This window comes from Lacerta agilis, chromosome 1, assembly GCF_009819535.1.
Source record: "Lacerta agilis isolate rLacAgi1 chromosome 1, rLacAgi1.pri, whole genome shotgun sequence".
NCBI lineage: Eukaryota > Metazoa > Chordata > Lepidosauria > Squamata > Lacertidae > Lacerta > Lacerta agilis.
This window is the reverse complement of record NC_046312.1, coordinates 58,747,779-58,891,957: the sequence shown is the minus strand read 5'-3', so window position 1 is coordinate 58,891,957 and position 144,179 is coordinate 58,747,779. Positions and strand designations below refer to the sequence as shown.

The 144,179-nt window shown below is 41.8% G+C and overlaps 1 long non-coding RNA gene across 1 annotated transcript; it reads left to right on the top strand.

Annotated features, from left to right (window-relative positions):
- Positions 1-54,522: 54,522 nt before the first annotated feature.
- Positions 54,523-143,927, top strand: LOC117060755. The gene is made up of 3 exons (XR_004428028.1): positions 54,523-54,701; positions 142,070-142,150; positions 143,853-143,927. It is a non-coding gene; the product is annotated as an uncharacterized LOC117060755 (long non-coding RNA).
- The last annotated feature ends 252 nt before the right edge of the window (positions 143,928-144,179 follow it).

The following is a 144,179-nucleotide window of genomic DNA, read 5'->3' as shown; positions in this document are numbered from 1 at the left end:
ATTGTGAAGTGCTTTGCTTGTAAGGAATGCTTTAGACAAGCTTAACAGTGAATGCAGATTATCTCCTCGAGCAGATTCAATGTCCTATTGCCTTCTTCACCCGCTTCATGTGAATAAGCCCAACATTCCTCCCACCTTTCTAACAGAGTTCATAATTTATGCTTTTGACCTAACTCATGTTGCAGTTTCTATTCCTTCTGGTGTGTCACTACTACTAGTAGAGAGAGCCAGGATTGTGTAGTGGACAGCATGTTGGGTAAAAAACTCTGCTAAGTCATTATGCTCACCTGGCATTCTCTCTTAGCCCAGCCTATATCACAGGGATATTGTGGAGATAAAAAGGAAAATCCCTGAGTACTTTGGAAGAAATGTGGGCAATATTTTTCCAAAAATATAAATAGATAGATAGATTAGATATAGATAGATAGATAGATAGATAGATAGATAGATAGATAGGACTGTAATGTTTGTCTGTCAAAGTCCCTTCTATTCAAAAATCCAAACATGGGTTTTCTGCATAGTAATAATGACTACGATCAAAGATCTTGAAGACTTGTTAAGCTGTACTTTTTCCATTACAGTGCAGGCCAAGAAAAGTAGTTAGCAAAATAAGTACGTGGATGTATATAGGCATATATCACTTCATTGGCTCATCCAGCTGAATATTCGTACTGCCCAGATTCTAATCTTAAAGTGTATTGTGCTGATTATCATTGTTATGCTTTTGTGAGCAAAAATGATCACCTTTGGCATAATCCTCACTTGTTTTATTAGTCTGAAGATGGTGAAGAAGCCCAAATCTTCTACAAATTGGATAGATAAAAGTGGAAGTATTAAATGGCTCAGATCATTCATGAATATATATTTCCTTTGCTGGCACATGCAAACAGTTGAAATAGTTCCAGCATAGATTACTTGCTTTGCTAATTTCTAATTTTGTGCCTGTTGTTCCCAGTGCTGAACTGTGATATGCTTGCTGCTGCTTCATATCATTAATAGTGTCTTTTTCTATGTACCAATTCTGTTTCAGAGTCAAATGTTCTGGCATGACCAGGGCAATTGAGTGTTCACAACTGTGGCTCCCACGCTTGGCAACTTGGTCTTAGTGTAAACACTGGTAATGAGAATTTTCCCCTGCCATTTAATTCATTTTCTCAAGCTGCCCAGATGAAAGTAGCTCAATTTCTTAACATGCCAATTGTGTTCTCCTAACATGACAGGAACGAATAAAGAAAGTTAGTGTCACAACTTTAATATTTTCCAAAAAAAGGTATCTCCTCATCTCCTTGGGTCAGAGGAAGCTGCCTTATACCAGGTAAGACTATTTTGTCCATCTAGCCCCATACCGCTTATTTTTTCAGGCATATGTCTTTCCCATCCCTGCCTATCTCATTGTTAAACAGGATATATCCTGGGACCTTCTTCATGCAAATCATGTGTTCTACAACTGATCTATTTTTTTTCATGTTGAGATGCTAGTGAAGCCAGCGAAACCTGCACTAGATTTGTTTGGTTAATTTGGGTTTTCATTATTGACTGATATATGATTTTGTGTATTTAGCTACCATTAAAAGACGCTGGTTTCAGAAGAACATCTAAGGAAGACAAATCTTTCTGCACCTGGTTGTTATCAGACTTGTTGTTTTGTCATGCTAATGATTTGATCCAAATATGTACCTGTACATGTTGCTGCTAAGAATGAACTATAATTATATGTTCTCTTGAAAGTTAACTATAATTGCCTGCAAATAAGAGTTTGTGAAGCATTTATTTCATTATTCCCACGTCAATATCTGTCCAGTCCTAGTGAGGCTGAGTCCATGCCTAGGTTGGGAGAAAGTTAAGAAATGTCATCTGGGTGATGGGGAGAAAAAGAAAACAAACAGTCAGACAGAGACCAAACCAAACTCCAGACCCAAGAGAACAAGAACAGTCCAATATTAGATGTTCAGAACCTTGGACAAGTCAAAAGGAGCTGAAACGTTATTCTAACTGTGACCTTATATATGCTAAGGCTAGACTACCCCTCACAAGCTGTGCCCTCTTGTAGAAGAGGGGTGAGCCAGCCTCTGGTCTATAGCCTAGCACTCCTGGACATCTCTATTTCTTACGAGACACACTGCCAGAGCCGTCTCATCCATTGGGGCTGGTGGCGCGGCGCGCCAGGGCGCAATGGCCTGGAGGGCGCCTCCGTCCTCCAGCCCCGCTGGCAGCGCCTGCCGGCAGCGCCCTCTGACTCCCGGCAAGGGAGCTGGCCGGCCACGCCACGCCCTCTGGCTGCCGAGCAGAGCACAGGAGCACAGCTCTGCGCGCCCTTCCAGCGCTTCCGGGACGGGAGGCGAGGGCGGCCGGCTCGCGCTCCCGCGCGCATCCGGATGGCGCGGCGCAGCCGGGCGGCGCGGCTGGGCAGCTTGTGCCCCATCGGGTGGGCGGCCGGCTGCGCGCGGAGCACGAGCTGCCCGGCTGCGCGCGGGAGCGCGAGCCGGCCGCCCACCCGATGGGGCACAAGCTGCCCAGCCGCGCCGCCCGGCTGCGCCGCGCCATCCGGATGCGCGCGGGAGCGCGAGCCGGCCGCCCTCGCCTCCCGTCCCAGAAGCGCTGGAAGGGCGCGCAGAGCCCCGCGCCGCTCCAGCGCCACGCCCCTCATCCCCCGCTCGCCCACCCCCCTCCCAAGGGGCGGCAAGCGCGGGAGGGAGGCGGCGGAGAGGCGGCATGGCGGGGGCGCCGGAGGGATAGCCGCGCCAGGGCGGCAGATCCCCTTAAGACGGCTCTGCACACTGCCTACATTGGTGAACAGGTCTTTGAGTGCATGAGGTTCTAAATGAGAAAGCAGTGGACCCTTTGTGAACCCTAGCTTGGCTGCTGCCATCTCTAGAGGGTCTCTGGCTTGGGGTGTGTGTGAAATTGATGGTTGTTGTTGTTGTTCTCAGACGGTGTCAGAGCCTAGCTATGATGTCTGTTATGCTATTAGCTCATAACATGGTCATTGCAGTATTTGCAAAAAAGAAAAGAAAAGAAAAAAAGCATTCAGAAGCATAACAGAAAACAAATACCATTGCTTAGAGTTCCCACTCAAAGTGTGCCAAAACTGAAATCTTAAGTGAATGTAGGAATTGTATCCCAGGAATTTCAAAAGAAAACAAAAAAGCTTCAAACAGGACTCACAATTTTTTCAAAGATAGCTGTGATGGTAGCAGTTTTCACATAGTTGCACTGACTAATTCCAAAAGTTACATGGAGGTCTTTTAAAACATCCTCTTCCCTCAGCCCACTGTAGCTCACTGTAGCCCTCAGCCCATCAAGCAGTTGCATTACTACATATCTAAATTGTTTGGGCAGCTAACTCAAGCAAAACATTTCCAAGGGTCATTTCTAAGGACAGTCTCAGAAGTGTCTGAAAGATCAACAAACAGCATGCCAATATTACTGTTCTGTTCTCTGTGCTTCTTTTGTAATTCACTGTGCCAAATATTTTTTTTAAAAAAACCAAACACACACCTGTGATTCCTCCGTAAAAACATATGTAAAACTTTCTTAGCAACATTGTCAAACAGTGGCCAAGCATAATTCTGTCATGAGATATATTTCTAGATATAGCTACTATGCAGATCCTTCAGCAATTATCCCAGCTAATACAATCCTTTCTTTTGTACATATTAATAAGAGTGATACCTTTATTCTCTGGAGCTATCTTTTTAAAGCCCACATATATTGGAAAAGTCCAGACAAAAAACACCATCCTTTCCTGTGACTAATGTTACAGCTGTAGAAGTCTTAAACTACCATAAGGCAGAATACTCCAACAGAACACACCATTTTCTATTATTCATTACTAACTTCTCTCAGATCAAGATTAATGAATGCCCAAAGTATCACGGTGCATGTACAAATAGAAGGGAAGATGCCTGCCCTAAGTGATTTCAGGATTAAAATTAGCATTTTCCAGAACTGTTCAGTCACACACACACACATCATGTTTTCCCCCAGGCCCAAACTTGGAAAAATGTTGGAAACCACCTTCAAAAGATGCTTTCGCATGTGGTGGCTGCAGTGTGTATCTGATAGATTTAAAACTACAGCTGCCGTGGGCTGACATGATCATATGCACTTGTCTCTTAAGGCTTCTTCCTACCATACATGATATAAGCAGTGTGGTCAATCCAGTATGGCTTCAACCAGAGCCAATAATATTCATAAATGCATCAACACAGGGATGTTCTGCTCTCATGAAAAGTCCCCAGACAAGTGCCATATCTTCCTGGGCAATACTAGAACTGGTGTGGATGCTTACTTTCCATACAATTCGGTTATTACTATGGAGAGCTGCTTAAAACGGGTTGTGGCCCAATGGGAAGCAACTTTGGGCGGCAACCACTATGTTGCCAAAGGCAGTTGGTGCTGCTAAACATTGCCTGGTCACATCCAGTTGTCTGGATTCTTCTTATATTATAGACAGGGAAGGATACTAATAATGTATCTAGTGTAAAAAAGTGATAGCTGCTGAAGAATGGCACTGCTGTGAATGCTGCAGCAAATGGTCTAACACTGCAACCCTATGCACATCTGTTCAGAAGAAAGTCCCATTGGGTTCCCAGGCAAGTGGGCATAGGATTGCAGGATAAGCGATCCGGCTGAAAACTGGAATTGCTCATGCTAAAATTATTTTTATTTAGATCAGAGCCCCCCCCCCCGCCTGCTGGCTCTCTTTCACACATTCTGTGTGCTTCCTGCTAGCACATCCAAGGGGATGTTAATGTATCTTTAATATGCCAGATGTAGGGTTGCCAGATAGATGTAGCATATTGAAGCCACAGGAGAAGAACTGCAAGCTTTGTTAATAAGAGAAAACACCCTCCCTGCGATCTGCTGCGTGTCTAGGCTTCGTGGAAGTAGGTTATGAAATCTTCCCCCTGACACATTGACAAAGCAATATTGCAGCATGTGCCTTTCCTTTCCTTTCCAGGCATTCCACTGCTTCCAAGGCTCCTGAGTTCAGCTTGAATGTCATTTCCTACCACGGCAGCAATATTACTCTCCGTGGTGACTTCAGAATCATTTTTGCCACATAGTGAACAAATGGCAGCGGAAGGATCATCCTCATATTATCGCTGTCGCTTTCAAGTTGCCGTTTCAAATAGAGGAACTAAACTGACAATCCAATTCTAGTGAGTAGCAAGAAGCAGCAACATCTGGCTTTTTGATCTGCCAGTCGCCAATGTGCTGCACCATGTATGAGTTCTTGCTCTTGTTGTTTGCCATAAAAACTCTGAAGCATGTAGAACGTGGAGATCCAACGTACTGTTTCAGCTGATGTTTAAAATTTGAAGCTTTTGGTTTACAGCTCGAGTATCTTCCTCTCTCTTTTAGGATTTATTGCAGCAGTGTTTATCATAAACACTTTTTCTTTAGCAACCTACAGTGCATGTATATTGAACGGAGAAGTATCAAACAATTTCTAATAGCATTTATGTCATGAAATATATGTGGCATAGGGCATTATTGTGTGCTGTGCAGGCTGCACTGATCAATTTGCTGGCAAATGCACAGATAGATATGGTCGGATACGGCTCCCGTGACTCCCACTGTGTCCTTAACACCCCCATTACTTATTTTTTTGTATAGGATTTGAGAGACAGAAAAACTTGGAAAGAGGAAATGGAAGTGGCTAAGGTAGTAAATGAACTCATGCTGGGCACAGTTTGACCAGTGTGATGTGCTTTCTGTCATTTTATATAGTACTCCCAGCCTAATCCACAGAAGGGTTAAGCTTCTAGCTGATTTCTTACCCCTTTGACTTGAAGTGAACTTGAATCTAAGCACTCAAGTAGTTTGTGAATGGACTGATGGTCTAATCTCTCTCTTTCTCTTTCTCTGACTTGCTCTGATGTGTGTGTGGGGGGGGTTGTGTGTGTGTGTGTGTGTGTGTGTGTGTGTTCACATTACTTATTGTTAATTTATTTTCTTCATCAAATCACTCCCACCAGTGCAAATTCATTGCAAGAAATGTAAAACTGCAACTGAAAGGAAGGCGGAAAGCTCAAAATGTATTGTACATGAGGAAAGCTTAAGGGGATGAGGAAGACTGAGGAAGCTAGGAGACTCACCTGATTCACACAGGATTCAGTAGTGGTGCATGTGGTGAGGAAGAGCCCCCCACCTGGCACTAGTGTCACTCCTATTTACCTGCACAACACTGCAGTGACAAGGTCAGTGAAACTCACTGCCACCCCTCCCCAGTCCTGTCCAGGTAAGCAGAAGCAACATTCACGCTCGGGTGGTGGCTTCACTCCACCTCACAGACCCCTGCTGCTAGGATTTTGTGCTGGGTATAAAAAACCAGGAATCCAGTGTAAATAAATAAATGTCATACTCAGTGCTATTTTTCTAGAAAACAAGGTGCCAGAACTCACCATGAATGCCTAGCTCGTTCTCTTAGAAGGGCAATGGCACCCACCTGAGAGGTGTCAGAACTGAGTTCCGCCGAGTTCCGGCTGAAAAAAATGTCCTGGTCATACCTTCCTTCTCCCATTAAGGGAAAACTCTTGGAAAGTTGATCAAATGGGGGGGGGGGGGAACTTGTGCGGGCTGAAACTTTGATCTTCCCCTGTAGAACTGTGCAGTTAGTGAAAGAAGAGCTGCAGTTTTCTAGGGAAGTCAACAGCAAAGTAGTCAAGTGTAGCCAGAGTGCCTTGTGTTTGTATTTGCATGTCATTAAAGCAGAACACTATATATTAGTCTAGATCAGGCGTTCTCAAGTTATGTTCTGTAATCTTTCTTCAGGTGGTCTGTGGATTTGTGACTGAAGACAAGAGATGACATATCCTTCACTTTAAATATTCATATCAATTTTTAATTTGTATTTTTATTGCTTCTTTTATTGTATAAGAAATAAACAAAGCAATAAAAATACAATTAAAAACCATTCAGCATTTAGTGCAGTGCATTGCAATTGCTACAGCAGAGAGAAAAATCATTATGTGGTCTGCCATGACCCTCAGCAATTTTCAAGTGGTCCATGGGGTGGGGGGAATGTTGGTAACTAGATAGAAAGATAGATAGATAGATAGATAGATAGATAGATAGATAGATAGATACATACATACATACATACATACATACATACAGTTACAGGTAGGTAGCTGTGTTGGTCTGCCATAGTCAAAACAAAATAAAAAAATAAAAAAATCCTTCCAGTAGCACCTTAGAGACCAACTAAGTTTGTTCTTGGTATGAGCTTTCGTGTGCATGCACACTTCAGATACACCAAAATAGAAGTCACCAGACCCTTATATATAGTGAGAGAGTGAGGAGGGGTATTACTCAGAAGGGTGGTGCGACTGGGTGATTGGCTGATGGGTGTGGAAAACCTGTTGATGACTGTTAACGGCTGCAATTAGTCCTAAAGGAAAAAGCAAGGGGTGAGATGGCTAAAGATAGTTTTGTCATGTATAATAAGATAAGAATCCAATGTCTTTGTTCAGACCAGGTCTCTCCGTGGTTTTGAGTTTGGTAATGAGTTGCAATTCAGCAACTTCTCTTTCCAGTCTATTTCTGAAATTCCTTTGTATTAAGACAGCTACTCTGAGATCTTGTATAGAATGTCCTGGGAGACTGAAGTGTTCTCCTACTGGTTTCTCTGTCTTGTGATGGCTGATACCAGATTTATGTCCATTTATCCTTTGGTGTAGGGTTTGGCCTGTTTGTCCAATATAGAGAGCTGAAGGGCACTGTTGGCATTTGATAGATAGATAAATGATAGATAGATAGATAGATGATAGATAGATAGATAGATAGATAGATAGATAGATAGATAGATAGATAGATGATAGATAGATAGATAGATAGATGATAGATAGATAGATAGATAGATAGATAGATAGATAGATAGATAATAAATAGATATAGATACCTGATATTTATTTAGCAATCATAAGCCCACCTTGAGAAACCAATTCTTCACTTGCCATATGGGGCTTGGAACAGGGAGCATCTGCATCCCTTCTCCTTCATCCTCCCAGGAGCCTAGGCCTAGACTTGTAGTTATGACCGGGTTCCTCATTAAGCCTTACTGATTTTATAGTGTGGCTTTCTCTCTTATTTAGCATGCCCCACGAGGCAGCACCCAAAGAGCATTTCATCATGGTTCACCTCTTTTGATATGTGCACGCATGCAGATTAGTCCTTTCCCCCTGGGTACATCCCTGGAATATTATGTGCCCCACCATTCTGGGAAGCAAGCAAATTGAATCTGTAGGAAATGCTCATCAGTGATAGACAGAGGAGAAGATTTGCTTTTTCAGTGGTCTTCCATCAAAAATATATTCAGATTTCGTCATGCATGACTTTGCTGTGCATTAACTGTACTTAGGTAACAAACGTAACAAAGTTCAGTGCCGTTTTATTTAATGCTGCTGACAGAGTAACTAACAATGGCACACATACAATGAGCAACATACATGAGTATCTATTTCGAATTCGTTTCAAGTCATACTTTGTTGCTTGGTAAAAAAAATAATTTGGGGAAGTGTTAAAAATTAAACAGCAATATAGGCAGATGGCTAAAGGCAGAGGAATTGCTACTATAATCAAAGTTACTTGTGTGTTATGATACGAGTAAGGGGCTATATCAGATAATATTGTCCTTAGTGGTAATACAGAGAGACATTGCAATCATGGAGAAAACATCATTGCATTCTTGGGAGAAACAGTTAACCAAAATTCTAGTCAAGAAGTCAAAGATGTAAAAATCTACTTAGAACATTCTTTTGTCTAAAGGCAAATTAACTTTCTCTCCTGCACATAACAGTCAATCATTTCATGACCTTTCTTTACAGATTCATAATGCTCTGAGACTGCAGTAGTCAGAATCAGCAATTAACTTTAAATGATAAATAATTGCATTAGTGAGGAAAAGATGATGAGTTATGAGATATATTTAGTAAACCATACAGAACTGCACATTGCATGTATTTATGATTTAACCCACTCTTCTACTGCTAAACCATGTCATCCAGCTTTTCTAAAATTTGGGGCACTAATTTCATTCTGTGGTCCCCATAATACCCTCTTGTGGTTTTTGTTTTCCACCCTCATCCCACAGCACATGTAGCAACAGGTCTACTTATGAGTTTTGTGTGCTTTATAGAATATCAAATGTATCTGTCCAGGAGAGAGATCCTAAAACTGGAGGAAGATGACCTACCACCTCAAATCTGTGTTTTCGGTTTTTAATAGCTTTAGCGGAGCAATCCAAAATCCCCTTACACCGAGTCTGCTCAGCTTTGCAGGCTTAGCCCACCGCCCAAAAAACATGCATTGAAAATCCTAAAATGGAGTAGGGCCAAGCAAGCCTAGGATCCACTCAGGAACAGCACCCAGCCCAATCTAAAATCAATTATTGTGACATTCTAAAACTGGCACAAGGCTCAAGACCAATCTTCTTACCCACCCAGCCCACATACACTTTCTATCACAGCTGCCATGAGTGAGCCACCCAGAGAATTTACATTATATGGCAGCAATATAAATTCAGTTAATACATAAATGAAATAATAAACATGGGATTTAGCATGAAGGAGTTACATGCCTTCCTACCACTTCTTCTTCATTGGTGAATACTCATAGCCGAGTAAGATTGTCTTCCATGAACACGGTCTTAGCAGTGAGTCCGTAAGTGACAGTGGAGGCCAATTCTGGATCCACACATCCTTCTACAGTGGAGACATAGGTTTCCATGTGGGAGTTGATCACAGTGAGGGTTTGACAAACGTGCACGTTTCTCCCTTTCGTCCTGAGTTCAAGCATCTTCAAGGGCCAATCCCTACACAATTCTACCCAATTAACTTGTAATGACACTCTGCTTAGTGCAGCACCATAAATTAATCTCCACTTTGGAGAATATAATGCCTGCCACATTTCTCTTTACTTCCACGATCTGTCTCATGCAGAAAATATGGGGTTCCTGATTAGTACTGCAAACAGAGTGGCATAACTACAAGTTTGTATATCCCCTCCCCACCAAAAAAGGGAAAAACAGCCATTGTTGAGTTGTTGTTGTTGTTGTTGTTGTTGCTTGTTGTAGTCTTGGGGGCACCTAGGTTTTAATCCAGGCCTTCTCTGCTATGACACCCCAGATGTAGACTTCCCTCCCTACAGGAATTTGGTTATGCCCTACCTGGATTACTTTTAGCTGTCAGCTCAAGACAAACCTGCTTTTTCAGGCCAATGGTATTTGAGGCAGAGCAGAGGCGCATGCTCAGCAACAGCTAATAAGTCACAGCAGCCTTTACATTCAGGTGACAGGAAAGGTGAGACTAGCTGGGAAAGGGAGTTCAGAACTGTGTGGAAGCAATGGAGTTGTCCCAATGGGCTGACATGACCACCCACCAAGTTTTCAAGGCGAGGCGGGGCAAGCTTCCCCCACAAGACTCCTGTGTCTTGGGAGACTGTTGAAGAGGGGATGGGTCTATTTCCAGGGACAGGAGTGCTTTCAGGTCCCAAGTAACCAGGTTTTGCTCTCCCTTTCTGATTCTGGTTCCTTCACTCCAGCAGTTGGTTGAGGCACTCCTAAGATTCTACTGCTGTGCTCCTCCATCAGGAGCAAAGAGGGGAAGTAGGAATTCTGCTTCCTCACCCAGAGCAGTCATGTTCTGGGAGAAGAAAGTACTGATCTCCTTCAGCCTCTGTTCCTCTGACTCAACTCCCATGTCATTCTCCTGTTCCCCCCTCCATCTGTCTCAGCCTGCCACTCCATGCATGAGCCTGGTGATGCCTCGGGATTCACCTTTGGCTGAAGGGTGAAATATAAGTATAATGAATCATCACTATCACTTACTTAAATGTTCAGTACATCTCTTGGACATTGTCTTTACACTTACAAACAGCAGACTTTTGGGCTTCTTCATCATACCTAGCTTTTTCTGTTCCCCCCACACACCCCTTGTCTGAAGAAGGGTTCTGGAGAAGTGAAAAGCTTGCTCACTACTTTGTGACATTTTAGTTTGTATTATTACTCAGCTGTGATTTCTGAATGTTTTCTAATGGACCACAGCTAACTATGGTTTGGTTTGGTTTGGTTGTGGGGTTTTTGGTAATCCATGGATTATATTGCTTCTTGTGACCTAGAGATGTTGCAAAGCTACCATGCCTGATTGTATATTGGCCGAGGGAATATGTACAGCACAGCCATCAGGAAACATCCTGTAAGTCTTCTTTTGGCATTAGGATGACCTTCGCAGTTATGTAGATTTTTTCACAGTTATGTAGACTCTAAAAGTGCATGATAGAAATTATCGCAAAACCTCTTGTTTCACTGTGTGTGTGTGCATGGGGGGGTGTCTTTCTGTGTCCTTCTCCTTCCACCCCAACTGAAAGTGTGTTGCTGTCCTAACTGCAGTTTAGACTGTCTAATTTTAATATACAACACTTGAAGAAAAAGTTGTTTTTATATTGCTTAACTTGTGATTTATCTTGTCTTTTGTATTGATTTGTGTGGCTGCTCTTGTGCCAATGGCTTATGTAATTAAGAATTCTAATCTGATCCCTATTTTTTTGCCCTTCTCATTCTCTAGGTGCTCCATTAGGAGACCAACTCTATATGCGTAGTGATTCATCTACATATTGAAATGCTCAAACAGGAATGCTGTGATGTTGTTAAAAGATGGTACCTGGAAGCGTCTTGTCAATCATGATGTCCAGCTGGCAATCACAAAGCATAAGTTTAGTGAGCACAAACCTTGTGAGGAATGCCTGTCCATGGGAGATTTTGGGGAGTGGTGGCTTTCCAGGGTGCAATGTATACTGGACAGCACATGACCCACTTCTGTCAAAATGCAGCTGTGACTGCTCCAATTCTGGACCACCCTTGTTCAGTCCATTGCTTCTTTGTAGACTAATTTTCCTCCTGATCAAGGCAGGTAGGTTTTGCTTCTGAGATGTCTTGTGGCAGCACCACCTGCCTCCTAGAAAGAGCAAGAGAGCGCTTCTCTTTTTCAGCACATAGTTAAGACAACTTACATAAAATTGTGATTTATTTATTTATTGTCTCTGGAGAAAAAGGCATGGAGAGAGCAAGTGGCAATAATTAGACGGTAGCAGTAATTAACTATTGGTGTTTGCTGATGAATGAAGGGGAGGGTCTGAACTGCTGAACTTGTTCGTTAAGTGCAATCAGGGTTGCAGGATGAAAACTATCTGGGTCTTGTCCCAATAGAATAGTGCATGCCCTAACTCTAATTTCCAAGGGCTACCAATGAAGTTTGCCATTTATGAGGCTTATTTGAAATAGTATGTGGCTGCTATCCTTCTAAATATGAAAATCCAAGTGATGAAAATAAAAGCTAACACATTCAGAAGTGTTCAATGACAGTCTGTTTCACGCATGGTGTAATTAACCTATTGATCTCATTGCCACAGGGTAAGGCTAAAGTCAAACTTAATTACGTTTTTACTATTTTAAGTTTTTTGTTTTTCCAAAGGATTATGCTGAATATGTAAGGTCAGTTGTAGTCACCCAAAATTATTCATAACATTATCACATCTACAGTGCCCCCCTTAACTATAAGCTCCTAGGTATTTGCAATGAGGCTCTGTCTTGGATGGATTTGATCCAATATAGCTACTCTATTTTGTCTTTTCCCCCTCTTCCAAGCAGAGTACTAATTTTGCACATCTGCTGATGTGGTAGAGAACTATTAATTTTACATCCTGAGAACCAAATTACATAAATGATTGACCTTAAATAAAGAACCTGGAATTAGTCAAGTGCAGTAACTGTGAAATGCAAAGCTTTTGTTTTTAAATTAAATTACAGATCTGTTAGTTTGATATCTACCCATACATTAGTTTATACTTATATTTTTTCCCCAAAAAAATTGATGGCTAATATTACCTACCAGTACAACCTTTAGTCTTATATTTTCAAATGACACAAATCACTGGTGGGTGGTGGGTCAGATCCTCTTCTCTACCATTCCCAATGCGCCTGTTTTGCAAGTGGGTGGACCTAACCATGTAGCATGCATGAAGCCCTGACAATCAGCCAGCCATTGGGACTTCAAAGTTCATGCACAGCTCTCTGTGGGAACCAATAATCAGCTGGTTGTTTAGGGCTTGCAAAGAGCCACACAGGGTGCACAGAACTTTGCTGATGCAGCTACTGGCAGTGCATGCAACCCTATTTTTGGCCCAGCTGTGTCTTTGCCTGCCCACTCTTGATGTCATATACTTTCTGAATCATTTTTCAAGGCAGCCCTACCCAGAGAAGTGCAGGTATATCAAAGATAATGTTGATGTATCTCATGGTCCATGATGGCTGTTGTTCATGTCAAAGTACCTAAAGATAAAATAAGGTATTGTTCAAGCAGCAGCTTCTTTTTTCTTATTTTTTGATTGTGCAGCCCACAAATAGATGTGAGGGAAGTATACTGGGAGAAAAGCAAGAGTTTCCCTTCCTAGGGAACCCCCAAGGTCCAATGATTCTTCATTCCTGAGATAAACATTATTTTAACACCCACCACTGTATGGATTCGACTGTGTCCTGTCATTCTTTCAAATAGCTTCCAAATTGTTCTGTGTGTCTCACAGTCTTTGTTAACAACACTAAGTGGAAACCTTGCTTCGGCTTGGCCATCAGCCCTATGCTTCTGAAGTTGCAATATCTGTTCCCTAGTTTCAGAAGTGCTTTTAAAGTTCTGACTGACCATCGCTTGCACCATCATGCAATCTTGCTGAGCATGGCTTTCTTGTAATATTCTCTCTCAGTCAGTGATTGAAACATTGCAGCAGATGATAGGAAACATATTGCTCAGCAGTTAAATTCCCTTTATAGGTAGCTGTGATAAGAACACAATAGCAAAATAGTGTTGTCTTCTGTGCTGAATGTGGCTTTCTATAAGTTTCTTTGCTTTTAAGAGAGGGAAATACTTGTAGGCTGAAATTCCATGATTTGGCTGTTGAGTCTTTTAAGTTTGATTGGAGTCATGGATTATATGATATGATTATGATTATGATGGTGTTGTTGTTGTTGATGATGATGATATGATCACAGTCCATCCATTCCTGGGCATTCTTACACAGGACATAGTGGAATCCTTCCCCATTGTGCTAAACTTGAATTGTGCCCAACACACCATGATGTGCTCTTCTCCAATAACTATGTTGCGTACATACAATATAACCCCCAAAGAATCCTGGGAACTGTAGTTTAACACCTCACAGAGCTACAGTCCCAGCATGCTTAGCAAACTTTAGTTCCCAGAATTTATTGTGGATAAGTTGTGTGCTTTTAACGTATGGTGTGTTACACAACTACAGGTTTCACATGTGCCAGCTACAGGCTGGTGGGGAAGGAGGAAGGGGAGCAAAGGTCTACATTATGTCCAATGATAACCCTTACCCAGCTCTTTGGGATGCATAAATGGGAGATTATGGGTTGTATTGTATACATAACCAGCCTCCCATATTTGCTTTTAGTTTCAAAGACAATCCTGAAGTATACCAGAAGCAATGCAATCTGTGAGCATATTGCACATTTCTTCGGGGCTGAACCCCAGAAGAAATATTTTCAGCAAATTACAGGTTTTATGCTGTCCTTGGGTCTGTTGCAATCTCAACTGCCAAAGCTGCATAATGCACATTGATTTCTGCTTGATATTCCAAGAGGGGGAAAGCTGTTTAATCATTTGCCTTCTGACTTGTTAATAAAGAATCTGTCTCATTTAATAAGTTTATCTGAGATAAAACTACAGTCTCTGCCACAATATGACATCCCCTTTTCTGTGTTTCTCTAAGGTAATAAATGATGCTGGGAATGAAACAATGCCATTGCAATTTCATATCCATACAGCCTCTCAAAAGCCTCTGTAGTTTGCAGAGCTGTTTAACGGCTAGCAGAGAGCTACTTAATTCACTTGCCGTATGAATTTAAACTGAAACAAGAAAGGTACACAATGGCCCCATATGTCAGAATGGCAGGCAGCACTACTCCCCAAAAGAAAACCTTTTGCTACCGTGTGGAATGACACGCCCGCACCGCACATAAAAGGCAAACATCTTTTCCATCACCAGTAATTTTCCACCCCATCCCACCTCATTAGTATTCTGTACCTCCAAAACCACGGAGCAGAACAGCCATTTGTAAGCAAAGGGCCTTTTGCATTGTGCTGGGAACAACAGCAAAATTAAATAGATAGTATGATGTTTATATAACGGAAAGCCTCTAATTTCATTAGATAATTCCGAAAACATAAATAAATAGAAAAACTGCCTGAGAAAGTCTGTGATACAAGGTAATCTGGTGGGTCAAGTTAGTTAGGGGGGTGGAAGTGGGGTTGAAGGCAAAGATTACTTTCTTTGGGTCAAACTAGATGCGTACATAAATAGGTAAAAGGTAAAAAAAAAAAAAAAGGTAAAGGACCCCTGGATGGTTAAGTCCAATCAAAGGTAACTATGGGGTGCCACACTCAGGCCGAGGGAGCTGGTGTTTGTCCACAGACAGCTTTCCAAGTCATGTGGCCAGCATGACTAAACTGCTTCTGGCAGAACGGAACACTGTGACGGAAACCAGAGTGCATGGAAACGCCGTTTACCTTCCCGCCACAGCAGTACCTATTATCTACTTGCGCTAGTGTACTTTTAAACTGCTAGGTTGGCAGGAGCTGGGACAGAGCAGCAGGAGCTCACCCCATCGTGCAGATTCGAACCACTGACCTTCTGATAGGCAAGCCCAAGAGGCTCAGTGTTTTAGACCACAATGCCACCCGCCTCCCCTTACATAAATACACAGCAGGCAGCTACATAGCTTGTTTTTCCTCAGCTTACTAGGGGGGCAGTGAGCCCTATTCTCACTGTGAAGGCCGTATAAGAAGGGGAGATTACATCTTCACTCTCCTCTTGAAACAATAATGGAGATCAAACTCCCATTCTGGGGAGGCAACTTTGGAATCCAGCAGGGTTTACATCTGAGGAGGGGTGTATGTGGTGTTAGGGGAGGGGTAGACGTGGGTGGCGCTGTGGGTTAAACCACAGAGCCTAGGGCTTGCTGATCAGAAGGTCGGTGGTTAGTGGGGATGGGGTTGGGGATAGTTTGCCTGTTTCTGCTTTCCATGCTTTGAACATGGTTTGTGTGTACATGTTGAGTGGGTATGCTGTGGTGCAGATATTTTCAATTGTGTCCCTTTCTAGGTGTATCCATTGTTTTGTCTCGTCTTCTAGTATATAAGGGATTATATGACATATTTGGTTGGCACTGTAGTATGCTTCTATGTTGGGGATTCCCCATCCTCCTTCTGAAGTGGGGAGGTGTTGGTATTTGGTCCTTATCAGACCCGTCTCTACCCTGTGGCGCAAGTGGCGCATTGCGCCAGGGCGCCAAACTCCGGAGGGCGCCTGGTTGGGAGTTGGAGTAGACCGGGACTCCAGGAAACAGCCGAGTAGACCGGGACTACAAGAAACAGCCGAGCTGAACAGAGCTCGGAAAGATCCCTGCAGTGCCTGAAGCTGCCACTGGGGGCGCAGGGAGTCCTCAGCCCCACCAGAGGCGGCAGAGAGCCTGACTGACTGGTTTTAGAAAGGGCTTTCTGAACCAGTCTCAAAGAAGAAAGCAGCCGCCCGAAGGCGACGTTGGCAGCAGAGGCGGCAAACGCGGGGACTTGTGAGTGCTGCTGTTCCTTGGCGGGTGGCTCAGGAGGTGCCCTGCCGGGGCAGAAACCATAATTTCTACTAAGCAGCAGGAGAGGATTAGTTTTACGTTGGTAAATTCTCGGGGCCGTGTGTCTCTAAACAACTTACAACAGGCAGCAGCAAATCCTTCCCCAACTTCATTGTGCGCTTTTACGCATTTATGTGGCTGAATGACATAAATCAATTATAAAAAGCTGGAGTTGAATCCCGAAAAGTTTTTCAGTAACAGGGATCAGTCCTGGAACAGCGGAAGAGCAGAGGAAAGGCCAGCATATTCTGGGATGCATTCCCTCCACCACTTTCCTGCTGAAAATGGGCAATAATTCCGCTTTCATATAGTTCAAAGTGCACCACTGACATTATTTCAGCAATATTTATAATAATCCTATAAGGCAGATAAATAGATATTGCAAGCAGCTGAAAAGTGGCTGACCATTTCTGATGCCCACCAGTCATGCAGGAACAGAGCTTTCACCAGATGGAGGCAGTTTGGCACAATGAAGCAGCCGTTACATCATTTTCTACTGATAACCTAATTCATCTTTGGAAATTGCTAAATTATTTCCTGCAACATTTCCCTTGTGGCAAGGAGTTCCATAGCTCACTTTTCCTTAAGCCAAATACAGGCGGAGATGGTTATTTGGTTGTATATTTTCCCCTTTCAACACCTTCTCTGGCCCTGTGCCCTGTGAGGAGGAATACTTTGGTCTCCTTTCCCAAACTTCTCCATTTCTCAGCCATCTGTACTCGGCACACAAGGAGTTGCTAGCGTTGGCATTAAGTCCAACCAAAAGGCACTAAGGCATAGCTAAGGGGCAGGGTAGGCAACTGAGGAGGCACTGGGCAGACTGTGGCACTGAGGCCCACATGAAAGGGGTCTGAGCCAGCTGTTTGAAAAACACTGGGCTAGAGTTTATCATTTTTCATAAAAAGTGAAAATGGAAACAATGCACATATTATCTCAGCAAGAGGAACATGAAATGGATTTTAAAAAAAATCAAAACAGACCAATATTTTACAAATGTGGAATTACTTTTGAGAAATTTAATTTTTCAAGTTTTAAAAAATGCATACCTTACTCTATCAGCTTAGAACACCCTACAGCAGTGGAAAAGCATAATGCTCCAGTCCTGAAAGCCACATTGAACTGATTGAGATTGACTTTTGAGTCAATGTGGATATTTTGTGCTGTAAATATCTAAAATACAAATTAACATCTACTGTGGCAGTTATTCTTACTGTGTGGTTACAGTCAGCTTCAATCACATTCCTTTGCTTCATTAGTACAGTCCTTTGCATGTTAACTAGGGGTACTTCTATGCTAGTGTTTATTATGGGATGGGTGCTCGTCATGTATGCATTTTTTTTTTGCAGCATCCCACATGGCATTGTAGACATAAAATCATTTCCCATTTAATCCGGCCCATTTGCAGTATTAAGATGGGGTTCTGAATGCACCCTCTGAAGTCCTGTGGGGCTTATTCCTAGTTGTTAAGTAAGCATATTATTGTCCTGGAAGGCTTTAAAAAAAGTTTCCCTCTCCCTTTGAGCCACTGGGAGCCAGCTAGGAGAGAGAGAGCTAGCGAGAGAGAGAGAGAGAGAGAGAGAGAGAGAGAGAGAGAGAGAGAGAGAGAAATAGAGAGAGCCGCTCCTAGCTGGGGGGCAGGGAGAGAGATGGGTGCTCCTAGCTGGCTCCCAGCTGGGGGTGGGGAGAGAGAGAGAGATGGGTGCTCCTAGCTGGCTCCCAGTGGCTCAAAGTCGCAGGGAAACCTGGTATATACCAGCCCCACACATCAGCCTTCAGGTGTTGTTGAGCTACAACTCCTATCACCCCTGACCACTGATCCTCATAGCTAGGGACGATGGGAGTTGTAGTGCAACAACATCTGGGGATTCGAGTTTGAGATATAATATGCCTCACCCAAAGAGCCCCCCCCCCTTAAAAAAGGTCGACAACTCTGGGAAAGGGGGGGGGGAGAAGGGCGCTGGACGGATCTTTGCACCACGGCGCCGGATATGCTTAAGACGGCCCTGGTCCTTATTCTTGGTTTTTTGTGAGAGAAGATGAAAGAGTGTAGTTTTCTTTTTTTTTCTTTTTTTTCTCTGCCATTTGCGGAGTTGGGTTGGGGAATCCAGATTGGGAGGGTTTGGAACAGGTAGGTTAGTTTTGGAAGGGTGATCATTTTGATCATGGCTGTTTTGTCTGAAAGAGTGGAATTCATGTTGTTCCATCTCTTTAAGTCTTTGTTTATTTGTTGCCATAGGGGTTTGTAGTTGTGGAGGTATAATTTGTTGAGGTTTTTGGTTATTTGGACCCCTAGCTATCTGAACTTGGTGTGACAGAGTTTTATCTTGGTGATGTTAGTGAGTTGTCTTTGGATGTGTGCGGGGGGGTGTTGAAGCACATGGCTTCTGATTTTGCAAATTTTACTTGTAGGCCTGACACTTTTGCAAATGTGTTGAGTTCTCTGGTTAGGGAGGTTGCTGTGTTTAAGGGGTTGGGTGCTGTGACCATCAGGTCATCTGCAAAGAGCCCTAACTTATAGGTTCTACTTTTATTTCCACTCCTTTGATGTCTGTGGCTGCTCGGAGATCACAGAGTTATGTTTTATTTGCTCACAAGGGAATTAGTGGCTCATTCAGTAGAGCATGAGACTCTTAACTTCAGGGTTGTGCGTTCAAGCCCCACATTGGGCAAAAGATTCCTGTATTGCATGCTGTTGGACTAGATGACCCTCTTGGCCCCTTCCAACTCTATGATTCTATGCTTTGGAATAGGTACAAATTAGGGTGCTGCTCAGATGACAGCTGCCTACAACATCTAATCTTGCCATTTCCTTGACTGCTGAGCATTCTCTGGTGTACAACAATAATCTGAAATCCTAGCAACTCACAGCATGCCTCCTAATAACTCCCGGAAGATACCGTATGCTCTGCTCCTTTGCACATGGCATGAATGCATAACTGGTGTGATTGAAACTTTTTACTTTCTTTTTTGATGTCTCATGGGGAGTAAATTTTGACTGCAAATTTCCTGCCAGAGACAAAGTGTTTGCTCAGAAATGTCCATGCACATTTCATATTTATGGCTTAGGTAAGATGCTATCTGACGCCCAGGAAACGTATTTGTGTTTCTCAGCAGGATATTTATAACACAGTATGCCTGATGCTGAAGAAAATTGTCAGATATATGTGTAGAAGTTTATGAAGGAGACCAATTAAAGGAGCATGAGTCTCCAAAGTATGTCTGAGCAGCAGATCACAAAGATGGGAATTAGCAGGAGAATAGAAGACAAAACCAAAGGTCAGAATAACATAGCTAGAAAAGAAATATGGGAGAGTTTTAAAAGACCAGATAAGCAAAATTCTCCATTTGATGAGAGCTTCAAGTTACAACTTGCTGTCACCACAGCAGATGAAGAGCAACTGCACCAAGATCAATGGCATTTCATCTTAAGTCAGACAGGTCAGAGTCACAGTCATACTGCTTTGCGATTTGTGGAGTCTGAAAATCAGGAAAACAAACTGAAGCCTCCAAAGCTATAGTCATTGGTAAATTTTCAGAAATGTAAACTGAACAACTTCTGGGGAGGATCATGGTGGACTGACCATCTTCTAATGGAGATAATTACACGATGACTGATGTTAGCCAAGGCAATCTTGGCTATCAAAATTCACTCTAGAGATAAGAGTGAATGGGGGATTAACCACTAACACTCTGAAAAAGCCACTACCTAAGTTGAAGGACTGAGAAGCTGCCAGCTCCTGGGAACACAGACGAGGGTGGGTGACTTTAGAACAAGGAACCAACATTTTGCCTAACAACCATGTAAGAGCCCTAATTGGCAAATAGGGTCTGCAAGCCTCCCTTTCTCTAATTACCTCTAACTATCCCTGAAACAGATATAAGTTATGACTTCGAGAGGTTTCTCTATCTACAGGTGGAAATTTACATCTGGTGTGTGAGCTACTTTCTAATTTTGAGAAGAGTCCATTGTAAAAGGCTGAAGGCAATTTATTTTCTCTTTATGTTTTTGTTTTTAACTTGATTAGTTTCTTTTATCTTACTGTGTTACCAAAAAAAAACCTGTAATAAAATCTTATTTTTAAAAAAGAAGAAGAGTTTGGATTTGATATCCCGCTTTATCACTACCCAAAGGAGTCTCAAAGCGGCTAACATTCTCCTTTCCCTTCCTCCCCCACAACAAACACTCTGTGAGGTGAGTGGGGCTGAGAGACTTCAGAGAAGTGTGACTAGCCCAAGGTCACCCAGTAGCTGCATGTGGAGAAGCGGAGACGCGAACCCGGTTCCCCAGATTACGAGTCTACTGCTCTTAACCACTACACCAAACTGAACATGTAATTAATAGCTGCTTTTCCATCTGTTATTATTCTGCACCTTCTTTGGGTGTTACTTAGTGTACTGAAATCCTTAGTCTGTTTTGGAGTGATTTCTGGATGTGTATAGTGTAAGTGCTATGGGGGAGCAGGTTTATAATTTCGATTAACTTCTCTGTGTGTAGAGGCTATGTACCATGGCTTGTTTCTCCAAAGTGGTTTGTTTACCAGCTGTTCATGCCTTTGTAGTTTTAAGACCTTCTGGGATGGGGTGGTCAAACAAGCCATGGTAAAAGAAGGATTATGGCTTGAGATGTAACACCAAGCCAAAGTATGTAAGCCAGAAACAAACAATGGCTTCAGATCCCAGTTTGCTGGCAGCAAACAAACCATAGTTGAGCTGTTAGTCAGGATTCACAGATCTCTAAACCATGGCTTAATAAACCATAGTTTAGCATTATGCAGAAACCAAGCCAAAATCAGAGCTGTATAAAGAAAAAGAAAAAAAAAATCACAATTTTTATTTTTATCTCAATGAGTCACTGGGCAAAATGGTGTATTCCAGGGACACCTCTCTTTTCATATTCTAAAATGTATTATTATTATTATTATTATTATTATTATTATTATTATTATTTCTTATTTGCATTCTTGCACTGAAGTGGCTCTAAGTGATTTAAGCACTAAAAATAAAATAACAAAGACATTAAAATAAGATAAAACCAGTAACAATCCCCCCCCCATAAAATACTCATCCAGCTATATATTTAAAAGGTACAAGGCCCCACTTAAAGGATGAGCACCATAAAGGCCACTGGTTAAATAAAAAAACACCTGCCTGGGTAAATAAGTAAGTTTTTGCCTGGCACCCCAAAACAGACAGCATTGGTTTACAGTGGAACCTTGATTTTCATCTCGGAAGCTGAATATTTCAGCTTTCGAACACCGAAAACCCGGAAGTAACTGCTTCGGTTTTCAAAGGATTTTCAGAAGCCGAACATGCCATGTGGCTTCCATTTTGAGTTTCCCTATTGTATTGAGGCTTCCATATTGAGTTTTTGGTTTCCAAACATTTTGAAAGTTGAACGGTCTTCAGGAACGTATTATGTTCGAAAACCAAGGTTCCACTGTACTAGTTACGGCCACCATTGAAAAGTCTTCACACTCCCAGATTTCAACCCTTTAAGGGAAGCACCAAAACAAGGGACAGACATCCCAAAAATGTAGGGTGTGTGTGTGTTTTGGAGGTTGTTGTCTGCTGTGGCTGTGTGTGGTGTTTGATTTAAAGCAAAGCAACACAAAAATATCATTCACAGTTGACGAATAATATAGGTTGCAATCTTAATGCCATTTACTCAGGACAAATCCCCACTGAATTAAATAGGTTTTACTTCTGAGTAGACCTGGTTAGGATTATGCTGTAAATCTGTGCTGCACTCTTGGGACTCAACTTCTGAGTAAAAATGCTTAGGATTGCAATGTAAAATTGTTGTCTCCGGAATTATTAGAAGATGTTTGTAAAACCTGACATGAGCCGATACCCATTAAACATCTGTCTGCTCCTGGACCATGTTGTTGGTTATCCAAAGCTGTTCACGGGCAGAGCAGCTTTCCATTGCTATTCTTTCCATGCTGTCCTCTTGACACTAGCCACGCAGGAATGCTGTAGATTTGCAAAAATCCAAATAATGAAAAGCTTTTCCTTAAACTGATTCTGACCCTGCTGTGTCAAGACTTGATTTCAGTTAAGTGATTCTTCAGGCTTCCTGAGCACAACTCAGGCGTAACAGGCATGCAAACAAAAACAAAAAGCAGCATTTCTCCTGCCATTTGGGTACTTCATCTCTCAGGTTCAGTTCCATGGAAAACAGCTTGACACGGTTGTTATCAGCAGACCTTCTGCAATAAAACAATTTGTATTTTGAAGGTTACAGCTCACAGATTCCTGCTGTCAGTTCTGTAGATGGATGATGAAAGTGTTCCAGAAAAGCTATCAATGTATTAAATCTTGAACCAAAAATAAGTTAGTGTGGTGGAATAGAGGCACCCTTCAGGTGAGTTTTTTCTGCGTAGGAACCTCCTTCAGTGTTAATAAGGATCTGTTGCAAGTGGTACAAATTAGTTGTCATCCTCATTTTATAATGACTTGCCACCTTCCTTGTCCTTTGCTGTTGCCTTCAGGCAACTGCTACTCAAAGGTTTGAGGCCTAGATACCAGAAGAATAAACCCCAAGGAATGGCTGGGTTTGGCAGGGAAAACCTAAAGGCTCTCTGTGTGGGCCTAGAGCTAGGAAGGACTAACTGGAATGTGTCTTTATTTGAGAAGGGAAATAATGTTATGGATTTGTGGGTGTCAGACCACTACAATCTCTAGATCAAGCTAATGTTAGAATTTAGTTAAAGCTTGGGTGTTAAAACTAGGTACCAAACCAGGATGGATGAAGTTATGTGCTAGACACTTCAAATCCCCTGGAACCAGCAAGTTTTAAGAGCTAATTAAGCTAGGCTAGCCTCCAGTGTTGTGGTAATAGGCCACTAAGAGAACAAAGGATCAAAGGAATCGGTGTGAGACTGCAAATGGTTGGGACCACTCTCCCTCAATAGATAAAGCCAGAGTTTAGAATAGGAGAGTTAGGGGTTATGTGACAGAGCAACCAAGTGGCAGAGCAGGAAGACTGATGGTTGTTTGAATCCAAGGCTGCAGCTGTGGTAAAAGCAAGACCCTCTTGTGATTATTATATTGCGAACCCCTCCATAGGAGTCCATATGTGTAAATAAACCATACAGCATGAAGACCCCACAGTCTCCACTGTGCCTCATTCCCAAAAGGAGATCTTGGTTTAGCTGCTGGAACCCCTGGAATCTCACACCACTCGGATATCGGGGTGACATGCAACAATAAATATGCAACCCATGGCTTCCACTATCAGGGAACAGGAAAATAATGGACACAATGCATGCATTACAGCTATATACATGAAGAGGCATCATGCAAATAAAGGGTGTGTGGTTCTCAAAAAGGGGCAGAAGCCTAGAAGAGAGGAATGGAGGCAAAGACTCAAAAGGCCTCAGTCCACTTTTATCCTTGTCAGAGCAAGCGTATGCCCCTCGCTGCTGCCCCCGTCAGCTTACTGGAAGGAAATGCATTTTTCACATACAGGTACAGCTGAATCATAAACTGGGAATTAAAAGAAGGCTGCAAGCCCTGCTTCAAAATTTACTCTATACACTCTTACCTGCAAGTGAACACAATTAAACTCAGTAGGGCTTACTAGACATGCCTGGATTGCACTATTAGGCAGCCAGGAATGTCCGTGTCAATTTAGCTCAGTGCATGCACTGCATTACAGAAAGCTGGATGATGAAGAGGCTCAGGGCGGCTGTAATTTCAGCTACACAAAAGCTTATGCCATAACAAATGTGTTTCTCTTTAGCTATAAAGTAGTTAGCATCTGCTTTCTAAGGTGCATGAACACACTCTGACATAGGACAAATAGCATGAGAGAACCTCCAGTGTGGTCTTTGTCTTAAATGTGACTCACTTTCAATTCACAAATTAATTCTGCTTATACCAATTCTTCTTGCTCGCTGCTATAACCTGGTCAGATCAAGTGATATCTATTGCAATTTACCAGAAACAAGACAAGACAAAATGAAAAAGCCAATCAAGGCCAGTTTTTCAAGTTCTTTCAGAATACCAATTATTTTTAAGGGTACTAAAAAAACAGAGCTTACTAGGGGTTTTTTTGTTTTGTTTTTTAAATCCAAATTCTTGCTGTGCTTACCCAAATAAAGTACTATGGGCATGACTTCATCACATGCAATAATTGCATGAATTTCATTTACTGGGGTTTAAGGCAAAATGATATTATTCTATGAATAATATCCGTTGTATTTGACCAGCTTTACAGCTGAACAATATTAGCTGAATAATTTATTCATTGAGTGGTGCTGTATACTTTCTTAACAGCAAGCCATTGCTTATCATCATAAAAATGTACATTCTTAATAACTCAATGCCCCCAAAATATATATCATGATTAAACATAAAATATGTATTAGTGTCAGACAATAGATTTCAGACATTGGGTGGATTTTCTAGAAGCCCAGGGTGACTATGGGGGAATATCTAGCATTAAATGAATAATGAGTGATTCCTGTAAATAATCTCATATTTAAAAACCTGAACAACAATCATGCTGTATATAATGTTTTACAATGCAGAGCCTATTGCTTCTGTTGAGGTCTTTACCCATTTACACCAGTAGCATAATAACACAATGGGCCACAGAGAAGCAAGTGCATTCTATCACACAAAGGATGAATAAAACATAAGAAAATGGTGCCAGACAGACAACAAGAAATAGGCCATGAGGAAATTTTCAAAAAGTTTGGGAGAAAATGTTTCCCCTCATCCATCGTCCTTTCTGGTGGGTGGATTTGCTGATGAATTAACTCTTGCCAATACAACCATGGCTTAGCTTATAAGAAGAGTCTGCTGGATCAGGCCAGCATCCTATTCTCACACTGGTCAACCAGATGCCTGTGAGAAACTCACAAGCAGGACCCAGCACAAGGGCACTCTCTCCTCCTAATAGATCTGGATCAAATCCCTGCCCATCCATGAAGCTCTCTGAGAAACCTTGGGTCAATTACCATTGCTGAGTCTAATCTACCTCACAGGGTTCTTGTGAAGATAAAAGGTGGGGGAAGAGTGCTGTACGCTGCCCTTGAGCTCATGTGGAGATGAGATATAAATGTAATAAATAAATAAAGAAGACGGGGGGGGGGGGTAAAGAAGGCTGTGAAGAACACCTGTGTTGTTGAGGGAGCATGTTCCTCGCCATTTTGGTTGTTTTCCCAATAGCTTGGGCTCCAAATTTCTCAATTTTGCTTTGGAAAGTGGGCTAACAGGTGACCAATCATGAAGGGCAGAAAGGCTTCAAGTCTCTGGTAGCCCTCTCTTGTATTTAATGGACAAGGGAGTGATTCCTACCATGGCAGAGGCAGGGGGGCAACATTTGGCCTGAGCTTCGGACAGTGGGTCACTGCGGCCTACTGGGTAGAACTGTGGAAGGGGCAAGGCAGCAGGGAGGTCAGTGCTGTGAAGACGAAACTGGTTGGAACCAGAACAATGTTCCTACTCCTGCATTTTTACACCGTATATGCATATGAACCAAGCCTTTAGAGTATACCAGTTTAGCCCCACTGAACAATTCACTATGCTCCAGAAATTCCTTCTGCATCCAAGAACTCACATGGATCGCTAGCTCTAGATTGGAACAAATGAGACAACATTGTCTTAAATGGAAGTTTTGGGGTTAGCTGAGTTCTGGATCAGGTTGATAAGGTGATTAAGTTCAACTGGTGTTACTTTAATCCAGTTTTTCACTTAAATAAATTTACAACAGAAAGAAGAGCATTCTTCTAAAGGCACCTGATAAAATAATAAAGGTATTGTTTGCTTGTCAACTGCATGCTTCATTATGCGAAATCATTATTCTGCTCTCACTTGGTTAAACCTGACAGCTGTGAATGTTATACTCTATAAGAGTAAATCAATTTAAAAATACAACATTTGGACCAAATTCACTTCTCAGCTGTAAATTCTGCTATTGACTGCCTTAAACTTTTGGTGAATTTACTTCAAATTCTGAACATGTGCACACTTGGAAAACACTGAGTGCACCATTTTTTTCTGGCATAATGAAAGCAACATAGAAATATTAGCTAAAAGCCCTCTTGAGTAATATGTTGGCTTGTTGCACTGGCAATGGTAGACAATCATTCTTCACCTCAAGGCCAACAGTTCAAAATACATCGTAGCATGATCGGAAATGAACACTGATACCATCTGTTGACTGTAATATTTTGAATATGAGTATATATCACAGTCCAATTCCCAGTGTGCAGGTGGCTGTTTAACGTAATACAGAAAGCAATTATAGCTTCAATGGGTTAATTGTCACCTCCATTACTCCCTAATTAAGGAAAGCTACCTAAGAATCTACAGGATAAAAAAAAGTCATGTGTTCATGCAGGTGAGCTTCTAACGATTCCATATATTGGCAAGAGCGACAGTGTTCTATACTTGAAATAATGGATTGTAACAATGCTGTACTTTGACCATGAGAAGACTCCTGGGAAGATTTGGCAAAACTACATAATCAGGATTTAGGAAAGTGTTGATATGGTTTGTTTTTCACTTGCGGACATCCATCGAAGCTGCATGTTTTTAGATTTGGGACAGATGAAAGAAAGTGTGTTCTTAAAGCACCTGCTGAATCTCTATTGGCAGAGATTTCCCAAATACTGGGCTGATGATGCAAAAGGCTTGGTTTCTTGTTGTTGTCCAATGAGCCTCGCCAACACAAGGAACAATGGTGATCTCAGTGATCAAGCTGGGATATAGAGAGCTGCAGGATGGGGTGGTTTATACTTATATCCCATGCTGGAACCTAGTTTCATGATGCCACCCGAAAGTAGATGTTGTCCATCAATGATACTGCTTTCAAATGCATGTTGTACATTCCAATGTATTGAGAAGCCAACCCACATTCTAGCACAATTGTGCAGTAACTGTATGACTAGAGCTGAACTGGGGCAGTTATCCAGTCCACAATCCCATTCAGAATCATAGACTATTTCCTCACTATGCCTCAGTCTTATTTATTATCTCTTCCTTATCTTGCATTCTCACAGATTCACAGTGATAACAAACTGTGTTTATTACAACCAAACTTGGCCCTGTTATCCATGGGGGCAAAATGGATTCTGTGATTTCCTCCCCCTTTTTGATTTTTACATTCCTGCAGGAATTTTTAGAAATAATTGCTGAACAATAAAGATCAGTGTTAAATCTAAGGCGCACCGAATGCAAAACAGTAATTGCATAGGTGATGTATCCACAGAGACAGCAATGATATATTGTATTGTCTGCTTGACATAAAACACACTATAAAGGGCTTGCGAGATGGCCTGGAATATGCAAGTTCATGAGCGGGAGGAAATGAAGCATAACTATAGACATGAAAGAGGATATCAAAAATATCTCTAGCAAAAACAGCAACAACAAACAGTAATTGCATATATTAGTTATACCTAAACGTCAGGAGCATGATAATAGTACTTGTGGAGCATTTACTCCAGAGTGCTATTCTAAATGAATGTCTGAACTTAGTATATTGCTTTTAAGGGCGAAGGGGGAAAGATATATTGATGCAGTGCGCCTGCCTCTAAGGACAAATATGCAAAGTCAATGTGGCAGTTCTACTAATATGGCCAATCTTCCTATAAGACTAACAAAAATCATTTTTCTAGTTAGCAAGATCAGTTTCCATGTCCACCAGGACATGGCGATCTGGTTAGAATCATTCATGGCTAGAACATTCTCCTCTTCTGTTAATTGGGTCACCTAGCAAAATCATGGCCTAGGTTCCTTAAGGGTAGGTTCACACCAGGGCTAGGATTCTGTGGCCCTCCAGATCCCAAACTACAGCTCCTACCTTCCCAGACCATGGGCAATGCTGGTGGCGGGGGCTGCTGGGAGATCAATGACATCCATTTTCTAACATTATTGCTGGAGACTTGCTGTTGTTTCGATGGCAACTGGAGCCCCCTGTGCCTGGACATGCAGCAGCACACAATTAATGTAATGTGTCATACAGTATGTCCTTAGAGTAGGAGAAGGTGTAGATATGCCAGAAATCCACCTGCATTTTTTCAAAAGGAGATAGCTTTCTTTATTTATTTCTCTTATATCTTATATCTGCAACTACACCCTGAAGGGCACACGGTTCGCAGCTACCTGTATAAGCAGGATGGGTCCAGGCATAACTGGATAAATAGCTTTCTCTCTATGAATTTCAACACATGTGCAGTTCAGAGACTCCACAGTGCCTGCAGTTAGCAGTATTGATTTCTAGAGCATTTGTAATTTCCAAGTTTTTCTTTTCTTTTTTTCTGGCAGTACCTAATTGCTTCCGAAGCCAGAGGAGAATCTCATTGGAGTTGGGTTTTTGACTTAGCTGTCAAACTTAACTGCTAAAGGTATGTAAATGGGATGCTGGCGTGACACACACATACAACCCCCCCCAAAAAAAACAACAACACACTGTCCATCAAACATGAAAACTAGTGAACATGTCAATCACCTTGGGGGGGGGACATTCCTTTCCCTTGTATCTGTGTCAGCTTTGGTACTGAACCCACATCAAGGAGGTTTGCAGTGGCATATAAGATGGACATTCTAGTGTTCAAAGTGACTAAAGGTACAGTTCTGTCCATGATTATCTTCTGTACCTATGAATAGAATGACACTTGCATATGTAAGTCTGGTTCTTGGGGGGTGGGGTAGTGTTAGAGTTTTGGGGTACCAGATCCCTATATTTCTTTATCAAGCTAGTGTTAGAATTTAATTAAGGCCGTGGGTTGTTAAATTGGGCCAGATCTGTGTGCATTAAGTTGTGTGCTAGACACTTCTAATCTCATAGAATCAGCAAGTTTTTGATAGCTAATTAAGCTAGGCTAGCCTCCTGTGTTGAGGTGATAGCCTCGGTGATGGGCCATTTAGAGAACAAAGCATCCAACCATGGAGGCAGGGCATAGCCGTCTAGAGATTGTGCTCTGGCAAAGCTGAAGCTTCCAGATCCTAATTTCCTCATTCTTGGGATGTTTCTAATTACTGAGGGATCCTGCTGTGCACTGTGAAAGGAAGGCCACTTTGGTGTGTGAGTTTTAATGTGACAAGATGAGTCATCACTTTGCATGTTTACTCACTCCAGCTACTGACAGCACAGCTTGGCTCACATTTCTCCCTGCTGCTAAAGTTGCAGAGGTCCACTCTCTGCACTGAATCGGAGAATTAGATCCTTTCTGCAGTCCTTGCAGTGGCTTCTGCTGTGTTATCCGTGGTGGGTTGGAGAAGTTGTGACTTGGAAGGGCATGAGATGTGGTTTTCCAGCCCTTCAGTAATCATTTCAGAAGATTGAGTGTACAATTTAGCAAAGTTATTATCCATTTAGTGTGTGGAGCTCAAACAACTTCCAATCACATGAAGAACATCCAGAAAGTGTTAATGGGTTTTTTTTGCTGGGTGGGGGCAGATAAAATTCCACTAGAATGTTCATGAAAATACTTGCCAGGTTGAGGTAACCAAAATGTTTTAAAAACCCTGCACATAATGGTTTGTATCAGTGTTGACATATAAAAATTATTTATTAGTTATTTGCATATGCTAGTATCCTTCTCCTGTGGAAAGCTGATCTTATCTTAACATGACATTTCAAACAAAAGAAAAACAAGCATCTATAGGGGAATGCAATACAAAAATTTACACATGGGCTAATACCATAAGATGCAGATCTTTTGATATGCATCAAAAACTGCAAATTCCTCAAAATGATACAGTCTCTACACTTTTCAGGCAGGAGATATTGCAAATAGAGGCAGAAGTTCATTGTGGTACATGAAATCTGTATTAATCACTCCCCCCAGAGCAAAAAGCATACTTCTCTCCAGGTTCTGTGGCACTCCAGATGTTGTTGATCGACAAGGCCTATAATTCCCAGTCATTTGCAATACTGGCTGAAGCTGATGAGAGCTGGAGTCCAGCAACATCTGGACGGCCACAGATTCCCCAATGCACTCTAAGATGTAAATCACCCGTTTCATTTATACTGTAAGCAAGATACATGCCCCTGTTACCATTTAGAGGTGGCACGTGGGAAACTGCAACCAAATGTTGCAATACGCCATGCTGTTCTTCAAGATTTCAGTAATTCCTAACCCCACCTGAAGCAGTTGGCATTTTTGGCTACTAAACACACACACATCCCACACTTGTGTTTTTTTTGGGGGGGTCCCCCTAATATTTAATATTTTGTAAACATTGCAGTCCCCCTCCAAGTCAGCTGAGTGGTACTGTTTTGGCACTCACAATATGAACACTGGAAATGAGGTATGATAGGAAGTTGGGGTAGATTGTACCTGTGATTAATATAAGTGTCTGCTTAGGGCTGTGCCACAGGTGCTGCGCAACAGACAGCCATTTTATTTTATGTTTTTTGCAAAAATATTCAACAGAAAATACTTAATAAAACACTTCTCCTGGTTTCCCTTAATAGTATATCTATACCCAGATTCAAGTCCTCCCTATCACACACACACAACACACACACACACGTATATGTATTTACATTCAGAGTTTTTTTCCAGCCAGAATTTGTGAGAACTCAGTTCTGGCACCTCTTAGGTGGGCAACATTGCCATATAAGAGAACAAGGTGAGTTCATGGTGAGTTCTGGCACCTCTTTTTCTAGAAAATTAACAAGGCTTATATCACTATAATACAATACAGGGAAGACAATGTGGTCCCCTTCTAGATGTTGGGTGGATTCTACCTCCCACCAGCCTCAGTGAAACATGGCCAGGGGGTCACTTATGTGGAATGGTACTTCCATTTTTTTTGTGTCCTTTGGAGTCCTGTATCTGCTGCAGGTGTGCCTACACAAATTGCACCTTAACCTCTATGGCCTCACTTAATCACAGATACAGAGAGTGGCTTTTGAAAGTAGAAGCTGTTTTTAAAAAGAAGCCTGTGCAGATTGAATCCTTCCTCTGGTTTTCCCCCTATGAAATATTGATGGTTCACATCTCACAATGACTTTACGGTGATGAGGTTTTGTAACACTAAATAGTGTTGTTCCAAATGGTTGTTGATATTATGGGAAGCAGAATTTGGCCTGTCGAATTTGCTTTCCTGGGCAGATGTAGCAAGACACCAATGTGGATCTATAGAGGCTAACTATTTTCAGCGTGTCCAATGAATCAATGCAGGGTGAATTCATTCATATAGTACATGTCTTCTTGCCCTGAGCTTCCTTTTCTTACAATAGCTGAGCCTGCTGTGACGTTTTGGTAATTTGGATTTTTAAAATTTATTTCACATTTGCTAATCTTGTCCAACAGGCCCGGCCCACTGATAAGGCAGGGTGAGGCAGACGCCTCAAGCAGTGGAAGCCCAAGAGGCAGAGCCTGCCTCACCACCAGGGGCAATAGCAAGGTAAATTGGTACGCGGGGGGGCAAAATGTTTTTGTCACCCCCCCCCAGGCATGGGAAGGTCAGGTGGTACCCGGTGCAGAAAATTTCTTGTCAAGATCCCCCCCGCAAAAATGGTTTTACATTATATCATATTTTCTTACAAAGGAATAATAACAAGTAATAATAATAATAATAAAACTTTTATTTATATCCCATCCTCCCTGGCCAAAGTCGGGGCTCAGGGTGGCTAACTGCAGATACATAACATTGGTGTAAAACCAAACAATAATTAATTACCTCCTAAAAACATCTCAAAATCAAATTAAAGTCTAATTAGATGGCTTTCCACAGGGTTAGGGTTGGGAACAGTAAGTGTTCTCTGAACTGAAATTTCAGCCTTCATGACATAGGAAAACAGCCAAGTGAACAGCTATTTTGTTGGAAGAGGATCAAGATATTAACCGATATGCATGAAATTTCCTATATAGCTGTATAAACCCTAGTATAGTAAGATAAGACCTTCTGTATAATCCCTAGTATAGTAAGATAAGACCTTCATTAAAAAAAAAAATTCAAATTCCTCCCCCCAATTGTTCCTTGATAATTTGTCACCCCCTCCATTTTTGAACACGGGGCGCCCCCCGCCCCCCTCTTGCTATGCCCCTCCTCACCACTGCAAGCAGTGGAGAAGAAGCAGCAGCAGCAGCGGTTTCTAGTGTGATCCTGCCAAAACCTCGCAAGATCTCACTGAGTGCATGAGATCTACATTCTTCATACTGCTTCCATTAAGTAGAGTTTTTGAAATGTTGCTTTAAAAAAAAATACTTTACAAAACAAAAACCTGGTTGTGTACACCTCATACATTTAAAGCCTGTCCCCAAGGGTCCTGGGAACTGTATTTGCTAAGGGTGCTTGGAATCGTAGCTCTGTGAGGGGTAAGTACAGTTCTCAGAATCTTTTGGAGTGAGGATGTGCTTTACCTGCATGATGTACACGGCACCTGTCCACCAAGGGTAACTGCGTGTTTTTCTGTTGCTATATATGCATTTACCACCTCCAGCATTATCCCTCTGACATCCAAAGAAGCTGAGACAAGCCTTGAAGTGGAAAGATAGCTTCTGCATAAAGAGAGAGAGAACCTTTTACAAAGTTTGTTTACAGAGTCATGCAGTCTACTGTTGGAAAGGACAAACATAATTTCTTAAAAGGGAAAGAGGAAATAAGACGGAAACAAAGATATATCGCTAGTAAGCTCTAAGAAAAACAGAGGTAATAATGCAACCAACAGATGCCACAGGAATCTCACTTTAACATCTTTGCAACAAGGGGATGAAATGGCCACACTTTGGGGGATTGCGATGCATTATTTACCAGTATCCTGGATTAGCACTATGAAATAAAGAGCTACTGTGAACCATAATAGGAGTCCTTTTGGGGCAATATCATCCAGCTAGTTCTATTACTATAGCCTTCAGGCAGCACTTCTTCACTTCTTAAGTTTTTGCTGACTCCATCTAACTCTACATTCTCCCACACCCACTACTAAATTTTATCACTTCAATCCCTCAGTACCATTCTGACAAGTGTAGCAGCCAGCCTTGCCCACAGTGGCTGAACTGACCTGTGCTATGAGCAGCCACAGCTGCCTAAAGTCAGCAGCATAAACTGACTGAACTGACTACTGAGGAGGATCAGGTAGGACTTTTCCCACCTAGGTACAACCTTTTCCAAGACACAGGAAGAAGGTATGGTGTAAAGGTGGAGCCAGGAGGGCTCCATCTTGGGAGCTAGTCAGCCAGAGCCGAGCAGCAGCACCAGTAAGCAACCACAGCAGTTCCCACTCTTGTCCATATGAGACCTGAAGCTGGGAAGTCAGGGAGAAGGAATGGAGGTCCTTGCCTCCCTGTTGTGAAAGGGATGTGGATTGACCTGAAGTCTCCTCCATTTGAGATAGGACCTTCCTCATTGAAGTGGCAGAGGGCTTCACTCAATGCTTAAAGCCAGCAATTCTTCACAGCTAAGGCTTTCTGATGGAACCCCAATAAGTCCTGCTTCCTTACACCACCCAGGTGGCATGGTTCTTCCAGATGCAGTCCTACTCCATGGATCACACCTTCAGGCCCTGGCACACTGCTGTGTTGACCAGTCAAAGACAGATGGTGAACCTCCTAGTTCCAACCAATTCATATGCTTGATGCTGTCTGTCCTTGAAGAAGAACGTGAAGCCTGAATACAAGCAGTCTATAGTAGTTCTCTAGAGGAGGTCAAATCCTAAGACCCTCAAGCTTTTAGTCCTATATGGGTGATAAGCAAAGATTGTCAAAGGCTTCCTTGTATAATTTGGTGGTGCCTCTTCCATCAACAGTATTCAACTTTTAAAAGAGCTTCTTTTTTATAGCACAAGAGAAATACATAACTTATGGCCTGGTTTGCACAAAGTTCAACTAACAGCATACTGGTGCACAATCAAGCCCACTTTGTTTTCTCCCATTCCAGAGCCACGAAACAAATCATGGAGAGACTGGTTTGTATTATAGGCAAATAAACAGTCAGTTTGTTTCTCTCTTTCTCAAAAAAGAAAAAAAGCCAGGAGTGCAAGCCAAGGTTTGTTTTTGGCTTACCAGCCATGGTTTGTTTGAGACAAACCACAAGTGCTGGGCTACATTGTAACATTAAGCCAGGGGGAAAGACAGAGTAGGCAAGGCTGAAATGTTTGTGCCATATTTCCAGCTGTGACTTAATATTACACGTGAAAGCAGCCACCTTATACTCTTTTGCCCATAACTAGACCATTTTCTGTTTTTGTGGGTCACTAGAAACTGCAGCAAAGATAGCTTTTAATACGCTATTCAAACGGGAACAAACCGGTTAGCACAGCAACTGGCCAATGTGGGGAAGCCTAAAGTTACCCACACAAACATTTTTCTAGATTTCCAGCAGTGACCCAGCAACTTCCTTTCATACTTCCTTTAAAAACTCTTTTATTGTGCGCCCTAAGAGTTTGCCGGTTGAACTACATGAGCACTGTATTCACAGAGCTCCGCAGATGGATCAGCTATTAGGAAAGTTCAGTGGTTGCATTTTATCATGAGACCTAGCAATGGCTTCTTTGTGGTAGTTAGCTTAAGAAGATGCTCACCAGGGGATCCTTATGTTCTTGCTCACAGACTTTAGAGGAAAGCTATCTGCTATCTGTGCCCAAAAAAATCCAGCAGCTTTGCTAAGTGTGAGCAGAATATTTAAGCAGCTCAGGTTATTTTCCATAGTTATATTCCTCATTGCTGTGTACTATTGCCAGGATGCATACATTATTGAGTTTATTTTCAATTATTGGATCGCTAGCTTTGCTTCCTTGATCCTGCCAATTTGCTAAAAAATACTATATTTTATCTTGCTTTTCTAAACCATCCTGTAGGTAAGGCTGAATGAATAAACAAGACTGCAATCCTATACCCTCTTACTTGGAGGTGAGCATCAATGAACTTGCATATATATCTACTCTGACTTATTTCTGCACAGACTTGTTTTATATATATTTTTTATTAGAGTTTCTGTTTTACAATTTCAAATACTCATTTTACATCCTTAAAATATCAATGACTTCCCTTCTTCTCTTTCCATGGTTCATTTACATATCTTAAATCCCTCCACATTTTACAAACACTATACCAATCAGTATTCCATTATTGCATCCATCAGAACCTACTTACACTGTTGAATTTATCTTAATGCTGCCAGCGTTTTCAGCTATACACAATTATTTTCCATATATTCAATAAATGTTTTCCAATCTTCTTCTTGTTCTGTTATTCTGTATGTTACATATGTTCTTCTTGTTTCTGTTATTCTGTATGTTAAGTCTGCAAGTTGTGCATATTCTGTCACTTAAGTTGCCATTCTTCTTTGGTTGCGACCTCACTTGTTTTCCATTGCTGGGCTAACAAAACATGTGCTGCAGTTGCTGCATACATAAATAACCTTTCCTGACACCTGGAGATTTTAGTCTGAATTATCCCCAACAGAAAGGACTCTGGGTTTTTTGGGGGGAGGAGTACTTTTAAACATTTTTTTCAATTCATTATTAATCATTTCCCAGTACTCTTTTACCCTTTTACATGTCCACCACATATGAAAGAACGTTTCCTCCACCTCTTTACACCTCCAGCACTTATCTGATTCTGTCTTGTACATCTTAGCAAGCCTACTCTGATTTAAATACCATCTGTGAATCATTTCCAGGTAGTTCTCCTTCCAATTTCAAGTCACTTTCCCAGAGTTTTTCCCAGAGGTTAAAGTCTATATTGTGTCCTATATCTATTGCCCAGTGTGTCTTTTGTTTCCCATTCTGATAACAAATTATACATTTTAGACAAAAGTTTATCTTATTTCTGGACAGACTTGTTATACAGTTGTATACAATGTATACAAATCCTGGATCTCTCAGAAACTAGCGGCAAGTTCCTTGCACACAACTGTTAAACCAATGCATTAACACTGGCACAGTGGTCAGAGTATGGAGCTAGGACCTGGGAGACCAGGGTTCAAACCCCTGCTCAGTCATGAAACTCAGTTGGACGAGTTCGTTTCTCAAGCTAACAGGGTTGTTGTGGGGAATAAAAGGGGGCAGAAGAGAGCCATGTACACCACATTGGAGAAAAAGTGTGCTATGACTTCAATAAATAAATCAAAGCAACAAAACCTAAAATAGCAGTCAGTTCAACAGGACTCACTCTTTGTAACTGTTGCAGGTGGGTAGCCGTGTTGGTCTGGTGACTTCTGTTTCAGTGTATCTGAAGAAGTGTGCATGCACACGAAAGCTCATACCAAGAACAAACTTAGTTGGTCTCTAAGGTGCTACTGGAAAGAATTTTTTTTCTTTGTAACTGTGTTTAGGATTTGCAGTCTACACTTTGGTATATAGAAGAAGTATCTGGCATGTTGCACAAACGGCACCTGCATTTCAGGAATGTCCCCATGCTGTGATGGACTTCACCTTGGATGGAATATTTTTACTCCATTGGCTGCTGAAAACAGATGGTGGTTGCGGAAAATGACAAAGCTGTTTCCTTCAGCACACAGCAGAAGAAGAAACTCAGGGCAATGCTTTCCGGAGTAGTTGGAAAGGGAGGTCAAAGCTTAGGATATTCTAAGCAAAACTGAGAGGGGGAAAACAAATTCTGCAGAAAGTAGGAGCAAAAACTTAAGATGTGTGTAAAAGACATCATCTGTTGTTGTTGTACTGCCATAGTTCCACCAGACCTTTAACACCTCTCCTTTTCTTTTAGATAAAATCATAAAAAGAGTGTGCGGGCAGCAATGCTTTACTGCCAACTAAGATAACAAAAGCCAATCAGAAAGAAGTGATAGGGAAACATTTAATCTTGCCTGCTGAAAAAATAACACCCTGCTCTTAACAAAAAAACAAATTGGAATAAAAATAATTCATGTCAACGTTACCTGCTCTTGAGGCACTCAGACAAGTAAAGATTCACAAGCCTGTTTTCAAACTTTTCTCCATAATAGAAATTTCCTTGTTTTTTTTTTTAATAAAACAAAAAAAAATCTGCCACCCTAATGATTTTTATCTTAAGCTCTGAATGCTTTTCAAAACTCCTCAAACTACATGACTTGTGAAATGTGACATTTTAAAACTCAGACCCTCTATGCTCTTTCCAACGTGTGGGTAGTTAAGAAATCAGACAATGTGCTATGTCTCTCAGCCTGTTGTGAAGCTGTCAAAAACAAAACAAAACAGGCTACTTCACATATAAGAGGGCTGGGATGCAATCCTGATCTCTGTTTGCAGGAAAGGTTTTGGGGGGTTGCATGCGGAGAAGCAAGGGCAGTAGATGTTATGCTGGTTTGCCCTTCTTCCTACTGTGACACAGGGTAAAAATCTTAGGGACATGGGTACCAGTATCTAAGAAAAAGGAATGTGTGAAAGCAGGAACATTCATAGCAACAGGTGCTAGGTAACAGTTGCTAGGGAGGAGAATTCAGTTAGGGAAAAGATGGTTGGAAGAGGAGATGGGGGGGACGACGCAAGTACCTGATGAAAAGGATAAGAGTTTTGTCTCTCTGAAGTGGGTGTCCAAGCAGCTTTACAGCTGATAGTACTGGCTCTGAAACCCCCCTGATCATTGAAGATTTTAAGGTTTGAGTGCAAGAGAATTCTATAGTTGTGAGAGAACGCTTAACACAACCCCCCATGGCTTTTTATTGTCTAAGCATGTTGAAGATGGATTAATGTAATTAAGAGGGTATTCTCCATAAATCAAAGAGGACACAGCAGGATATGGGTAAGGAGGTGGTCTTCTAAGCACTGATGATGCTGTAAATGGGACAAAACAAAAAATAAATGTATAGGCTATATATATTTACCTCCGCCAGGATCCAAGCATTAGAAAATGGTGACTTTCTCCCTGAATTGAGTCATTTTCCAGTTTTTTAATGAGTATTTTCAAATTGGTTTCATAAGAAATACTATTAAAACCATATTATCAATAGTGCATCCTTATCATTTCTCCTCAAATTGAACACGGCTTCACATAAATATTCATGGGGGGAAAGGCTTTCATTTGCACATTCTAAATCCTTGCTGGATGGTCTAGCGCTCAGCTTCCAGCACTGTTCAATGTCAAGGGCAATGCATCTTTCTCTGAGCAAAACCTTCACGTTCAGCTGAAAATATGTAGGTGTCACCTTTTCATTTTTCAAATAAATAAAATGAAGTTTTGGGTGTGTGTGTTGTGTGTGTGTACACACACACACTCTCTCTCTCTCACACACACACACACTAGCAGAAGCCGCTACCTCTTTCTCAAATTTTTGAAATGCAGTTCACAGACATTCTAGTTTATAAATCAGCCTTGCAAATTTATCCACCATAGTTTGCAGCCCATGATATTTTTTACTAGTCTACTTGCCTATATACAGTTACAGGTGGGTAGCCGTGTTGGTCTGCCATAGTCAAAACAAAATCGAAAATTATTTCTAGTAGCACCTTAGAGACCAACTGAGTTTGTTCCTGGTATGAGCTTTCGTGTGCATGCACACTTCTTCAGATACCAGACCAACTGAGTTTGTTCCTGGTATGAGCTTTCCTGTGCATGCACACTTCTTCAGATACCACACGAAAGCTCATACCAGGAACAAACTCAGTTGGTCTCTAAGGTGCTGGTATCTGAAGAAGTGTGCATGCACACGAAAGCTCATACCAGGAACAAACTCAGTTGGTCTCTAAGGTGCTACTAGAAAGAATTTTCGATTTTGTTTTGCCTATATACATTAATTTAAGGCACACCAATAGCCTGAAAACAATATTTTATTATTTAACTCAGTCTAAACATTAGTGCTTCCATTTACATACTTTAAGGTCTGAGAAATTTCTTCCATAAAACCATTCTATCCAATGCCTCCCAAAGGCTATCTGATAAACTAGGGAATTCCCTCTGCAGAAAAGCACATATGACACCTTTCAAGCACATTTCCTCCTTCAGAGAATTCCGGGAAGTGTAGTTTACCCTTCACATAATTACAATTCTCAGCAACCCCTTTCAAGCCACAATGCCCAGAATTCTTTGAGGCGGAAGAATGTGCTTTAAATGGGCTTTAGGGGTACAGTGTGTACATATCCTATTTATGCTTTAATATACAGTGGTACCTCGGGTTACGGACGCTTCAGGTTACAGACGCTTCAGGTTACAGATTCTGGTAACCCAGAAATAGTACCTCGGGTTAAGAACTTTGCTTCAGGATGAGAACAGAAATTGTGCGGTGGCGATGCAGTAGCAGAGGCCATTAGCTAAAGTGGTACCTCAGGTTAAGAACAGTTTCAGGTTAAAAACGGACCTCCAGAACGAATTAAGTTCTTAACCCAAGGTACCACTGTATATCTCTGGATCACTGCTTCCCTAATTGTCAATCAAAATGGTGGCTATTTTCATTAACTGAAAACACTGAAAGGTGTGGCTGGGTTTGTTTATAGCAAAACAAATGGGCAGGAGAGTGCCTACACAGTTTGTCTCCTATCTTTGAATCTACAAGGACTAGAGATTAGTTGTTTCTTAAAAGGAAGATTGAGGATTTGAACCAGCAGCAGGGACTCTACCCAGCAAGGACCCTGGATCAATGGCTCCAACCATTATAATCTGGCTTTCAGCAAGAGCTCTTTAAACAATGGAGAATGGCGTAAGAGAAAAGATCACCGACAGGAGTGTACCAAGATCTAAGAGTAGAGAAAGAACCATTCTCTGTTTGTATGTCTGTTATAAACATTTTTGTATAGTTCTCTGCTTCTGCCCCAGATGCAATACCCATTACTTCTGGTCTGATTAAGCGGAACGGCTTAATTGGGGAGGAGGGTGGCAGAATGGACTGTTAAAACACTGAGGCACTCCTTGTATATAGGATGTGTTGTTGCCTCGTGGTTGATCAAACAGTGGATTCTGAATCCAAGGCAGGCCCTTGAAACAACAGGCTGCAAACATGCATACAAAGCAAGACCCATATATTCTGTCCACATTTATTAACGTTTATGAAATTAAGCACTACCCTCCATATCCTTGAACAGATTTGCTAGATCTCAAGTTATCTGCACATCCACACAATGTGGAACTATAAATAAGAAAGGCAAAACAGTTTCAGAAGCTAAAATATATTAGGCAAAGTGACACATCTGTTATGCTGATTGACACTTCATTATCTAAATGCCTAACATCCTTTTTGCTTTTCAATAATGAGTTGTCAGTGTGCTAAGCCAATTACATTTTAAATGTTGCCATAGTTATTGAAAGGACAAGGAAAACTTTCTTTGCCTTTTCTCGCAGCTGAATTGGTGTTCACATCTCAGCAAAATATATTGCACTCCGAGGGATATGCACTGGCAAACAAGAGCAATGCCTAGGCACCGTTCACGTCTCTCGGACAAAGCAAAGATAAATAATGTTTTCAGAATCAAGTTAGCACATGCTACCATGCTGAGTACAAAGTAATTCTTCAAACGGAATTACTTTGCCTAACCTTGTACTATAGAAGCAGACCATTTGTTTATCTTAGGTGCCTGGCCTTGTATGCAGGCTGTGTCTGGTTCAAGCCCAGTTCGTTGGGGCTAATAATTGATTTGAAAGCTCACAGGAAAGGTGGAGGGAATTACAATTTGGATTATATTCAACAGCAAGAGAACAAGAAATCAAAAAGTCTCTAATGGTTGTGCTAAGAAGTAAGATTTAGACCATTTAAATGCCAAAAAAATCTAGCAAAGGCAAACTCGTACTTGACATTGCATTTCTATACTAACCTAATGCTTCACTTGGTGATTAAGTAAGGGTTTTTTTTTGTTCCACTGAACCTCTTTGTGTTTTTGAAGGGTCAGTTACTAATGACACAAGTGCACACTAGAAGAATGCAGGCTATTAAGTGAGGGATATTATCTTGGGCAGGAGCTGTCCATCAAGAAGACATTTCCCTCCTTTCTTGTGATATTTGCATCTCTTCCCAGTGCCAGATTTAGGGTGGTATGAACACTTCCCCTGCACAGGGTGCTGAGTCAAAGGGGTACAAAATTGAGAAGAACCATAATTGAGAAGATCCATTTGGGAGGTGCCAAATTTTGGCCTCGCACAAGGAGCTATATTATGAAAGATGACCAAAGTCTGCCCCTGCTTGTCACACCATAAACTAAAGGCTGGCCCACTTCCTTTAGCCTTCCATCTAGCTCAATAGGGGCCTTCATCACATATTAGTGATGTGAAGGGGACACCATGTAATGGAGGAGGGTCTATGTTTTTTTCTCTCTAGTGTTGGGCATGCTGTTGGCCTATGGTTACCGACAGTGAGCTCATCTGCAGGAAGGAGCCTTTGCATAAGAAGCTGAAGGTTCCATGCAATCAGAACACTCAATCAATCCTAGTAATCCCATGATGCCTCATTCACAAGAATAGCATGTGAAGTGATGGGAAAGTTGCTCCTTTATTGACAGGACCAGCCTATTTAAATCAAAGTTTGTCTTCTTAGCTCAGTTGGTTAGAGCGTGGTGCTGATAACACCAAGGTTGCAGGTTTGAACCCCATATGGGACAACTTGCATATATCTGCATGGCAGGAGATTGGACTAGGTGATCATCAGGGTCCCTTTCAACTGTACAATTCTTTTTTTAAAACAACAACAACAACAACAACAACAGCAAGAATGTCATTGAAAGAAATGGGAACTGTTTTTTCAGTGCAATTTACAAGCGCAGGAGGGGGTAGATTTAGATTGGAATCACAGCCAGGGGGAAAGGGCTAAAGCCCATCTAAACCCACATTAGGGTATCAATCCAAATCTCACCCTATGCTGGCAGTGTGTGGGTTGTGGGGAAAACTGCACTCAAATATAGAACCACATCATTAAGGTCTTGTACAATTTGTCTCTTGTTCAGTGTTACACCAGCTTCTACTATTCCATGAAAAGATCTGGAGAGGGGAGTTACGGTAACTAACCAGAAAAAATGGTCCCAGAAATGATACAGGTCTAACAGCCCTGCTGATCAAAATTAGCCTCAGTTAATCTACCAGTTAAAGCTAGCAAGTTTAAGGAGACTACTCATTGACCAGAAACAAGAGCCTTTGGTTGCCTTTGTAGGAGAAAAGTAGATGGGCTAACAATTCATACCAAATAACTAAGGTTTGGTATAACTAAGGTTTGAATCATTGGTTCAAGCAGTTAGTCACAGAATCAGATAAGAATATTAATCTGGAAAAGGGTGGGCAAGAACAGAAACAGAAAGTCAAACAATTTGACAAAGTGTAAGTTAAGAAATGAGGAACCATTGCTTAGCTTGTCCAAAGCAGGCAGTGAACCCACTTAAAGACTGTCACGGAAGGGGAGATAAAATTGAGAGACTCAGTAGGATAGAGACACTCCAGATTTGACTGCAGATAGAAAAGGGGATATAAACTATGTCCTGAGTCATGAAGAAAGAAGAAGGAACTATAGGGTAAATAAGTAAGTGCAGGAGCAAGATCTGGACCTTTGAGTCAGATGAGTTTTGAGGCAAGCAGAGGGCACCTCAGTATGCAAGTTAAGAGACCATTGGGCAAAGGAACTTAGTGTGTAGTTTCACAGGCCCAATTGCAAGCAGCGCACTGCCCAGCAGCGGGGGCCAACCAAGCCCCCACATCGGTATTGGGATGAAAAAGGTCACAACTTTATTGATTACAGATGTAAACTGGTTTTGGCAAAGGCATTGGGCATGTATCCATGATTAACCAGCACACCTTCAGGTTAATAATGGATGGGTTGACCCTGAGACAAGGAGGCCAACCCCCTGACGTACATCAAGTGTGGCACTCTCTCTAATGCCGCCTCTCCAAGGCGTGCTCCAGCCAGTCGGCCCCCGTCTGGGCTTGTGGTCAGCCCTACCCCTTCACAGAGGCCAAATGTTAAAGATCCAGACCCAACACTTTAACCACCACCCAAGTTGGCCTTCCTTTGATGGCATGGCTCACCACCCAACTGATCACATCAGCAACCAATCCCTAAGGCCCCTTGCCACATCCTGGAGCCAGAATTTTTAGCCAGATCCCCATGGGGAAACGTGTGTGTGTGTGTGTGTGTGTGTGTGTGTTGTAGCTATAGCTTTAAAAAACCTTCAAAAACATTCAAACTTTTCCGATCTATCACTGCTCAGTTCAGAGGGTGGGAAGACTTCAATGGACTATAGGTAGTTATGGGGGGAAAATATCAATTTTGGTATTTCTCTAGGAAAGCATAAGCATAATATTACTTTTTATTTTCTAATCATTTTCCTAAACCAACCATCAAAAACTCAGTCTGGCTTTAAGTATTCAGAAGCTGTTGCTGCACAGCCATTTGGGGTTGCAAGATAACATTCAGAGCGTGTTATTGTGATGAAGGGTTGTAACCTGCCCAGCTTTCAATTGACCCGACTGGTTCCCAGTGTTAAGACAACTGGCAGATGCACATATGCAAATGAACCACCACAGGCAAATATGCCCTGACCTTTTCCTTCCCTCTAGAATATGTGAAAACATTGCAATAATTTTATTTTTACAGAGAATCATAGAATCAAAGAATTGTAGAGTTGGAAGGGTCCCCAAGAGTAATCTAGTCCAATGCCATGTAATTCAGCAATCCATTCTCAGCTAAAGCATCCATGACAGATACCCACCCAGTCCACCTTCTGCTTAGAAACCTGCAATGAAGGAGAGTCCACCACCTTCTGAGGGAGTAGCAGTAGCTCTCAGTTATCTAAGTCTGATTTCTATGAAAATAAGAGCTGGTATGCTTCATTGAGAAGGTCAGCAGCTATTACATAAAGATGTTTCTTTGGTGTGCTTTTCTTGAAGGGGGTTGTTTGTTCAGTTCACAAAGGCTTTGGTAGGCATGGTTTGCTCATAGCATGTGGTCTTAAATCAACACACAGTCTAGATATGGGCCAAGTTATAATTGTGTCCATGCTCCGGAGAAATTTCTCATAATGGCAGTTGAAAGGACAGAAAGATGAATTGGCGCTGCAGGTTTTGGTATTCAAATGCATCCTTTCTGTGCGGAAGTAACTAAATCACCACAGCCCCCTAAGGAGCGTTCAGTCCACTGACAGACTCTGCTAATAAAGGAGCACGCAAGGCTCAAATGTGCAAAGTTTCTCTATTGCAGAAAAGCCGCCACATCTCCTGATACAGGAAAGCAGTCACATCAAACATGACACAGCTTACTTTCACAAATGCCACCTGAAATTGCAGGATCTGAAAAACACAGACCGCTTTTCATCTAAGCTTCTCACAATATCACAGAGCTCTGCACTTAAGGTTTATTCTGTGCCTGTTAAACAGAGTCTCTCTCCCTCTACCCCCTCCCTCACCTCCTTTTACAAAATAAACTCACGTTACTTATTCATCATTGCATAGAAGCCCCTAGATGAAGTCTCTGAAGATATTGCTCCTGTGGTGAGTTTACTTTATTGTCCCAATGCTCAGATTGTACTAGAGATATGTGCATTCATTTTGGGACAAATGGAAAAACAAACCAGATGTGCTCCATTTGGTTTAATCTCTGTCCTGCACTGATTGCTGAGGGGGGATGAATGGACACAAATTTCATCGGGTGTGGGGAGCTTCTCTAGCAGCGAAAGTAGCTATATTTGGCTTCGTTTTACTTCTCTCTTTGCTTTACTGTGCTTTGTTGCTATATCTGACAGCACAATGGAGGCTCATTCTATAGCTTCTCCTGGAAGCCACCATTTTGTTTTTCCTTTTTTTTTTTACAAAGATTTTATTGGTTTTCCACATAATAAAAAACAATACAATAGAACAAATACAACATCGACAAATACAACAATCAAAACAAGATAAAAACAAGTACAAACCTGGACTGGAATACCAACATTCCTTTTACTACTTAAACAAAATCTTGTTTCAAATCTACTTGGGGGACTTCCCCCCGTTTTCTCTCCTTTGCTTCCAATTCTAATTTACTTTAATAACTTCTCAACTCTAAAATTTGAATCTATCACCATCAAAGTATCTAAACATAACTTCTTAATATTTATTTTACTTCATAATACAACCTATTACTTCTTAAATCAAATCTTACATCTTATTTTACTTAAACTGCTGCTAATAAACAATTCACATATCTCTTCACTAGTTCAAAATCATAAATTCTTAACACACTGACTTCAGGGTACCATGGTAAGCCATCCTAATTATATTTTAAATATTTTCACCCTATCCCTCTTCTAACCATTTTCCTTCGCCATCTCGTGATCACCCACCAAACATCTCTCCACCTCCCTCCAACATCATTGTCCAGAGTGTCCTCTCTTTCTTTATAACCAAAGGTCAAGACGCAGTCCATAAACATCCTTGCAGAGAACTCCAGGGAACACAAAGCATCACCTTCCAGCATCTCCATTTCAAAATTCCAATCATCTTCAAATTGCAGTTTCAAAAGTCGTTTTCCCTTCATTTCTAGGCTCTCACCCCAGAAATCGGATATAAATTGTATTCCAACCCTGGGTCTCTCACACCAACAGGATTTTCCATCTTCTTGGAGTTGCATAGTCACTGTATTTTGTTTCTCAAATATTTCCTCAAGTTCCCTAGCAAGGTTTTCTTCCAGTTTAGCAAAGTTCTCAAGAGTCTTTCCTGTTGCATACAACTTTTCCTCAACATTCTGCTTCAACAAATTTAATTTCTGGTTTAACAGTTCTAACTTCAAAAGAATTATCCTTTGTTCATGGGTCATACCCGGATCTAAAGTCAGTTTAAAAACGAAACCAAGCATGGTAGAAGTAGGCAGAGGGTATCAAGTTTCAGTACTTTTCCATCTTTAGCCACAAGTTTCAGCCGCCATTTCCCCCCGAGTCAGGGTGAAAAGATTTTAATCCAATAACTTCAAAGAAGAAATATTTCCAACATCTTAGTTCCCCTAGCAGGGATTCAGCCAATCTCACTTGTCATAAAGCTCCATAGAGACATTGTATCCGCTAATGCAGCAGCAGCTAGAAACAATGTTATTTTCTCCATTCAGCAAAGGGAGGAACGGGCTTCCTTTTGACGTTCCTCCCGGAGTGCCAATTGTCAATTTTAAATCCTATTAACTCCGTACTCACGGCATACGGGTTTCTTCTTCTCTTCCTTCTAATCAGGTAGAACGACACGCTCAGTGCAGGCGGCAGCCGCCAGTTCGCCTGCCCGGTTGGGGCATAGCCTCCACAGCCCGGCGCCGTTGTCCCTTCACTCCCGCGCCCCTTTTACAAGGGGAACGGGAGAAGGGTTCAGCGCCATAGTGGGCCCGCTGGAGAGCCCGTGCCGCGGGACGCTCGACCCGTGGTTTAGCGGAGCCCGCTGTGCGGTAGCGGAGCTCCTACCCCCGGGACAGGCCAGGGTCGTCTCGCTGCCGAAACGACCCTCGACCGCCCACAATGGCGTGCTCGCCGGAAGTCCCACCATTTTGTTTTTCCAACAATGCCTGAGATCAGGCGTGACCAAACTTGGCCCTCTAGCTGTTTTGGGACTACAACTCCCATCATCTCTAGCTAACGGGACCAGTGGTCAGGGATGATGGGAATTGTAGTCCCAAAACAGCTGGAGGGCCAAGTTTGGCCATGCCTGCCTCAGATGATGCATTGTTTCATAGTCTGCCAGGAAAAGATAATGCCCACTAGCAGAGGAGCTATCATTTCAGTAGCAGCCACCATATTGTTTTCCCCACAATACCATGAAATGAAGAGACCTGCAGGACCTTGTCGGAAAAAGTAAATATGGGCTGCCTGGATTGGTTAGAAAAGCCAACTCCTCCCACTTCTACTACCGTGGCCAGCTGCAAAAAAACAGTGAAAGGGGCAGGGTGGGGAGTATGCTAGTGAATGCCTGCCAAAGTTAATTGAATGTTGCCTAATGGAATTAGAATTTCAGTAACCTAAATTTAACAGTAACCCTCTCCCCTCAATTCTCACACATTTCTAAACTTTAACATTTTGACAGTGGAAAAACAGAGTTCTCCCAAGCTACAGCAACTATTTTCAATGCTTTATCATACACAGTTCAGATCACAAGCGCCATTATACACCATTCATTAATCATCTGCGATTTATTTATTTACTTGAAATATTCATATACAGCCTTTCTGCCTGACAACAGGGCTCCAAGACAGCTGACAGTAAGTGAAAATGAATTCCTAGGAACACATAATACGATTATTTTATAAGGCTGTGGTGTTTTATGAGGGCTCTGAGGGGATGGTAATGGAAAATGTCCACTCCCCAGGCCTTAGATATTGCTGCTGCTCTGTCTGTTTGCCCCATATTCTTATACAAGTCATTGATTAATTATATGATTAAATCTAAATAATGTATATGCTGCCAACTTTGCTATAGAGGGGTCTTTCTAAGATAGCAAGCTTACAATTTACAAGCACTCATTGTTACAAGGCCCTCTGTAATATTACCTTTCATTGCTTCTACAGACAGGGAAAACCTTTTTATTTAAACAGGCATTTGGACCAATGGCTGTTTTCTTTTGTTCTGCTGCTCTGTAGTTCTAATTTGATAATGTTTTTTTTCAACTGGCTGTCTTTTCTTTTTTATCTGCTTTTATCACTATGTGTGTGATATTAATTACTTGTTTGTGGATTGCTTGGTTTTATAATTGAGTTCATTGTTGTTTGCCACCTTCATAATTTTTTTATGGAAAGATGGGGTTTTAATGTTTGTACTGTTTATTTTAGAAATATATTACTGGGATACCTTTTATTGTGTAGTTCATATTTTTTATGGTCATGATCACTCCGGGCCCTCATGAAAGGAAGGGTAGTATAGAAATAAAATGAAATAATAAAACAATTATATTCGTACAACCAAAATAACTATAAAAAATAGGCAAGTGTGCCTCTAATTGTCAGTTCCATCAGTAGGGACTAATTAACAAAATGTTAAGTTGATTGATCTACTGACTAAAAGTTGCAGGCTTTCTCACTTTTCACTATTCAAAGCTATTTAAAGCAAATTACTTCATTCAAAGAATCATAGGAACTATAGTTTTCCTCTCAAAGAGCTAGCCTTTCTAGCACCCTTAACAAACTAGAATTACCAGGATTTGGGGAAGGGAGCCATGTGCATTAAATGTGCTTTAAATGTATACTGTGGATCTACCCTAATAGACACTTATGTGCTGAATAGAAGGCTTATCTTCCATTATGTGAACATGAGATACTACACCATCAACACTGGAGAGATCCACTGAGGTGGGTGGGGCAGATTACTTTGCCATTATATGTCAGGTGCCATTTTGAATCCAGATGGCAGATCAAAACATGACTTCAATGTCACTTCACCCATTTTCAGGCATAGGTTTGGTCTCCTCCTGAGAGATCCCCAAACTTGGCAAGAAGGTTCCTGTTGTGGATCAGGAAACTGCATTGTCATTTGGACACTGGGATCCATTTTAAATCAAGATGGTGCTCCAAAACGTCACTTGAGCATGACTTCACCCATTTTTTACATAGCCATCTCTCACAATACCATTGCCAAACTCTGCATGAGCATCCCCGAGGTGGGGTTGGCAGTCTCTGTCAATGTTTAGCTGCCAGTCACCATTTTGAATCAAGATGGTAGACTAAAATGTGGTTTTGGCATGATTTTACCTGATTTTTTGCATGACAGGTCCCAACTCACAAATTGCACTTAATCCATTTAAGAATGACATTTGTTATGTGTTTCTAAAAATTACCGGGCAGTGCCAGACACTCCATGTTGGTTGTTCACAAGAGTATAGAAGCTGGGCATAAGCCGAGAAAGCAAAAAAGTTAAGAACACCACTCTCCTTTCCCTCATTGTCTCTGGTCTATTTAGCAACTAGTTAGCTATAAGTTGCTAAAATTACACAGAGTGTATCTTATTCACCAAATTAACACAATTAATTTGCATAATATGCAAATTTTCTTGGCCTGAGCTGGGAGTTTTACATATGGCAACCTGCTTAGAAAGCATTCATAACTGTGTGTGGATTATGCATGCATGTTCTTAGCTAATGAAAATATCAGATGGCATGCCCCAGGAAACAACAGCAAACCTATACATCAAAACCTGTTCGTTTTCATATGGTTCGTGGTGTTAAGTGTAAATTCTTGGAATAAATGTACCAATGAAATTTTTGTTTAAAATAAAGGAGAAATCAGTCTTAATATCCTACTGCATCCTACTGCAAGTAATGAATCCTTATGTATATGCATATACCATACCCAAATACCAGGACACAGTGTGTGCCTCACAGATTAGGTTTCTGAATTGAGGTCTCAAGACAACAAAACTGACTCAGCAAGATCCTTACATAGCTTGTGTCATATCTGCATAGGAGTCAATTGGAGCAGCAAGGTTAAGCTTCGTTATAATTATTGCACAAGTGCAGCCATTATTCAAATGAAAGAATGAAAAACAAAGTCACAGCAAGGGGGAAACTAGCCAATAAGTGCTGCATCAGACATCTTCTCTTTTTTACCTGCATAGAGATAATGTGTGCAATGCGTTGTGTGTAGCTGTGCATGTTACAAACCCTGCAACTGCTCTGTTTAGTCAACTGCATGGTGCATAAAAATGTGCGAGATCACAGAGCTCAAAAATGCACATGTATAAATTTTATGAAATAAACAAGAAATATGTAAGAAGGGGGTGGTGCGACAACCGAGAAGGCAATCTCCCCGTTCCCTGGTTCTAAGGAAAGGAAAGAAGGGTGCTGTTTGTAGCTTCCTGGGAATTGTACCCCCACCCCCACCCAGTCCACTGCAATACCACAAAGCCAGGTAAGGGAACTTGTGTAACAGCACTAAGAATAAAGCTGTACAAGATATGGAGAGCTAATTTCAAAACCTGCTGGAAGTGAGGTTGTCCTTGGTTTAACTCAATAGAAATTGGCGAGGAGTGGAGCAGCACAGCTTTACCTCTTGATAACCTGTGTTGTTTTGCAATGGTCTGTCCTTTGAGTATGATTCCATTAACTTTGAAGTGACTTTGATAGCAAGACTCTTTAATGCAAAGGGAATCCAAACTTGCTCAGTTTATGAGAACTGATGAGCAATGAGCCAGAGGTGATATGAAAGTAGGCAAACATTTAGCTGCTCTTAATTACTATTTATAGTTCTTCTGGCAGTAGCTATCTTCTCACTTTATAAATGACTTGCATAATTGCATTAAGCAGGGTTGCACATAACACTTGTTGGTCAATTACTTCTTAAATTATGTATGTTTACTAGATTAGAAAACATTATTTTTTCCTTTCACATGTAAGCCTCCAGTTCTAAATATACTGTACACTTAATATATCCACAATAGTGTTGGCCATTTGTACTTAGAGACAGTATGTGGTTGGGTGTTTTGCTAGCAGGGTAAGCTGTCGTATATAAACACCTGCCTTTATTTCTCCAGGTATGAAAGAGGTTTTAACTCAAATACGGACAAATCGATGGGTGCCTCATTCCAGTCTCCAAATTGTCTGTGAGACAAATGTGTTCGCTCCACCAGGGCAAGAAATCTGCATATTAATTAAAAGAGTAACAATACCAAATGATGCTGCAAAGTTAATGTTGTCCTGGGGCTTAATTGTCAGAAAGTTTAGAAGTTAACTCTAATAAAGTCAAATCATTTGTGATGTTATTAGAATTAACTTTTGAACTTCCTTACAAGAATGTTGAATCATTTCAGTTATGTGTACACTAATATTCGCAAATCACACACACACACACACACACACGTTGTAGCTCAGTGAATGAGCTGGTTAAACAGGAAGCAATGGAGTCCAAGGACTGTTGGTGCAGCCAGTGGAGGTGAGTCCATTAGGGCTAATGGGTCACTGCTGTAGCAACCTTACCCTGTCCCCAGCCAGCCCCCACTTGCTTGACTTACAACGTATCCAGGCAGTGGCATAAGCTGTTATCTTCCTGGTCCTCCTTAGTCTCAATGTTGCCCTTGTATAAATCAGCAGGGAGGACAATGCAAACAAAACTAGAATTGGCTCTGTCTGTCATTGGCTTTGGCTCCACCTACTTTTGATCTCCACCTGCCTTATGTTCTACTGGTCTCCCTCTGCCCCTAGGGAAGAAATGGCAGGAGCTGCCCTTTGGGGTCTCCTGGGCTCTGTGATTCAGAGCACACCTCCCCATACAACAGCCTTTGATTCCCACTTCAGCCACCCAGTTAGCTTGATTTGATCCCCTGTTCCTGATGTAAACCTTTACTCCACCCTTCTTTCCTGGCTGGGGTGTCTGTGCCATTTTGTGGTTCACCTCAGGAGCCAAAATATCTTGGGTCAGCCCTGCCTGTTGGGCAGAAGCTACCATTTTTTTCTGCACATCTGACCACATCCAGATGGGTGAACTAGTGTGTTAACTGAATAGATGCTACCTGCATACCTGGTTATACATGATTGCTATCAGAGGCGCCATCTTCACAAGTTGATCGAAGGGGTCCACCCTGACGTTGCACATCATGCAGAATTGTGAGGAGACAGGGGGCGCGGCTGAACACCCTCTGAACACCTAGTCCCTTAAAAAAAAACCAAAAAAAAAAACCATGGGGGTGGCGAAACTGCCTCGGCCCCTAGGATTGTATGCTATAATTCCCCAAATTGTGATAGATCTTTGAAGGACAAACTCAGCAATCACTTGTAGACTAATGTCACTATGGCAGAGTGCACAAACACAAAAGAGAGAGTTACCAAATTGTACAAAACCCACAAAAAAGTCTACGGGACCCATAACAGTGTAAGAGGTAATCAATGCAATTTGTAGAAATGACAATTTGTTACAGCAATAGTACATAAAAACACATGAGAAGTAGACAAATATGATACAATTTGTGATACAGACTCACTTTGCAGCCCCTCAAATCGCTAAATAGGTTGAAAATACAAATGTCCTTGTGAAGAAGTATCTAAGAATGGATTGCAGATACACTGTTGTATTGTAGATTGCAGATACAGTGGAACCTTGGGTTGTGGACGTAATCCGTGACGGAGGCACATCCGCAACCCACAGCATTTGCATCCTGAAGCGCCATGTCTGCACAGGCACCGGTGCGATTTGGCACTTCTGCGCATGCGCAAATGGCGAAACCCGGAAGTAACCCGTTCCAGTACTTCCGGGTTTCCTGCAGTCTGCAACCTGAAAAAACGTAACCTGAAGCCGCTGTAACATAAGGTATGACTGTACATTGTTGGCCTCCCAATTTCTGGACTCCCATCATCTCTAATCATTGGCCACTCTGACTGGGACAGGTGGGAATTGGAATCTAATGGCACCTGGAGGGCACCACATTGGCTATCCCTGAACTAGATCGAGGTGGGCAGAATGTTCTATCTCTTCCCCACCAATCCTACCATTTTATCTATTGTAGCTTGTTCTAAACTTGGGGCCTGCCCTTTTTCATCGCAAACTAATCTCAGCCTGTAAGCACTTCCAAGAAGGGAAGGATACTGAGACAAATTGCCTGCCTTCCTGCTTGGACATCATTCCTGAGATTTTTATTTTTATTTTTTTGGACTGGGGGAATATATAGTTGTCTCCCTCACAAACCTGCAGTTATTTTCAGTTAGGGATGAAGCACATTGCTCCGAGGGAGGTCCATTAGCTTGAACAATTTATTCTTTTAGACATCTGGCAAAGCCTCAACTGTTGCGGAAGGCTTTTAATTGATTGTTCTCTTGATGTTTGCCTCCATGATTGATGTTTTATTTGATGTTGTTTGATGTTGTTGTACTTTTATATTGTATTTTTACTTATTGCATGATGTGTTCTTATGTAAGATGTCTTTATTGCACTCTGGGAAAGAGAAATGGGATATAAGCACTGTAAATGAACAACCTAGGAAACAGCTTCCTACCAGTATGATACAGGCAGTGCCTTTCTCTCTATCTCTCTCCCTCCACACACATTCATTTATATCATACACTTGTGTGTATGACTTGTGTATTTCCATTGTGTGTTGTTGTGGAGGTGGGGGGGATGACTAACAAAATCAATCCTCCTGGCAAACTGGGAATATCCCCTCATGGACTCAAGTTTAAGATATTCCACCATTCTTCAGAATAGTTTCTTTTTCTTTGAGAAAAATAAGTGGCTCACGTAAATGTGAACTAAGCTTCAATAATAACGAAAATGGTAACAAAATAACATGATGAGAGAAACTAAATCCAACATGAGGCAAGTCTGAGGCAAGAAAACAAGGAGAGGCAAGGGAGGAGCTGATTCCGGAGGAAAACACATAAGCTCCACCCAGCAGATAACAAGCACTCTACTATTCAAATTAGGCCCCAGTATTTTTCTTACATGTGTGATATAAATTGGTATTACTGTTGGGGGTGTGGTGTGTCTGTGAAAAGGCATTCAAGAAGGCTGGAACACCCTAAACCAAGAGTGAAGGGCAAATTTTGCCACCAATGCAGCAGTGTCTCCTAGGACACCTTATTCAGTCTTGTGGGGAAAGATACTGGGTAAACTGTTCTTTCTCCTTTATTTATTTGAGTCGCTACTGCTCTTGTCATTGGTGACCCTAACTGAGAAACAAGCCCACCCCTTCATTTGTATAGTACCATCCTGTGTTCTGTTTCTTGGTCACACCCATATGTGACGAACAGTCACAGATTAAGATGGAATGTTGAGAGGTGGGAGAGAAATGAGACATCCTAAACTCCAGGGAATGCAGCAAAGCTTCAGAAATGCATTGTGGAACTGTAGCTATGGATACAGGGACATATCTGTGGTGAAAATTAATTTTACATATCATACAATGATTCTAAAGAGAGTTATGATTTTATATCACACTTATAATAAATGGATAGAAAAGGCTTGGCATAAAACTAGAAACAGATTAGGCCGTCTTCATCCTCCCAGCAAAGGGAAGCCTGCCATATCAATTGTCTACTTTAGTTCCCTAATCCTGTCTTAAACACTTTCTTTGTTGCCCTTCAATCACATCTCAGACACACATGGACTTTTTGCCACCTAATTCGTTCGCCAATCTATCAACATTTGGGCTAATATATGATTCCTCTGAACATCATCCAGCACCACCTGTTCTCTCTCACAGTGTTGGTCACACTGGATGCATCAGCACAGATTCTGACAACTGGTCAAAGCTATATTCACAGTAAGCTATATTTGAAATCTTCTACGTTGTATTTCTTTCTCTTCTTTTGTATTCTGTCTCCTTTATTCTGCTGGGAGAACAGAGTCCATTAATTCAGAGATCATAGACAAGAGAATGCTGCTTCTTTTCATATTCATTCTAATGTTAATACACAGGAGGCTGTATAATTCCATAGGAAAAAAATTCTACAGTATCTTATAATTTATCCTTTGTCTGTTTCACTTGTCTTAATGTTCTTTGACAACAAGAGCCCAAATATTTTTAATTAGCAGTATCAGCCTTTCTATTTTTTATTATTTTTGCTTAACTTTATTTAAATTCTAAAAGCTCTATTATAATTCTCCAGCCAATTTCATTCCACAGTAATTGCAAAAGTTTGATGTGCAGCCAAGAGGTGTGGACACTGGTGACATTACTGAGAGCTGTGGATTAGAGTTTTACATTGTGCCGCACAAATATGGTGGCCTTAAACACAGAAAACTACAGATATTCAATGTGGAATCTGGACCAGTGGCAGAATTTGACTTCCCAATGAATCCAGCTACCATTATGAACAAAACACATCACTACACCTCATGTCTATCTTGTCTGAGGATCTGGGTCGGTTGGCAACCAGATGAAATCAGTGATGTTGATTTCAACAGCCCTAGTATCACAGGTCAGCATTGTCTGGGATCCACACCCTAACACACGAGTAAGTAGCAGCACTGACTATAGCCCCTGATATATGTGATATATTTGTGCTGTAACTCAGACATCAAATCTTTTAATAACATGTTAGGTGAGCAAATTGTAGCTATCTCTTTGAATAATGTTACTCCTCATACTTTGTGTTGCTGATTTTTTTTTTATTTCCATCATGCAGTATTTCGAGGGTGGGGGGAATTTTCAGCCTGAGGGCTACATTCCATTCTGGGAAAACTTTCGGGTGGAAGGGTGGGATTAAACTACTGTACTTTACTGTACTTAGTATAGGAAGCATTAGAAGTGCAACAGCAGGGATCGTTTAAGGGGTTGGTTTTGTTGTTGGTCTGGATGACAGCAGTCTCTACTTAGCTGGAGGTTTCAGTCAGTGGGGGATATCTGCCATTTAGGAAAATGGTTGAGATTTAACAGCAGAGTTGGGGGGTGGGTCCTAAAGGAGTTTTTCTACTGTGCAGGCCTGTATATGTCTACTCAACATATTGTTCTTGTTCAGGTTACCTCAGTAAAGTAGGATAAGATCATTTTTTACTCTGAACTCCATCTGCTTTATCCCAGTCATTCTGCTAAAGCAAAGGATACCATTTTCCCTTGGGAATGAATTAGCATGACTGTGTGTTCGACTTGACAGTCCTCTATTTGAAGGGATCCTCTATTTGAAGGGCTGATTGGTCCCAGCCTTGATGAAAAATAAGCAATCTTAAGAGGGGAAAGCAGGAGCCTTCAAGTTGCCCATCAGCAACTTGGTCCTCAATGTCAGCCTGAATGGAGATATTTAGGTCAGCTGGTCACAATCTTCCCCACTGTCATAAGCGGTGCTGTATTTCTACGAAGATAGCAGTTATTTCTAAATTTTCACCTATACAAACAAATTAGCACATGCAATTTTATGCAAATCTGTATTTTGTGACGCAGATCTTCTTCTTCTTTTGCAATGTGCTTAAAGGTAAAGGTAAAGGGACCCCTGACCATTAGGTCCAGTCATGTCCGACTCTGGGGTTGCGGCACTTATCTTGCTTTACTGGCCGAAGGAGCCGGTGTACAGCTTCCAGGTCATGTGGCCAGCATGACAAAGCCGCTTCTGGCAAACCAGAGCAGCCCACATAAATGCAGTTTACCTTCCCGCCGGAGTGGTACCTATTTATCTACTTGCACTTTGACGTGCTTTCAAACTGCTAGGTGGGCAGGAGCTGGGACCGAGCAACGGGAGTTCACCCCATCGTGGGGGTTCGAACTGCCGACCTTCTGATCAGCAAGCCCTAGGCTATGTGGTTTAACCCAAAGTGCCACCCGTATCCCACATGTAAGTGCTTACGCTGGAACAAATCAGCCTTGTGGGTTTACCAGCTCCAGTGACCAGTAGGTCTTGAGGCTAAGCTGATCTGCAAACTGTCTTACTCCTTAATGGTTGCCACAACTGATGTTCCAGGTTAGGTCTCTATTTGCCCTCTTCCAGTGTAAAAATCATACAGAGCACTTTCTATGAATCAAGATGAAGAGCCTGGAAAGAAAGACAGGTCTTTAAAGCATTTCCGCTTGCAGAGCAGAGACAGGAATACCTGACCCAGACAAGCCATTTCCAAAAGGAAGAAGAGAACAGAGGCTGGAGGTCTTGCAGTGAGGAGTGTTTTGAGGTGAGGCGGGGAGGTTACAAATGACAGCCAGCAGGAATTAGAGTGCCGTCATTCCATCTCCTAAAAATCCTTAGTGGACAGTGATGCCTGTCTCTGTGGAGATGAGACATGCATTTCAGAGAGTGAGAGCATAAAAAAGAAAGGCAAGAGATCTCTTGTCTTGTCTGAGGTGCAAAGGGCATCTTTCTCCTGAAAATGGTTGGCAAGAGGTGAGTGCGGAGGCCAATGTCATTCTCTTTCAGGCGAGCGCCTTTGTGTAAGGACATGTTGGCCATTTCTGCTCTCTTCTTTAGGTGGGCAGCATCAGTGTGAGAGTGCCTAGGCCAAATGTTCTTCTGGCAAGCAGCATAAGAAAGAAGGTAATCCTTTTCTAACCCCGCCCCCACCCCCACTTTACAACCCCGATTTTACTCATGGAACCTCCACAAATAGCAAAGTCTCCCCCGCTTCACAAGTTTACTCCCTACAACAGAGCTTTCCAAACTTTTCATGTTGGTAACATGCTTTTTAGACATGCATCATTTTGCGACACAGTGATTCAGTTTTACTAGCAAACCAGAGGTAAATCTCACCCATTTCCAGCCCCGGGAGGAGCGCAGGGAGCATTCATATGACACACATACAAACTGCAGCTGACACACTAACAAGTCACGACACACAGTTTGGAAAGCTCTGCTTGAAGAGTGACAGGAGTAGCAGTGAAGGGTGGAACTAGTGTGTATATCCTTGCTGCTCCCTCCCTCAAGTACCAGTGAGCTCTTTTAATAATGCCTGAAAAGGGATAGGATTAATTGACAATGTCACAATTTGGAAAACAAATCTGAAAGCTAAGATTTAATTCCCTCCTGGAAACTTAATTATATCTGTCAGAATGGCAAAGTCAGGTAGAGAAGACTGGTAATTTCACTAAATGTGGCTAAAACATATACCTATAGCTACATGTACTTGAATCCAGCTTGTATTCAACAGTTCACATTTCTTGCACATTCTAGAAGCAAGAAAATGTTGATGTAGCAAAATCATGTAGCCATAGATCATCTCTTATTATTCTCTCAGTTCTGGTACATGACGTTTCATAATCGTGGCAGTAGCATGCCAGCAAATATACGGACTCTAACGATTCATTAGTAGGGTATGAATCATTGTCAAACTAGTGCCTGGTTATTGACCCAAATATGAATGAAAGGCCTCATTGGTGAAACAGATTGTAAGATGCAAATATAGCACCAGGCTTGTAAATAGTTTTGTGAGTTGTTGTTTTTTTTCTGGGGATGGGGTAGGCTGTATGCTTGAGCCCCTTCTAATTTCCGGATCCAACAAGCATTCAATGGTCAGAACAGCCAGGCCAGCTTCTTGGTGAATTAATGGCCCCTAAGTAACAAAGGAAGTAGCTTTGTGCCAGAGGGAAATGAATGGAACCAGCGGCGTACGAGCCGCTTTGCTGCCTGGAGCAGCAAACGCAGGGGCACCCTCCTGGGGGCGGGGTGCCACTCTGTAGTGCATGTGCGTCATGATGTCATGATGCATGCACACTACGGAGCGCAGTCCGTCTGGGCTGCTGGGCGTGAGCAGCCACGTGGATGGGCTGCCTCAGCCCGTCCGAGTGGCAGCTGCTTGCACCTGGCATCCAGGACAGACTGTGCAAGTGTGCACATGTGCACATGTGCAGTCCATCCTGGATGCCGGCCGCGAGTGGCACCCCGTCCGTGCGGTGGCTGCTCATGCGGCAACTCGTAAGGCTGCAGAGTGTGAGCAGAGGCCACACGGAAGTTGTGTCGGGCGGCGGCTTGGGAGTCACGGGGGGTGGTGCCAAGTGTCACCCCCCCTCCAGGCTGGAATCAGGGGCGTGCCACTCTCAACGCCCCCACCTTGCTACACCACTGGGTGGAACCCTCCTTCACCTGGCTGTAGGTGAGAAGGACAAGGGCAAAGGTGTGAGAGAGAGCTGGGCTACAAGCATCCTGTAAGCAGAAGCCGGAGAGGGAGAGACATGCTTGATTTCTGCTTGACTATGGCAGAAGCAAGACCTTCTTGAGGTGTTAGTGCTGCAATTCCCTCTCTCATAGGCTCATGTTGTATATATGTGTGAATAAACTATATATAATAAAGACACCATACTTTCTACTGTCCAAGGATACTGAACCCTAGGTAAACACTTTGAAAAGATAAACATTATTTAAATTCACTTGCCCTATTTAAGTTTACTTGCCCACGAGGTTGCTAAATATCCTACCTGCTTTCACAGGGGGCAAATGTTTCCACACTGAAAGGGGGACAGGAGGGTCAGCACACCTTTATTAAAAGTCTTGAAATAAGTCCGTAACAGCAACTCAGCTATTCATGCACAGCTATGTTAGACACATGTGACCCAAAAGAAGATGAGAACCAACTTTGGTAAAACATAGTAACCTAAGAGGCAGTTCTTACACAATGCAGTATACCAAGGAAATGCCTATTTTTGCATGCTGAGTGTGAGATTTATCTCTCTTTTAACACCCCTATCTCCTGCAAATCCTAAAACATTCTTGACAGTGACTTGGTTACTCTTGACTGCACTGTGTTTCTCGAACAGAATACCTCTTCAAATTATTTTGCATTATGATGTAATATTGTTTGGGGGTGGGGACAGCTTTCTTCATTGGCAAGAATAAATTTAAATTGATTATAGATTTAAAAAATATCATTTGTTTTAAAAGTTACTAATAAAAGCTATTAAGAGGTTTCAAAGAAAAGGAGAAAACCTAAACAGTGGAGGGAAGCAAACAATCACTTCAGTATCATTCCATACAGGTGTGTGTCATATTAAATGAACTATAACAATTAACATACAAATTATATCTACTCTTCATATCATCTGTAAAAGGATGACATAAATCATGAAAAGTTTAGTTACACTTACTGCACACAAATTAATATAGTTGGACATTTCTCCTGTAAGCCATATTTTAGTTAAGCAATTTTAATAATGAGATGCTACTCTTCTCCCCATTAGTAGGTACAGTAGGGACGTGTATAATGATCTCTGGCAATGAGCCGGCTGACCAGCAGTAGGAAGACTCCCATCAGTTCAAGATAGTTTTATTTACAGAAACAAACAACCAGAGTGGAGCTTCGCACTCTCTCTCAGCAACGATAGATGCTCTAGTCTGAATCAGAAGCCCACCCCCAACAGGAACTATGGAAGAACCTCGTCTTTCTACCCCTCCTCTTCCGCTGTTCTTTGAGCCTTTCCCATCACTGGTAGCGAGGACTGAGAGCCTGGGTTGGCCCTTCCCTACTGTCAGTGGACAGAGTTTCCGAGCTGCTTGTAGCCCAGCTTCGCCTTGGCCGCCTTCCAACTCTCCCTCTTCATCAAGCTAGCAGTGTCTGGCCTGGAAAGGAGGGGCTGTAGGCTGTCAGCTCTGAAACATAACACTTCTCCCTCATCTGCAGAGGCAGCCTCTTGCTCACTTACCGAGGTTGCCTCCGCTGCCGGGTCCCGGGGGCCTATGTTCCTGACAATATGTTTTAGCTAATGGCAATAAATTCCAGACTAGCCCATGATGTTCCCTATGCACAGTCCCCTCAACCCATCACAACAGTATAATGAATGGGTTCAGAAGTACTTCAAACTATCACTATGTTGTCACTATTCAGTCGCACAGCAGACACTTAGGTTTGTGCAATTAATGTGGATTTAAAAATGTGCAACAAATCCACTTTAAAAAAAATATTACACTTTTGTGGCTAGATAATTGATGGCGAAATGTACTAAAAGGTGTAAGATGGATGGAAATACATACAACTGCACAAACAAATAAAGATGGATGCTCATTGCAGTATGACCTCCCCACAAACCAAACAGAATGAGTGCTTAGTAAAAAGTGGGCATTGTATAACCTCTGCATAAGCTTTATGCAAGCAAATTAGAATTAATATTCAATCAACAGGTCGTGTGGAAGAGCTCTGAGTGCCCACTAAGTAAAATCATCATCATCATCAATTAAATGTGCATACCGCTGTATATCCACAGGTCTTAGGATGGTTCACACCCCCCAAAAAATGACCTTTTGCCAAAAACTAAAGTTATTTGGGGACACCTTGTCCATATAACCTGCTTCACCAATATTTCTCCTGTTCTCTGTGTGCCAAAGAAGCCCAGGGGTACACTGTGGGTCTCCTAGAGTCACCCTCATTATTTTTTTTTACCAGAGTAGAAATAATGTTTCAAGTCATTAATGAATTCTAGAGGCGATGAAAGAGCCAATGATCTCTTCTGCTATTTCACACAGAGGAATAAAAAATAGATTAACTGTCTATATAGCACTGCCTGCTGATAATAGCTAGACAGGTGGAAAGCTGGGAGAACCACAGGAGATAGGCTTATTTGTCTCCATTAAGAAATATAAAATACTCTTTTTAGATACTGTGCACACAGGTGCTGATGAGGAAATATGCTGCTGTCAACTGCTGCAGTTCCATCATCCATACTCCCCCCATCTTGTAATAGTAGTTTCAGCCAAGTGTTATGCCTTCCATGAAGGTTTCACAGTCATCCATGATAAGGGCTGGGCTACGATCAGTGATGGCAATGAAATATATAATGTCCTGCTCTATGAGTTTGTGAGGGGACAAAACATGTGACTGATGTAATGTAATGTAATGTGTTTGACGCACATATATTAGGTTTTGTGGATAAGTGGAAGAAAGTGCAATGCCAGGAGTGGAAGAAAGCCAAAAACAACAACTCACCTATGTCAATGAAGGACATAGTCAAAACAAAATAAAATAAAAAATTCCTTCCAGTAGCACCTTAGAGACCAACTAAGTTTGTTCTTGGTATGAGCTTTCGTGTGCATACACACTTCTTCAGATGATTTACAAATCTCTAACATCAGCACAAATTATCTGAAAATATGGTTATGCCAGGAGAATGAAATAAATGCCATCCCTCATGTAAATGGTCCTTTGCCATACAGAAGAAAGAGGGAGCCTTCTGCAATCTATGATCCCCCTGAAGTGATAAAGGACAACCCTGGACTCTACCTCCTCACCCTGTTATGACTATTCACTTAAGAAAAGAGAAGGCCTTGCAGCCACTTATAGTGAGTACATTTACACTTAGCCCGTTTTTTTTTTTCCAGCCCATGCCTGAGGTCCTGGGTTGCCTCTGTCATGTTAAAATCTTATATTTCAAGCAATCCAAAACAGATTCATGAAAGGATGAAACCTGAGAAAACCTATTCCAATAAAAACTCCTCGCTGGATATAAGTTATTGAAATGCAAACAGTTAATCAAATAAATTCTTTCCCATGAATTATTTGTTCAGCTGTGTTCATTACAGAGACAAATCCACAGCAGAATGAAAGTTATCTGCTGTATTTCTTATTTTATTTCATTCTTTCATCTCCTGGTTTATTCGGAGGCCACAGGCATTATTCCTGTTTATCAGCATCTCATCTCTCTGGCTTCTTTTCATTTTCCCTAAAAAAAGAAAGAAAGAAATACCTCCATTAGCTATAGAATTATCTTCTTGTTAAAGGCATATGCTTACAAAGCTGGGAAGAACAGCTGGCTTCCCAGCCCAGTTTTGCCTCCCAAGCTTTCATGTGGCTCTCAAAATAACACAGTAGCTGAAATGATGTCTAATATTGTACTTAGAATAATAGAATTGTAGAGTTGGAAGGGACATCGAGTACCATCCAGTCTAAACCCCTGTAATGCAGGAATCTCAACTAAAGCATCAATGACAGATGGCCATCCAACCTCTGCTTAAAAATCTCCAAGGAAGGAGACTCCACCACCTCCTGAGGGAGTCCGTTGAACACTGTTGAACAGCTCTTAGCACCAGAAAATTATTCCTGATGTTTAGTCAGAATTTCCTTTCTTGCAACTTGAAGCCATTGGTTCAGGTCCTAGCCTCTGGAACAGAAGAAAACAAGCTTGTTCCATCTTCCAAGTGACAGTCCTTTACATATTTGAAGATGGCTATCATAGCTCTTCTCAGTCTCCTCTTTCCCAGGCTAAACATACCCGTCTTCTTCAATTGTTCCTAATAAGTCTTGGTTTCCACACCCTTGATCATCTTGGTTGCCCTTCTCTGTTCCATCTTGTCAGTACTCTGACAGTACTCTGTTCTGACCAAGGCAGAACAGAGTGGTAGTATTACTCCCTTTGATCAAGACACTATACTTCTGTTGATACATCCTAGAATGACATTTGCTATTTTTTTATTTTTATTTTTTTGCTGCTGCATCACATTGTTCACTCATGTTAAGCTTGTGATAAACTAAGATCCCTAGATCCTTCACACATGCACCACTGGCAAATCAGCTAGTTATCCCTGCCTAAGTGTAGAATCTTACATTTGGGCCATTCCATGAAAAATGAGCCAAATAAGAATGCTAGATGAGCGCTGGACTTTGGTGAGGAAGATTCCAAACGTGCAGTCTAACCATTTTTTTAAAAGCTAAAGACAAAAGAAGTTTATTTTATTGACCTTCTTTTCAAAAGTCCACCCACGTAGTCTTCACAGAAGTTTTCTGATGATTGTCCCACCTGTGACAGCGTTTTTTCCTTAATTTTGTATCGTTAAATTTCTTAAACTTAATTCCTGATTGCATAGTTGTAACCAATAAACATTGATTTAAACAGATATGCTGAGTTTATCATTGATTCACCTCCCAACTCACAGAGTTTTTCCCTAAATCAAACTTATCTCAAGCTCCATGTCCTTTTTTTGTCCCACCCGTGACAACACTTTTAACATTTAATAAAATTGTCAAAAATATCCATAAAAATAATAAAAAATTAGTAAAATGTTCAGTATCTTATTAAGAACATAGTTTAAATTTTGGTTGTTAATTTGTATGTATATTTACATTGTTACACCTGTGTGAATACCAAAAAACATGGTCAAAGTGTCCCACCCGTGACAATGGAATGGCCCATTTGTCCCTATTGAAATTCATTTTGTTAGTTTTGGTCCAGTTCTCCAATCTGTTATGGTCATCTTCAATCCTGATTCCATCTTCTGTGGCATTAGCTACCCCTCCCAGTTTGGTGTTATCTGCAAATTTGATGAGCATCCTTTCAATTTGTTCATCCAAGTTGTTTATAAAAATGATGAACCACTGGTCCAGGACAAAACCCTGTAGCACCCCACTTGTCACTTTTTTCCAGGATGACGAGGAGCCATTACTGAGCCCTCTTTGCCTTCAGTTAGTCAACCAGCTACAAATCCACCTAACAGTTACCTTGTCCAGGCTTCCTGTTTCCAGTCCATGTGATGGCGGAGGCTCTCTCTACATTGGAGAGAGGTGCAGGCAGCAGAGAGGAGAGTGAATGGGGCTAAAATTGGTCTCTGAAACCTCCTGGTGGTACGGGGGGGACTAAGGGGCCCACTGATGCCTTGATGCTTCCCTCCCGAGCAGATTGCAGTGGGGGGAAGGGAAGTGCAGGGTCCTAAGTCTGCTGCCATGACGCAAACCCCTCGGGTCTGCCACCGAGAGTGGGGAATGACCCTTGTAATTTTTGAACTCAATTGGCATTAAGCAAGGGCCCTTGCCGGAGAAGATGCTTGACATCGGAACTGCGGACTAAACAGCCATACAGGATTGATGTTTGAGATTGGAAAGGATTCCAAATGTTTTGGGAAGTGGAAAATGGAGAGGGGGGGCTTCTTTGTTATGTTTTGTATTTTGAAGTCTCTTGGGTTATTTGTCAACCCTCTCCTGAAATAATGATTATTGAAATAATGATTAATGACTACAAGTGAGAATCTGAATCTGTGTATGGAATGCTTAAATAATAAAAAGGGGGGTGAGCCATTCTGTTTTGATTGGAGGATGTTTGAGAACTTGGGTCTATCCCCCTGAAAAGACTGTGGAAATTTGTATCTGGAAAATTTGAGATAAACTCTTGGTATTCTTGATAAGGACATTGGCTAAAGTAAAATCTTGGTGCGGTGGCGCAAAAAGAATAGACTGTGAACAACATGGAGAGATTCGGCAACTCCAAGTGAGAGGCAGTCCCTCATGCTGGAAGAAAGCAGGAAGGTAAGAGGGTCCCAAACAGTCTGTGGGATGGTACTGAGAGAAATAACTTATCCCCCTGCACTGATGAGATTTAAAGGAGGTGAAAATGGAGAGATTTGGAACTTGTTGAGAACAAAGGCAAGAACTGTCGCTTTTGGACAACAATGGACTTCTTGGAGTATTATGGGATGGAAGTGCCCACCTGAGCAGGAGGAGGGGCAGAGTTAACCTTGAGATACCAGCTTTGCTCTGAACAACAACCATAATACCACTGCAGGCACCCAGAAAGGAATGCCACTCAAGGTCATCTTTGGAAATGGAGACGTTTGATATAAATGGCAGAGGATAAGGCCAATGAAGATTATATATGAAGGTTATATATCAGAACTGTCATACACAGAATGAAAGCAAAAGAAGTATTGTATTCTCACTTGAAGTTTTACAAAAGTATGTTAATGCTTTAAATAATGTTTCAACATGACTGGAAATGGCTAAGAATACAGCTGACAATTAGGGAATAATTTTGGGTAATGGATTGTAACTAGAGACAATGAAAGTACTTAACAAAGTAATATTAGAAGCTAAGGTCACATCAACAATGGCAAGTGGGAAGTCATTTAATTAAAATTGTATTAATTTGGTATTGATTTGTAATAATCTGTGGGCTGAAATTTGGAAAATTAATTTAAAATTTGGCAAAAAAAATACCTCATCCAGCCCACATTTTACCAGCTTCTCTGCAAGAATATCATGGGTGACTTTGTCAAAAGCCTTACTGAAATCAAGATGCAGTACATCCACAGTATTTCCGATCCACCAAAAGAAAGAAAGAAATGAGATTCTTCTGGCATGACTTGTTTTTGTGAAACCCATGCTAGGTCTTAGTAATCACAGCATTCTTTTTTAAATGCTCAAAGACCAAGACCAACCATTTAATTCTCTGTTCTAAGAACTTTCATGGTATCAGTGTCAAGCTCTCCAGTCAGTAGTTACCCGGGTCTTCTTTTTCACCCCTTTTGAAGATGGGGACAACATTTGCCCGCCTCCAGTCTGCAGGGACTTCGCCTGTTCTCCAAGAATTATCAAAGATTATAGACAGAGGTTCTGAGATTACATTTGCAAGCTTCTTTGGCACCCATAAGTGCAGCTCATCAGGCCCTGGAGATTTGAATTCAAATAGGTGTTCCCTTACCACCTCTTTCCCTACCTTGGGCTGCAGCTGCCTCCTTACAACATTTTTTGTGTTATCATCAGGTTGGGCACTGCTTTCCTTTTGAGTGAAGACAGAAGCAAAGTTAAGCAGCTGCACCTTCTCTCTGTCACCCAATAGCATTAACCATCTTCTCCATGTAGAGGACCTACCACTTGCTTGTTCTTCTTCTTGCTTCAAACCTAGCCGAAGAAACCTTTTATTATTATTTTTAACTTCTCTTGCAAGCCTGAGCTCAATCTGAGCTTTAGTCCACCTGACATTCAACCTGCAATTGTTGGCTACTCATGTATACACCTCCTTTGTGATTCCCCCTTTCTTCCATTTCTTATACATGCACTACATAAATCACAGCTTGTCTGCAAGCTCCTTATGCAGCTACACTGGTTTCCTTAGAGGCCTCCCCCCTTTTCTTTTCTTGTTGGAATTGTCTGCATTTGTGTCTCCAATACAACACAGAGCAAGTTTACTCAGCAGCCCACACCCTGTTGCTTGTTGCTATATGCACAATCACTGAGAGTTATTTCTTATGATGAAAAGACGGAGAGGCACAAATTAGTGCTGGATCTCCCTAGCCTAAAGTAAGATTAGTTGGATCAACATCTTCCTACCTGCCAAATCCTAGATGAACACAGCTATCCATAATTCCATTTGCCGGCATTAAAGCGCCAGCTCCCCATGGAGGGCTCAAGTCAACACACACAACTTTCTTCTTATAAATAAAAGTAAACATTCAATCACTAGAGAATTAGAGAGTAACTCATAGGGAGACAAATATCCCATTCGGTTCCTTTGAATCGGCAGTAAAAAAAGAAAGCATAATATTTTGTTGTGTCCCTAGTCTAGTAATATTGTCCCTTAGCTACCACTTTTGCAACAAGGTTAGGAGTGCGTATAATAAGAAAATGGGCACCAATATTGCAGTGACTCCATTCTAGACATTTGTGCATGCAAACACACAAGATCAATGGAAATATATTGAAATATGATGAAATAGGTTTTTAAAATGGTTGCCTTGGAATCTAAAAGAAGAAGGGGGGGTGGGAATGGGAAGGAACAGAAGCATTGTGCACCAAGATGAAATGGCATGGTCATGCTCAGGCATAATCTGGACAGTGGTGCAAAATGGCCTTGTGACACATTTACAGAGTTTATTCCTGTTGTGGAGATTTTAATTGTACTTGTGGATATTAAAATAGTACTTTTGACAGAGGAGATTCTGTTGTGTACTGTGTGGAGTGGGCAACAGTTTCTTTTTTTCAAGATTACAACTTCTGTGCTCATTACTGTGTAGCCTGGTGAGTAGTCGATAGCCATAGTTGGAAGTTAGCATATTGAACTAGGACTAGAGAGATGTGGGTTCAAATACCCACTCAGCCATGAAACTTGCTAGATAACCTTGGGCCAGTCACAATCTCTCAGTCTAACCCACTTTACTGAGTTCTGGGAAGAAGAAGAACCATACCATAGACATCTTTCCTTCAAGGAAGAGTGGGATATACATATTGTCGCACGCCACACCAATCTCTGTGAAATTCCAGGCTTCCAGGGTTCCGTTTCCTTGAAATCAGGGCCAACAGAGACTGCGATGCCTTTATGATAAATGGTTTATTTACACATATATACAATCTGAGCCTACGATGGAAGGGCTCCTAGCATTAACACACCAAGAAGGTCTTGTTTCTCCCAAAGTCACAGCCTTGTATTCCCATAGAAATGGCCCTAACTCTGTGGCTTCAGCCTGCTTCTTGACCAGCTCTCTCACACTCAACTGTCCAGGCCTTTGTGTTTCTCACTACCAGGCAGGTGAGGGAGGGGGCCCACCCATTTGCCCTCTGGCACAGAGCAGGTTCCTTTGTTAGACTAGCAACTGAACCTAGGGCCCTTAACTCAACAATAATCTTGCCTGGCTAGTTCAGTAATAGAATCCTCCTTGGATCCAGAACACTTGCTGGATCCAGGACCCCAGGAATTAGAAGGGACTCAGGCACCATGCAGGTTAACCCCTCCCTTCAACTTCACAACAATGTAGACCACTTTGTGATCTTTTCTGATGAAAAACAGTATATAAATACTAGTAATAAAAAAAGAAATAAAAATTGTAATAGTGAACAATAAAAGTAAAAAAAAAAGTTATACTCAATAAAGATGGGGGTGGCCTACACCCAAGAATAAATCACATGGAACAGAGGCTAGTGTTTTTTGTCCATTTTCACTGAAGTTCATGAAAATCATTCCAGTTAGTCCTTGAAATCAAATTAAGTTCAGTGCCACATCCAGAAGCTGCTGGGAATTGGATGCTTTCATCTTAATCCCTTTCCTAATACTTCTACCTCCTGCCTGAGTTAGGAAGATTGTTGACACCAATCCAAATTTCACCTGCAGTAGAATTCTGGTGGTTTTCTCTGTTGTTCGAGCAACGTATAGGCAGCTGATATTTTCCTTCTATGTTATTCCCACCCTTAGGGAATGTAAGTGTTCACAAGGCTGACAAGTATACTACAACTGAGATAGCCGAAGTGTCTTTTCTATTTATTTCCTCCCTTCATTCAATTCCTCTCCTTGCCTGTGGAAAAAAGAGCTGGAAAGCCAGCAGAATTTAGTGAACACTGTTAAGTCAAGGACTGTCAAGAGCATCTTGATAGACAGATGAGCTGTCGCTTGTATTGGGAGTTCAACTCAGAGCAAAAGATATCAGTATTTGGCCCAAACAGAACCTTGATAGATCTCCTTGGAACTTGTATAGTAAGCTATTCCCCTCAAATGTGTTTCTTCACATGTATTGTGCAAACTTGTGGGATCTTCCCTGATATCTTACTGACACTGTAAAACTCCATCACATTATCACCCCTTTCTCCCCTGAATAACCTTTGCTAATCTATTGGAGAAACTTTCAGTGAATTTCTACTTAAGACACCAATGATTCCATACATATAGGAGTTTGGCTGATAAATCTTTCTGATATCAGTGGAGGAATATTAGCAGTCTGTGTGCTCCATAAGGGAGGAAGCAATATTTCTTCACATACTAAAGAGTTTTATAGCAATTGAATGGGCAATATTGTATTTTTAAAAGCTCAACCCATTTCCTGTTAAGAATTATGTTATTCTTTTCTGAGGGAGTATTGATGTGATGGAAATAAATAAAGAATAAATAAAATAATAAATCTGCCAAAAAAATAATGTTCCCTTTCGACCAATCTTTCCCAATACATTTACATATTAAAGCATGCCCTGGACAGATATTAATATTAATCAGTGTAATGGGTTTGACAAATATACCACAGCCACATATTGTTGAATACCCAACACTGCTGAAGAGTAGCAGAGCTTTGCTGAAGTAGATTTTCTTCAGAAGACCAAAAATTGGGATGCTGTGAATCTTTTCTATTGCTATCATTATTTAAGCATCTATATTGGTTGAGAAGAATTAGGAAATAAACAAAAAGCAAGCCAGGTTGTTTCCAAGAGAGCCAGACAGGGTCTCCAGGTTCCAGGAAGGACAGAGCTTGAAGGGAACTTCCAGTCTGTTTATAGCTAATCTCATGGTCTATTAAGACGAGATCCTAAACAAGTGTTTTGCTGCCCTGGGAGAAATATTAAGATGCTACGTCCACACTGAAATCCACAGCTCTTGATTTTGGCAATGAATTATTGACCCTTGCTGGTTTCCTATCCTGCTTCATTCTCTCAGCCTGCTGGTCTGTGGACTGTGGCTTGCCATCTCTGTGCAGTTTCCCAGTGAGTCATAGTGCTAAGGTTGGATGGGGCTATTTGCACACTCAGGACCATGTAAACATTGCGAAAGATATAGGTGTAACGTGCAAACATGTTATGTCTAGGTTTACATCTGCAGAGTGCCTGTTTCGCAGAGAACTATAGCAGATGCAAAGGGTTCTTGTCCAGCTAAAGCTGCAAAAAGCGGATGGAGTCTTTGTTTCAGTGTTGTTAGTTGACTCGTCCCTAGGAGTCTGGGTCTCACTTATACTGAGGAAGCAACTTGCTTATCTGAGTCTCTCTGGGACCAGAAAGAGAATAGTTCTTTAAAAACTGGACTGCATTGCTAGTTGTTTAAGAGCAATGTGTGGATTTGTATTTTCAGTGCTTTTGTAACAATTATAAAGACAATTTGCAGTGAAACTTTGGAACCCTTTCTTGTGGTGGAGAGCTTACCAATTCAAACTCTGCACAAGCCCCCCCCCCCCTTTGAGGTTCAATGGCCTGAAATCCCAAGAGGGGTGAGCTCCGGCCTGAGTGAGGAAGAGGAGATTTGGCTTCCCCCTTCATCACCATCACCCATTCTCAAGCCACATCTCTTGCCTCAGCTACATGTGAAATGTTATTGTGCCCCTGTACTTGCTGCTTATGAGAAGCAGTGTTTGTGTGTGTGTGGTAGCTCCCCTTGTCCCTGCAGCCTGCTTCAGCCAGAGCTCCTACCTCCTGGGACTTCAAGCTACTGGTATTGAAGTGAGGTGAAGGGAGATGTTTAAAGCAGCTGACAGAGCTGAAGTGGCTGATAATCTGGTTTGTGATGGGGAGAGTGCTGTATTCTGTTAACTATAACTTTGTCATGAGGATCTCTAACAGCAGGTAGGCAGTGGAAGGTAGGAAGTGCTGACATCTGAGATTGAATTCTTGGATCAATTCTGCAAAGGCACAGCAACCTATTCTTAGCGAATGCTGAGATGGTGTCTCTTAGTGAGCTTGTGGGACCCACTGAGGACAGCAGAGGACAAATCACACCCCTTTGTTTCCTTCCTAGTCGCTATACCAAAACTTTTATGAACACTGCACTGGCAAAACACATCTGCCCCACAACCCTCTCCTTTTCTCATCCAAAGCTCTCCGTTGAAACATTTTGAACTGAAACAATTATAGTTCATTTTCTTGATTATGGATGCTATTTAAAAGTGAATAGAAACCAATTAGAAACCACATGCACATACATCAATCTGCCACCCACCACCACCAAAGAAAACATTTTTTGGGGATTTCTTAAGGGAAAAAAATAGTTTGGATTTAAAATGAACCCCATAATCACATACGAGGGGCCCTGGTGGGTGGATCAAGAGACCATCTAATCCAGGATTCTGCTTCTGAGAAGCTTACAGGCAGGATATAATGTTTTAGACATTCACTCTGTACTTTCCTAGAAGTTCTAATATAGTGTCATAAATTTCATAAAGGGCCCAAGCTCTCTCACACACAATCCTGAACTGGTTGGGCAGCCAATTTAAGAGGCTGCTTGCTTGGCTCAGCATGATGAACTTTAACTAGTGTGGTCCTCTCCTCATTGGACTACAGCTCTCTTCACCTCTGACCATTAGCTATGCTGGCTTGGTCTGAAGGAAATTAGAGCATGGCAGCATCTGGAGGCCACCATGTTTGTTACCCTACCTAAAAGGTTATTGTAATAAAGCCATACTCCGGTTATATCACTTTCCTGCATTTTCCTACATCCCTGAAGAATCTTTCAAAGGGCATAGACAATATCTCAGCTGTGTTGCTTTCCCTCAGAGGTATACTGCATCCCAGTATGGGGGTTCCATTTAGCTATTATGGCAAAAACTCAATGATAGGCCTAGCCTGCATGAATAAATTATGGAGGACCTATTCTCCTTAATCTTCCATGAAAATGAACTTTGCACAGATTTTTCCCCCATACTTGCTTCCTGATTGAATTTTGCTGTACCTGGTTTATTAGATTTTGACCTAGAGAGAACAGCAATACTCTACTCAGTAAGCAAATTTCCAGATAATTCTGTCTGATAAATATTCTAATAGGCTGGACAGTGGCATAACAAAATGAAAAATACAACAGTGTTGCTTGCTGGTGCGCGAGCTATTTTGCTGGCTATGCAAGGTTGGAAGCAAGAATAAATAAAGTGCACATAATTACTGACAGGCAAATCTAAGAGAAATAGGATTTGTTTCTGAGATCACTGTGCATAGGTTACAACTAAACTGCTGGCCTTGGCAGGAAAAAAATTGCCTGCAGATGAAAATATTAATTTGGGGAGCTCTTAATATGCTATAAGAGCCCATGCAGCAATCTTCTAGGTCAATTGTGTATTAGAATTCACTGGCTGATGCTCCAGAGTAACGTACCAACATTTCCCAGTAAAGCAAACAAGATTTCTTCATCAAGATGGTAGTGAAGCTGAAGTCTTGCTAGTTTGTCTGCAGCCAGCATTAATACACTCTCCTCTCTTTGTGGACTGCTGATGAATAAATCAACAAATATAAGCCAACCTCAATTTACTCTGAATGTCATCGTGTTTTTAGGTCCGATTGTAAAGGACAGTGCATCAAGACACCGCCCTCTTTCAAACAAGAAAATTAATTGCATCGTACATTAATATAACTGCAGTATGGAACATTACAACTAACCATAATAAGCTGAGTTTTGCATAGCTTTGTGCAGAAAGGTGGTTAGCTCATAACATAAGCGTACTGTCAAGAAAATAAATTGCTTTTCTCACTTTTGGTTGTGGAGTGAAGCTACTGCAACAATTTAGCCAAAACGAGGCCCTTAATTATAGCACCTGTGCAGTGTAAAGGGACTAATGTTGACAAAAGCCTTGGCAGATTGCAACAGAAATTCAATAGAACGAAAAGTTTAATCACCAGTGAAATGTGAATGAAATAGATTCCACACATGATGGACCTGTCACAGGCAAAAGGTTATTAACGATTGTTAGAGCGGGCGCTTGTCCTTGTGTTCTTACTAAACCAATGACAAATAGATCTGAGGGAAACACCCACCAGCCCCGGAGAATACAAAGCAAGTGTGACTGAATAACTTAGTCCTGCTCCCGACACCAGCAGAAGTAGCAGTCCAAAATCTGTAGGAAATGGATGATATCTCATTAGCATACGATGCAGCAAGTAACTTTTATGTTGGCCCCTTTGTACTGAAGCACAATAAACAAGCAGTTTTCTTCCTCTTTGATTTGCCCCGTTGACAAGAGAAGACCACAAGGTTGCTTCCAATCCAGGGGCCACATAATGCTTGCCCATCACAGTGGTTAAAGTTGAGCATCCACAGTCCCTTCAGTGCCTGAATTTGGATTCGGATTCTGTGTGAGTTTTCTAAGTAAAGTGGTCCTAGTCTCCAATCATGAGGCTCCTAATTCAAGACTACAGAACAGGCTCTTTCAACATTTGCCATACTCTGCTCATCCAGGTCAAACTTAGACAAGCTGTTTTATTATGGAATATATTCCTCGGGGGCAGTTTTGCACTTCCATTTAACTTACCTTCTTCCTTGCTTTCTGTATCCTTTTATCCTAACTTGCTAGTGTAACTTAGGTGTACATGGCCCCGGTATTATCAGACTGCTGGCCAATGCTTCCTTCCAGAGCACAAAGCCCAATGTGGCGATCATCCTTTTTTCTAAGGATACATGAAGAATATATTCAGTTTTTCATTCACCCCCCCACACACACAGACAAAAAATCCCTGCAGCCAGATAATAAGATTGGAAAGTTACATGGCAAAACAGTAAATCTTAGTAGCATTTTGAACCTTTGAGCTAAAGTTTCAACCAGTGTTATAAATTCCCGGCATATTACAGCGTTAAAAGGATTGGAGTATTGTTAAAACGCTATAGCTGAGAGTTTGGACTGGGGCTTCAGAGTTATATTTCAAGTTTTATGCCATTAATTACAATCACTGGCAGCACAGTCCACGAACCAGTTAAGCCAGAATGATTATATCTAAGCCGCTTGCCTTCATATCATCTTTCTTTTAATTGACTTCCATAGGGCTAAATTGGATTAGATCCAAGTGCTCCAGATTAACTGGTCTGTACAATAGACTGGCACTGACCTTAATTAATGGTGAAGAGCCCGAGTTGTATTTCAGTAGTTTCTGGAGTCCTGTTTCAAATTCACAGACCTACATCTGAAGCTGATGAAATTCTACTAGTTTTAAGGGACTGGAGATCAGGGTGCCAGTTACCCTGCTCATTGAGGTGGCACCAGCATGAACTGGCCAAGCTGCTAGTAGAATAGACATGTGCTACCTGCCATAGGCCCCACACGCTTTCTGGGAGTTTTAAACTGTTTTTTTAACATTGTGTTTAAATTGGTACAACCCACCTTGGGGTCTTAGAGTCATGGGTGGGTAATAGATTGTTTGGTTGTAAGTCATTTTGGGTTGCCTTGGTTAAGATAAAGTGACTAACAAATTTAATGAAGAGTAACAATAAATTATTATGATCATATTTAAGAATTGTTGTTGTTGTTCAGTCGTTCAGTCGTGTCCGACTCTTTGTGACCCCATGGACCAGAGCATGCCGGGCACCCCTATCCTCCACTGCCTCCCGCAGTTTGGCCAAACTCATGTCAGTCGCTTCAAGAACACTGTCCAACCATCTCATCATCTGTCGTCCCCTTCTCCTTGTGCCCTCCATCTTTCCCAACATCAGGGTCTTTTCTAGGGAGTCTTCTCTTCTCATGAGGTGGCCAAAGTACTGGAGCCTCAACTTCAGGATCTGCCCTTCCAGTGAGCACTCAGGGCTGATTTATTTAAGGATGGATAAGTTTGATCTTTTTGCAGTCCATGGGACTCTCAAGAGTCTCCTCCAGCACCATAATTCAAAAGCATCAATTCTTCGGCGATCAGTCTTCTTTATGGTCCAGCTCTCATATTTAAGAATACAGCATGACTAATAATGACTGTGATATAATATCAACCACATAATAGTTACAATTGGTTTTCCTGGGGAGTTAGCACCTGTTTTCAAATGTTAAAAGTGTGGCACTTACTGTAACAGCTTCGTGGTGAAGTACTGGCACCATTTTTCCTGAAAAAGCACCGCTTATAATAAAGCCAATTTCTATTTGCTTGGCTCAAACACTGATGTTAGAAGCAGCAACTTGTTCACCAAGCCACATTATAGTTAAAGAGCACCTGAAACTTTCATCTGAAGTGCTGCTATCATTTTACACACACTGAGCTGACCTTTGAACTTTGCGGAGCAGCCTGGCATTTGGGAGGAGGAAATTATGTTGGCAAGGTCCACAGGACTCCTGCTTTCGTTGCTGATCTATGACTGCTTTGCTTTGCTGCCAATGGAGGCCTTTCCATCTTCACAACTTTGGGCTGGGCGAACCAGCACTCAACCAAAGGTCGCAAACCAAAAGCAGGAACAAATGAAACAAAGTGCAAGTAATAAGTTTTAACTGGAAAAGCTTTAGGACTCCTAGGACTCTTTATGCAGTTAGAGCTAACTGGGATACTGTTCACTGTGGATGAGATAATATCAGCATTGCAGCAAATAAGCCAATCATTGAATCTGTATAATTATATTTACACAATCATCCCACTCATTCCGTTTTTTGAAAAAGAGATGTTCTTTTCTATCTAATGTGCATTTATATTACAGTTGTGTGTGGGTAATTATAACTGATCTCACAGCTTTCTTGACGCTTTTCTCTGTCCAATCCATTCATCTTTTTGTTGTTCTTTAGTCTTTTTGTTGTGTGTCTGCCCCCAGCCCCAAATTAAGTAGAGCTGGCTCTGTGGAAAAGTGGTAAAATTACCACCACAGCTTTTCTTTAATGGTTGGTATCTGTTCCATGGACCTCATTCCAAAGACTCACCTTTTCTGAACTCCACAATAGATCACAGCTGTTTTACACTGGCAGTTTCTTATTAATATCCAATTTAAGAAAGATCCAAACATGGAGAACTCATCTTTTCCTTTATGGCATAATTAGACATAAACTGCTTAGTGCTGAGAAGAGCCTACATCTTCCCCCATCCAGTTAGGACTGCTTTTTTCTCTTTCTCATACTGAAGAGAAAAGCTGAATCTCCAAATGTTGTCACTACCTAGTAAAGGGAAGGGGAGGAAATGGGATACGGCAGATGATGATGTGCTGACAGCAACACTACAAAGTCAGTCTGGATATAAAGCTTTATCCTATCAACTGAAGCTTTCTCTCTATCAATAGAATTTCATTTTCCAACTCCTTACTGTTCTGATGGTAAAGAGAGAAGAAACGATTAGTAGTAGTAGACTATAGGGGAACAAATTTGCAATAAAACACACACAGGGAGAGAGGTTGATCCCACAATGAGAAAAATGACTAGATGGGTATGTGATGTATTCTTCAAATGCCTTCTAAACAGGGTTCCATGGCAATGAGAGTTTTCATTGCTTCATGTTGATTCATTGGGAAGGAGTATATTGCATCTGAACCCATGCACCCACCCAACAGGTTTTGCTGTTCCTTGACCTTGCTATGGCTGGGGTAGTTGGTGTATTCGGGGCCGGCTAGGAATTTGTCCACCAGGCAAATTGACTCTGGCCTGGTGGTTTTGCCTACCTCATGGCAATAATCAAAAGTGGCTTTGGGCATTGGGGCAATCTTAGTTTTGGATGGAGGGGAGCTTGTAGTTACTGTCTGCTCCTGCAAATGCTGGGGTATCCCATTAAAGGAATCCGTGGGAGGGAGAGCTGCCAGGGGGCCAGGGCCAAAAGGGCTCCCCCAGACGGCAATCACTGCTGGGGTCACCCTATATGATGAAAGTCTTAGGAACCCAAATCAACTGACTCACCTATGGCATCACTTCTGGCAGGCAAGCTGGAAGTATTCAATTGCCCCATGCCCAAGACAAACCTCTTTCATCTGTATTCAATAAAGTTGTGGCCTGTTTTGATCCCAATCAGTCTATGTTGTTCTTCAATTATTCTGGGGGGTTGGGGATGGAGGTGTGCAACACCTGTGCCTTCAATGACCACTGTGGGAATATGCTCCGACGCCTCCCGCGCACGCAGCCGCTATCTTGCCGATCTTGTGCTGCCGCACGCGGAGGAAAGAAAGAAGATCCGGCCGGGATCACGGAGCTGGAGTTGAGTTCCCTCCGCTCCAGGAAAAGCGTGCCAGGAAGCCCCCTTTACTAACGGTCCCTGGAGCTGCTTCCTGCCCGGAAGGGCGCTTTATGCTTAATTATTATTGGTTGCTTTTATGCTTACGTTGCTGTGCAAATTCACAATAAATAGCCCCTGCCTCTGTTAGAGGGAAGGAGAGCTCACTCACAGCCATTGAGTGCACTACAAGTTTGACTGCAGTCTCTTTATTTTCGGCCACCTTCTGCTGCTTCGGCCGCCTTTGCTTCTTCAGCCGCTTTTGCTTCTTCAGCCCTGAACCTCCTATCTTCTATTCCTCAAATCTCACAACCTTCTGAAATTGTTGGAGCAGGTTACTCCAAAAGACCACCTGAGTTAGAAAGCAATGATGTATCCTGATGCAATGGCTACCATCAGCTGAAAGTAGCTGGTATCTCAGCAGAGGCAATGGAATAGCCCTGCTAGTCTCTGTCTGCTCTGTAGTTGGAATGGCTGGTGTTAGATAAGAGTTGGGAAAACAGCATCCATGCACGGAAACATAGTCTGGTGACCAAATTTCCTTTTAGGCAACCTGCCGGAGGGCCATGTTAGTGGTGGATGGGGCCAGAGACAAATGTGAGTGAAGCAATAAATGTGAATTTCACCTTTGTACAGTAGGCTAGTTTCTTAACATTCACATGGCCCTCTCTGTACTCTACCCTGACAAGCAAGAAGCAATGACACCTCCCACCCAGGTAAAAGCATTCGGAGACGATGCTAAGCAGGGCTGGCAATGAGTGTGGCTCATGTGTGTGCGTGACTTGGAGAATCCTGAGCATCAGACAGAGGATTGGAGGGCTGCCTTTGTCCCTGGGGCCTGAGGGTCCCCACCCATTCATTAGTGCAACAACACTCATCTCTGCCTCACTTTTTGATCCTTGAGGGCCAGGGCTTCAACTGAAGGGGTTGTGGATATCTCTGATCTGGAGAAAGAAGCAACCATGCAGTTTTAAATGTCTTGTACTGGCAATTGAATGTCTCGTTTCACCACATCTTCCTCCAGCACTGGTTCAAACTCTGCATTGGTGTTGGTCTGGGTAAAGTCGAGAGTATTAGAGAACTGAGGTCGTATCTGGGTTTAATGCTTGCAGATTCATAGGATAAGATTCCAGCACTTTTCACTAGGAGATGGGGCAGAACTTCACTCTTTTAATCAGCAGGTTCTATAGTCAAAGGACTTGCAGGAGATATTCAGCAGTTTTCTCATTAAATAACAGACATCCAAATCTTTGTCTGCAGAAGACCCAGTATCTTTCTTCCTTTATTTATCAGATCTCTTGGATCAATGCACTGTGTTTCAGAGCCTTTGTCAGGGAAGACAGGGTCTGATATTCAGCAAAGTGCAAAGACATGCAAGCCTTGTGTCATGCCAGGATCCAACAAAGGATTCTGCTCCAATTCATTCGAGGACTGTTATTCTCCAATTGTCCTCTTCTACAAGAGGAGTGATCTTCAAATGAATACCGAAAGCATCATTACACTGTTCACTGTCATGATCTGAGCTGTATAAGGTGGTTAGAGAAGTGGCCTTGTACCAGCACAAATGTGATCTTTTCCATGCACTAGGGAAGACAGAACCACCCCCTGCAGTAGACCAAGTAACTTGAGAATCAATCAAACTGGGCATTGCATGAATTTAAAGTAGGAAGATAAGGGGCACTGCAAGGCATAGGCATGGGGGGGGGGAAATGTGGCAGTACTGTGTGCAAGATCAAGACTGTCAAGGGTTTTAAAGCATAGGAAGCAGCAGGGCAAGGGTAGGGGAATGGAAACAACACCCTTTGCATGCTCTCCGCAGGCAGAGCACCCTTCAGAGGCAGCCTTGTCACTAGTTATGTGCTCTGCATGTGTTCAGGAGTGCTGCCGCCTTGAGGCGGTCACAAAAAAAACCTGGCACCTTTCCTTGGTGGGCCTCTCACCCCCATGTTGATGGCCAAGGACCAGCACTGGCTCCTAGCACGAACCTCCACAAGGGACCAGGCACAATCCCACAGCAGAATATCTTGGAAGAGAACATGGCAGGCTATCTGGAATCCTCCACACTGAAACATTTTGACACAGGTCTCACTTGCCCCCATGATTGCCCACCCTCTCTTTAATGGAAACATCTTGAAAAGCAGATCCCAATGTGTCTGTCAGTCTTTTTCTTCATTGCTGTTAATTCTGTCCTGCAGGCACAAACTTGTACAAGAAGGCGCTTAACTGTGTTAATTAAAGATGCCAACCAAGCACGATGCTTAAAAATGATGCTGCCAATGGGATGCTCTCCTTTAAAGAAAGAGATTGATTTAAGGCCCTCAGCCAACTGCTCTTTAAATCTCATTGCCACTAGCTATTGAGTTACAAAAAAAACCAGAAGAATCAAGTCTCCTTTGACATATCTGGACTGTAGCCATGCAGTGGAACCAGATGGAGACACTGACAGTTACTCTTCATTTTGGGGGAAGGAAATGAATTGTTTCAATTAGACATGGCTTCTTGTTGTTTTTCTTTTGTTAATGTGCTCTAACACCCCTCTACCTTCCCATCTGCCTTTAGATGCCAAGTCGAAATGCTATTATTTCAACGTGCTTTTGACTTGGGTGAACCTGGCTATCGTGGTTGTTTGTGTGGGGGCGGTTTTGCTCCTGCTGAATTGTGCAAAAACTTGCCGATTGGAGTTCAGTTTATAAATGCTGATCAACCTTGTTTTTTTTAAAAAGCACATTTATGCCTGACTAATTGCTGTGAGGGATCCTATACAAAGCAGAGCAAATATGTTTTAATTGCTATATAAATAAAATCTTAATAATGATCAGTCTGCCTTTTCCTGTCCCCATGCTTTGCCCATACGTAAAAACTGAAAGAATCACAAAGTTCAACTTGCAGGATTGCTACTGTTCCCTCTGCTTTATTCACATTTTACTCCTGCTCTGCAGTGCTATCCTGGCCATGTTTTCTGAGAAGTAAATCCCACTGTGCTCAGTGGGGCTTACTCACTAGTAAGTGCACTTAGAATTGCAGCCTGAAAATATTATCATCATCTCAAGTGGACCTAGAGCATCTGGTTCCCTACTTGCTTTTTATACTACAGAAGTTGTATTAATAGGATTCCGTGGGAGGACATTTAAGGCTTTCCTTACTTGCACCAGGGAAGCTGATTTATTGATTTTATTGCATTTGTGTATTTGGTTGATTTTTCCAAACCATTCAGAATGGGTTGTCTAGAAATGGCAGTGATGATGTTGATTGTAGGAGAAAAGGCCTAAAGTAGGCAATCTCTTCCCTGAGCACATGCCTTTGAATTCAGGATTCTTACAGCACCACATTAGACTGTCAAGATTTAGCTACTTAATTTAAAGGGGCTGACATTCACTGGGGTTGTTAACATGGCAGCCTTATCTTGAGACAGCACTCGGCTTCTCTAAGGTTATACCAGGCCATTCCCTTTCTCCTGCACACAGCCTATTTGAGCCTGTGCTTAAAGAAAAAAAAAATACTAGCATTTAAAGTATACGAAAAATAGCTATTACTCAAGTCAAACATTCTTAACTCCAAATGGGGCAGAAAAGGGAATGATTCCCTTAGAGGAAGCATATGCAAATGAAATGCACGAACAGCTGCTGGGATTTCTCTTTGCACGTCAAGGGGTGTCAGTGCTCTGCCATTAATGGGAATGAAACTGGCATGCCCCCTACCCCCACGAGGGTGCCTAATAATAGAGATTCACTGTGTTAAAATAAAGAGTATTGTAGTTCGTTTGGAATGGACTGGACTGTTCCTTCCGATTCAGAGGCTTTCCAGAGCTAGTTTCTGTGGCAACAGAAAGCCAACACCACAGCAAGATTAAAAATACGCTCATGCATGAAACATCAGTTCTAGTCATCTCTAATTCTGTTATGTAGTCATGCAGGCTGATAATATAGCGGCAAGAAGTCGAGTGTCCCCACTCTTATGAATCCTTCAGCAAAGGGCATATCTAGAGCACAGCTTTAGAAAGGTTTAATGGCCTTTTCATAAAGCCTGGGAATTGTAGTTCTGTTAAGGCTAACAATGTAATTCTGTCATTCTAACCATGAATTCTCCTAACCGAACTGCCGCATTCTTTTTTCAAAGCCATGGGCAGTTAAGCTGGCAGAAAACCAGAATGTATGTATATATTTGATTTATATCCACATCTATCTTATGGCTCAGAGTGGCTTACATCAGTTCCACTTCTCCCCCCACGAATAGTTCTGTCCCCCACAGGCTCACAATCTAAGGCAATCAAAATATTTGAGAGACAAGAGACAAATGAAATAAAAATGACAGTGTAGACATAAAATCTATTCTTTAAAAAAGCAAAGCAAAAACAGTTACTGATCCAAATAATAAGTAACCAATCCAAAAAGTGCTTTTTCTCCTACTTTTTTTTTGAGGCAGCCACCTGTCAGATGTTTTATTTGCACAAGAGGAGCTTCAAAGTTGGAAGAGTATAATGGCTATGGTCTGCCTTCACAGTTGGAGGCAGTGCTGCTTCTCAATACCAGTTGCTGGGAGCCACAGGAAGGGAGGATGCTTTTGTGCTTGAATCTTGTTTGCAGGTTTCCCAGAGGCATCTAGTTGGCCACTGTGGGAACAGGATGCTGGACTAGATGGGTCATTGGGCTGATCCAGCAAGCTCTTCTTAACATTCTTACAGGTTTGGGACTTCCGGTGTGAGCGCCATTCCGAGCAGTTGGGAACTGTCTCGGCTCCGAGACAGCTCCGGTTTCCTCGGGGGTAGGAGTGACCGCAACCGCACTGCGGGCTCTGGTAAACCACAGGAAGAGCGTCCTGTGGTCCAGGGTTTCTAGCGGGCTCCAAGGTGCCGACCTGTTCTCAGGCTTCCCTTGTAAAAGGGAGGCTTGAGTGAGCGGGCTCCGGTACGGGGCTGAAGAAGCCGTCTCCAACCGAGGAAACGAAGCAGCGGCAACTGCCGGATTTTGAGCGCTCCGCTTTTTCTCAATCTGGATTTAAAAGAAGGACTCTGTAAGTACAGAGCTTAATTTGGATCTAAAGTATTGCAATTAGGCTTACGGATAGAGATTTAAAATGAGGAAGTCCGTCTCTCTCTGACAGCGGCAAGATCAAAGTAACGTCAATGCAGCTGCAGCCACTTAAAATTTGCTTGAAAGTTGACTGCTGATTTGGTGTGCCTTAGAAAACCCTGTTTGGGGGTAAAATTGTGAACTTGATTTATTTCTTCGTATGGACTGTAAGAAAAGAGACGGATAGTTAACCCTCTGATTAAGGAGGAAATGGCGGCCAGGGTATGGTCTGTGAAGATGGAAAAATACTGAAACTTTATCACTTCCTGCCTACTCCTGCCTACTCCTGCCTTCTCAGTTCCCACGGTCTCCCTGGTTGGACTCAACAATGACCCCAAGCCAGGAAAGAATTTTGCAGGAATTACTCTCAATAAACAACAATTTACAACTTTTGCAACATAATGTTATTGACAAACTAACTCAGATTCGAGATACTTGGAAGAACAGTGTTATTTACCCACTCAAAGGTAAAGTTGGAGAGAATGCTAATCCAGAGATACCATCTGAAGAAGAAGATGCACAAGCACGAAAACAAGAGTGGCTTTCAAGATGTGAGAGGTCGGGAGCCGGCAAATGGGACAGTATAGGGAGCCTCTGGGGTGGCAGCCCAGAAGCTACAGAACAACAAATCTGGAAAATGCAACATGAAGTGGAGAGTGGAGAAATGACACTTTGTGACAATGTTACTGTAATGATGTACCAAGGAAAATGTAACATTCTGGAAGAAGAAAGAAATTGCAACATTTTGGAAGAAGAAGAACCTGGACTGGGAGAATGCTGGGGGGGGGGGAAGGTGGTGGGAGATGGGAAAGGGAGGGGGAGGATGGTAAGGAGGGGGTGGGGTAACAGGAGAATTAAGAGGAATACTACAAAGGCTGACCACGGCACTCCGACATCAGAGGGGAAAATGGGCTATGAGAATGGAAGAAATATTTAGGTATCTGTTTAAATGAGTTGGTTTTTATATTTTTGAAGTGAGAATCAGCAGGAATACTGGCAACAGCATTATTTAGTTAATGGAAAAAAGGATATAAGAAGTTAAGATTTGGAACTAGATGTTTTATTGTTAAGTATAAGTTGTATGATTTAAGAAATGATGATTATAATTGTATAATTAAGATTAGAAGTAAGAAACTAGATTTTATAATGTTACAAAGTTACTAAAGAAGATCAGAAATGAACGCATAAGAGAGAACGTGAGGAAGTCCCAAACCTAGGATTTTAATAGAAGAGAAGGATTATTAATTAATTGTTTTGTTTTGTTTGTGTGTTTTTGTGTAGTCTGTGTAATGTGTGTATTTTGTGTATTTTAATTTTGAAAATCCAATAAATTCTTATTAAAAAAAAATAACATTCTTACAGGTTTGCTGTCTCTGAAGCAATGCACAGGAAGTAGGTAGATCTTCACTTCTGGACAAGAAAGAAGAGTCCTGCTGGATCAGGGCAAAGGCCTATCTGCTCCTTGTCAAAGTTTTAAGTTTAATGCACATAACATGTTATGCTTGAATATATTGTGTTTAAATTGTTATAATGGGAAGCCTAGCTAGTCTAATGGCGTAGCTAGCTGCTCCAGCACCTGGAGTGGTGGGGGCGGGGCAATCTGCCCACGAGGCAATCCGCGCACAGAGGCGGAACGGCGGTCCACCCAGGGGGCAGCATGCCCGAGCCTCTTGTCTCTCCTGGGAGTGACGTGGTGGATCGGGGCTCACCGCACCGCACACGGAGTCCGCCCGGCGGCCGCAAGCCCCACAATGCCGTTTCAGGCAGCGCGGGGCCCTGATCCACCGTGTCACTCCCAGGAGAGACAAGAGGCTCGGGCACGCTGCACCATTTTGTCACCCACTCAGGGATGACACCTGGGGCGGCCACACACCCTGCACCCCCCTTCCTATGCCCCTGGGGTGGGATAAGCAACCTCATGACTAGTCTCATGACTTGTCACAAGTTAATCGCAAGACATAAGGTGTAACCTGGGAGTCTGTGTATTTGCCTGTAGGCTGCTTGCAACACAGAGAAGTTTAGGAAGGCAAGCAGGCATATGAAGTTTGTGTTAATTGTGTTTTGGTGAAGATGCTCACTTTGGGAGCAGAGTGAAGAGTTTACAGGACTGAGACATGCCACTGGCACATTAATAGTGATTTCGAGGCAGACTTATACTGGACAGCCTGCTCTCTGTGCCACTGCATGATTTGTTTCACAATGCTTCCTCAATGTGATGCTTCACTTTTCACTGTCAGCATGCCAAGAAGCACTCACATCCTAGATGCCCACTGCCCCCAACTTCTTTTCAACCCCATCAAAAGCACAAATCACCATGAATGCACATTAAAAGTCCCATCTGGAGAGGCCCATAGGGGCCAACGAGATGCTTACCGGATGCCTGCAAGTAGATTCCAAGCAACTGTTATTCAGAGGCATGCTGCCTCCAACAGGGGAGGTAGTCCAGGTCCTGAATGGTTCTTTTCCAGTAGCAAAAGTGATTGTGTAAATTAAAGGAGGAATATATGTGATAAAAGTATATCATGTAGATGTGTCCTATTTTGTTTGGACTCCTGCTTTAATCTTCCTTGAGCTTTGAAATACCACATTATGCCTTTAAATACACATTCACGTGGTTTTTTATTACCAGCCGGGAGGCATACAAGCCAGAAGACATGATGCTCTTTAAAGGACAACAAAATGCATACACAAGGAGGCGGGGGTGGGGACTGAAAAACCAGTAATTTGCTCAATGGTGCTGCAAATGAAGCATTTCTTCTTCACTCTGCCAACTTCCATTTGTTTACCAGAATCTAATTTGTAGAGTTATCGACAGTACCAAATAACAGTGGTGTTGTTCTATTAAGCGGAGGAGACTATAGTCCATTTCAATGCCGCTGTATGATTTGTATGTAGTGCTGTTGGCTGTTGCACAGTCTATTATGAACAGTAACGGGCATTAACACCAATTGCCACACAGACATATACTATTAACTTTTAAATAATAAAGCAGTGGTGTTAAGCAAACAGCTTGGGTGTATTTGTCCCCACAATGAAACAGATAGATTGTTCATCTTTGGCTCACAGAGGCAGTGAAAAGTATTTCATTATACAGACAAGGCACCTTCCATATTAAACACATCCCCTCCTCCCAAGCTGCATTGGGTTAGGCTACCTGTTTAGGTTAGGCTACTGTATCTAATCACTCTACATGGGCAGTCCTTGAAGAATCTTCAGAAACTAAAGGTGATGCAGATTGCCACTGCCCATCTGTTATTAGTTATTGGTAAGGACACATTAAACCCATTCTTACAAATCTGCATTGGTTACCGCTTTGTTTCTGAGCCCATGCCTGCGCTTCCTTGTTGTTTGCTCAGCTATAAGTGCAAACACTTTAATTCCACTGGATATTTGATCAGTAGTGGTTTTCACAATTAGTAACTTTAAGGTTTCATGGTGCAGCCAGAAGCCCTTGGGTCAATGAAACCACTTCGCTGGATACCTCCCATGTCATTTTTACTTGCGTTTTTAAATTTTCTTTCTAACTGCCTTGTGTAGTTTTATGTTGGCAGATGGCCTATAAATAGTGCAAGTAATTCTAAATATTTTTCAGAACAGCTAAAAATACCATCTTATACAAACCCTTAAACCCAACTAAAGAAAAACCCACCCCAATACAAAAATACTAGTAATGGCTATTAACCAGCAGAACAGCAGATAGCCTTAAAATCAGAGCCAAGCAAGATTAAAACAATATCTAAAGGGATTGGGTTTGGCTGGCAGAAGCAGGATAAAAATAGGCAAACCCCTCTAGAGAAGGAATACCAAGAGACAGAGCGACTCCGCTGAAAGGCCCCATGTCAGTTCACCACTTGTCCCACTTCCAAAGTCAGAAGACCTGTAGAAGGGCATCTGAAGGTATCAACATCCAAGCAGGATTGTCATTGGGGTCTTAAGCCATAAAGGGCTTTAAAGACGATGCACCATTGAAACTCCATGCACATGTTCCCTCCATGCATGATCTGGGAGCAGAAAGCAGGATCATGCTCACAGGCCCACCTGACAACTAATGTCCATGCATTCTGCAGGATGCCTGAAATGGTGTATGCAGTGGGAGTGCAGCCCTGCTTCTTCCTCCATGTGTAGATTTAGAGGGGAAACCCTGAAAAGGACTTGAGTGCTAACCTTATGTAATTCTCTCACATTCATAGTTCAGTAATAGATAAGGCTGCAAAGCAACAATTAGCAAGTAAACTTATGCTTTATTCTCTCTTTTTCGTTCTGGGACTTCTGTCCTTGATGGCCACTGATCCAGCAGTTGTCAAGGTGGTGGAAACAAGAAACCCGCTCCCTCCATTGGCTAAGCACAGCCGGCTCATAGTTCTTTCAAGAGTTGGCAACTGGTATGGAAGCAGGGTGACATCCTCTGTGGTGGAGTGGAACCAGAGTGGGCTTAGGGCCAGAACTATGAGGCAGACAGTGGTCTCTATGCCCTAGATTCAGAGTTGGCAGGTATCAAAGAGAGCAAGAGGTAGGCACCAAATGCAGGAAAAGAAGGGGCAGTCTCCAGGTGCACAGTAATATGTTTGTTGATCCCAACAATTTTCAGATATCCCTTTTTAGAGACACTGTTAGGTGCAACTAAGTTTAGGCTTGGACTGCAAAATCTACTGCAAATGGATCTTGCAACAGAGTTGTAGGCCCAAGTCTCAAGTTGATTGTACCTAAATGTGCCCCAGAAGACAATAATTCAAATGCACTGTGTTATGTATTGATGTTCAGACCCTAGGCCACTAGGGGTGTGGGTATATAGTTCATTCTGCTGCAGTTTTCACTCAGGTCTGCACATGCAAATGAGGGATTGAAAGTGACGTTCAGGGATTGGGTAACTACAGAAAATTGTTACTGTTGCTTGTAGCTGAGTTCTATATAAGCAGGCTGCTGAGCCCTTCAGTTCACTTCTGTTCCAGCCTGAGAATAAACAAGAGCTGCTTGAAAATCACTGTGTCGTCTGCTGTGTCCACCCACTACTTAACACACTGGGCTCAGTAGATGTATCTCCATACCCCGAAAGAAAGGACCCTAACTGAATTGAGTCTGACAGATTCAGATGACCAGTAGGCCTACCAAAACAACAGTGGTTTGCTATCTTTAAATAAGCAGACCAGACAAAAATCTGGCTGCTTACGGATGATTTTTAATTACATAAGAACTTGTTCATAGAAAATCCCCTTATTTACACATTTGTATGCGACACACATCTTCTTTCTTGTTTTCCAATTAATGTTAAGCATTCAGAACTGGACTGTTTGACCAGTCTGTATCTTCCAATTAAGATTAAGCATTCAGAACTGGACTATTTCATTAACATGTATTGCTGTTTCCATGTGTTGGTTGGGGTGATTTCTGAACCATTAGTGGCTCTATGGATGAGAGCAATGGTATTACAAGAATAGAGTCCTGGGTCATTTCACTGCAGCCACTGCTTTAAATAATCCACTGAGCTCCTTTGAGAAATGCCTCTGCATGTGATTTAAGGAAGATAGGTTTTTTTTTGCTATTAGCCTTTTAAATTCTCTCAGCGCCTTGAGGTTACTACTGTTAAGATTATACGAGAAACCAAAATAATGTGAAACCTGGTAACAACACTCACACAGACACACACTTTGGGAAAATGCTGAGGAGATATGACAGGGGGAAGGGTAGAAACCATCTGCAGGAGAAAGCAACCTGAAGATGAAATATGGGTCACCCAAGAGGAAGGGCAAAGCAAGCTTGTACATCTGTCACTTTAGTAGCCGGGTTCCCCATGAACTTTTATTGAGATCCGATTAGCTCCACGGGGAGCATCCAAATGGGAAAGCATTAGAAGTGACTGAACTTGTGATAAATCCTTTTCTCACCCAAGCATTAGTCAGTTTATTCAACACCCCTTGAAGTATATTAGGATATATACTGATCTAATAAAAAAAAAGTGATGATGAGGTTTTTAATACTGAGTGCTACTTTCAGAATTATAGATAAAATGGATCATTTAGCGTTGACTTTTATAATTCCCAGGGGTAACTAACAGAAATTTTCAATTTGAGGCTGGCATTATATGAACTGAATGGTTTTTAAGAGACTATCGATACTACAAAACAGAACAAGATGGGAGTCATAGCAGGCCAAATTAAATGGTAGCAGGTTTAGGAAACTGCTTAGAATAATAAAGCCTCTATCGCTTCACAGGGATTTTAAACTTTGTGTTTATAGCATCAAAGCGACGGCTGCTTTGATTTGTCTGGATTTATAAAGTTTGGTTCAGTTTCCTTTTTAGGATCTAAATGCTATGCTGATATTTATGCAGCCTAAAATTGCATTTGCTTTTTTTAACAGCCTTGTCACACTGCAGGCTTGTCTTTAGCCTGTAATAAATTAAGACACTGGAATCCTTTTTACATATACCATATCCCACCTATCCTATACCTGCACCCTTGTCCCTAAATGCGGAACTTTGCATCTTGCTGACTTCCTCTAGCTAACATTGCCACATTGCTCCATGGGGATCATAGTTCAGCCACTGCATATTGGTTGCTGCATATGTGTTGTAGCCTAGTCTATCTATCGCAATGACACTACGAGTTCATTTGTGATCGGCTAAATGTTTGCTTCATGGTGGCTGTTCTAATCAAGTCAGGTGAACTGAAGAAGATAGCTCAGTCAGTAGAGCATGAGACTCTTAATCTCGGGGGGTGGGGGTTTGAGCCCAACATTGGTCACATTGCATCACAGGGGCTGGGCTAGATGACCCTCATGGTCCCCTCTAGCTCTACATTTCAAAGATTAAAAAGTTGTACCAGTTAATTACATTCAGTCCTCAGCTTGTGGTTGAATAATCAAGCCCATGCCCTTTTCCTTAAAATGAGAAGCATCCCATTCCTATGAAATGAAACCTTGCTTTTTCTTTGCCGTGGCTGGTGATTCAGCCACAGTAGGGCTGTGCACTTCTCAAGGCTGCCGGCCACAAGCTGCTACTGCTTCCTTTCAGTAGAGGTTTTACCACGTAGGTGGTGACTGGGAGATTCACATTTTTCACACTTGATCACAGGACATGCACATTTCCTCCTGAAGGACTCAAGTAGCCCAAAGGGTGGATTCCCTTACCTACCCCTCTTGGAGTAACTGATCAAACAACCAGCAGGATGAGCTCAGCCTTCTCCAACCCAGTGCCAGATGTTGTTGCACTCCAACTTTCATCAGCTTCAGCGATTATGGCAGCTGTAATCCAACAATATCTTGAAGGCCCCACATTGGCACAGACTGGGGTAGCGTTTTTGTAGTTGCAGAAACCCTTGGATGCAACCAATGGGAGGATAATAATAGCAACTTACCCCCCCCCCCACCTCATTGTTCAGGTGTTAAATAGGGTTTTGTTTGATTGTGAAGTAATTTTATCAGGAGCCACTTTAAGGCAGCAGTACACCCACATCTGGCTTCAGACAAGGACATCTAATGAAACAGAGCATCTTGAAGGGAGCTGAATAAAGTGCTACCCAGAGCAGAACAACTTTCCAGGGTCTCAAAATGTGCAGGACCCTCCATGAGTACAGAAGGCTTCATTGCTTCAGTTTATCACTCAGGCACACATGGAGGGTGATGGGAATGGAGGAAGAGCTTGTGCACTCATGCACACTCTCCCATCCTCACTTGTTCAGAATGCCCAAACAAAGCTCTATAGTGCCCTTTATTTACACCAGATAGATGTGTATACAGAACCTAAAAGGTAACACAATAGGTTTGGCATAGGTTGCCATTCCCAGACTTACTGTTTATAGAGTTTATATCTTGTAAGAGGAGAGGTGGCTTCACAGCAACACATTGTAATGTTATAAGCTTGACAGCGCAGTCTTTTCATTTATATAAGGCTTTGAAAATATAATTTAGCTTCTATTTGGGAAGCACATCAGTGTGGAGTTATCTAAATCCTGTTGATGGCTGTGAGATGGCTGCAGAGTAAACTGTTTGAGGATACAGCCCAGCTGTTTAAACCAAACAGCAATGTAATTGAAATCCTAACCATTGTGTACATTTTCATGCATCTCCCATTCATCTGACTCATTTAGTTTTCTCCTTTTCCTCTTTATTTTGCTTCTCCCCCCCCCCTTCCCTGCTTTATGGTACATCTGCTCCCATTCACTTTGCTTGTTTAGTTATTGCCTCACCTTCCAGGATACAATCTAGCCTGATTTCATAGTCCCAGAGACTCACAGAATGATAGATTTGAATGTCTTTCTATCAATTTGTCACCTGGATGTACTACATTGCCCTGACATCCTCCTTTTATTTGGGCCCATTACAACTATATTAACTTTAGGACGGTGCATGGATTGCTCACATACCCTGCTAATATTTTCGTGAGTATGACTAGCAGAGGCAGCTTTTCTATTGCTTTTTCATATTCCTGCTATTTAACTTGATTCTCATCAAAGCAAGGTTGTATTCCAAAATTCACTACATGGCCTAAACATAGATCAGGTTATGGGAGAAGGTAGATGGATGAATTTAAAGACATTGCTAGGGTAGGGACTAAAACAGTCACCAACTTTTGGTCACCCCTGTTACAAGGAGTGCATCTTCCCTCCTCATTCCAACAGTGCATTTAAATGCATCCATCTGCTTTATCCCATGTGAATGTATGGCTAACATATCAACAACTGAATTCTTGCCAAGGTAGATCGGAGATGTGGTTTAGCCTAAATACATGACCATTCCCCCTTAGACAGTTGACAGCCCAGATCTCTCTTTTTAATGCCACCCATCGGGAAATCAAGTCTCAATAATAAGATTATAGATTTTCAGCTTTTCAGACTTGGGGATGGGTGGGTGGGTACCTATGTTGGACAATAGCAAAAAAAAAAAAAGTAATTTACACCATCCTTTTATACCCCTTCTCAAAACTGTTGTAGGATCTACTCCTTTTCCAACTTCAATCCTGTTAATGACACGTCAACAACACAACTTTGATATAAAGAATACAAATGGAATCTGCTGCAAAATGTTGCAGCACATTCTCTCCTCCTAGTAGGAGTGCTCTTAGCAGGGTTTACTGCTGGCCAGCTTATATCTGCTCTCCTTGAGAATACTGAAAGTTGTGTGGAGCTCAACAGGCTATTCCAGCTCCCCGCCACCATTTTCCATCTTCCTTTTCCAAATGACACTCAGTGGGCACCACTATGGGGTTAATGAGGATGTTCAACCTTCATTGGGGTATAAGGTAAAGGTAAAGGACCCCTGGATGGTTAAGTCCAGCCAAAGGCCACTATGGGGTATGGCGCTCATCTCGCTTTCAGGCTGAGGGACCTGGCGTTTGTCCACAGACAGCTTTTTTGGGTCATGTGGCCAGCATGACTAAACAGCTTCTGGCGCAATGGAACACCATGACGTAAACCAGAGTGCACGGAAATGCTGTTTACCTTCCCGCCGCAGCGGTACCTATTTATCTACTTGCACTGGCATGCTTTCAAACTGCTAGGTTGGCAGGAGCTGGGACAGAACAACAGGAGCTCACCCCATTGCGGGGATTTGAACCGCCAACCTTTCGATCAGCAAGCCCAAGAGGCTCAGTGGTTTAGACCACAGAGCCACCCACTTCCCACTCATTAGGATATATTGGGGGGGGGGGGAGGTTGCCTCCTGAGATTTGGACAACCCTTGGGTTCTGCCAAGCATGCCAATACTCCATTTTGTTTCTTGGTTGCTTTACTTTGGCACTCATAGATCAAATTTGCTATGGGAGAGAGGGAAGAGTAACCTTTAATTTTAAAAAAGAAAATAGGCATGTCTGGTTGTTAATGGCAGGTCAGAGACTAAGAATTATGCTAATTTGAAAACATAATTAGATATTCTTAATTGGTTCTTTACTTATATTTGATTATGCAAAACACACACACACACACACACACACACAAACCAAAAGCATTACATTTAGCATTTGCCTTATATCTGTACCTAATCCAATGCAGAGGGAGCTTAGCTAAATCAGTCTGTTCTCATCAATCTCTTAGTTTGGCACTTTTTGTGCAACAACAGCTTTGACAGTAGCTATAGATGCACATTTAAAATGCAGTGGGGAATAGTCTAAAATATTATTACACTTTTCAATAAGCCTTCAGAAAATTAACAAAAAGGTGTGTGAAAATATATGCAGTCACATTAATGAGATGAATATTGCATTCCGTTTAAATAACTTTGACAAGCACAGTTCCTAAACCAGTGGATTGTTGTGGATTCCTAAGAGTCCCAAGATGTCAGGATGCTGTCAGCGGCTCCTGGCTGATTGCCCAGGAAAGTATAAAGACAAGGTAAAGTTTATTACAGTCCTTTTTTATTTCAAACTTTACAGAGAGATGCTATGGAACCCAGCCTTTTGAATAATGGTATTGCCCTGAGTGAATCTCCACCCTACCGCCCAGTCTCTCCCACTGCCTTATTCTCCATCATCATCACCTCCTCTACGGGTGCCTCTAAGTGTCCTGTCTTTGAGCTCTTTGCTCTCCTACTTTTAATGCTCGCTGGTTCTGGGAGATAGAGGGTCTGGAAGGCTTTCTAGTGACAATGTGTCAGCTGCGTGCTGTTCAGGCTCTTCCATAATTTCCCAGATTTCCCCCTCATCTGCCTCATGAGGTGCTACCTCCCGCAAACCCCTGTTGTAAATCTATACTGTCTTCCTTTCCCTCCTACCTGGAAGGGTCAGGATGGGGAGGCGGTCTCCACCATTCCTCCTCCTCTGCCCAGTCCCTGACACAAGAAATAAAATATCCCAAAGTGTCAAGGAATTACTTGTTTCCTACTCCCCCTTTTCAAAGTGGCTCCCCCCCTCCAAGACTATGTTTAAGGTTTTAAGGACTAAGTTCCCAGCTAGTTAGCTAGTTAGTTCATTTGACATCCAATGAGAAATGTTGGAGTATATTGTATTATTTCTTTTAAGAAAGGAAAACAACAATCTAGGGGTACCTTAAAAGTAAATGTATTATTGCATAAGCATTCATGGAACATGCTGACATTTAAAATCTGATAACATGTGTACTTTGTAGTTCTGTTCCTGAAACTGTTCTATTATACTAAAAAAGATCAAGTAGTTGGTATATTAGAATTCAATACAGTGGTACCTCAGGTTTAGAACTTAATTCATTCTGCAGGTCCGTTCTTAACCTGAAACTGTTCTTAACCTGAGGTACCACTTTAGTTAATGGGGCCTCCCGCTGCCGCTGTGCGATTTCTGTTCTCATCCTGAGGTAAAGTTCTTAACCCAAGGTACTATTTCTGGGTTAGCGGAGTCTGTAACCTGAAGCGTCTGTAACCCGAGGTACCACTGTATAGTGTTCTTAGCCACTATTGATTAACCTCATCCTCTATCTAAAACGTGGAAATCACAGAATGGCTGTAATGTCCACTCTACTATTTAATATGGATGGTGGATTACAGGGCTGTTGTAATCCACCCTCTCTCAGTCTCACAGCCACCAACAACGTATGGATACTAACAGTACAGTAGACTGCTTTACAAGTTTCTAATATTTTCATTAGAAATGACGCATTTATTCATGTGCTAATTTATACAAATATAACCCACCAGAAAGGGATGCGGGTGGTGCTGTGGTCTAAACCACTGAGCCTCTTGGGCTTGCTGATCAGAAGATCAAGTAAAGCGAGATGAGCGCCGCCACCCCAGAGTCGTCTGCGACTGGACTTAACTGTGAGGGGTCCTTTACCTTTTTTTAACCCACCAGAGTGATCAACTAATACTTTCTGAGTAATTGTAGACTTGTTTTCCACAAACCTGCGACTGCTGTAAAATCTGAACTCATTAGGGAGAGAATATGAGAGGGCTTTCTTCTTTCCTGAAAACATGTTCAAAATTTTATGACATGAGCAGCTACAACATTCATTTTAATGATGTCACTGAGACTTGTAGTGCCAAGTTGGGGAATATGAGTCTCATGTCTTGTAATGCTCACCTCAAATGTGATGCAAGTATTATGACCTCTGGATTCTTTTCCAGATTTGATACACATCTGAACCAGAGAAGAATCCTCCTTCTGGCCTATCCATTTACCAAATCTACTTCTGTCCTTCTATCCACTGATTTTTCAATCCCACTTTCCTTGTTTACAAGGCTAGTGCTCCTATAAGCAAGTGGGGAAGAGGGAGGGAAATAATGGAACTTTTCTCCAGAGTCCAAGCATGAAAGGTAACACTTTTCCGGAGCCTTTAGATACATGGGGCCTCAGCATGGGTTGAAAAGCCATCACCATGAGGAAAAAGTTGACACTAAACTTCACATTATTTCCCTGTATCTATATGAGATGTCTATATATCTTGTAAGATTTTATTAGATTTGCTGGAGCCCAACGGAAGCGATGTTAGACTAGAGACTGATCTTGTGAGGAAATCTAGGACTTGAAATTTGGAAGTCAGAGGGACATGACCCTCTTTGGGTCATCATCCCTCAAGATACGCCTATCTATAAATGCAAATCAGGCAGCCTTAAATGCAAGGAGCTGAAACAAAGAGATCTACAGATGCTAAAGGGCACCAATCAGTTTTCCAGTTTTTCGAAACAGACAAGACTGTGTAGGGAGGGGAAGGGAGTGTACGTTACAAGTGTATAGCAGGCCCAGAGAAATTACGCTTGGAAATGTTTTTTGTTTTGTTTTTAAGGAAATATCTTGACACTTGTCTGTCATGGATTACTGTAGGGAAAGGCATATCCAATATCTGATACCAACTGCCTCATTAGAAGCAAATGAAGTGTCTTCAACTCATATGTTCAAAATCATTATCATCTGAAAGGCAGTTGTTTGGCTGCTAAATTCCTTCTCTTGCTATGAAAATCCAGCTCATTAAAAATTAAGCACATTTCTATTTCTGTTTGGGAGAAAGTGTTTTTATTACATTCCCAAGCCTACTGCAATAGTCACTTAAATGTAATCACCTTTTACTTTGTAAGGTTGGGGAAATCACAGCTTTCCCCCCTGTATTATCCATGCAAGTTAACCTGAATGACTTATATAGTTTTAATTGTGCACAAGAGATACTTAACCAAGCACTTATGCTTTTGAGTTTTATTCTTACAGGGCTCTCTAAAGTGATAGCCTCATCTTTTAGGGAGGAAAAGTAGCGAAACTGCACACTGAGGATTTAAACATTGACTTTTCACCTAATTTGTCCTCGTTAAGCAGCCCAAATTCTAAATGCAAATCAAACTCTCCTTTAACAGTGACACACCTGACAAAGTTGGGCTTTGCCCCTAGCCTAGTGGTTGAGGATGACTTGTGCATGAAGATGCAGACGGTCCAGTCCTGGAGATTTTAAGTGATGTGAGAAAGCTCTGCCACATACCCTGGAGAGCCACTACCATTCAGTATAGAGAATGATGGGTTAGATGGACAAATCACCTGACCTCGTATAAGGCAACTTCCTGAGCATTCATTCATAAGAAGATGAGAAGAGTCTGTTGTTGTTGTTGTTCAGTCGTTCAGTCATGTCCGACTCTTCGTGACCCCATGGACCAGAGCATGCCAGGCACGCCTATCCTTCACTGCCTCTTGCAGTTTGGCCAAACTCATGTTAGTAGCTTCGAGAACACTGTCCAACCATCTCATCCTCTGTCGTCCCCTTCTCCTTGTGCCCTCCATCTTTCCTAACACCAGGGTCTTTTCTAGGGAGTCTTCTCTTTTCATGAGGTGGCCAAAGTACTGGAGCCTCAACTTCTAGTGAACACTCAGGGCAGATTTCTTTAAGAATGGATAGGTTTGATCTTCTTGCAGTCCATGGGACTCTCAAGAGTCTCCTCCAGCACCATAATTCAAAAGCATCAATTCTTCGGCAATCAGCCTTCTTGATGGTCCAGCTCTCGCTTCCGTACATTACTACTGGGAAAACCATAGCTTTAACTATACGGACCTTTGTCGGCAAGGTGATGTCTTTGCTTTTTAAGATGCTGTCTAGGTTTGTCATTGCTTTTCTCCCAAGAAGCAGGCGTCTTCTAATTTCGTGACTGCTGTCACCATCTGCAGTGATCATGGAACCCAAGAAAGTGAAATCTCTCACTGCCTCCATTTCTTCCCCTTCTATTTGCCAGGAGGTGATGGGACCAGTGGCCATGATCTTAGTTTTTTTTTATCATGGCCACTGGTCCCATCACCTCCTGGCAAAGAAGAGTCTACTGGACTCTGATTCTGCTAGTGGCCACCCAGATGCCTTTGAGGAGGCCACAAGCAAGACCTGAATGCATACTGCTTTTGACAGTGGAGATAGAAGATAGCCATTGTGGCCAGTAGCCATTGACTCCTATGCCATCTTTGCTCCATTCATTCTTGGAAAGATCAAAATAATTTCGTTTTATATATGGACCTGGATCTGGTACCTGGTAAACTTTGTGTTCCTCGGCGTGGTAGGTGTGTCATTTTTAGACCACTAGGTATTGCAGCTGCCTTCAGGTACAAAGCCCTGAAACGGAAGATCCATTCTCCTTATTTCATCACCATTTTCACTGTGAGTGTTTTGTTGGCATGTCATTTTTCAAGTCTTCTCACTTTGCAGTGTCAAAAAACATCTATGTGAAGCTGATTATAAACAGAAAGAATCTAACAATGCCTGAGCATGTCTACTCAGAAGGAACTCCCACTGAATTTAATGAAGCTGACTCCCAGATAAGTGTGTTTAGAGGAGGTGATTACTTTGTGGCCCTCCAGATGTTGTTGCACTCTGACTCCCATGAGCCCCAGCTAGCATGACAAATGATTAGGAATTATGGGAGATCAACAACACCTGGAGGGTCACAGGTTAGCCACCCCTGGTGTTAAGAATGCAAGTCTGCAGGAACAGCTCTCCTATGTAGGATCCTGTGGATGAATCCCGCTCAGAAGGGAAGATCACTAATTGATGTGTCATCTGCATTTACCCGAATCCTTGTTATTGATCACAAATCTTATTTTTTTTCAAAAACATTTTAATTTCCCAAATTGAAAACTATGTTGATCAGGTTTCCAAATGTCAAAGTGAGTGGCATGCTTAAATACTTTTCTCGGGAATGCATTGCATTAAATCACACGAGTAGGCATAAAGAGATCTTGAATCTTTTCTGAGTTTAATGCAATGTAGGAAGTCAATGATTAAAGTCAGATATTGCTTCTTTAATTAATCTCAAGGCAAACCCTCCAAAATGATTCCACATGATACAGCACAGGTGAAGGGAGTTTACTATACAGTAGGCCTGAAACTTTGTCCAATTTACTTCTGCGATCACAGTCTTGCATGCTTTGCCAAATGAATGAATGAATGAATGAATCAAAAGAAGACAGGAGAGCCAGAGAGGGAACATTGGAAGGGGTTTTGCAAGATCTCAAAAGAGTTTCCAGAGCCCTGGGAAGCAAGGTGGAGGACTTTAAAAGTTCTTTCGTTGACAGGAAAACCCAATGCAGAAATTATATTTAAGCCCTCCACCTCACTTACCAGCCTCTAGGAAGGTTGCAGAGGGGCACTGGAAGGCCCTGTGAGGCTTCAAAGATCTCTCCTGCTAAGTGCATCTGGTTGCGCAGGGGGTGGGGGGTGGTTTCAGGGCTCTTCCTGATTTTTCACGGTTTTGCCTTTGCACACAGACCCCTGGAACATAACCCCCACTTAAGTTTTGGGTCAACTGTAATTTAAATTGCATTTCTTGGTCTGGAGTAGTCCCATTCACATTAATAGCAGTTTTATAAGAAATTGTATACTTTATGGACAGCAGCATAAACTATACAGACTAGACTTCAGACATCATAACTCATGATTACACTTGAAAGAGAAATTCAATATAGCTGTACTTTCCAGTACATATACAAATGTGGGTAATCCCACAAAATTTAATTGGATTTCCTGCATGTTTAAACCAATCCCATTCGTATATTTCTTAATGGATCTTGTCCTATAAAACCATGTATTGATTTGAATGTTTTGGAAATGCTTGCATCTTGGCATTTGTCCCCTTTATTAACTCTCTAGTAAGGGAGAGATAGGAAAAAGAAAGAGGGGATAAAATTAATTAAACACAGTAATTTGTTTCGGAAAGCACTGAAGTGATTGAAGAAATTTAAAATTGTTTTCAGAAGCAAAAGGGAGGAAACCCATTTTAGAAGCGGGCGGAGGGACATATTATCACATAATTGGTTTTACTAAAATAAATCACATAATTGATTTCCCTAAACTAAATCAAAGTATGAGAAATCTTAAAACGGGATTATTTTAAAGAATTGAGTTTTTTTTTTAAGGCTTAGGAAGAAACACTGAAGAAAGAAACACAATCTTTTCTGCCTAGTTCTCTTTTTAAAAAAGAAAAGTACATTCAACTTCTCTGAGCACCTGACTTGAAACACTCCAACTACATCTGATAAAATCAAAGAGGTAAAAATGATTTGCTGGAGCTTATATGGAGATGTAAGGCTCTTCTCTTTTACAAACTCTTTTCAGATGTGGTACTTCAAACTCAACTTTCCACATTTGATTTGGTGTGCTGACATCAAATGTAGAAACGGAAGGCTTCTAGTTTATGTACAAGGTCCTATTATACCTCTTAGGCCACCATTAGTAAACAAGAGGAATGAGTGATCTCTCGCTGCACAACAGACCTAAAAAGTTAAAACGGTAAAGGACCCCGGTGCTCATCTCGCTTTCAGGCCGAGGGAGCCGACATTTGTCCACAGACAGATTTCCAGGTCATGTGGCCAGCATGACTAAACCACTAGTGTGGTGTAGTGGTTAAGAGCGGTAGACTCGTAATCTGGGGAACCGGGTTTGCGTCTCCACTCCTCCACATGCAGCTGCTGGGTGACCTTGGGCTAGTCACACTTCTCTGAAGTCTCTCAGCCCCACTCACCTCACAGAGTGTTTGTTGTGGGAGAGGAAGGGAAAGGAGAATGTTAGCCGCTTTGAGACTCCTTCGGGTAGTGAAAAGCAGGATATCAAATCCAAACTCTTCTACTATTGGCACAATGGAACACTGTGATGGAAGGCAGAGAACACAGAAACACCGTTTACCTTCCCGCCACAGCACTAGTGTGCTTTTTTACTGCTAGGTTGCCAGGAGCTAGGACAGAGCAACGGGAGCTCACCCCGTAGCATGGATTTGAACCACCAACCTTCTGATCAGCTCAGCAAGCCCAAGAAGCTCAGCAGTTTAGACCACAGTACCACCCACATATACCATGATTGGTATGTACCATGATTGGTATATACCAGGGGTCCCCAAACTAAGGCCCAGGGGCCGGATGCGGCCCAATCGCTTTGTAAATCTGGCCCACGGACAGTCTGGGAATCAGTGTGTTTTTACATGAGTAGAATGTGTCCTTTTATTTAAAATGCATCTCTGGGTTATTTGTGGGGCATAGGAATTCGTTCATCCCCCCCAAAAAATATATATATAGTCTGCCCACCCCCCCAAGGTCTGAGGGACAGTGGACCGGCCACCTGCAGAAATAGTTTGCTGACCCCTGGTATATACAGATTATATAAGGGAGCAGGAGAGGGAACTAGAGTCCCCTATAAGATTGGCTGTGGGGTCACACACACGATGATGAGCCCAAAATGGCCATTGCTGTAGTCGAGAATAATTAGTGAAGAAGGGAGAGGTGCACAGTGCTTTTCCCACGACCCAGTAACCAACAGCACTTCACCGTTTGCTATGCCTTGGCTGGGGAACACAGCTTTGCTGTGAAGGGAGGAGCCAGGCAGAACTGAGATGAGTTGGGTGGAGAAAGAGAGGCAGGGGGATAGAGCTGTTGTTGTTTTTGTTAAAATTTGTATACTACCCTTCATCCTAAGATCTCAGGGCACTTCACAGCAAAATACAAAAGTATCACCAAGAGAGAGAGAGAGATTCACCTATTCAGATATCCAATCCTTAAACAGAAAAGCTGAGCTAATTTCCATTCTGCCACCCTCCTGACAAAACTTCAGACGGGAAACTAGTCAGAGTGAAGAGGCTAAGCCCTAAGAAGCCCAGTGTCAAGCACAGAGGGTTTTGTTTTTTTTAATCCAACCTTCTAATCTTGGCCCCTCACCTATTAAAATTTACAGTAGTAATTAAGTGCCTTCAATCCTTACCCAAATTTCTGTCCAGATTTTAGAGTTTCAAATAACCCGGTTATTTGTTTCTGAAGTGGAACTGATGCTTCATAAGTCCCCCACTGTTCCTTTAAAAAAAATAAAAAATAATGATAATCTGAATCTTGCACACGGTGGTCTGCACACACAGTTTGTTGGATCTTTTAGTTCTGTACTACATAAGCAATCGATCTTAATGTGCTTGCATGTTTGGCAGCTTGTCTTATTTTTGCATGCTGTTTTACTAATGTTCAGGACTATTAGTGAACATCGATAAAATGCCGCACAAAAAAGAACCTTGATGCAACCACCCATACGTAAAATCACATCAAAATGGATTTTTGGCAGCGTTTTTATTGGCCAGTTATGCACTGCTAAACAGAGAGCACACATCACCCCAAAAGAGGACACGGGTGGTAATCTATATATATGCATGAATTTTGAGAAATATATTTTTTTATATATAATTCAAATAGAAATACAATACAACTCCACATTACAGGAAGAAAGTTTATGAGCAGGTGGACTTGTGTGCCTGCCTGCTCAGTCTGCTGTCTAGGTGCTCACTGTGGGTGGGCAGCGCTCAAGATCCCTGCTCTCCCTTCTTAATGATTCTTTAAAGTAGCCTTGGAATGGACAGGCCTTCAGATAGAAGATGCCTGAAAATAGAGCACTGTCCTCAGCTCCTGCAGTGCTTCAAATAAAGGACTATCATCTGTATTTGGGACATGTGCCAACTCTATACATGTGTCTCAATAACAAGAAAGGCAGTGAGCCTGCTCTACATGCATAGGGTTTTAAAATTGGCCTCCACCAACTCGCCCTTTCCTCTCCCTCACCTAATTCTAACAAGGCAGTGCTACTATGCTGCCCGCATGCTCCTTTTCATAATGAAAAGCTTTCTGAGATTGGAGTGGTGAGTTTCAGCTCCAGGAATGCTTTCCAAGCCCAGTTAATAATAGCCCTATGAAGGCAGTCTTTAGCATGGAAATAAAGAGACTTAAATAAAAATAAAAAAACCCTCGATAGGTATTGGCAAGAACCACCCAAGAGGCGGCAAGAAACGTTGGAAGTATACTTAAAATACTAGCGTGCCACCAGTCTTTTAATCACAGGTTTGCTTCTTCAATGGCCCTCGAAATGCCTCAAACCTCCTAATTACCATAAATATTTACTAACTGGATAATCATCTGTAAATTAATATCCTCTTTACATAGTGTAATTAAAAATCCGAATCAATAAAAATGCAATTGTGGGTGGTTATTTTATTGCTTTAAAAGGCAGCCTAATTGCAAATGAATGAAAGCAGTAATTTTAATGCATTTAATATCATTGCAAAACTCCCATTAATTTCTGTAGAACACCGAAACAGCCTGATCAAACAGCTATATCTATAGAATTTTTCTCAACAAGAGTTCAAGGCATTGATATTAACTTGGTGGCAACAACAGTGGTGAACATTAACAGACCTCACTGTGTAGCTATATAATCTGAGGTTTCTATGAAAGCAGTGGTACATTAGCAGACCTCACTGTGTAGCTGTTTAATCCAAGGTTTATATAAAAGTAAATAAAATTATTTTCATTTGGCTCAGTTTTTAAAAGGAGAAAATAGGGCTTTAAAAAAAAACCAGAAAAAGAAATTTGTTCGTGTTAGGCAGATCCCTTTGAATTGCTGCGTTCTCTTCAAGGAGTGAGAAGTTCCAGGGATGCAGCACTTACCCAAATTCAGTTTCTTCTGAAGGAGGTCGCTGGTTTTATAAGATAGTGTTTTGCAGCATTTGAGTTTATTTACAACTATCCAAGTTGAGCACAGGTGGAGCCTCAGTTTAGCTCCAAATGACAACCAAATCTACTGTACCACATCAGATTTTAGGAAACAGACAACCAGCATTCCAAAACACTATTGGGTTACAGAGCTCCAAAACTCAGCGAAGGTGGATCTAAGGCAGTGTGAGTGGTGTGGCCGCACAGGGCACCAAGCAAAAAGGGGGCACACCAAAGAGAAAAGAGGGGGCACTGCCAAGGGGAGGAGAGAGGAGCGGTGAGCAGAAAGCCCTCCTGCTTGCCCCTGGACTCTCCTGTGCCCCCCCTTGGAAAATCCCCTTTCTTTGAGACCTTTGAACAGCAGATTGCACAGAGTGAGGGTGAACACTCCGCAGCCCCACACAATGACTTATGGGCTGATTGGAGCAGTTCCTGGCTCAGCTTGCTAGCCATTGGGGCTCCCAGCCTCCACCCAGTAGGGTAGCCCCTCAGCTCCTTGCTCTAGACCGTCACCCCGATTAGGGGGAAAGGCACTTCAGATCAGAGGCAGGTTGGGGTCCCCAGATATTCCCTGTGGGGGGGGGAAGACCTCACAAATAAAATCTAAAGGGCCAATGAACCACTGCCTTCCCTAGACAAAGCCTGACTTGGTTAATTCCAAGGAGTGTTTCACATACAACATGAATGTGTGTGTGTGTGTGTGTGTGTGTGTGTGTGTGTCTCTCTCTCTCTCTCTGTGTGTGTGTGTGTGTGTGTGATCTTGCTCCCCATAAGAACAACCCAAAAACTAAGGCTATGCAATTTGGTTTACAAAGCCAGCACCCTCATCTCTTTGACTAGATGTATTTTTATTTTAAGAAATTACCTTCTTAGATGTAATGCATGAGAGCAGTAAGGGAGGTTTGGAGACTGGAAGCCAAAGGTTTGCGCTGGGGGTGGGGGATTAAGTGAATGGTGGTGTTCATGGCTGTCAAGTTCTCCCTTATTTTAAGGGAAATTCCATTATGCTGAATGGGCTTTCTCATGAGAAAAGGTAAAACTTGACAGCTATGGTGGTGTTGTGTGTGTGTGTTTTTGTTTTTCAGAAAGGGGAAAAGGAAAAAGAATGGTGAGTTCTGAAGCTTTGACTATTGCTTTCTGCTTGAGAAAGATAGAAAGGCAGGAAGGAGGGAATCCAGAGAGATCCCTCTGACTGACTTCAAGCCAGGAGAAGGCAGGGAGAGCAAGACAGCGCAGCTCTGTCTTCCTCAGCCAAGCTCACTCTTTCTCAGCCTTAAAGTAGTGAACTTGCTCTTTACATGCTTCTTCCGCCATCGCCGGTGGGGGTGGGGTGGGATTTTGTCCTACATAGGATGCCATATTGCCTAAGTTCATGCCTAATTTAACCATGAGTCTCTCCCAAAAACAGCCTGCTCCCCTTTCCAGCCACTCACACAGTCCCAGGTAACACCAGCAGTCAGAGGTGCCAGCTTGAATAAAATATTGGGAAGAGGCAGGTATGCCCCGCTCTGCATAATCAATCACAAGATGTGGCACACCCACACTATTTGAATGGCAATGCCCATCAACTTTGGCAGGGGACCCAGCCCCCTCAACATTGGGCTCCAAAGAGCCCTGAGAGTTTCTTTCCCCCTCTATATCCTACCCCTTTACCCACTCATGTCATCCTTCAACTTGTCTCATCACTTTTATGCAGCCAGTCTGTAACCATATCTTCCCGTCGTTCTTTTTCTAAATTGATACCGTTCATTTTCCATTTGCTTTTTCTCCTTAGACACCCTCCCATTTTCTCAGATTTCACCAAAATATGTAATTGCTTGTTGCTGTTTCTCTCCATGACAGTCTTTCTCTCAATCTGTTTCTCTGAACTTTGCTGATCTCACTATCCATCCTTCTGCCCTGGCACATTCTTGGGATGAATTTGCGACTCCTTTGTTCCCCAGATCCAATCTGCTTCCAAAATCTGTTATTTATTTTCTGCTTCATAGTACTTCTTCTTTGTCTATTGATAATTTTTTTTTCTTATTTCCCCCCTTCTTGTTATTCATCATCTCAGTTACTACAATATTACTTTCAGTGATTCATCTACCTCTCCCTTTCAGCCATTTATCTCTTGTTCTGAATGCTTTCACTCAGCTTGTTATTTCTGCTGGCCACTTCAACCCTTTCCTTCCCCTTTTTCTTTACCTGGGTACACGCAACCATTTCTGTAAGCTACTCGTTTCCCTATAAGTGCTACTGTTATGTACTGAGTTGAATAGGATCCAAACTGCAGCAGTCTGATTGGTCCTAGAACAATAGGATTGAGATTGCAGCAGTCTGAGTGGTCCCAGAACAATAGGATTGAGATTGCAGCAGTCTGATTGGTCCCAGAACAATAGGATTGAGATTGCAGCAGTCTGATTGGTCTGCAGGAGCCACCCAATCCAGCTCCAGGTGGAAGTGAATCCACACTCTGATTGGCATACAGGAGTATCCCGGAATTAGCCAATCACGTGGGGCCCATTGTGTAAATAGTGTATATAAAGCAAACGTTTTGGGGGAACTACATTCCTCACTACTATGAGCTGAATAAAGAGCATGAAAATCACACTGGACTCCGAGTATCTTTCAGCTACCATGATACACATTCTGACCCAGCAGTAGTAGCCTAAAGGAACCTAAGCAGAAATGGCATAACTTTGCATAATGTGGCATCCAAATCTGTATCCAGTGCTAACCTGCCAGAAACTTCATTGAGTCTGCTCCCCTACAAGGCTGACAGAAACCCAGCATTGACTTCCAAAAATTTCATTTTCCCTTTAGAAATTTCATAGCATAACTATTTGGTTTTTGGGGGTAGGTGGGCAAGGGGCTTTCACTGTTGCCAAGGTGCTGATTTTCCTGTCGTGTTGGAAGCTGCTGAGCATTAGGGCTGCTTTAACTGCAGCAGGGCCCCTGAAGATGTTCTCCCCACCTAGCTGTGGGCATCACCACCCATGATCACATTCCAGCATGGAATTTATGGATGGCCAATGGCCTTTAATGGTAAACAATTCAATCGAAGCCAATGATCTAAATAGCCTTTAAAGTAATTGGAGCATGCATTTACACGTGGCAAAGTGCATGATCTAGCCCAAGTTAAGCCTTTTTAATAGGGAAGTTTTGAACGTGTCTTAACTCTCACGTTGAAATCAATGGGCCTGAAGAATGCTTGGCTTTGGCTGAATCATACCCAGTTTGTTTCTGGATACTTTAGACCGTTGGAGGCTTGAAATCAATAATAAGAAATGAAGTGCTGTGTTTTTGTGGATGGGCTATAAAAGGCTTTTGCTGAAGCACCTGGAACTAACTTCTTATTAAAGGCTGAAATTCTAAGAGAACTTACTTGGAAGTGAGTGCCACTGCTAGCAATATGACATACCTTCAATTAAACAAATGGATAGAAATGGAGCCAAGCCGGCTGTGGTATTTTGGGTCTGCTTTCAGGATGCAGCACATCCCTTTTACTCTGTGCTTCTTTTCTTGCAAGAGAGAAACTGACGTTTGAATGGGTGTTATTTTCTTCCCATTCTTCCCTGTACAGACAGTGGGAAGTGAAATTGTGCTTTTCCACTAGAAACATGGGCATAACATTTCATGAAAAGTCCAAGACACATCAGCCCAGTGGCACTGTTGATTCCACAAATATATGAATCATGCCCATTGGATAATGGATGCATCAACCCTGCTCATATGTTATGTTATGCCCATGCATGGCTGGTATGCCAGATGGCATGGAGAAAGTACATCCTGGCCAAGTGGTTTGTTTGATCTCAGTGCTAGAAACAGTCTTCATTCTTATGGATCATGAGTGCTTCTTCTTCCTTTTGTGGTTCTAATAATGGCTTTATATAACTATAATGTTATATATATAGTTACAGTTGCATAACAATGAAAGGTTTGAATGTCTTGTAAAACAATTAATTTGAGTATATGTAATATCTCTCCACACTGACTCAACATATGCTATGAAGATCTGGTTACACTTGCATAAGCTTTTGTTGGTTACATAAGCTTTTCTAAGTCATCTCAACTCAGAAATAGAACTTGAAGGGAAGGTGGAGGGAGAGAAACAGATGCTGGAACTAATTTTGTGGTGGTCAAGGGGTAGGCAGAGGCATGCTTCTGGAATGTTTTCTGTCAAATGCACTATCCAGTGCAAAGGGGCACCCAGGAGATTCTTGTTGTGTTGTTCATGGAGCCCATGACGAAGAAGGAGGCTTGATAGAATCCCACTCCTTTCTTGGGAGATGGGATGAAGATGCACAACCCTGAAGATATTGATCAATCGATAGATGCCCTCACTCCACACTTGACTTTCTTATGGAGATTCAGTTGGGAGTTAAGGGCTTTGGAGGACATTGGTGGAGAGCAATCTTGGCCAGTTGCACCTTGATAGTACAGGGTAAACCTCTGACTATTTTACAAGGGCCTAACACCAAATCAGACCATCTAATATGGTCAGAACCACAAACATTTCCATTGTGCAGAATTAAATAATGCATAGTTGGTGTTCATGTTGCACCCGCAGCAAATTTTGTTACTCCAATTATAGAGCTTCCCAGAAGCATCTTGAAAGCTAGCTTAGGTTTAGACAGAGTTAGGATAAGGCAGGCTAGTTGGGATAATGAGATGTGTCAAAAAGGTCAGGCTCCGAAGGAAATAAATATCATAAGCAGTCATGGTGTAATAAGGTACTATTAGGAAACTTACCTATTCAGTTCTCATTGCTACTGGAAAACAAAGTGATGATAGGAGAGGCAGGCAAAGACACTGCAAGCAGCACCTCTGGCTTTGAGAAATCTTAATAGATTCAGTAAGAAAGTATATCCCTTACATAAGACATATAAACTCTCACATGTGGACAGGGGCAAAGGTCTGCACACAGCATCCTCAGATGCCTCACGCCTCACAACCCTGACCAATCCTCATGTTGCAAGGGCTGCAAAAGGTTTCCACTTGCATTCATTTGAATTCTTTGTCAGGAGGCCTCTACTTCAAGCAAAGCCAAGTAGAATGCCTCTGCAGATCTTCCTCACTCAGTGTGGGGATGGTTGGGGACTGAGCGCATTGAGGAATGTGCACAGACACTGGGGATGAGGCTTGCCCTCTCCCCACACCACCACCATTATTCATAGATGCAGAGTTCACCTGTTCAGGCAAATGCATCCACATGCCTATAGGAGGTGGTGATAAAAGAAAGTTGTATGACTTCTTCAGAGAAGCTCTGCAGACATGTTAATAGTTTTTGTTGCCAATGAAGTCAAAACAGCCAGCAATCAAGCTTCCTGATGCTGAGACTAAAGTTATCATCTCACCTGCTACTGGAAGTGTGTGACAGCATCATCAGTTTCTTTCAGGCAGCACGGTGGCTCAAAGAGGAGTTTATGAACCTTTATCAATCAACATCTGCCACTCAGCCAACTGCATTGTGACCACTTTGTTCCAGTAGTTCTGACGTTGGAACCTCATTAGGAACGGGTGTGTTCCTAATGCATATCCTGCTGAAACAAGCACATTTCTGATGATGGCTGGCAGGGGACAAACAGCAAGTGGGTCTTCAAGGCTGAGTTTCTCCTTGCCTTCACCCAGCACTTTTGATGCCTCTTTCAATGTACCGTTGAAAGCAATTAGGATGTCATTGATTTCAATTGTCACAATTAAATTAGGGTTTTGCAGGGGTTTGTCAAAGTGCTGGAAAAATCTCTCAAGCTATTGTAAGCATTCAAAGGACATTCTTCAAACCCCTATTCATTTTGGAGCCTGTAATTGAGATATTAATCCATTCTTCATGCCATAGCATGAGAGAGGAACATGTATCTGAAGCTATGGATGCTTTTGTTGAGCATCCCACAATGAAGAAGGAGGACATTTGTTTAATTAAGGAGATACACAAGAAATGCATGGTGTGGTTGTCTAGATCTATAAATGCAGTTTTGAAGGTACAATGTACACATATTATTTAGCTTTTGTAGCATTTCAGTGATAGACTGATAAAGAATGGAAGCAACCAAAGAAGAGGTAACATTATTTTGAAGAAAAGCATGAAATTGGAAACAGCTGTACAGGAAATGTCCAATGAAAAGAACATTATTGTGATGCAGCATTTGTTCTATATAATGAAATTCTAAAAGTTTCCAAGTTAACTTTAACATAAAACCCTAAAAAGAAAATATATCAGTAAAAGAGAAAAAGTGCTTCTGAACTTCCTGGACACACTTACGTAAATATCCGGGGTGTGCATCAGATTCAGATGAATCCACAATCAAAACAGGGCATTTTGGACAGATCCAGGCTTGTTTGAGCCAAAGCAGGCTCTATCCAAAACACCCCAAACTGAAGCAAAAAACCCAAAGTACTTTGGAGTTGGGTTAAAAATAACCCTGAAAACATGAAACATTCCTCTCCTTGTCTGCCATATAAATAAAACACCAAGGTGGGGAGAGAAAGGATAGTTCTCTTGTGACAGACAGGTCTGGCTTCCAATGAGAGGGAATAATTACAAGAGCTCTACTCACAACGTTCTCAGGAAAGGATAATAAAGCAATGCATTACCTTGTTCCTGTCTGTTCTGCATTCTTGGCCAGTTCTGCTAGTGGTGCTTGCTTTCATTCAAGCCCTACTGCCTCTGGGACACATGCCTACACATCCACTCATGTCAAATCATCATTGCACTTACTTTCTGCAAGTTGAACAGAGCACAAGCCTGAAGGTGTTTTTTTCATTCATCATAATTCCATGACTCCTGACCTCATCCTTCTGAATTTTTCCAGACTACTTGCAAAATTTGAAGCCTAGGGGGACCTCTATGATGTATGTTCTATGCCATTTTCATAATAAAACCACTGCCCAAAAAACCATAGGAAGGAAAGGACATTTTTATGCTTCCCCAAAACCCTTTAAAGGGTGCCGAGCACCCACACAAAAACTCCTGTGTCTATTTGTCTGCAATTTGGCTATTTTCTTAACCTAGGGTTACCACTTAGGTGTATGTAGTTTTCATTCAAATTACCCATAAACCATAGACAAGATAAAGGAATCTTTTGTAACTAACTAAAAACTTTAAAGTATGTTATTTCAGGAAAACCACTGCAGCTGTCCTTCTGAAATTCAGTAGAATTGTTTGTATTTGGACATACGAGGCTTTATCCACTTGGGACTCCAGTGACTGCAGCGTTTACCCAATTCTGTCAAAAAGAAAAGAAGTTGTATTGGCATTTTTTTAATGTTACTGTATTTCCCTATGATAGTGAAAGGGGAATGTATGAAGTTTTGTTTTTCCGAATGAGTATCCAGATTTGGACCCAAAGCCCTCAAAGTCCTTCAGACATAAATGTGCTTTTTTCCTGAAGCTCCAAATCAGTGTCTAAACTGAATCTTGCATTGCATATACAAGGCTGGTGCAAGACATTTTGCTGCTTGAAATGTTCCCCCTTTCCATTCATGATAGGCAGCAACTGAGGCCAACAAAGTTACAATAGTAATTAACATCACAATCCAAATTATAGGAAGTCAGCACAATTTAGGCTAGTGTGGCGCTGTGGTCTAAACCACAGAGCCTAGGGCTTGCTGATCAGAAGATCAGCAGTTCAAATCCCCACAACAGGGTGAGCTCCCGTTGTTCGGTCCCAGCTCCTGCCCACCTAGCAGTTCAAAAGCACATCAAAGTGCAAGTAGATAAATAGGTACCACTCCGGCGGGAAGGTAAACAGCGTTTCTGTGAGCTGCTCTGGTTCGCCAGAAGTGGCTTAGTCATGCTGGCCACATGACCTGGAAACTGTCTGCGGACAAATGCCGGCTCCCTCGGCCTATAGAGCAAGATGACCACAACTGGACTTAACGGTTAGGGGTACCTTTACCTTTTTAATTTACACTTGCATAAATTATCCCTATTCCAAACTCTGTTCAGGAGCCTCTGGAAGGAGCTACTGCCAGCTGAGTATGGGCCTGAGTTTTGAGGATTGGTCCCTAGGTGATCTTCTTCTTCTTCTTCTTCTTTGGCGATCACTCATAGCCAAGTAAGATTGTATTCCATAAACACGGTTTTAACAATGAGTCCGTAAGTGACTGTGGAGGCCAATTCTGGATCCACATGTCCTTCCACAGTGGGGACATTGGTTTCTGGGGAGGAGTTGATCACAGTATGGATTTGCCAAGCGTGCCTTCCTCTTAGCACGTTTCTCCCTTGCGTCCTGTGTTTGAGTTTCTTCAAAGCCCATGAAACCTTTGGTAAAGGCTGTTCTCCAACTGGAGCGCTCGCAGGCCAGTGTTTTCCAGTTGTCAGTGTTTATACTACATTTTTTTTAGATTTGCCTTGAGACAGTCTTTAAACTTCTTTTGTTGACCACCAGCATTACGCTTTCAATTTTTAAGTCAGAATAGAGTAGTTGCTTTGGAAAATGATCATCAGGCATCCGCACAACAAAGTTGATGTTGAAGAAAACCTGGTGATCTTACTGCCTGAGTTTTGAGGATTGGTCCCTAGGTGATATAACAAGTTGAACAGGGTTTGGAGTCCTTAACCTGCCATGCTTCTTTTGGGGATTTACATCAGATGAGTGGGAGAAGGAGATTTATGCTAGCATATCTCCAGTTTGGCTAGGGTGAGGGACTTACGTCAGTGTGAAAACTCAAAATCTGCTAAATCCAAACTGTCTCATCCCAGTGGATATTGGCTTTGGATTGCACTTTTAATAAGCAGATAACAATTTGCTGCCCTTTCATGACACCAAAAATTAGCTTTCTGAGGCAGCTGCCGCACTTTGCATAATGATAGGGCCAGCCCTATTCATGTGAGTAATGTGGCAATGCCTGAATGGGGCCTTCTGTTTCTATCACATTGACTTCTCTCCTCTTTCCCCCACTCCCAGTAATATATATTACAGTGTTTTCCATGGTGAACATCCATCTGAAATCTGATTGTGAACACTTCTGAAAATTGACATAGCTCTTCAGTGAAATGAGTTCTTTATTCAAACAATGAGTAGCGAGTCTTTGGGAATCAGTCTGAAAAGTCCAGCTATATATTCTCCTGACAATATCTTTTCGCAATTCTCCATGAAGTTAAAATGAAAGATGGTTAGTTGATCATATCTATTCAAATTCAGTTAGCAAATGGTATGTACTAGAAGTATATCCTGTCAAAAATATATCATATATAGGCAGCTCTGAATATGAAAATGGAAGGCAAAGTTGTGTGTGCCTGCTGCAAGACAAAACATGTATAAAGTCATCTCCAATGCTTCTAGCAAAGGTTTAGAGTTCACCATCATGCTACTGAAAGTGGGGCTGTGGGCTTTAGATGTTGAAAATGCACTATAAAACTTAATCCTGTTACCAAAAAATGAATATCCCATTTTCCTAATATTAATAATATAGCATCTTTATCATAATGGGAGGTTTAACTTCTCCTGGACTGACAGGAAATCTGACAGGATCCTCCTCCCACATAGTCTTCAAATTGTATTGTAATGGCCTTGGGGATTATTGCAGTTCTCCTGAGGGATTGTGCATGATGTACAGCTTCAATAGGATCAATGAGATGAAGTTCTCCATAAAAAGCAAGCACTGCCATTCTAAGGGGTTGATTGTTACTCTCAGTTTTAAACAGAGAAGCAGCAGGTAGGGGGAACACAACTCCAAATTGCCCCTCCCAAGGCTTCTTTTCCTACACATCCATTAGGGCTTTGTTACAAATGTTTATATGTAATGTTTGGTTCCTGCATCCCCTTCCCCTTTGGGCATACAGACTTAAAGTGGTTTAACTATCGTTGTCTCTTTCTTTAGAACCCAGGGGAGTGTAGCTTTAAGAGAGAGATTAGGGATCTGCAGAGTAAATATACTCTTAAATTAATAATGTTACACAAGTCAACAATATATGTTATATAACAGCTTTTTACAGAATTCCCTGTGCCAAACATTACTTGTGAAAATATTTACTTGGATATTTTTAAAATCAATTAGCACCCAAAGATTATTCATCCTCAGAATTTAGTTGAAGGGTAATATATTAAAGCCCATAATTAAGTATATGAACCATAGTTATTTCTGAGAGTTGTAGAAAGTTTTCTTTCAGGATTAGCTGTTTCATGCACCTAGACCACAAATATTTCGGTTTGGTGAAATATATGTCTAGGAAGGTGCAATTTAATCCCTCAGAAATAAGCCCCACTATGTTCAATGCAACTTGTTCCAAGGGTAACTCTGTATAAAAAGGTAAAGGACCCCTGACAGTTAAGTCCAGTCGCAGACGACTCTGGGGTTGTGGCGCTCATCTCGCTTTACAGGCCGAGGGAGCCGGCGTTTGTCCACAGACAGTTTTTCCAGGTCATGTGGCCAGCATAACTAAGCCGCTTCTGGCGAAACCAGAGCACCACACGGAAACGTCATTTACCTTCCCGCCGGAGAGGTACCTATTTATCTACTTGCACTTTGTGCTTTTGAACTGCAACGTTGGCAGGAGCAGGGACCGAACAACAGGAGCTCACCCCATTGCGGGGAATCAAACCACCGACCTAGGCTCTGTGTTTTAACCCACAGCAACACCCACGTCCAGCATTTTTTATGCTCAGCCCAAATAAGAGCAATGAGGTAATGTTCCTCAGAGGTAAGTGCCATGGATCTTTCACAGAAGGATGTGCATGACTCTGAAGCAAAATCAGGAATGAAAAATGTAACAATTAATTATGACCCTACTTTTAAAAAGTGGGAAGGAGACCTGAGTGCAGAAATAATTTGGTAAAACTGCTGGTTGAAAGACTAAAGAAACTTAAGGTTTACTGTATTACTCCTGGCAAACAAAGCCACTCAGAGTACAAGCTTACTTCATGTAAGCCTCCAGTCAGTTAGTGTTAGGGAAGAAAATGTTGCCTTTCTGTCTATTGCTTCACTCATTGTAACTTATTGCAAATGTTGTTGCTTTACTCCCAAATGTATGAATAGCTGGAAACTTTGCTGTTGACAAGGTTGGAATCCCCTGAAAGCCTTTCAAGCATTTACCAAGCATTTCACATCGAATTAATTAGGCTTTTCTTACATTCCCTTTCCAGTGATCATGGCTGGTTTGGCTCCACATTTGAATTGGTTCCTCACACCCTCAATGGCACTGACTTGCTTACTACTGGCAAATTTAAATCCCCCAAGAAAGCTTAATTGCCTCTAATGAGTATCAAGGGATACATTGGTTGGTGATATCTCCTTTGACAAGTTCCTTCACAGATGTCTGGGTTAACTTGAAAAAACATTTGATATGTGGCAACTCTGTTGACTGCTTCAGTCTCTCTCACTTCCCAAACTTCTACAAAGCCTTTTGAAATTACTTGCTATCTCTCAGAAGCAATATGTGCTACAGATTTGGAGGTTACCATTCTAATGGAGGACAGGGCATGGGCAGCTGTGGAGGACTTCCTGGTCCTGGTCTTGAATGGGGCAACTGTGCCCCTGAAGGACCAGGTGTGCAGCCTAGGAGTCATTTTGGACTCACAGCAATCCATGGAGGCGCAGGTCAATTCTGTGCCCAGGGCAGCTGTCTACCAGCTCCATCTGGTACGCAGGCTGAGACCCTACCTGCCTGCAGACTGTCTCGCCGGAGTGGTGCATGCTCTAGTTATCTCCTGCTTGGACTACTACATTTGTGAGCACAATGCAAAGTGTTGGTGCTGACTTTTAAAGCCCTAAATGGCCTCAGCCCAGTATACCTCAAGGAGTGTCTCCACCCCCATCGTTCAGCCCAGACGCTGAGGTCCAGCTCCGAGGGCCTTCTGGCGGTTTCCTCACTGTGAGAAGTGAGGTTACAGGGAACCAAGCAGAGGGCCTTCTTGGTAGTGGTGGCTGCCCTGTGGAACGCCCTCCCATCAGATGTCAAAGAAATAAACAACTATCTGACGTTTAGAAGTCACCTGAAGGCGACTCTGTTTAGGGAAGTTTTTAGTGTTTGATGTTTTATAGTGTTTTTAATATTATATTAGGAGCTGCCCAGCGTGGCTAGGGAAACCCAGCCAGATGGGCGGGGTATAAATAATAAATTGTTGTTGTTGTTGTTGTTGTTTGTTAGTTCTCTCGGGCACATACCTGTTGCTATTAAATAAATAAATAAATAAGATGCTGTTGGTAACACTGTAGCACTCTAGAAACTGAGAAGGGGAAAGGGAAACCACCAGTTGTCAAGGCTGAGTCGTGGGAAGCAACCTGAGGTGAGGCAGGACACAAAGCCAGGAATCGACACCAAAGAGAAAATCAGGACCAAAGGACAAATCAGGAGGCAGGCGTGAAGAACAAATAAGAAGCCAGGCCTGGCAGTTAACCAAAAGATACAGGTTTCCACTAGGCATGGGATGAGAACCATCCTGAGGGCCACATTATCTCATAATGGGGCCATATGCCAGCGGTGAGTGGGATCAGTGGTAACAAGTGGATGGAACAACAGAAGTGACTATTAATCTTTGTCCAGTAAGCTATAATCCAGCCACACAAATCCAGAGGTTTCCTTCTATACATACATGCCCCACTTCACCCCACCCTCTCTCTGACCCAAATGGCAATGATGCCCACCTGAGAAGTGCTGGAGCTGGTGCAAATGAGACTACAGACCAATTCAGGTATTTGCCTGAATTTGCATGGATTCAAAGTAGGGATGGGCCAGGTGAGTGCTTGCAAGTCCCATGCCCAGCATACCCAAGCATGGGGGCCTCTTTTTAGACCTTCCCTGCTTTAGTGAGAATGTCTGCATAGAGTTTCTAAGTGCATTCCCTCTCGGTTAAACATGCAAAGGTCTAAAAAGGAGTCTACACATCCGGGGACATTGGGACAGAGTTTGTGGGTGCTCTTATGCATTGTCCCCACTTTAAGTCTATGCACAGTGCTTTTTTCTGGGGGGACACATACCCCTAAACATTTTGTGAATTTAAGTTTGGCCTCTTTGAGGGGCAGTATTTCAATATGAGCAGGAAAATGAGAGTACCCCTAAACATTTTATTAGAAAAAAAGCACTGCCTGTGCATATTCAAACCCCAGAATGGGGATTATGACACGCATCAAACATTGATTAATACAACATGGTCATTGGTCCATTCCAGTTAGTTGTGGGTGTCCCACTGAAAGCAATAGGAGTTTAGTAGGTTAAAGGATGTTGGCCCATTTATTTCAATAGGATTTATTCGCAAGTGAGTTTGTGGATTGGAACCATTGCATAAGAGTGGAAATAATTATTGCATCAAGTGCTGCCATCATATGCCCACTTGATTGGGGAGAAATTCAATTCAACTTAGTAGACTTTCTTCTGAGCATGCATAAAATTAGGCTGAAGTTAATTATTGTAAATCCTTTTTCATCTAGCCACATTTAATATCATATAATCCTTTAAAGAGAGGCTGTTTACTCCAAAATGGACCGGGGTTTTGATTACTCAGTTAGATTAATACATTTTCTGTGAACTTTAGAGTCTCTTTTGCACCACAATACCTGTAGGTCAACAGAGTAAATTATGCTGTCTTGGGGTTATAAGAAGCTAATAAATTTGCAACTGATGCTCAGTTCATTTTGCTCTTACCCTGTCTGTTGTTATCAGGTCAAAATTTTTGAACATTGAGGTAGAGGAGAAATTAAAGACATTCCACTAAAATGAACCTTTATTCTAGAGTTTTACACTTTAATAAATCTGTCATATATCAAAAGGCAGTCTTTCCCAACTAAGAGCAAAACAGATGGCAAAAGTGACACTGTTGCTAAATTACACAAGTTGCTTTCTGGTTAAAATGTCCTGAACATCTCTAAACCAAACTTTTCCAAACGCTAAAATAATAAGTATCTGGGTCAGGCTTTTTGCATATCCAGGAGAGTGTCAGTACTTTCAACTGAATAATTCAGTTGCCTTGTAGCAGTGGTTCTTGGTGGGGTTTTTGTGCTTTTTTAAAGTTACAACATAACAAAATGGAAGTTCTTGAAGTTCTAAACAGCCTAAACTCCCTTTAACTTTAACTGATAATTGTGGTTTCCCATAAATCTCTTGAAATTCCACATAATGTTGATATATTAGCTCACTTAAGAAAGCATTTTTAGCAGCTGATTGCTTATATAATCTTTCTGGCAATTTTCTACATTTTACTTGCCCTGATTTTGTGGCAAGGAAAGATTTTTTACTTTAATTTGGGCCATTAATTTCCCTAAGTCATTTGGACAGTGAGGTACTTAGCCAGCCTCCTACACACTTGGAATGAGATACTATTTCTAAAGCACTTCAGCTGAGTGCTTATTCTAAGGTTTAAGACTTTCATTAGGAATAGACTAGACTATCCGTGAAAGATTTATGCTCTATGAATAGGGGTGTAATGTAACCAGAAATAGAGGCTCTATCTTCATATAAAAGATTGGGCTTTCCAAAAGCCATGCTTGAAAGGATTAAAGCTTTCTACACCATCCACCTTCTCTTATTTTTTTAATATCACCATTAGCGATGAATTAAAAGTAATTATCTGCTAATCACCATACGAGTCAGGTCAGATGTTCCATTCCAAATCTATGATTGCTATAAAAGCCAATGTGAGCAAAGGGAATATTATTTGGCCATGCATGGAGTGGAAGAAGTGATTGGCGACCTCTCAGAATGCTGTGCCTTTTAGATTTTTGGTTGCCTTTGGGGCTTTGCAGCTGATGAGCAAAGTGGGAAGATTTATACTGTTTCCCCCCCCCCTCCCTGAGCTCAAGCCGTTTGCTTCGGAAACTGTGTTTTAGCAGTTTGTTGATACAGACAGAATCTTAACTAGACTCTTTGAGGTACTGCTTAAGCAAAGCCCATCTCTCTGAATTACTGTGCAGTTAATAAACAGGTGAACCAGGACCCTCTTATCTGTGCCACTTTCTTGTCAATGCTCACTAATGTTAGGCATGGAAACAGAAATGCAATCAAAACAGCAGAGGGCAAAACAAAAAATATAAAACCTGGGTCACAGATGTGGGGGTTCTTCCAAAAGAGTTTAATTCAAAAGAATAGCTGTGCACTTTTGGTAGGAACACTCATCCATGTAAATGATTGCACATATATCTCTATATCTGTACAGATATGTGAAATAATTTTAGTGTCACTTTCATATTCTGATCATTGATACTATGTGGCCAAGTAATATAAGTAGCTCAGATCATATCAAATTGTGCCAGTTATTCTAAAAGCCACAGCATCCTCCAATCAGTTAATTCTCTGCGTTAGCCAACATATCTTGATGAAACTATGTGCAGAAAAACCAGCTCTCCAATTTATTTGAACACGGGGTGGTCTTTTAATTTACAGCTATCCCCTTGAGCTATTAGGATAGGCAAGGTGGAACTGTAATGAAAGTTTCTTTATTGATTGTTCAAGGTACATATGAATACACAAAAGTTTGGTCACCAGGCCCTTGCAGAGCCAGGCAGAGGCCCGGGCCAGGTAGATAATGTGCCCCCCCCTTTTTTTACCCTGGGGATTTCAAGGCTTGAACCATATCTGCATATAAAGACAAAATGGAAAATATAGATCTACAATAGTGCTTTTTAAAAATACATAGGGAAAAGGATTGTTTTAAGTATTTACATTTAAATAATGGTGAGCGATTGTGAATATGCTGACCGAGGCCCCCTTTGGAATCGGAGGCCCAGGCCAAGTGACCCATATGGCCCCGTCCCCTCTGTTTGGGCCTGTTGGTCACATGGTTTATGGCTGGGGAGCAGAGGAGAAACCCTCTGCTGCAACATAATTAATTTTTTACTCTTTCAAAATTACACAGAAACTGACTTCTCTTTGAGGTCTGCCGGGGATGCACAAATTCCGTGTCCCATCAGAGCCTACCAGTGTGTTGGTATGTGGCCAATCTTGCCTCTTTCCCTTTCTCTTCTGATAAGAAGCGGCACATGATTGACCAGAGCTCAAGTGAGCACCACTGCCCCGCCTTGCCATCCACAACTGTCTAGGAACACTCCTAGGATGTGGACCTGGTTCTTCAGCGAGAACACAACCCATCCAAATCAAGTTTCAGTTGTTGCATCCATCTGTCTAATTGGGGTGTCTTAATTTTTGGAACCGAGTGAAGCCCATATTGTTTAGATAGGCTTTTGATTTGAGGCTAATTTTCCTGCTTCCCTGGGTAGTTGGTTTTAATATGGTTCTCTTATGGGTTGTGCCAAGATGAGATATCTGTGCTATTATGTTTGTTTATCTTTTATATTGAATTTTTAATTTAATTGTGCAGTGCTTTGGGGGCCTTGTTGGCTGAAAAGTGGTCTGTAAATTTTGTTTGTGTGTGTGTGTGTGTGTGTGTGTACAGACACATACATACACAGTCTACTGGAAGACAATTTCTATCTAGCCTTTTCCTTTTCCTCAAAAGAAAACATCTCTTGCACATGCCACACTCTGAATGACACTATTCAGGGTGTTCTTAAAATTACATCTCACAGTATCACCTATCTCTCTCTCTCTCTCTCTCTCTCTGGCTGTGTCACCATTCACTTATTTTTCTCTGCTGAATTATGGTCATAATGCTTCAGCCTGATTGAACTTACAACCCAGAAGCTGCATTCAAGCAAGTCAAGACCATTGCCCATCTAACTCAGTATTCTCTACCTGGAGATGGCAGGGCTTGAACATGGCACCTTTTGCATGCAGAATGTGTGCTCCACTACTGAGTTATGGCTCTTTTCCTCAGATGTATATTTGCATTAGCTGAATGCTTAGTTATTATTTTTCTTATTAGGCACTACATCTTATTGAATCCATATAAGAATTAAGAAAAGGAAGTCAGTGCAAGCGCAGGGCTCACTCTACGAGAAATTTGGTTTTGAAAAGCAATATAGAAATAGGCAACATACAAAGAAATATTAAATGGGTTAAATGGGCTTTTGAAGCATTCTGGTAAAATGCATAAACATCCCCAAATATGCACCCCATCATCCCTGTCCCACCCGTATTCTCCAAGAAAAACCTGACTTTCTGTGGGGAAGTGCGAGGCACAGGAAAGGACTTTGCTTAGGGAGAAATGTTGCTCTGAACACATTGTCATCTCCTAATGGAACATGCATAGGAACATAGTCTTAAACTAAGTCATACCACTGGCCCATCTTCCCCAATATGCTCAACACCAATTGGTAGCAGCTCTTCAGGGATTCAGACAGAAGTCTCCCCAACCCAACATGGAGACACCAGGGATTGAACCCAGGCCTTTTTGCATGCAATGCAATGCACATGCTCTAGCACTGAGCTATTGCCCTTCTCCTAATGGAGAGTATGGGACTCGTAGCTCATTCCATGTGGGAAATGACATTCCATTGTTTCTTACAACCCAAGATTGCTTTGTCTTAGAAATTGCATGAAGGTGGGGGTATGCAGCTGCAAGATTGAGTAGCACCAGGGGCAGGCAGAAATTCCCATTTTCAAGGAGGTCCATCTTGAAAGGCTCTGCACTTGATGGAAAATAGAGTCAGATATGCATTTCAAGTCCCCCCCCCCCATGAAGTATCATGCAATGTCTAGTCAGTGTTATCATCCCCATATTGATTAAATGGTTTTAAGGTAAGTTTTGTCCTATTAATGAAGGGCTAAAGCAGCATATTGAATTCATGGCAGAAAGAAGTGTTGAACTGAGGCCTTCCTCCTTCGTAGCTCTGCTTCCCAATCACTATCCTAGATCACCAATTTATTGCTTGATGACACTCAGACAGATGTGTGACACCCCCAAAAAATGTATTGTGTTTGAATTACAACTGGGTGGGTGAAAAGTTTAGTCTGCAGTGATTCATCTATGGCGGCTGCTTCAGTCATGCTTGTTCACTAGATCAGCAGGCTGGATCCAAAGAACCATGAACAGAAGGTAAATGGCTGCTGGCAGCATCCTACAAATTGTTTCACATGTGCAATTATGGCCATCGCTATAATACATAGATTCTGTGGCAGTGCTGCTTGAACAAAGGGTTGTGGATGCTCTTGTCCAATCATTTACAGAAGCAGTAGAACTTTCCTGGATTTGGTTTCCCTTTTCTCGTGCTCTTCTGCTCTACTGTGCTCAATTTACTCTACTGTGAGTTTTAAATGTAGTCATTTTGTGATCTTGCGCATACAGAAAGACACCTGTGGATGATGCTCAGTGAGTGCCCGTTTGGACCAGTGAGGATGAGCAGCCTGGTGAGCTGCTGTTGGGGGGGGGAGATCTCAGGAGGCCACTGAGAGGTGGCATAAACTACATTTTTTATCATCCAAAGCCACCCTCTCAAGGAGATAGTAACTTATAGCCAAGTCATTAATGCCATTTCCTCACCCAATTGTACCAAATGAAGCATAACAGGAGACCAGAGAGTTGCCCAGAATACTGGCCTCCTTTTTTAAATGCCTGTATAATGCTGTATTCAGCCTCAACAACACTTCATTAACTTTTATTTCCTTATTGATCTATAAAATATGGAGGTTTGTGTTTGGCTTTAAACCTTTAATGTACAATCTCAGGGACAGTGACTCCTAACTTTGTAGCAAAACTATCTGTAACCATGCAGATAGATATACAGAAACCGAAAGGGGTTAATAAAATTTATATGTTTATGCTCTGAAGAGCATAACTCCTTGTGTCCATGAATATTTACTAGATAGATAAAGGAACTTTGATCTAAATCAGCCTCCCCATTTTCTTAATGTGTTTTGCTGAGACCACAGTGTTTTACCATCCCCAAAATTGGATTTTGCTGGCCAGGAAACCAATGGTACACATAAAGTATTTCCCAGCACTGGAATAATATCACATAACTTTGACAAATAAGGCTCGTGGAGAAAGTTCTAACCGAAAGTACAGAAGGCCATGCCAAGTGGCAATATCATTAAAAAATGGAATGAAATGGGGGGGGAACCAAACCCTTATCCTTTGTAATTTCCTTACATGAATGGCCCCTTGTGATTGGAAACACATCAGTTTTGCCTTGTTGGCCACATATGGATCTTGTATTAGAAGGATTTGTGGTCATATTCCAAAAGACTCTACTTTGATCTACCCCTTCTCATGTCATGCCTAGATGGGTCTTTGGCCTGATCCAGCAGGACTACTCTTAAGTGCTAGCCATACTTTTGTAATTTTGATTTTTCTTCTCAAAAATACAATGAAATTCAATTAACAGTGCAACTAAAAGAAAAAGGCAGCTAAGCTTGACAGTTCTTTTTTAAGGGTTGTCTAATATAGATAAAAAGCAAAAACAATCATTACAGGGATGAAACTCAGGTAATTATGCAAGTAATTAATACAATTATCCATCCCACAAGGTGCCCCAAATGCCCCTGTTCAGTGGTTATTGCACTTGTCTAGAGAGGGGTCTTTCTCTGAAATAGCAAACAGTGTTTATAATTAAGACACTTGATTTACTGAATCAAAACTTACAATAATTCCCAATTCTGCAATCCCTAGGCAGCCAAAAAAGAGGTGATTTGTTAACACAACAGTATAACAAGAAATCTCCATAATATCCTTGCAAGCCCCAGTATGTAAAAGACAAAATTTGAAACAGATATGGCAGACATTTAGAGTAGAAAGGCAACAGAGAATAAAGAAATCTACAAGAACAAATGAAAGATTCTAGTTTTGAGTGTCAGGACTATAAATGCAATGACAATAAATATAAATGACTAAGAAATCCATTTTCTTCTTGGTTGGTTTTCTCCCAGAGCACAGCATAGGCACAAAGGTACTCAGTACCAATCACATTCACTCAGAGACGAGGTGCGGGTTCATGGCTTGTGAATACAGCATGGAGTTTATAAATCAGGCTTCTAGTCTGATCCCCATCCATTCATGCTTTACAAACAAATTCTGAAATCAAATGCCTGCTCTAAATTGCATCTTTAGGACTGCCGCCCTTTGAAATGACACGAGTTTTGTCAACAGAAATAAAATGGCTGATCTGTTGAATTGATATGCCTGTTCATGCTTAACTTCAAAGAGCCATCATCTTTTTGGCTCATCTTTATGAAAATTATCAGCCCAGCTTTTGTCTGAGATGGCCTTTGAGTGAAGGGCAGCATATAAATTCTCTCTGTGTGAGAAAGGGTGAGAGAGAATGTAAAGATTCTGCATGTGTAAACCATTTCAAGTAGAAGACAAGCTCTCTGCTAGTAATGTAGGTTTATTCAACAACACATCCAAACCTTAACATTTTACACTCACTTGTAGCATCAGTTGTTGTTGTTCAGTCATTCACTCGTGTCCGACTCGTCGTGACCCCATGGACCAGAGCACGCCAGGCACGCCTATCTTTCACTGCCTCCCGTAGTTTGGCCAAAATTCATGCAAGTCACTGTAGCATCAGACATACCTATAAATATACATTTATTTACATTTTTTATTAAAATGATTTTAATTCCAACTTTCATTTCAAAGACATACCATAGCAGGCAGGGGTTAGCAAACTTTTTCAGCCGGGGGTTGGTCCACCGTCCCTCAGACATTGTGGGGGGCCGGACTATATTTTGAAGAAGAAGGGAAAAGAACGAATTCCTATTCCCCACAAATAACCCAGAGATGCATTTTAAATAAAAGGACACATTCTAGTCATGCAAAAACACGCTGATTCCTGGACCGTCCACGGGCCGGATGTAGAAGGCGACTGGGCCAGATCCGACCCCCAGGCCTTAGGTTGCCTACCCATGCCATAGCAGTTTACAGAACAGTAGAACAACAGCATATAACAATAAAGTTGAACTAAAACATCAATGTCAATTACAGGAGCCAGAGTTGCAAGGAGGAGCTTAGATAATGCTTTTAATTACTGGCAGAAACTTAAAGCTTTACTTTTAGTGTTCTGCAGAAGGATGAAACTTTCAATTGTTTCCAAATACAACCCCATGAAAAGATCCTTAATTATACTTAACAATCTGGGGAGTAATTCCTATCCTGATGGAGTTGCCCAATTTGGGATCGATAGGATATGTTTTAAGAATTGCATACAGCTGGGAATTTCAAGTGGCGCTTTCACTCATCTCAGAGATGGGAGGTGAAACCACAACTGGCCAAACACACAGACCCTGCAGTAAGTCCATTTTAGGGATTTAAATCTAGTGATCTTTTTTTAAAAAAATATTAATTACATTATCAGTATTAAAATTAAAATGCATCAAGAACAGCTGGAATCATACGCCTGCTTTCTGGGGAACTCATGGATTGTTTTCCTTACTCAATATGGAGTCACAGCTGTCCATGGAGGCGCAGGTTAATTCTGTGTGAAGGGTGGCTGTCTACCAGCTCCATCTGGTATGCAGGCTGAGACCCTACCTGCCCGCGGACTGTCTCGCCAGAGTGGTGCATGCTCTAGTTATAGCTAGCTATCTCTCGCTTGGATTACTGCAATGTGCTCTATGTGGGGCTACCTTTGAAGGTGACCCAGAAACTACAACTAATCCAGAATGTGGCAGCTAGACTGGTGACTGGGGGCGGACACCGAGAACACATAACACCGGTCTTGAAAGACCTACATTGGCTCCCAGTACATTTCCGAGCACAATTCAAAGTGTTGGTGCTGACCTTTAAAGCCCTAAACGGCCTTGGTCCAGTTTACCTGAAGGAGCATCTCCACCCCCATCGTTCAGCCCAGACACTGAGGTCCAGCGCCAAGGGCCTTCTGGTGGTTCCCTCACTGCGAGAAGCCAAGTTACAGGGAACCAGGCAGAGGGCCTTCTCGGTAGTGGCACCCGCCCTGTGGAACACCCTCCCACCAGATGTCAAAGAGAAAAAACAACTACCAGACTTTTAGAAGACACCTGAAAGCAGCCCTGTTTAGGGAAGCTTTTAATGTTTAATAGATTGTTGTATAAACATTCTGTTGGAAGCCGCTCAGAGTGGCTGGGGAAACCCAGCCAGATGGGCGGGTTATAAATAATATATTAGTAGTAGTAGTAGTAGTAGTAGTAGTAGTAGTAAAAAATGAGCTGCACAATTATTTAATAACATTAAAGCTGAAATCCTATAAGGATCATCGACAGCAGCAGGGCTTATTTCTGATTAGAAATTCATTGGATTGCATTGTAAATGTTATAAAATGCTTGTATTGACGTCTTGGCTGTTTCACATTATTTGAAATCCTGCCACCCACTAGCACCACAAAATATCTTGCTTTAAGTGTGTTTTCACAAGCCTGAGATAAAAAATGCTGCATGGGGTCAAGCTTTCCTATTTGTGAAGAAATGGGTAATAAAATTGTTGGAAAAGGAAAGGATAGAGTCAAAGCGTACTGAGATTTGAGTTGTGGGAGGTTCAAGAAGAGTGAGATTAGAAAGGGCACAAAGAGAAAAGGAGGCTTAAAATAATGGAGACTTTCACCCTGATCCAACCATGCCAAAGCTGCACATGTAGCCCTTTAGATGAAAATTATATGGATCAAGGGTTTGGTGGAGAATCAAAAAGACACAATAAAGTCTCCTCTTCCCCTTTATGAACAGCTGAGCTGTAGGACTGTATTTTCTTTTAAAGAGCCATGAACATACAACCCTAGCTGTTGAATCAGATTAAAAAATCACATGTAAGTCACAGCCACTCATTTAGGCAGAGCTTAAGAAGTGTTTGGATTTGATATCCCGCTTTATCACTACCCGAAGGAGTCTCAAAGCAGCTAACATTCTTCTTTCCCTTCTTCCCCCACAACAAACACTCTGTGAGGTGAGTGGAGCTGAGAGACTTCAGAGTGAAGTGTGACTAGCCCACGGTCACCCAGCAGCTGCATGTGGAGGAGTGGAGACACAAACCCGGTTCACCAGATTATGAGTCCACCACTCTTAACCACTACACCACACTGGTTCTCGATGTCTTTATTTAATGTCTTTATTTAATGTCTTTATTTCTGGATATGTGCAGTTCCAAGAACCATGGCCATGATTATTGGTTAGTATGTGTGGTAAATAATGACTTTGTTGATTCATGCATCAATTTTTCCTCAGTTATTTATGTGATCCAGGTTAATATAAGTGAGGGTCAACAAAACTGAAATCACCACTAGCTTAGGCTGGCAAAATAATAATAATAATAATAATAATAATAATAATAATAATAATAATAATAATAATAATTTGAAAGAACTCAGTATCACAATATTTAAAATACTGCTGTATTCTTTAAGTATCCATGCATCTTTTTAATGTGTGCCTAACAAAGCATGCACAGTTGCACGCACAAGAAAACGAGCAGGCATTTTCAATTTTCAAATTGTCCCATTAAATATTTTGCAAGAGTTGTACATTAAAAAAGAAGATATTTTTGAAAAGCAAGTAAGACATCTCACCCTTTTACCACCTCGGAGAAAGTGTAATTAAAGTTTAATCATTTTTCCCATGTGTTATTCGTGAGCTAATTGAATTTTTACTAATCGTAACTTTTATTCAAATAAACATTAAGTGAACCATTTCACTTCTAAATCTTAAGAGAACTCGGAAACTTGGAGCACAATCTGTCTCCTAGATTGCTTTATGAAAGGGTCAGGCATGCCAAAAGTATTTCTCATGGTGGGGAAGCAAAGAGAAGAGGTACAGAGCTCTGTGAAGCCCTTCTTCTAACTGTGTGGAAGAACAAGTAGGAAAGATGGGTCATATTCTTTATTTGATACGATTTGCTAGAGGAATTCTTAGTGCAAAAACAACAAACCCTAGTGCTGTGCTGCAAATTTATTCTGTGCTCCTCACCCCATTCTCCATCAATTAATGAAAAAAAGAATTGCATTCAAATATTATCAAAGTGGACAGAACATTTCCATGAAATTTTTATGGGCGAGATGCGGGGATTTTGTCATTCTAAGGAGTGTCTCTGAGTAGGCTTTCTTTCATTTGGCAAATCATCACACCAAGTGGTCTGCACTCTGCAGCATTCCTGGCTACCCACACTTCAATTAGAGCCCAAGGAAAGGCAACAGAAATGACACAGCAGAGCGTCTTTAAAATGCATGTTTAGCCATGCTTTCCTTGACTTATACTCTTAATTGCATCTTGTTTTCCAGAAAATTGTATGGGGTGTTAGGGGAGGGCTAGTACCTTTGCGCGGGACATGTCAAACCCTCCGTGAATTAGGCTCTGGCGGATTGAGCAGACAAGACCAATAGTGGATCCAATGGTCAAGAAGGCAGTTTCTGCTCGTGCTGTAGAGGGAAATGAGGGGCAGATGGGGCTCATCAACCTGGGAAGGCAGCTCATCTAAGAGAAGGAAATTCGAATCCTAAACTTTGCCTTGTGGGGTATTTTGGGGGAAGAAAAAGCTATGGAGTAAACCCTACACAAATCTGGAGTGGAGTCTCTAAGACAGTTGGATGGCGCATTGTATGCCTCCTTCCGGAAACTCCTGCATCCAAGCTGGTGCCAAATGTATTGCTCTGCCTTCCTTTGGACCACACCAGCAGGGCCAAGAAGGCGGTTTTGTCATCTGGGCAGCCCATGACCTCCATACACGCTGCCCAGGCTTTCACCCCAGGGAGGTCATTTCAGTGATGATAATGCAGCAGTGTGGCTTCGCCCTCAGGAGGCGTACGCCATTGTCTCTTGAGACAGATGGAGGCCAAAATTATATTATTAAGCTTTAATTTATTATAATATCTAATTTAATACTTGCACATTCCACACACAAAATCAGCTTGCCAAACATTGTCACTGTTCAAAGCCCTTTTGCTCCTCTAACTCAGGGATAGCCAGCATGGACCTCTCCAGACATTGTTGGACTCCAACTCCCATCAGCCTCAATGGCCTGGGTTAATAGGAATATGAGTTGAGGGACATATGGAGAGCAACACGCTGGCTGCCCCTGCTCTAGCTACTGACTCTTCTTTGTGCTATTTCTCCTTCTTTGCTCTCACTTTGCTCAGACCAGTTATTTGACCAATGCAGCTGTTCAATTTGATTGGCCATCATGACCCACATGGTTTTGTTTATGAACATCTGCAGGATTATGCCATAAATTGTAGTGACATGACATCACCAGCATGAGCAGCTAGTTGCCAGCATCATTAGGATTAAACAGTAGTGTGAGCAAATGTTGTGAGGACAAAGGTAGAGAAGGGGAATGTGGTATGCAGAAGAAACGTTTTGACAGAGCAGGAATGGAACAAATACTGTATTGGAACAAATACTGAAAACATTGAGGGGTGAAAAGACTACAAAATGAAGTATGTTGCTTTGCTGTAATTCTGCTTTAAAGTCTCACATATTTAACTAAGAGTTAAGCAATTCTGAAGTGCTCCCATTGAACTCGATGGGACACAAGTGCTTGATTTTGGCTGGATCCTGTCGGTGTTCTAGAATCAATCCCCCATTCTCTGTTTTCAAACAATTAAATTGCTAATTGGACTGATTATTAGCACCATGGTGGCTAATGCTCTTCAACACCTTTCTGCTTTTTCATTATCATCCCCTCAACAAACACCTGATAACAGAGAATCACTGCACTTCTCGACATAAAAATGGATGAATGGATGAAAAACTCTTGACTTTTGTAGCTTGCTTATTTCCACAGCGCATTCCAAAATTACCCACTCTGAATCCATTACAAGTATGGCATCAACAGAATCTGAATGCAAGCAACTGTTATTCCATGGCAGTAAGGTTGCCTCAAATCTTAAGTGGACAGTTATTGACTTCCTGTCTAAATGGGTTGTTTCATACAGTAGTTACCAGGCTCATCTCTTTATTCTCCCCATAGGAATAACATAAGGCACCTGCTCGACTTGATAAGAACCAAATTATGCAGAAGAGGGAACTATTTTTTTTAATGGGAACACTAGTATAAAAGGGGGGAAAGTATAAAATATTTAAAATGTGCTCTTTTGTGTGTGCCTGTATATATAATACCTCTTCTATATTTAATCAAAGTGTTTTTTCCATTTCCCTAGGCTATAAACCAGGAAATCATCGAATCTTACAGGAATCCACATTAGCTCGTGATAGCTCGTGAGGTTTTATGTACCTCAGCTCCCAAGATGTACATGAAAGTCTGCGAGTATGAAGCCTAAATTGCCCAGATTTTCCTTACCTAGAATAGATTCATACACAGATACATGCACAGTAGCTTCGCCATATCTGTCTGCTAGGGTGGCTGGTAACTGGACACTGGCTACTAATGGTATTGATGGTATTATTGTTGTTGTTTCATTCATTCATTCATTCAATTTATATACAGCCCTTTATCCAAAGTTCCCAGGATGGTGTACAACATTAGAAACATAATTTACATAGCATAATAATAAAAGACAATAAAGCAATAACAGGAAAAAATCTTATTAAATTCAGATGGAACACTGTGGGGCCCCCCAGATGTTCCTGGACTACAATTCCCATCATCCCTGTCCTTTGCGATCTTTTTGACGAGCACAAACTATTATGACCTCCACATGGAGCTGCTGTCAATTGGAAGAATGTTGGCAGGTTACACTGAAGGGAACTTAAATACAGACCCATCTTCCAGGATTTGCTTGTTTTCCAAGTCTACCCCCACAGACTCATGGCAGACTTTGCAGAGATCTTGATTACAGTAGATTAGAGTATGTTTTCGTAGGCTATTTGTATGGGCGTGACAATGTATTTCATCTCCTTCATGGTAGCATGTATGGGTGAATAATGCAAAGATGGTCAAGATGTTTGTAACTGTCTTATTCATTATATATTGCAAAATGAAATAAAAACAGTTAAAGAAAAAGATATCTAATACACAGGAAGTGCATTGAATAACTGCATTGCAAAATTCAGATATGTGCTGTTTTGTTTCAGAAAGTAAAAATTTGATAGATTCATCTTTAAATGGGAACTGATTTGGATTTCTTCCCATCCCTAATTCAGGCAGATGGGGTTCAACACTAAGAACCTTAAAGTTTAATAGGACACCTACAACTTTGGTGTGTCCCCCCACCCCCCGCAGAACTGGATAACATTTTACAGATATTTTTGTTTCTTCTAAGGGCATGAATATTGTCAAATTTAAAACCGATAGGTTCAGGTGGTTGTCTGCAATGTGAGTCTAAAATTTTGAGGTGAAATTGATTCACTTACTCTGTAGTGCTTTTTAGGGAAGGCACTTTGTAAGAAAGTGGAGTACATCATAGAGGCGCCCTTAGGTAAGTAACTTGCAAAATATTAGAGGGGTAGGCAGAAAAAAATAGGGACTTATGATGAATGAAAGATAATTTGAGGCCTTTCTTCTTGTTTTCTACTCAGTTGAAGCATTGTGATTGGAAGTAAAAAGAAACTACAGCTGTCACTCAAAATACAACCTGCTCCATAATTAAAAGGTTATAGAAATGGAAAGTCCAAGACTGTCTCTGTGGGATTTCTCTGCTTCAAAGTTGCCTTCCACACTATATTCTGTTCTGCTCTTTGTTTCTCTGTGCTATTTTAGTCTGATCACAGTTGTATTCTGCCTCAGAAGAGAAAAGCTATCTTCTGTCTGATGTGGATGACCCATCAAGTTTTCCTCTGAGATGGCACTGGAGCTTTGGGAGCAACACAGTTCGGTTCAGGTTGCCACAGAGGACATCTGCTTTGCCTCAGAAGACCCTTGAATAACTCTGAAGCTGTCCATTATCAATATATGATTACTGTATCAAGAGATCTCTCGATGCAAAACCTAATTAAGCCGATGTAAGAAGGTTGTATTTAAAGTAGCACTAAACAGCTCTTAGCATGTGTGAAACAGTTTCTGCTGGATTTGGGGACAGATTTGGGGATATTGCTGGTCATACATTGGGGAAGCAAGGGGGAGTCACATTGCTTTCCTGAGGAAAGTGGAAGTCATTTTGCTCACTCAGTTGAAAACCACCCACAGTGCCTAAACAGATCTAACCCTATAGCAGGGATCTTCATGAGAGAGGTTATGTTGAAACTATATTGGAAAAGAAATGAGAAGGAAGTTGAGGATACCTTTTTTCAAATGTTTCAAAATCTAACTTCCAGTTTTATGTTTGCTCAATACAGGTGCCACATATATAAGCACACTATTTTAAAAAGGGATGATTATGACTAATAATAATAATTTATGAATCACCTTTTGCATATATGTCACAGGGCAATTTACAGCCATATCATAAAAACTGTGAAAATAGTTTAAAAACAGTAATAAAACAACTGAACATAGGCTAAAAATACTACAAAATGAATACCTAAGGTGCAGACCTTTTTATCCAGCTGGGAAAGCTTTCCAAAACAAAATTCACTGCAAGTGAATGTGGAGAAGGCTTCTGTTGTTTTGGGGATTTTAACAGAACACAGTGACCTACTGGATATATAACGGATAAGGTAGTCTCTCTGGTCCTGAAATGTATAGGGCCTTCTGCCTCGCACATATATGCAAACATTAATATGCTACAATTAATAGAGATAATGATATTTTAAAGTAGCGGTAGAATTTTTGCTGTTGTTGATGATATAGGACTTCATACTTTAGATTTGAGAACCGGGTGAAATCTTCACGGGGGAATTCCTGACCTGTATATAGTGTTCGGGAGGACTGCAATACCTAAATACCTTCAATTTGTGGGCGAGGGATTTAAACAGGGGTCTGAATGGCGCATGAAAAAAACTGTCAATTATCCTATTAATGTTAGAGTAGCCTTAATATTCAAAGTTCAGAAGGCAGATGAGTGAATTTCACAGACTGTAGAAACATCTCTTGCAAGCCCGGCAATGAAAATCAGGCTCTTTCATATCAATCTGTTCTCCTAGAAATGGAACTAATTTGATTGTTATTTTTATTTACTTTTGTTGAAAGGAGATGAAGGCTTTTAATCATATATGGTAAAAACTCATTAGCGCTGGTGCTGTCTGCCTTTATCCCTTCTGCTGGAAAGAAGGCTCTACTCACTGGCTCTCACACCTGTAAGAGTATTTTCTAACTCGTCATTTTCTTCTGTAATTACTTCTTGATTGTGGGGTAAACTCTGAGCTGCTGGTGGAAAGGAAATCATTGTCTTTTTATCCTCTCTGTGGGGAATTGATTCCACTTGTTTACTGATGTGTATGGCAGACTGAATGAAATGATTCCTAATTAGCATATATGAAATAATCATTGGTCTATCTGGAGTCATAATTAATGCATTAGAAGAAATTTACCGAATGTCAAGGAGAAAGACATTAGCATAAATGAGCTTATTTTAGATAGGCTGTGATGGAGAGAATACTTTTCAGCAAGAATGTTTACTAAAATTAAGCAATAACAACATATCAATTTACTAAGAGCCATTACCATGCATGATTGGAAACATTAACTTTTGAAGCTGATCTCCATTTTCTCCTCTTTGCCACTGTGCTTCGTCTAAGCATCTTCATGACATTTGAGAACAGTTAATATACGGTACATCCATCACGGGGGGGGGGGGGGCGAGGGAGGGCTAAGGAAGGGAGTACCTTGTCAGTGTAACCATTTCTTTAAACCTTTTTATTTCACATATTCACAGATGCGTAGAAAAGGGTTGGGGGAGCGCAGAGCTCTGCGAGATAAATCTGAGCTTCAATTGTTTGAACTACTTCCTCCTGCTAGAAGTATGACACACCGAAGAGCAAAACAGTGTAATTATCCACCCACAAATTAATGTGAGCAAATCATGTTAATTTCAGCAATGTTGCTGTTTGTTAGGTAAAGTGACAAGCCATGATTACACATTCTGAATGTTATCTCTTTCCAATGAGTCACTTATCTGCAGATCTGAACTTTGGTCTGAAAATGAGCTGGTATCATGAAACTAGATGCTCATCAGAATCCCAAGCGCTGAAATAGACCACACTTCAAGCATCATATCTATCTTGCTATCGACATACGCACATGCACACACACAAACAGGGTTGGATCAAACGCTTCCATTTTCTCCTGTTAAAAGAGCTTCTTCTGAGGGAAGGAATGTTCTGTTCCTTGGAAAGAGACACCTTCCTTTGGAGCTTCTGGATTCAACCTGATAACTATTTGAGGAGCAAATTAGGTGGCTGTTAGGTGGCTTTGTAGCTGGTTGACTGACCGAACCCAAAGAGTGCTCACTAATGGTCCTCATCATCCTGGGGGGAAAAGGGACAAGTGGAGTGTCTCTTGTTCAAAATCTTTATAAATGTCTTGGATGAAGGAATTGAGGGGATGCTAATCAAACTTAAAGATGACATAAAACTGAGAGCGGTAGCTAATGCTGCAGAAGACAGAATCGAGATTCAACATGACCTTAACAGATTGGAGATTGGGCTAAAACTAACAAAATGAATTTCAATAGGGGCAAATGTAAGGTTCTGCACTTGCACAGGAAAAACCAGCTGCACACATATAAGATGGGGGGGACACTTGGCTTGTCACTTGTACATGTGAAAATGATCTAGGGGTTGTAGTTGACCACCAGCTTAACATGAGTCAACAGTGTGATGCAGCAGCAAAAATAGCTAATGCTACCCTCCAGAGATATTACAGGTAAAGGTAAAGGGACCCCGACCGTTAGGTCCAGTCGCGGACGACTCTGGGGTTGCAGCGCTCATCTCGCTTTACTGGCTGAGGGAGCTGGCATACAGCTTCCGGGTCATGTGGCCAGCATGACAAAGCCACTTCTGGCGAACCAGAGCAGCGCACAGAAATGCTGTTTACCTTCCCGCCAGAGCGGTACCTATTTATCTACTTGCACTTCATGTGCTTTCAAACTGCTAGGATGGCAGGAACTCACCCCGTTGCAGAGATTCAAACTGCCGACCTTCTGATTGGCAAGCCCTAGGCTCAGTGGTTTAGACCACAGTGCCACCCATGTCCCTCCAGATATATTATAGCGATATTCAAATATTTAAGATGTAGCAAACTTGTTTTCTCCTGCTCCGGAGGATGGGACCCAAAACAATTGATTCAAATTACAAGAAAGGAGATTTTGAGTAAACATCAGGAAGAACTTTCTGATGGTAAGAGCTGTTCAACAGTGGAACATACCCCCTCAGGAGGTTGTGAACACTCCTTCCTTAGAGGTTTGTAAGCAGAGGTTGGATGGCCATCTGTCATGGATGCTTTAGTTGAGATTCCTGCATTGAAGGGGGTTGTACTAGATTACCTTAGAGGTCCCTTCCAATTCTATGATTCTATACTCTAATTTTTTCCTGTGCTACTTTGGCTCAAAAACATTCAGGTTTTGCTTCAGAAAATAGAAGCTATCTACATTTCCCTCCAAGGTCGCCCCAAAGCTTCAGGAGAAATATGTTTAGTCCAGGACAACAGCAGATGACATCTGCTTCACCTTGGAAGAGCACCGAATCTATACAAAACTGCCCAGGATTGATACATAATTAATCTGGTGTTTAAAGTGGAGAGATCTCTTGATACACAAACTAATTAAGCTGAACTAATGCTGTTTAAAGAATCTAACCATATAATAAAGTTCCTCATAACAGTGATTATGTTGAAACTATATTGGAAAAAATATTTGGGCAGGAGTAGAGGATGCCTATTTTCAACTGTTTGTACACCCAAGTTCCAGTTTGATGTGTGCTCATTATAACCACATTATAACAATACTGAGCATTGTTAGGAGACCCCTCCTCTTCTCCCAGAGATACAATTCCCAGAGTTTCCTGGGAAAAGGATTGATTATTTAACCAAACAAACAAAAATACCAGTTTAGGTGCCCCATAAACAGCTGCTGACACTTCCTTGGTGCAGAGCTGTACCGCTACTGCCATATAAGATACAATTTGTAATAGGCGTCATGAAAGAATATTTTAAATGGTCTCAAATACTCACAACACAATTTCCTTTTGGAAGATAAAACTGCAAATGGGAAATGACAAGAAATACAGTGCACATGGGGGGCTTTTATTGTACTATTTTTATTTTATTTTTATTTCATTTCTGTGTAAGGTGTTATTCTGGGGGCTCTTTCTCCTGCTTCATTTTAAACTGTTAAATTGGGGTAGTTTATTTGTATTGTTTCATACAGTGTTTCATGGATTGATATTTTTAAACGATTCTTTTACTTATTGACATTATTATGATTTGTAATTATTATTATTTTTAGAAGTCATTATTGCTCCTCATTTGATGATTTACAAGCTGCTTTGGGTGCAAAGTTGTGGGAAATTGGTATAGATGACCATGCAGTATCATCTGTTGTAAGATATCCTGGGGGATCTTCAGATTGAAAGGCAGGCTATAAATATTCAAAGCAAAATAGACAAGTACTAATAAAATTACATGTGAAGCTGGGTAGACATTTCAGTTCAGCCATATTTTTCATGTTATTTCTGCAATGCATTCCCATTAAGGGTGGATAAATACATGTACTAAAATGCTGCTGCTATTGTCCCTGCTATTAAACAGTACTAGTTATTCCTGCACAAGCCTCATCTATAGCCCAGTAGTCACATAAATGTCTCCCATACATTTTTATAGGGTTTGGATCAAGTTTATCATTGTGCTCTTTGTAATAAGCTGTGGAAATCACATTTTGCAGTATATGAAGCAGAGCATTTTACTAGCTAAGTTTGAACTAATAATTGTTTAGTCAGTCAAAATGCCATTTGTGATTATTCCATAACTGTACAGGATCAATGGTAGCATAAAATGAAAAGATATATTGATTTACAAGTTCTCTTATTTTATGGCTTATAGCTTAAAAAAATAACTTTTTTTAAAAAGCTAAAATACGGCATTTTATGTTGACTAGGTAATCACACTGAGTATATTTATGCACTGTTGTTTCCTATTTGCCATTTTATCTTCCAAAATGGTATTGTGTTGTGTATATTTGAGACCATTAATGTAAGCTTTCATTACACCTACTACTACTGCCATATGAAATATAATTTGTAATATCGTTCTGAACCAAGGGAGTGTCAGAAACTGCTGGTCTGTGACACTTCTCTGCTGCTCCAGAGAAGCGGACATGGAGCAATGGATTCAAACTACAAGAAAGAAGATTTCACCTAAATATTAGGAAGAACTTCCTGACAGTAAGAGCTGTTCGACAGTGGAATTTGCTGCCAAGGACTTTGGTGGAGTCTCCTTCTTTGGAGGTCTTTAAGCGGAGGCTTGACAGCCATCTGTCAGGAATGCTTTGATGGTGTTTCCTGCTTGGCAGGGGGTTGGACTGGATGGCCCTTGTGGTCTCTTCCAACTCTATGATTCTACAAAACTGGGAATTTTTGCTGTTTGGGTGTTGCTGCTCCATATGGTGAGCCGGTTTCAGTCTCTGTATACGCCACCAACTTTCTTGAGTCCGCAGACACTAGGGACAAAATGGCTACCACCTCTAAAAGAGCAGAAAAAGAGAGAGGTTCATAAAATGATGTGAGCATGTCTTCCATCAACTCCCATCAGTGGGGAAAAGGTACCTACATCAGCCACCACTGCACCCATAGAAACAAGCTATTTTTACCTTCCCTGTCATGAATGAGCCAGCTCCCAGGGAAGGGTTGCTGCCAACTGAAAAAAACAGCCAATAACAGAGAGGGTTAACTGCCATGCAGAATGAGCATCAACTAGTGCCAACTCCCCCGCCTCTTGGAATGCCGGCTGATAAGGGAATGGCGGGGAGCAAGCTAGAATGCAGTCAAAGCTCACCGGAAGCACAAACAGGCGGGAAAGAGTTAAGAGACAGCCTCTCAAAGAATGAGGAAAAGGAGGGAGCTGACCCACTCAGTCTGAGGTCTCGACAAATGGGAGGGCTGCAAGATAGGAAGCAAAACAACAGGCATATGAAAGCGAAAGTTCAGCAGCTCCTGGTCACGCCGGAAGCAGTCTTCAGAAGGGTCATCTTGATTGATGAGAGTGGAGGCTGTGTTAAAGCTGTCTGGAGCTATCTGTTTGACAATAAATCATCCTTTTTAATTAACTACGCTCACTGTGGACTGGCCGGGGACTGGACTCCTGAAATCCCCTCTGTTGAGAATAGAACTGAATGTAGGCATGTTTAAGGGGCCATGTTCAACGTAGGACCGAGAGAGCCAGTGCAAACTGGAACTGAGCAAGAAGAGGAGATACCCATAACAGTATTCATAGTATTCCAAGTGTGGCTGCACCACATATTTATATGAAGGTTCTCTAATGAATGTCAGAGACAGGTGGGTAGCCGTGTTGGTCTGCCATAGTCGAAACAAAATGGAAAATTCTTTCCAGTAGCACCTTAGAGACCAACTGAGTTTGTTCTTGGTATGAGCTTTCGTGTGCATGCACACTTCTTCAGATACACTTCTTTCGCATGCACACGAAAGCTCATACCAAGAACAAACCCAGTTGGTCTCTAAGGTGCTACTGGAAAGAATTTTCCATTTTGTTTCGACTATGGCAGAGACTTCAGCATTTTAACCAACTCTGTTATTGTCTAATGATGACAACAGAACAGTCCTAATAAACTCACTAACACATACCTTCTTTGCATTTCAGCCATTCCATTCTATTTTCACTTTCCATTCCACACACTCTATAAAGCCTTGCCTGTACTGTATAAGCCACTGTGGTCTGTTCAGGATCACATTTCATTACAGGCATTTTATTTTCTATCCATTTCTTAATGATCCCCAACATGGAGTTCCACTTTTTCACAGCTGCTAAAAGTGTAATACAATAAAATGTGATACAAATGTAAAAAAAAAAATAAGCTAAGCAAGTGAAGCTTCTCCTGCTATTTTACTGGAAAGAACTTCATTGCCAAGTTAATCTGAAGATTGCTGCACATTCAGCTGCTTTAATAGGCAGAAGCAGGGCCATTAAAAATATGGGAACTTGGGCAGTTTCTGTGGGTCCAAACCCAACATTTGTTATATTTAATTGACCCCCAAATGTGTGTATTGTGGCTATATTTTCTTTGGAATGAGCTGCTGTATAAACAAAGTGGCCCTGTCTACAAGTCACCTATTCTGGGCTTCTGTCCTCCTGTGTCTGGATGTAAGTTTCATGGAGCATGAAGTAAATTCTAAGTAAATGTGTTTAGAATTGAGTACCCATTTGTGGAAAGTGCCCTGAATGCCAGGGGTGCTATTTTAGATGAAAACAATTAAGCATTTATCCAAGTGTTTATAATTGTTTGACTAGCTCAGTTCATTGGCAGTACAGGAACAAACAGCAAAGAAACTTTGCACCTTTTTAAGAGTCGTTTGCATTTGCTTGAATAAAGAGCTTATTTTAGTCTTTCCTGCTACTTTATTATTGCCTTTATAGATAATGTATTTTGTAATAGTTTTCCCCTGACATTTTCTAATCAGGTTGCCTGCCTTTATATAGGGGAAACAATGGCTAAGAAATCAGCTCCTAGCCTATTTCTATTTGTTCCTGTCCGAGGAGATCTTTATGGGGGCATCAGCAAAGGTGATATTTCCAGAAATATATGCAAACTGCTGTAAGTGCTGCTACCCTGTTCTTCACTGACATTTTGGCCCAGTGATAAATGCTGTAGCAAAATAAGGCCATTCCGAAAAGGTCAACGGCAGAGAACCGATTAACGTGGCAGCTGCTTATGGAGACATGTTAGTGTGATGGAATATACTATTTGCTTCATTTTTCTTTGGGGCTTCCATGCCATTAAATAAGTAGAAGGGGAGGGAAAAGAGAGGGAAGCCACTGTAGTTGTCTGCTTGAATATGTACCGTAACTTGGCAATAGCAGAAAAGGGAAAGATCTAGCAAGGTTGATGGAAGCTCAAGTGGCCTTCAAAACAGGTCGTTCCTTTCACTATCTTAGGCTGATATGCCTTCTAGCCTTTCTTGGATAGGGATTGCTTGGCTACAGTGATCCATTAATTTATTTGGTTATTATTAAATTTATATCTCACTTTTCCTCCCAAAGCCGATGTCATGGCTGCATCAAGACTGAATTATTGCAGTGCTATTTACCTGTGGCTGTTCTTCTAGTTGGTTCAGAAGCTGCAACTAGGGACATAACTCAAAGAAGCCTAGTTCCAATGCATCTATTTCAATGTACACTATTGCAATGTATTCCATTCGTACCAGGATCTGAAAAGCACATACACTCTATATTCTGCAAGGCTGGGTCAAGGCCAGGAAGAGCCACAGCTCAATGGTACTACTCCTGGTTTGCATGGAAAAGGGCCCAGGTACAACCCCGAACATTTCCCAATGGGGTTGAGAAATACTTCTCTGAGACCCTGGGATTCCCTGTCATTAATTGTAGAAAGTTCTGCACTAGCTGAAGCAATGGTATGACATAGTATGAGAAATCTTCCTATGGAGAAGGGATGTCACCTAGAGGCATCGCAGGGGCACTTCCATCAATCACATTTTAAACCAGCCCTCAAGCTCAGAGAGTAAGATGAATAAGTACATGAGTCATATTGTGGATCAGGTGGTATGGTGTTTGTTTGTTAATTAAATACCTGTAGCACAACTCCTTTTCAGTTTTTGGTGGGCACATCCCAGAAACTTTTATAGACTTCCATTGGAGCATCTTGGGGTTTTTTTTGGGGGGGGGGAATCATTTAACTTAATGGCTGTGGAACATGCAAATAACTTAATAACTAGAGGTTTATATAGCAGTGCTATTTACACTGGCTAATTAGATGGGAGACACATGGTAGATTCAGATAATCAGCCATTTCTGAGATGCGAGGTTCACATAATGTAGGTAATATTTTATAACATTTACATTTTTCAAATACATCATTTAGCATTTAGACTTGTTCAATTCCCTAACACATGGCTTTCATACACGGATGGCTCTGGGAAATTTCTTTACATATTCATACTGTTTTAATTTTTCCCCTTTGCTGACTTGGGAAGACCAGGTGTGCAGAAGTATCTTCGTAAGAAAAAAATTATCATCTTTTAAAAAGCATTTCCATTTTGAAGTCAATGTTAAATATGCAAATTTAGGCAATAATGACATTAACAAACATCTTAACATCTCTTTAGAAGGCTGAAGTTTGACATGTAAAAATCTTCCAATCAGAGAGAAGAATGACAGAGAATATATTAAACTCTTCAGCCGGGGTTTCAGTCTCTACTATTTGTATTTGAGTATTAATAGTTGGTTACAAAATACCTGCAGGCCCACTTGTGGAAGAATCTTTGACTCAGCAGAAGCTTCCATAAGCCAAACAAAGGATGGGGGAGGTGCTCTTTGTAAATTCTCCCTTCCTTCTGCACTCCTCTGTGCTACCTGCCACACTCTTCCAAATCTCTATAGCAGGGCTGCAGAAGAAAGGGAGAACCAGTGAAAAATGGTTCCACCCTTTTTCACCAACTGAAGCTTCCACTAATTCAAAGAGCTTCAGTGGTGGGCACAATGGGACCCAACCCATTGGGCCAAGCCATGTAGAGTTACAATCTCCTCAAGGACTTCGCATAGCTCTTCTGTTACTGTTCATGCAGGGCCATCCTACCATTAAGCAGAGTGAAGCAGCCATCTCAGGTGGCTGATGCTGGGCAATGGGAATGGCAGCAGCATCAGTCTCCTGGCCATTCCTTCCAAGTCCCCATAGCATTTCCTCTGTTGGAAGACAGAGCGGTGTGGCCCTAATAGCCGACTGCCCTCTGGTGTGACAGAGGATGCTGCCTCACTGCTGTTGAAACCAGATGCTGCTGAAATAAGATTCAGCCGCCAGTCTGGTTTACTTCTTTATATGAAATGGAGTGAAGGTGCCATTTTTTCCTTTGCCTCAGGCATCAAAATGCCTTGGGCTGGCCCTGCATACAACCAAAGAGCTAAAACCTAAAATGGCTTCTTATGTTTTTCTGGCAAAGAAAGCACAATTATGTTGTTTCGTGTGCCATTTTGTTGTCATTTATATGCTGCAAGAAATAAGGAAGCCACTTGTCTTTTCTATGCTGGAGCCCCCTATAACCCATAATATAGGTCCAAATCTCGATAAAGCGTTACAAACGTAGACAGAATCTGGCACTATTAAATGCTTAGGAAGGTGGTTCATCCAGCCCTGGAAACAGCAGGTATCTATGTACATTTGTGATCATTTGAGACAATTAAATATTGATTGTGTCCTTGTACAGTATATACACATGTTGATATTTCTTCTGGCCTGTCTTTGAACCTCATTTTCCTTATGAGATTTTTCATTTGCTGTATAATTGCAACTGAGGAATTATAATGCCTTTTTGTAATGTAATTCATAAAGTCACTTACGGCCTTGCATAATTAAAATGGCCATATTGCACAGCTCACTGCACTTTGAAATGCATACTTTCGCTAAGAAAGTGTGTTTCATACAAGGCCCTAACAATGTGTGAAATGCTAGATATTTCGACAAACAAAGTTATTCCAACCTGTGGGGCACACATAAACTTTTACAATAATAATCAGAAGGTGGATGCAGAGTTAGCTAAAGACATTTTGCTGGATGGTGCAGAAAATTCAAATACCTGTTGCAGGAGAAGATAAATGAATGAAATAGCTGGTAGTTGCTGCCTTTTCATGATACCTTGCAAAATAGCCACCTGAATCAGGTCTCACTGCTGTACATTGCCTAAGAGTAGGGCTCGGCCTGAAAACATCACTTTCATTCCAGGCATGGAACAATGTACAGTGGTACCTCGGGTTAAGTACTTAATTCGTTCCGGAGGACCGTTCTTAACCTGAAGCGTAGTTAACCTGAAGAAGAAGAGAAGAAGAGTTTGGATTTGATATCCCGCTTTTTACTACCCGAAGGAGTCTCAAAGCGGCTAACATTCTCCTTTCCCTTCCTCCCCCACAACAAACACTCTGTGAGGTGAGTGAGGCTGAGAGACTTCAGAGAAGTGTGACTAGCCCAAGGTCACCCAGCAGCTGCATGTGGAGGAGTGCAGACACGAACCCGGTTCCCCAGATTACGAGTATGCCGCTCCTAACCACTACACCAAACTAGCTAATGGGACCTCCTGCTGCCGCTGCACTGCCAGAGCACGATTTCTGTTCTTAAGCGGAATTCTTAACCTGAAGCGTACTCAACCCGAGGTACCACTGTAGATAGATTAGGGGGCTTGGCTTGGTGTAACATGCCTGTGAGGCCAAACCTTTACAGTGCTGAATAAATATTTGCCTGCAAAATATCTAATCAACTCTTTTGTTTTTAGAAGCTACACAGCTTTTGGTTTTGAGTAAGCCAGTAAATCAACAGCATAAGGATAAAAAAAAAAAACTTTCAACTCTTGTAACAACTGCTTTCACCTCTGTTAGGAGGCCTGCCTAACAGATCCATCACTGCCAAAGCACTTCTTCATTTGATTAATGATATGAAAAAAAGAATCTATAGTCAATTTAGTTTTCTCCAAGCCAGTGAGATGCCTTGTGCAGTCTAATCTTAGCCATGCTTACCTGGAAGCAAGTCCCAATGGATTTAATGGGGTTTACTCCCAGTAAGGTATTCACAGGATTGCAGCCTAACAAAGCACTCTGACAAGGGAAGAAGAGATATACTGGCAAATCAACAGCTGCGCCTTGTGTCCTACCATTTTGTTGTGGGCAGGGTGGGAGAGCAGCTTTCTCTTTTACCTTCCATTGACTACATTCAGATAGAGAGCTATGATGCACAACCTATGCTTGCTTGTTTTTTCAGAGAAAGTCATACCATGCCATTTAATAAAATTCCCCATGCAGCTTACATGATTTTAAAAGACACTAAAATTGATTGAAGAAAAAAAAAGACTTAAACAGTAAAATCACAAAGAGATGAGAATCAGAATATATTCTGTTTAGAATGGAATTTTTATTGTGTGACTATGCACCTGGTTCCGCTAGCAGAAACCAGCAGAAGGACTGCCACTCATGCAATGGGGCGTTCATCTCCCCACACCCATATTTGCTTTCCCCCCCCCACATCCACTGTGAAGGGGTCAGGAGAACCCCCAGAACAGCATATGGGTGGTGGAAAGGGCCAATATTCCACAAGACAGCCAGAAATCATTGCACCAACAGAACAATCTCCTTAGCACTACATTGAATTCCATCCTAAGTCTGCGAGCATTTTTTTAAAAAACAACGTAATGTATGTACAGTAATGCATGAAGAATTAACATTCTTACAAGCGAAACAAATGGTATTAGCGTGCTGACTTTGACCAAGTTTTACTCTCTTTCAGATCTCCTGCTCTTTGCCATTTCCTTTAATTGAGGAAGACTCCAGCGTTCCAAATGAGGCTGTTGTAATCCTCATTTCCCAGGTGAGACAATGGAAACTCAAGAAGATCAAGCTGTGTTTCAGCGAGCTGGTGTGATATTTATTCCCATTTCTCACTCCTCACTCTTAATGCGCACACACTGGCTCTGTTCATCGCTGCCATTCCCACAAAGATACTGTCCTGCTGCTTCATAATTCATTATGAGGAGTGTGTGTAAAACGCACGCTGACACATAACAGTTCTCCATAGTCTAATACCACCGCAGGGCTGCTTGTGAGCCAACCCACCCAGGACTGATCTACAGTGAGCTCCAGATTGAGAAATCAAATCCCAGGCTGATATCTGTGTTGCCTTTCTGGCATTTGCAACCAGCTGCATTAGCATTTCCTAAAATACAGAGAGCAGTTATGCTTTGGAGGCTGCCCCAACGGGACTCTATTTTACTTCTCAGTTTCCCAATAATATATTGAGAAAATAGGTAGGGGGAGCATTTATTGATTTATATATTTTTTGTAAAAAAAATAGTTAGCAATTCTTGCCAGAAAATAAAAGAAGGATGGGGAACCTATGGCCCTCCAGATGTTTTCCACTACAATTCCAATCAGCCTCAGGTAGTGGGAACGGATTATGGGAATTGTAATCCAAAACACCAGGAGGCCACTAGGCTGGGAAAGGCATCTGATATCTATTGCATCTGATAGTGTGATGCCGAGTTTACAGATCAAACATCGCAGCAAACCATGCACTTCATCCTTTGGAAAACAAACAAGTATTCATTTCCTAACCACCACCACCACCCTGCCTCTTTTCCTACTACGGCCAGCCCAAGACAATTTGCTGCCTGAGGAGAAGGACAAGATGATGCTCGTCCTCCCATTCCATGTACTGAAACTGATAGAACTGGTGGCTGGTGCTGGTTGGTGGGTGCAAGGCAAGCTGCAGCTCAGTGCTTCAAAAGCTCATCACAACCCACCAGTATCTACTCTAACCAATGCTTCCTGGTAGGCTACACATTCTATTGTGTGGGCTAGTTAGTCCCTCCCCTTACCTGGCCAATCCCCTGGCAACGCCTCCCCAGGCGGGATTGGGCGCTTAGCCGGGGTAGGCAGAGACCCCAGGTATCTCTCCTGGGGGAAGGCGCAGCCAGTCCGAACTACCAGGTGTCGCCTAGGAGCCTAGGAGCAAACATCACCCCCCATTTGATGTGGGGAGCGATCATTCCAGATATGTGACTTTTCTAAAGATCCTGTTTCTAAATTATCCACATTGATTCAGTAAACTAGAAACAGATAATTGGGAGGGAGTGGCATCAATAAAAATGCCGCCATTGTTCACAAGGAATTCAACCCATCCTCTTTTATTCACAATAATTTGTGGCTCAAAGTTTTTATTTTATCTTGACTGCATTTTCTTTTCATATTCACGAACACCTCATAGCTGTGAGCCATAGCAAATGAGTCTACTGCTTCAAAATATGTATCTTGCTTTGCTTTTCTATTTCTATTTTTATTTCTTTCACCCACCCACCCATTCATTTCTATATATCTTTCCCTATGAGGAAAGCTACCTTCTTATGAAGAGCAATCTGAAATCTTGTTCTTTTAAATGGGCAAAATATTTTGCTGGCAAATCCGAGAAAAACTTATCCATTTCTCTCTCTCTCTCTCTCTCTCTCTCTCTCTCTCTCTCTCTCTCTCTCTCTCTCTCTCTCTCTCCCCCCCCACCCTTTTTGATATTTTGCTAGGTGAAGCCAGCTCACAGCAATGTTCTCTGCAAGGACCCCCACTGTGAGGTACCCTAAAAGAAACGTGTCAATCGTATAGTGAAAGGAACATTAGTCTGGAACAATGTTGTTGACATGAAGTATTGCATTAAACATGAAACAAATGTAAGTATCCTGAAATTTTGTCTGATATGAAAGCACTCTTGGGTGGAAATGAATAGCCAGACAGGGGTTCTTTCATAGAGGTCAATGGCTTGCAGAATTCACAGCTTTGGATGTGCAGTTGATCATTACAAATATTAGATTTTTCAAAAAGAATTCCTTGAATACAAGTATATTAATATATGG